Source organism: Hippoglossus stenolepis, chromosome 23 (assembly GCF_022539355.2).
Source record: "Hippoglossus stenolepis isolate QCI-W04-F060 chromosome 23, HSTE1.2, whole genome shotgun sequence".
Taxonomy (NCBI): domain Eukaryota; kingdom Metazoa; phylum Chordata; class Actinopteri; order Pleuronectiformes; family Pleuronectidae; genus Hippoglossus; species Hippoglossus stenolepis.
The window spans coordinates 6,410,156-6,514,139 of record NC_061505.1 but is presented as its reverse complement, the minus strand read 5'-3'; the positions used below and the strand labels follow the sequence as shown (position 1 = coordinate 6,514,139).

Genomic DNA, 103,984 nt, shown 5'->3' with positions numbered 1-103,984 from the left:
GCATTTTAATTAAATGTTATTTGTAATCCTCAGATCACGTGGTTTGTCTCTGCCAGTAGTTGTGTGTTTTTTGCAGCAGTGAAGCAGCTCAGGTGGCAGCAGCCTGACACACACACACACACACACACACACACACACACACACACACGGGGGTCAGGCCATTTTCCATGTGCTTTGCTGGGGGCGAGTTTTCACCCCTCACACACACACACACACACACACACACACACACACACACACACACATACGGGGGGGCGGGAGAGAGAGGGAGCAGCTATTTTGAAAGTGACCCCCTCAGTCAGTGTGTGTCTGTGTGTGTGTCCTGTGTGTGTGAGAGAGGGACAGAGACGCTGCAGCTGTCAGGAACTATGACTGAAGATGACGGATTCAGTTGTCGTGGAGGGATACGCCAGACTCCGAGATGGAAAAAAGGTTTTAAACTCCACCGCGTTGTGTTGACGGAAGTTGTGCACTTTAATCTGAGCGATTAAAAAAGAAAGTTTGTTGTACTTTTTCTTGTCTTCCCTTTTTTATTTATTTACAGTGGAAAACCAGGTGGCTCGTTCTACGGAAGCCGTCGCCGGTAGCAGGTAAGAACGCATCGTTGTTTGCGTAGTTTGTTGTTTAATTGTTATTGTTTGTTGTGTACATAGATAAATGCGCAGTGTAGCTAGGGGGGGGGGAGATACAGTTGAAGTGTGGAGCTGCCATGTTTGTTTCTCTGTCGTCTGGTTTGTGTTGCTGTGTTCACAACATGGGCCCAGTTCACTACAGTTTGTAAACCTGTGTGTTAAAGTTTATAAATGTGTTGTTAAAAAAAAAAAGTAACGTACAACTTCAAAGGTAAAACAAAGACACTGTCACACAACACGTTGTTTTGCTGCACGTTCAGTTTCTGTGCGTAAATTCTGTCTTAGATTTTGGCTGTAAAGGCCTCAATTCATGTTCGTGACTTGTACTTGTGTTATTTGTGTCACACACATTGCAACTTTCACATCTGTACAGTTGTTGTTTGTGTAGCTGCACTGTTGATGTGCTGTGTAAAGGTAAAACAGCTGTTTATAAAGAGGACAAATAAAGGAAAGACGAAAAGACCTCGAAGGCAACTAGCAAAATACAAATGGCAGTTACAGCAAGTTATGTAATACAAAAATGAGAAATACATTTTTGTATAGCAACCAATCACAACATGCATCATCTCAAGGCACTTTACAAAATCAGAGGCAACATATAAACAAACTTCATTTAAAAGTAATGGCACAGGAGCAGGATAACACAACAGGTAACATAACAGCAAGTAAAAGCAACTTTTGCAAGATGCAGTAATAAACATAACAATATTACAGTTGCTTTACAAGGAAGAATCGATGAGAGCAAGACGGCAACATGAGCAGAGAAAATGGAACAAAATGTGTTCGCCAGGTTAAATAAGGGCCAACATCCATCGTGAGCCTCTGTGCGTCTTGAATACAAAGAACTCTTGAATGCAGAGTGTCTCTTAAATGTATGAATATGATTTCACAATCTTTAAAAACAAGCTCCCTGACCCTTATTTAATCCCATCTTCAATGTTAATGTGCTAAACGCTGATAGTTTGATTCTCGCTTGTATTTTTAGATGCATCATGAATGTGCACTTAGTGAATCTAGGCCTGTTGCAGAGTTTAAAGTTCCCTGAACCCATTTATCAATGACTTGGCTCTTTTTTTTTAATAGCTGAGCCTCTGTGGTTTCAGAGCGATGAAGTGTGTGTGTGTGTGCGTGTGTGTGTCGCTCTAAAACTGTTCCAGAGAGAACGTTCCTGTGCGATGTGGATCTGAGCAGCTTGACGTGCTCCGCAGGTTAGACGGAGGTTGGGTGCTGCTCGTCCTCAGATCTTCGGTGTCAGTGTTATCACAGCTGTGTGCTCTCATCCCTCAGTTATGTGTGTTAGGAGGTGTGTTGGTGTGAAGGAGAGCGACGCACACAGACACACACACACAGTCTTGTTTTGTCAGTTGACACTGATTGTTTCACGGTGCCAAGACAAGAGGACACTACAACATCTACTGTTTGTCAGAATACATCTTATTTGACACTTAACATTGGAAATACATTGTGCATTTCAGCTTTCTAGTTATATTTAGGGCAGTACTAAGTACTATGGAAATGTAAGGTTAAGTAGCATCTGCCTCAAACCGCGTTTTTCTAACTACGGCATGTCTAATATTAACTCTCTGGTTCCTCCAGACTGCCTCGTGCTGCTGGTTTTTAAAGACAAGTCCGACAAAGCGCAGGGCAACAAGGAGAGAGCCAGTGTCACCTTGGAGGAGATCTGTGGCCTGGAGGCAGGACAGTGGTATGAGGGTGTTGCTTTCACTCTGGGCATCCTCTGCCTGAACCAAGCCGCTCTACTGGGCTTCGACAGCAGGGAGACCCTGCAGGCGTGGGACGTCCGCCTCCAATACAGCCTCGGAGAGGGTGAGAAAACCTGTCGGTGCTTTTACTCCCATGATTTGTGTATCGCTTTCTTTTTTTTTTTTCTCCTGGAAAAACTTTGCGGGAAATGTCAACGACTCAGCATTGTACACAACAGCACTGTATCTGACCTGCTCGCTCTGTAGTTACAGCGATTCTGAACAAGCGGATTGGTTCATCCATCACACTGCCAGGTTTCACTGTGGGTAAATTCACTGCAGTCAGATAAAAGCACCCTGTAATTTACCAAACCTGTTGGAAACAGTTTTTAGGCTTAGTAAGTTTCCACCTTTTCATGAGCAACAGATCCCAAGTTCAGAAGTTAATAGAAGCCGAGAGGAAGGATGACTACTTGTGTGCACATCAGCTGTGGAAGGTTTTAAAACAAGTCTATATATGATTAATCTAATTTCAAAGAAATGCACAAAAATGTGTCCACTGCTGTTATTTGAGTACTAGTTGGTTCACACAGAAACGATTAGTGGTGCAACTTTAATACTGAACCACTGCAGAAGATGAGGACACAATAACAATTGCGCCAGTCAAGCCACAAATGTAGAAATGGTTTTGAAATCTGGCATTTGTCTTGTTTTGATGTGAAGACTGTAACAATGTCATTATTGCTCTATACAGATATGGGTTGTCACAACTTGGTGTATTCTCTCTGCGCTGGAAAGTGCGTCACAATGTCCGGTGGAAAGTCCCATACTTAATTTCTAAAGTTCACTTAACATCAGCGCAATGCATGATGGTATATATTGCTTGGTTAGTGGCCATTGGTTACATACTTTGTTTCAGTGATGCACAGTGAGATAGAATGAGTCCACTACATAGGGGATACAATTCTACTAACGTTCAGACGGCACTACCAAATGTCAAATAACTCTATATGGGTAAGTGAGTGATTCTGGAAACAGCCCTGGTGTTTTTATCTGCTGCTACTTTCAGTCTCGGTCACTTATTGTTTTTTGTTGCCTCGTCTTCTCCACCTTTTTTATTTTGACCACATCAGCAAACCTGTCGCTCTGCATTCAGTGAGCTCGGTTCAGAGTTTAAAGTCTTGCATCCAGGAGCTTGATTTATTGAAAGCAGGTGATCAGCAGGATCCTGCAAAAGCTGCTGTAGGAAGTGAAATGAAGGCAACACACAGGGTTAAGAGTCGCTGCAGGTTTGTTGGATTGGCAGCACTTTGTGTACCGATGATTCAAGCAGCATGGTACAGTCGTCCAGTCTGGAAGAAATAAAGGAATTAATTGCTTGGAAGTCTGACAGACGCATTGGGCCAAGAAGGTTATGTTTCCATTTGTGTTTCTGTTTTGCAAAGACTTTAAACAGATTACCATGGAATTTTGTGGAAGGGTGGGCAACAAACCAGAAATCAACCCAATACGTTTCAATTCAGATCTGCATCAGAGGATGGATCCAGCAGATTAAGGGGGGGTTTCAACATTTTTGTTGCCTTCTCAAAGAATAATTCATGGGTCATGAGAAATTGGTCATAATTAGGGGGCTGATATTAATGACTATTCAGATCCAAATCTGGATCTAGAGAAATTTATGTGGTTTCATGAGGGGACTGTTAGGCCTTGGCAGAGGTTTACGCTCATTCTAGTTTCTAAACATTTTAGGGGAAGTTTGGGGGAAACATGTTTTCTGTCTCTTATAATGATTATAAGTAACTTTCATATTTACAGAAAGTTGCGTCTGCCAGTAATTATTACTCAATGTCTTCTTTTTCTTTTTTTAAGTAAGCATGACCCAGTTAGTATTTAATGTAGTCAGGGTGTTTATCATTTGTTTGCTTTGTACATCATTTAGGTTCCTTGTCTCTTCTTCTCGTCCATTTGTAAAATATTAAAATAACACAAACATTATTGTGTGTGATTTAAAACTGTTGTAACTAGATAGGCAGCCAGTGTGCATACCTCTGCCAAGATGACATTATCTGTATCCCCTTCAAAATACCTAATTAGTTCTTTGTCAGGTTTGTGCTGCACCTATTCTCAAAATGTCATGGAAATCTGTTCGGCAGCAATGATGTTGGTACAGATGCTGGGCACAGTGGTAAGAGTTTTAAAATCCAGAGCTGTGATTTCTATCTTTCACTTCAGTTTGATAGATCATCAACTTTTAAAAGATGACATATTCGACGTCGGGGTCCCCAACCGTTCTTTAAACAAAACTGTCGTCATTCCGTCACATGGTTCTGTTTCGTCTTTCCTCCCGAAATACATTACCGACCCTGTGGAATAGTGTAGCCTCACATTGACCTGTATACAGTCTGTGGGTCTATGATGCAAGTTATATAAAGAGAAACAAACAGACCCTATTATTAGCACTGTACTGTTCAGCTGGTGGCAGGAGTCCAGACAATGTTGTGGGACCTGCTTGTGTGGAAGAGAACACGGTGCTTGATTTGCTGTTGATGATAAAATATGCATATGTGCACGTGTCTGTTCACTTGTTTAGGGAGTTTGAAGAATGTGTTTGTGTGCCCGTCCTTTGTGTGTGCGGCCGGATGTTAATGCCACCGAGTGGAGTGTGTCCAAACCTGCAGAAATGTCACCTGCCGGCCTGCGTGCAGAGGTTTTGTTGTTGTGTGGCAGCGTATGAATCTTCCTTTAACATGAGCGATGGCGCGACGCAGCTGGCCCCACATTTCCTCATCGTCGCCTCCATCACTCAAGTTTGTTCGGTGCCGCGAAAGTCTTTTTCACTCGATGCTGCAGGGGGAAAAACTACACACACGCTTTGAATGAAATTCCCCAGAGCCCCAGGCCGAGACGAAGCACTGAGGCTATGAGAACACGAGGTCTAATTTTACATCACTCTTCCTCTTTGCTTCGACTCGGCTCCACAGATGTTTAACTGGCTTTGATCGATTTGCTTTCGGGCTTCAGATGTGAGCGCGTTGCGTTCGGGAGTCCCCTCGCTGATTTCATTCTCTCTGCAGCTGTTTCTCCTTTTTATTGGGGAATGAAATCTAATCCACAGTGAAGTAATCGCTGTTTAGGGACTCTGTTTTTTAATACAGTGCAGTCCTACAATGACCCCTAAACCCCTAAATTCACAAAACGTTTAATGACATGGCCACACAAATGACACATTTTAGTTGTTTTAATAATCGCTGGATGAGAGAATCGATACCATTCATGTCTGTATGTTTAGATATAAAGCCTCTATAGGTGATGCAGCATGTAGACTGATCTTTTTTTAATCTTCTGGCAGGGTACAGGAGCAGGGATGCATGTACCACCAGTCTCAAGAACAGTTTATCATAGTGCTTCAAAACTAAGTCGTCCATCAATCCTCTGTATATCTACTCACCCCTGGAAAAATGTGCAAATACGTATCTATACTTGTACAGTATACACTTGCTATTATTTTAAAAGTGTAATGTTTCCCCATCTGCCTTTGCACCCTGGAACTAGAATGACAGCCCTGCCAAAGCCCAATAGATTCAATCAAGCTGCATAAAAATAAGTCACACACTCGTAGATGTCAGTCCTCTAAATATGCCTGATTTTTTTGTTCATCATCAAGATCCCTGAATTATTCCCTTGGAAATCTGAGAAATGTTAAAGTGATAAAAAAGACAAAATCCTGGATCTGTCCTTTCGTCAGGAGCCAGGAATTTCTTGGCCCACGTCTCATCCTTCCAAGAGTCCTTGAAATTCTTTCAATAGCTTTTGTGTCATCCTGCTAAAAACCAACCATCAAACTGACGGGAGAAAATATCTCATCTTTAGTGGAGGTGATAAAATGTCTTGCTGATCCCTCTGTATGTTATTTGTATGCATGAGGATATGCGTTTGTAATGGAAACTTTTGCTAGGTATGGGCATCTACGTACTGTATATGTGACCATGTGAGGGCTGTGTGTATATGTATGTGTTTAATGTGAGGCAGGTCTGAGACAACTGTCCCATCTAGTGTCAAAGTCCAAAGAAAGTCATATTCACTAATTTTTGTTGTTGCTCCATTTAATCTGCGCAATTTAAACTTTATTATTCATCCCTCACAGCTCGTTAGTGAAAGTCAACAGTCTTAATTGTTAGTCTGCAAAAGAAGCACCCAAAGCCCGTCTTTAATGGTCTGTTAGCTCTGTATAGGAAAGACTCATCCATTATAATGCGAGTCCCTCAACTGAAGAAACTGTACTCGATTTTTAAAAGTGTAGAGATAATACTGAAAGGCCTCTGTTCTCTTCTTTTTTATGAAGTTTGTGTGTTTGCTCAGTTCACAGATTCAGTGTTGGAGTGTTACCAGGGACCAAGCTGGAGAGCGGACCTGCAACTCTCCACCTGTGCAACAACCTGCTGGCTCTGGCCCGGGACGTCCCTCCGGTTATCATCGGCCACTGGAACCTTCCAGACCTGCGCCGATATGGACCTGTACCCAACGGATTTGTGTTCGAGGGGGGAACGAGATGTGGATACTGTAAGTCGAAGGCTGTTTCATTATTTCTGTGCCACATGTGGATGTGTTTAGGTAAGCAGCCCATAAAATTATGTTATGTTTGACAGATGGTTCTTGAAGGCAGAGAGTTAAGGGGTTGTTGGGCTGAAACCGCTCCGTCATGTTGGGGAAGACGAGGGGAACTAAAGCAACTGCATGAAAACAGTTAAGATTAATGAGCAATGCACATTTAGAAGATTTATTTAAAAGCACAAAAACAGTGAGTAGTTGACAAAATCGCAGGGTTACAAAACAGAACATCAGAATTGAGACTGGAAAGTGAAAAATGGAAAAGTTGAAATAACAAAGCCGTTTAGAGACTATGCAAAATATCAGGAAAACTGAGTCCGGACTTTGCCGTTCACAAAGACGAAACAAATAAATTAGTTTTTAAGGAAAGTCGATCAGTCTCGGTACAACACCATCTTCGTCATATCATTAGGTCTCTCTTGCATCATTAGCGGCTAACAGCTCATTAAATCGTGTTGTGAGCTGTGTTTTTCCTCATGGCTTCTCCACACAGACCAGATAAATGAATGAGGCTCCTTCCCACAACAGTAACGTCATGTGAGACTGCCCCTGTTTGCTTTTAATTCACAGTTTTTCTTAATTAATTTGATCATTAAGTTGCTCTGCCGAACTTTTGCTAATGTGGTTTGTGTTTGTTGAGTCGACGGCGGCAGAAACAATGCTTCGGTCGAGCAGTGCTGTGAATATTGAGGATCATTGGATGAAAAATGTCTCTGCGGTGGAGTCATAACTGGGTCATTTATAGAGGATATCGCTATTTTATTTATTCAAATTTAGTTTGAACACGAGGGAAAATGAAGTCTAATGTTGTATTTAGAGAAGCCGTTATGAAACATTCTGAACGTTAAATGGATTTAAATGAGGCCGTCCAGGATGTTTCAGTCCTGCTTCCTGTGTTTGAGGCCTCTCTGCTCAGAGAACATCAGTGTCTGGATCAGTGCGTTGAACTGAGTCACTGACTGTTTCGTTCCTCTTGTCTGCTCGTACATCTGGCCTCCCTCAGGCGGACACATTAACAAAGATGCTCGATGGAGTTTTATGAAACAAAGAGGAGAGAAAGAGAGAAAAAGCAGCCTTCAGATGTGTTTTTTATCGCTGCCAGAAGGGTGAGATGTGCAGATGTCGTCATGAGAGCGTTCTACGATTTATTTATTTTTCTCCAATCAGCTCTTGTTTGAGTGTCTCAAATTTAAAGGACTTTTCTAGTAACGTATTCTTTCTGGGCAGAGAGCGGTCTGGGACTTCTTCTGTTTCTGCTGCAGCTGTTGTTTAATTTAGTTGCTCTTCCAGTTTTTCACTTTGTGTCTGATTCCAAGATGAAGTGTTTTCTGGCTCTTTACAGTTTGACCTCATCTTTTCTGGTTCACTTTGCCGAACTATATGGCCAAAAGTATGTGGACACGTAACTTTTGTCTTGGGCCATTTCTGCCATGGTTCTACTTGAATGATGCTGTGTCTCTCAATCATTTTAGGTTGAAAATGCCCCTGTAGCCTTGTCAGATAGGGTTTAGTTTCCCCTGGTGACTCTGCATGTTGAAGTAATATTACTTATTAATGATTCTGGAGTTGTCTTTAATTTATTAGATTGTGGTTTTTGGTAGATGCATGTTCCTATATAAATTTTTCGTCAAGCCTATCTACAAATATACTATCCATCCCCTGTAGTATCAGCTCAGCTGCAGAACTCTCTTTCTGCACTATACTACTGTACTTTACTATGTTATTTAACTTTATGTTTATCATCAATCTCTAGAACATCTGACAGTAAATGTTTGTAGTGAGTTTCTCTCCTGCCCTGTTGCTGACAAAGTTGTAAACCAGACCTGAGACGATCAAAGTAGCCAAGTCACAAATGACTGTGTTTTACGATTTACTACGTTGTGTTGCTCCCAGTTTCCTTCACCTGGCTCTCTACCATCAGTTAGTTTTGTGATGTGGTCCTTTTTAAGAGAAGACTGTAAAGTTTACAACCTGCCGCTCTGTTGCTCCGTCACTGTTGAGTACTGTTCCCCAACTGATGATCAACTTCTCAAACTTTTAGAGGACAGTCTTGCTTCTCTGCGGCTGTGGCAGAAGTTTGTGGAAGGTCCATGAGTTCCTGAGTTTGAGTTTGGTGTAGAAGAAGTTTCCTGGAAGTTTTTGTTGAACAGCGGTGGACGCCATTCATGCTTTTGTGGCTGGATGGAAGGAAGTCTCTGCAGCCAGGTTCTATCTAGTGTTGACAACCGAAGGATGCAACTGTTTTGTGAGTTGGATGAAGTCCAGTTATTGTCTGTTATTGGTGATTTGATTGGCGTATAGTTATCGCAAAGTTCAGTTTAAAGTTCATTTATTTGTACCTCAAGACACTTTAGATAGTACAGTTGAGACCCTAAAAATAATAGCGAAACCCAACAGTTCCCACAACTGTCATGTAGACGGCAGGAGACAGTTTTACTAATTTTAGTGTTTTGCCCTCTGACATTAGAAACCATTAGAAATCAGCTGCTTCACGACAACAAGAGTCCTGCTGCAGGATATAAAGTCTGTAGAGAAGTTCAACATCGGAGTTGCTTTTCTGTTTTCCCTACGCTCACTTACACGTGTCACTGTGGTAAACCACAGTTTACGTCTTGGAATAGATACAAAACCATTAAAGTAGAGACGAGTGTGTGTGTCAACACCTGGAGGGGACGGACGCAGACACGAGGGGAACGCCGCAGACATCAGAGCACCACGGTTACACGATGAGCCCGCTGGAAACATGACACTTGAGAATGTGATGTGTGATTTATTTAGCTCCATTAACTCTTCGGCAGTGGGTCTCGCAGAATATGAAGGTCAGACATCACTTTCACTCGAATATGTATTTTTAAAGCCAATTAACGGAAATGAGTGCGAACACGAATGTTGTGTTTTAAGGGTTTGTGTCGTTGAAGGCTGAACATTCCTGCGACATGTCATCTCTCAGCACGGCGTGTTCACAGCACAGGGAGAAGTGGTGTAACGTGTTGGATCTGTCACTTCTAAATGAAGCGGCTGTAACTGAACTGTGCATTTGTTCGACCTTTTGTTCGCGTCCTGTTTGTTAGTTTATCCTCAGTGTTTCTAGTGTTTCAGTCGGAAAGTCAAGCGTGCGCGCGTGTGTGTGCGCGCGTGTGTGTGCGTGTGCGTGTGTGTGTGTGTGTACAGAGCTGTTTAGCTCAGTAAATCAGTTCAAATGATTGATTAATCTAGAAAATGACAGCAGATTAATTATGAAAACGATCATTAGTTGCAGCCCTGTGAAAAACACTGTTAATCATCAATCCATCCGTTCATCTGATCATTTTAAACTTTCATCAAGTTGAAAAAACATTTAGATGCTTTAATATTCTCAGTGGGAAACTGCAGCAGTCGCATCAAACCAGTCATGAAATTAATCCAACTGAAGGACACTCGGATGTAAATAAGAAAATACTATAATAAACAAATTACAGGACAATCTTGGTGACTAATGATCTACTTTCTTCTTTGTTGTAAATTAGCAATTCACAATTTTATACATTTTTATATCATTAAATTATCACCTGGCTTCAGTTTGAGTTTACTTCTGCTCTACAGAGGTTTTTATTTGATTTCTATTTCCACTCATTGTTTTGTTTTTCAGCCCCACACCTTTTTACATTCTTTTGGTTTGGTGGTTTGGGTGTTTCCTTCTGCCTTAAAGCTCTTTACCACCTGTTCAGCCAATATGGCAGGCAAAGTTAATGCTGGTGAGCTTAGTGAAGCATTCGACAGCTTAAGAGCCAGATTTATCTCAGGAGGTGGTGGAGACCAAACCTGAGCTTTTAAGAGTGAATCCATCAGGTGGAAACTAACACGACTCCAAATGATTGAGACTGTTGCATGTGTGAAAACTGTTGATGAAGATAAAATGTGAGAGTTTTTTTGGTTTTAACTTGTTCTGCTGCATTAAAAACAGTCACAATACTTTAACAGCAGTAACTGCTCTTTGTGCTGCTGAGGCGATGGTTCCTTTTCTATATTAAATTCAGGGTCAACTAAACTACACAATGTTAAAACGTACCTATAAAGATTTAATTCCATTAGTTTCTCACTTCCTGCTGTTAAAAACAGGACAAGACTTTCCTCTTAGCGCTTGTGAAGAGTTGAGCTCATTTACAGTCACTCAGCTCTATAGAGCCAGATGCTGTTTTATCAGCTTTTAGAGCGGAGAGGCCGAGTTCTTATCTTTTGTGAACCAGACAAACTGTGCCACCTGTTCTTTGTTTTGCTTGGAGCTTATTTTTGCTCTGTGGCCAGTGACTGTGCACCTGGTGTCCACTCACCTGCTGTGAAAAGCTTGACAGGTACTGAAGTCATTCACTTCCACACATGAGTTGATCGTGTTCCACCTTTTGCATCTTTCTTTAAATGTGACAAACTTCCTAATCGGATCTTTATCATAACATTTACTAAATCTTGAGTTTGTAGTGGTGCAGATTTTGCCGCTGAACTTTGATCTCGCTCACGACCACAGCGGTGTAGGGAATGTGATTAGAGGTCAGTCTTGACATGGGTGGTCTGAGTGACAGGGCGACAGCACGACCCTTCATTTGCGACCCCTTGTAATGGACGACCATTTGTGTCGTCAGTCAGGTCAGGAGAGCACGACCTCTGACCTCTGCATCATTGTATCCTCTTTGATATCGCAATAAATTAACAAAGTAAATAAACTAACCTTTCACATTTCTAAAAGTTAGCAATTATTGCTAATCTCCTAAAAATCACTTCCTCTTCGGCGCTGTATAAACACGTACTCGCCCGTAGCAGAACAGCACATTTTCTGATTTTAAGCGGTGCAGAAGAAGTGAATTCTGGGACAAGTACTCGCCAATGCTGTTATCGACCAAAGCATTGATTTATCGATCATGAATCTTTGGTTGCAGCCCTGCCAATAATTGTTATTGGAGACTTTCAAATGATTGTACTAACTTTCTCATTCCTTTGCACCTGTTGAATAAAGTTTTACTAGTTTTTCAGTAAAAACCATGCGACTAACTGAAGTCTGCCTTCTACAGGGGCCGGTGTTTTTCTGCTGGCATCTGCTGAGAGCGAGCAGATCAGCTTTCTGTTCGACTGCATCGTCCGAGGCATCTCCCCCACCAGAGGCCCTTTTGGACTGCGGCCCGTTTTGCCAGGTCAGTACCAGAGGTCTCTTAATGCTGCTTAGCTGGAAGCGAGTGGAAACCCAGCGGCATGTGTGAGGTCTGCACGGACGGGGGCGAGTTTAGTCGCAAGTACCTTTTTTATTTAAAGACAGAAGGTGGATCTCCGTATGATCCTCGCAGTATTTGGATAATGAACCGCCGCGTTGTTGCCAAGGAGTGCGAGCAAACACTTAAGTCAACACTCAAAATTGTTGTAGCGAAGCGGGCATCGCTCCCCTCCTGTGCTTTCAGGGATTTATTATAGCCGTGAGGTGTGATGCATGTGTTCCTGGAATCTGTCCATTTCTGGCAGAATGAGTCAGAGAGTTTCTCCGTGGATGGACGAGCTTTCATGTGACTGAATTATAACATACAGCTGTTTTTTATTTTGATGTAATTGGTTAATCCTCAGAAGCAGTTTTATAATTTGAGTCGATGTAAAGATTAAGCTCATCTTAAATATCAAGAAGAGGATAACTACTGTACTTACTGTGATTATGGCACCAAACTCAGTTGTCGCCTATGTATAGTTGAGGGTGTGATGCTGCTGGAGGAAAAGCCGAGATCAAAATAGCCGTTATGTGTTTTTACTACTGTTACAGCAGAGTTGTATTTCAACTAGTCTATTAAATAATATTGACATTTTAGACCTAATATTTAAATATTAACTTAAAGTTTAAGTCAAACCTTTTTCTTAATGTTTACAAGGAAGAAACGATGAGAATAAAACATGGAACATAAGCAGAGAAAAAGGAATAAAATACAAATAAATCCACAGGAGCACCAAGCTCTGCTCTGACCACCCTCAGCTCTTCTTCTGATTCCCATTGTGCAAACCCGATGAGTATCTGGTTAAATTCTAGGCTAAGAAAATTTGAAGCTTATTACTGTTTAATTTAAATGGCAAAATAAATAATCCTCAACACTTTTGATAACCAATTTAATCAATGTAATTTCACTGTGCCAAACTTTCTTTTGTTTGAACTGCTGATGAGATGAAGAAGCATTTTGAATATGTTCTTTTACAGGAAATTGTAATGAAAATATTTTATATTTTTAGACATTAACATATAAATTAAATATTTTATAGCTGACAAGGTCTGGGATGCCAAGACTCAGGGGAAAACTCATTGTATCTTATGTGAGTTTTCCTAGTTCTGTCATTTTGCTAAACATTATCTGCTCTCCCGCTGCCCACTGGGTTTAGTAATATAAGATCGAGCAACAGAATGTGTCAACACATTTCTGTTTTCCACACTGGCAGTTAAAAAAATTACATTCTCACCCAGTCAGCAACATAACAGGAGCTGTGTGTGTGTCTCTCTCGATATTCTGGTTTTCACACATCTCGCCGCCCGAACGCAGGTTGAGCTCATGCCCCTATTATTGCTTCGCGTAGTAGAATAAATAGCGGGGAGGATGTCGGAGGAGCGGGGGGGGCGAGGGGTTCAAAGTCGCAGTTCACACAAGCAAGAGCAGCCAAAGCCTCCTAATCACTCCGGGCATGTATGTAACCTCATCCTCAGGATTCCACCTCCCACCACCAACGCACCCCCTCCAATGCATACCAGCCCCCCCCCCCTCATCTTCCTCTGCAGACCATAATCGTGTCTGCACGCTGTCGTGTGTCCATCTTTCTGCTCAGTGTCCAGGATGAAAAACTTTATTCCCATGGAGCCTGTCTTACATTTCATCACTGAAATGTTGGAAATGAATAAATAAGGTTTAAACTAAGATTTGACTTGAATAAACTCAGATTTTATGATTCGTTATCGCACAAGAACTTTAAAGTGTCTGTTTATTTACTTTTCCTTCATCATAAATAGCAGAACATTATTTTTTAAGCCCGTTCACAGCTCGGTGTCGTCTCTGCTACTAGAGCCAGAGGGGGGGGGCGGTGGCCTTACTGGAGCTTAGGTGGGATGAGCGATGGGCAAAAATACAGCCGAGCGTGATTGGCTATGACACCTGTCAGTTGAGCAGGTATTACCCATGATGCATGCCTTTGTGATCTCTTGGGCTGAGCTGCATTCGGTCATAGCTGTTGGCTCGTCTCATGTTGGCGACAGCAAAGAAACCTGTTCAGATGGGGAGCAGATGGAATATGTGGCAGCAGGTTCGATGGTGATAATCTCTCAGGCTGTGGAGACAATGTGGAAGATGTTATTTTTCTAATGTTTTTTTTGTGATTTGTACAATTTGAGAAAAAGAAAATATAAATAAATGTGTTTAATATGTTTGCTGGAGTTCCACTTCTGCATTTACAATCTGGAACCAATCTTAATGTTTCTTGAGAAAATTCTTTCAACATAAGGTGTTGTCCTCCAAGTCCATGTGGTTCTTTCTTTATTCAGAACAGACAGTTTCTTGAACAATCAACAACCTGATGCTTTTGATAATATGGTGCTGATCTGTCAAAAGATGAAGGATTTATTAGTTGTGAAATTTGTACAAAAATATAACTTGACTTGCTGCTCAACATTCTTCATATTAACGTTGTGTCCAAGTGATGGACTGATCTTCTGATAAAAGGACACGTAGCCCAATATTAATACTTTATTCTCATTACTTTGACATTATTCTCACTTTATTATAGAAATCTCTGGGCTTGATGACCCTAATACTCAGGTTTGGGGTCGTTGGATTCTTGAGATGCATAATTCTCTAATCTCCTTGTCTTCAACGACAGTATTTCAAACGTATAAATTCATGGATACCAGTTGCAACACTCACTGAAGTCATCTAACAATTTGTCACAGTGCATTTTCGACATGTAGAATGGGACTTACACCATTTACCTGCATCACATTAATATTTCAGACACTGGTGGATTTCGAAAAAAATCCATCTGGCGTCAGAGCTGACCTTGGCGGTCTGAGCTACATTAGATCCCCTCACATCACCAGCGGCAGCAGAGCACGTACCAACAGAGCCATGTGGCCGCGCTATTAATAAACCCTGCAGTGTTGCAAGGTGCTCCCCCGTGTGACCCTTTTCTCCGCCCATCCAGTGTTCACCACCACTTCAACCGTGTTTGTTGACGCGCCGTTTGTTCTCGTCTCTGAAATGTTGTTTTCATGACACATGAAGATGAGTGAGACCCTTGTGTTTTTAAAGTGTCTCCTCGCGTTTATCTGGAGTAAGTGAGGCTGTTGTCGCAGCTGTGTCCCCGCAGAACAAAACCCTCAGCTGCGTCACGTCTGCCCCCACGTCTCAGCGACAGCAGCAGCACTCAGTAAATCTCATCACTGCTTGGTTTGATTAGTTTTCTTTATGTTTGTGGCTGAACTTACTGAGTGTTTCTGATTCTCTCTGGATCCAGATACCAGTGGCAGTCAGACCAGCGTGGAGGAGAAGTTGAACCACGAGACTCAGGAGCTGGAGAAGCGACTGAGCATGCTCTCTCACAGGAGCAGCACAGGTAACAAACATGTTGACGTACACGGGTGTCTGCCCTAAACACCAAAAACTCTTTTTAATATTGTTGTAAATAAAACAATCTCACATGACTTGATTTGTCAGTTTTGACATCACTGTGGCGGAAGACAAACAATTTGATATATGCATCCCTGATGAAAACTTCATTATATTGTCTTCCTCCTCTGCAGCCTTGTCCACGTACTGCCCGTCTGCTGGAGGAGACGACCGCAGCATATCCGGTTCCTCCGACACTTCTGACACCAGCCAATCGGACTGCAGCATCGGCAGCCGGCTGGCCATTTGGACCGAACCGACCTCTGCCCCGACGGAAAACGTCAGCCATGCTACCGCCAAAGTGGCGCTGCAGAGCATGGAAAAGCTCTCAGTCAGTCAGGGGGCTGGAACTCGGCCTCCAGCCAAGCCCCCGCGGCAGCTTCAGGAAATCGGCCGTCAGAGTTCGTCTGACAGCGGTATCGCCACCGGCAGCCATTCCTCGTACTCTGGAAGTTTCTCCTCCTACACAGGCAGCCTGGACATCACCTCTGGGGACGACTTTGGCTCTGTTTTCAATTTGCCTCCCCACTTGACTCAAGACCTGAGTCCCTGTACTTGCCCCAGTGTCCCTGGACACGAGTACCAGGTACCGACATCACTCAGGTACCTGCACGACTCTCCAAGGAATCTTTTACAAGAGGGAAACTTGGGCGCCAAAGACGAGGAACCCTCCACACCAACTAAAGACGCTTCTGAAGAGTCGGCGCAGGGGGATAAAAGCAGCGTCACGACTTGTGAGCGTGACTCAGAAACTACTGACAAACAATCAATGAGCCAACACTCAGAGGAGAGTAAAAACAAGATGGTGGCCTCCAGTGAACATCCTGACTCCTGCCACATCTGCAGCTCCGTCACATCTGTCTCCAAAACCATCGTAGCCATCTGCTCAGTGTGTGGTGGCTTTAAGGTAAGAAGGAAGGGATCTTATAGGGTTTGGACCAGGTTTCTGTTTACATGCTGATCAATTCTTGTTTTATTTAATATATTATTTGTCTCTTAACTATTACCAAAATTACACTGATTAATCATGGCTGTTTATGATAAACCTTGGCAATAGAAAACAAGGATAATTGACAAATAGCGTTTGAATATTAACACATGATGCACAAATATACACTACATAAAGAACTGAGAATACATTTCTCATATCCTCCATTCTAGAAATATGTGGACAAAGAGTCTGTGTCCTGTTAATAGATGCACTGTATGAATGTGGCAAAAGCTCTAATGTAAAGAGCTTGGTATGGTCATCAACACTAGAAAAAGTTACTTTATAAACACACAGCATTTACCATTTCCTCATATAGCGTTTGTAGTGCTACAGAAAATAACCTGGATCTCTGTCTGACGCTCTCCTCCAAATGTAAACATGTCGGGCTTATACCCATAGAGGATCGAACATTCGTATGAGGGTTACACACTCAATCAGGGTTCTACTCTACATGATGACCTGCACTGTTAATGAAGTGAACCCTACTTTACACTACAAAGTAAAAACATGCTCGTGTGCAGAAACGGCTGTAGTTCCATTTTTTATTTTTTTGGGGGGGTTCAAACTTGAAAAATAACATCTCTGTTGTGTAACCTGCTGTCGTGCAGTAGCAGCTTGTGCGAGCCGGCCTTATCATCACTGTATCATCTGTTCCGTGGCTCGCTGTCAATTGACCTTTGCGGTATCGTGCCGGCTGACGGTGATGCCGCTCTGCGTTCGATGTCACAACAGTCCCACAGCCCATCTGTCTTAGCGACTTAGCGTTTCAGCCGCCAACCTGACAGCACAGGCAGACCTCTGAGTGACTTTCACTTTTTCTCTTCCTACACCTTCTATTCATTGCTTAACATGGTTATGTCTTATATTTTTTAAATGCGCTACATTAGTAAAGTCTGAAGTGAATATTACCTGAGTTTAATTGTTTTTTAAAGCAAGATGCAACATGGGCTTATGATGTGTAGCTTTTCTTGTTCGGGCCTCAGTCTGAGTTATGAGGTTAGTCGTCTTGTTTTCCGGGGTGATGGTGATTTTTCTTCTCGGACGGACGGATGAAGGGAAATTAAATTGTCACAGCAGCGCTTGAATGATTAATTTATTATTTAAATAGCTTCACATTAATTCTTACAATCACTAATCAACTAATTACTCCTCTGTTGCTTTCATCGTCGTGTCTTATAGTTGCATTAAGTAACTGTATTGAAAGATAAATTAGATTTTAGTATAGACCAGTGGGGGTCTAACGATTTTGAGATGTGCAGTTTTATGTCTCAACAGTTTGGTGTTTTGCTTTTATTGATTTTATATTTACTGGTGCCTGTGGTGATGTATAGTTTATATATGTTCAATTTCTTTGGAAAACCCCGGTCGTTTAAACACCCAGCTCTTTTCATGTCACTCTACTGAATACTTGCCGTGACATCTACAGCTCCATCTGCTGGTGGTGCATCTAGTTCATCATGTAAATTTGGTACATTTCTGCAGTATCTGTTCTTTGTTCCTCTGCCAGTTCTAAGTGAACTCAATTAAACAGGAGGAGCTGATGGATCAGATGGGATCAGTGTGGGAGGGAACATCTCACCCTGAGCAACACAAACCCCCCCCCGTGTGGTGTTTAAATGGCTCACAGTCAAAGGGCTACTTCAAAACTATAAATATTAAACCGGAAACACATTTCAAAATGTATTTATGAATGTATGATTATATTTATCGTAAATGATTTAGCTGTAACTGTCATCAGACATCAATCAAAGCGGAACACTGGAATATGTCATGTAATGGATGTGGTCACATGACAGTGGTGTACAGGACATTCAGGGACATTAATGACACCTCAGAAATAAAGCAGTCCACTGTGGTGACCTTGTTTTTGAATTATACATTTGACAAAAATCTCTTTTCTTATTAAAAATCCAGATAATAAGTAAAAGCTGTGTAGCCAAAGCCTGATAGATGTTATTTCTCTGAAATGACGCTTCATTGTTGTTCAGAAACTATTTAAACGCATCACTGAGCCACATCACTGCTCTGGATGACATGTTGCATCAACACAATGAATATTGGCCCTGATATTTATTATGAATCTGTTTATAAATCCACATCTGAAAAGAGGCCCCAACAAATGCATGATTTATTCTTGATGCATTCATCTTAGCTCTGCAGTGCACATGTGTTTAAGGAAATTAGTTAAACCTTTTATGAAATTGAAGCTACATAACTGCCACCAATTGTTTTTAAAGATTAATATCTTCGGGGGAACAAGTCGGCTCCTGGCTGAGACACGGATCAGTAAATACACAGATGAGCACAGATGAGCCCCAAATGCCATTATCAAAACCTTCTTACAACAAAATGAATTGAGGTTTGATATTTAACAATTTAATCAGAAACCTTATAATTAAGAAGAAAACACAAATATATATATATATATATATATATATATATAGAACTTGAAATAAGAAATTTAAAATGTTAAATTAAATGAACATCTTTTCTGCGTGGTTTATTGTGTAAAATAAAAGTTTTATTGTCCAACAAATGCTGATGTGATCGTCTGTGAAAGGCCTATAAATTGGTTAAGGCTCTAGTTTTTATAGAAAGAATCTAATGAGTGTATTTTCTTGATCATTCCACAGGGGACACCGTGCATTCCTGCGAGTGGTTCAGTGACAGCTGCCGTAACAGGTAAGTGTAGCTGAACTAATCCTGTGCACGTTGCATGCATGAAAAGGTGTGATGCATGTTTTGGACGAACCGCAGCAGCCGCAGCTCTGTGTCATGATTTTGGACAGAAATCAAAGTGTGTTGAAGAGTTGTTGCCTCCGGAACATTATATTCTCAATCCAGCAGATCAAAGTGTTGACAAATCAGCGTGCAGACCCAGCGCTGCCTCAGAACTCGGCATTACAGCGAAGGCGGTTCAGGAGAAACTGCAGGTCTCCTCTGGCTCAGGAAGCTTCCACGGGGCGAGCGAGGAGTCACCGCTGCCAATAAAAGGGAGAGAGAAGTTATCCAGTCTCTTGGCGGATCTGTTGGGCTTTCCAGGCACGGACAGGCAGCCTGAGGCAAAGATTGAGAAAACCAGACTGAACTTGTATGAATCAATGAGCCCAGCTTTTGGAAACGAGCTCAAACCGGCACCAAGTGGAGGCTGTGTACAAGATCCACAGAAGAAGGGCCGAGATGTCATTTATGAAAACTGTCTGAAGTGTCGGAGAGAGCACTGCCACCCTCCTCCTCGAGTCGTCCCTGCTGAAATGTTTCGCTTCAGGAACGCTCCCACATTCCAAAGCTCTCCATCAGGGCCGCACCTGAAGAGAAGCCACGAACATGAAGCGGCTGTTCACGAGACGCCGCTCCATCAAGGTCACGGTGATGGATCACGGAGCGTGGACGGGCTCTGTGATTATGAGGAGATGAATGGTCGCTCAGTGGCCACTGAAGGTAAGAGGCCTCTTTACCAGTTTCCTCTTCAGCTCATAACAAAGCGTCTACGATTCCTCTGGCGTCCGTTTCCTCTTGGCTCCTTCTGAAGAGTCTCTTCTCTTTTTTTATTCTTCCTGCTCTTTGTCATCAATAAAAACCCACTTTTCCTCTGGTCTTTTCTTTTTAATAAACTGCTTGTGTACTCGTGGTTTCTTTTTGTTTTGTTGCTCTTTGGTGGATCTGAAAGCAAAGTTTACAAAATGATTAATGTATATGAGCTTTGACATGAACTGACTGACTGATTGGATTTGTTTTTTTCAGATGACAAACTTTGTCACAACTTTCTAATAAGGCCCCTGTTATAAAGGGTTTATAAGTTACAACTAATGATTAACTATTTGCCCTTAATAATAAATGGATAATAAAACTTCTTAAGCATTTAATGGATTTATTACCACATTTTTCACAGCTGAAGTATTAATGGCTTATAACTGATCTAGCATTTATAAATGATTAAAGATATTTTCAACTTTTAATCTTTATCCTCAAACGATGTTGACTAAATGGCGCCAGTCTTCCCGTCTGACACGTCTGTATATATAAACACTTGAAGGGAATTTATTCAAATTTGCAACAAACATTCTCTTATATAATTATGATAAAATTCCATTCAAAGGATGTAGTGATGACATTTTACATCCTAAAGCTCATTGCTGCGACGAGTTATTCACATCTGCCGACCAATCAAATTAGAGGAAATATGTTTACAATCCCGCGTTTCTGAGTTGTGAACAGTAGTTCCAATTTTCTCATCCTCAGTGTCTCATTATAAAATCCACCATCACTTGGTTTATAATGTTGATGCCACTTTACCTGACATAATTGTCCGATTATGAACGCTATGCTGATGTTTTACTTTATCATATAAAGACTTTTTCGATTATAAAACTCGGTGTTAGTCAGATTATAGTGTTTACGTCAGGTGACTGTCTGCAGCATGTTGGATCTCTGAGCATGAAAACTCTGATGTGTCTGTTTGACATTAACCAGGAATCTCTTGCTTTGATTAACAAAATGGATTTTAAAAGCCACAACAAAATTGTTTTCAGTGTTTTACATATTTAAAACGCACTGTATGTTTCTGTCCCACCAGACAAAAGGCTTAATAGCAGAGAGGAGAGACGCCGAGCTGATCCTGCTTATGAGATTATGGAGAATCGGGCGCCAGAGAGGAACTCCGAGGTACGCCAATCCCAAACTCTCTAATCCGCCTTGTGCTATCAACCGCTCACACATGTTGACTGGGTAACTCTTCGTGCTATGAGTTCAATCTTTTTTGGGGGGGGGGGTTGAGGAGTGATATCACAGGGACACCAATTAATTGAGATTATAGAACAGGTTGTAAAGCAGCTTGATTGAAAGAGCCACAAGTGGGATGTTGTTCACTCAGTATTTTAGGTCTCAAAGGGTCTTGTCCAGTAAGTACAGATTGTACAGATTGTAAGAATCTATGATGCAAATAAGAATTATGAATATGGGCTTTACAGTTCTACAAGTTAAGTACAGAAGTGGTTCCACGAGGTTTAGTTCAGCATTTAGCTTTAATTTAAATATTAGAATGTACACCTCTGTATACAGGGGCAGCATCAGCAGGTACCTTAGACTTTATATAAAGATGGACGACATGACAGCTACCTAAAAATTAGGCCATTGATCGCCCCCTGGTGGCTGGCTGCAGTACAGGCCATTAACCCTGCCTTCTCCATGTTAGCAGATGGGACATGGGTCATATATATATATAGCATCAAAGTACACGTCAAATACATTTTTCTTAAAGATGGTTTCTGTCTTTTTCCATAACTCTTATCACACTGATGTTTGTTCACGTATAAATTCACGCCAGCGTTAGGAAGTGGAGACATGGCGTCCATCTTTATATACAGTCACTGGGAAGAAGTTATGACATTGTGCATATTTCAAAAATGCTTCTTCCGAAGTATCTCTGAATCTGATCGGACAATGGACACAATCTTAACCTTATATAGACCATATATATTAATAATACATTAACGTCTACAACCAGTATTCTCCTATTAGGATGACGTCATTGTGAAATGGCTTTTTTGCCATATAATAAAAAAGTTAGCATTGCTGATTGGAGTAATATGCATCGTTCTTCTGATGCTTTTCATTTATGATTGTCACGGTCCCATCGAGGAATCCCTTTGTGTGCACAGCGAAAACAATATGGCTGCATGGCTGTGCCTCCATATTGATGAGGTATTTCTTGTTTCTAAGTGCCAGGTTTATCTCTGAGCTCTGACTAAATCCTGAATATCAGCGTCTGTCTATAAATACTCCTGACGTGTCCTCTGAACTGTCGAGGAGACATTCTTCATCACTTGCTTATGTAACAAACTCACTCACTGCAAATTAAAATCAACTGTGTGTGTGTTTCAGGCAGGGGGAAAGAAGTACGAGTTAATGGGCAGCTGTGGTCAGCAGAGGTTCCATCAAGAGACGGAAGGTGGGTGACGTCATAACATTAAACAACGTAATAAAGACTCTTTAGTTTTAAGTTTAATAAACAATCGGGTCAAAATGGATTAAATTTTCTACTCAATGGACCATTTTAGATAAGTGCTGTGGAGGCGTCATAGAATAAACAGGAACCATTTACAGAATTAGAAGTTGATGGCTCATACACTTGAAACGAACACATCACCCGTTTGTGTATGAACCGATATGAAGGAATAAATAAAACGAGGGTCGTTAAATAGCAGATTGAGGAAGGAACATTACCCACACACACACTATGTTTACGTGACCTAATCCAGGTTAATGGGCTGTGACATTGACAGGAAGTTATTTCCATGAAGTGGCTGCGTGGACATAGTGTAGACAGCTGCTGAGGTTCAGTTAAAATGAGTTTTAGTGTATGTGGACAGAGCCTAGTCCTGGTTTAATGTATGTTGTAGAACTAAGCTGAAAGCAGTGTGTAGTAGTAACAGTTTAAGAGTTTCAAAGGGTGAGAGTGAGGATTTATTCCATATTTTTATGTTTGCAGACTATTAGTTTGTCTTTCTGACTTCCCCTGCATGTCTATTGAAGGTGTAAATCCTTTAAAACTGGGGAAAAATATCTATCTATTTTTGTGGTAATAAATAGATATTTTAAACTCGATGTGTTTTTGATAGTTGTGATAATGAAAGCAAGTCATTGTTGTTGGTAGAATCGATGCAGAGTCTGTTCTGAGGCAGAGGGAGATTAATCTTTCAGACTTAATCATTAAGTCGGCACTCCATTATGTCATTTTGAAGGTAAACTGGAAGTGACTTTGCTCTTTGCTTGATTTGTATGATCCATCAATTTATTACCTCGGCCAATCGAGTCATGTTTTTGTCTGCATTTGTTAGCAGGATTATAAATACTCATGGATCCAGGATTCTTATGCCTCCTCACCGGCGACAGCCAGTGGCTCAAATTTGGTACAAATATTCCCTTGTACTCAAGGATGAACTGATTAGATTTTGGTGGTCAAAGGTCGAGGTCACAATGACCTCATGTGTTTCAGTTGTCAAAGGTGAAGGTTACACTGACTGCACGGGTTGGCAAACAGCCGCAGTGCGATAATTCTAGTTTCTTTCACTATTTTTCTCTCCTAACATTGTGAAACATTTTCCTTGATTTCTCAGAGGGGACGGATACTTTTGAGTGTGTGCAATTTGATGTGGATCCAAATAAAAATGTGGATCCAGGGAATTTAACTGTGGTTTTCTAAGGGCCTATTCGGAGGTATGTGTATGAATGAGACCTTTCTCGTCAAAATATTTTCTGCTTTCATATTTTCATCCATAGCTGTGTTTATATGAATTCTTTCAAGCAAGGAGATGTCACTTCAGGCTGTGGTCTTTTCTTATGGTGAAGAAAAGGTCGCTACCTAGAAATCAGGTTAAATATTTTATTAGATTTAACAGGTGGAATAATTATTCAGTTCTTTGATTATGAAATACTTAGAATCAAAGCATTATGTGTTCGGTCATTGTAGAATATTATATGTTATAAAGAAGACAGCTGTTGCCCTGTACTGTTTAAATTCACAGAGCTAATCCCAGGTGACTCACATGCAGGAATCAGTCATTTATGTAATTTAGAATAAAGGGCTCGGTTTAGCGACGTTTCCTCTTCATCGCGCCAAGCAGAACTTTCATCTCTCCATAAACCCGAGTTACGTAACAGCCAATTAAACGCAGATATGTGACGGAGCAGAGCGTGCAGTGACGCGTGGAGGGATACCTGCGCTGGTGAGAGGGGAGTTGTCAGGGGACGTTTGGCTACTTAAGCATCGCACACACCCAGAAACATGCCCTCAGTCTAATGCACACCTGCTCGACAAAGTCCCAGCAGCTGTCACAACGTGGCACCAAACCCATCAGTCAGGTTCATGTAGCTGCACGCTCATCTCGGCCGCCATGTCCTCCCTCCCGTCACCTCGCCTCAGCAGGCCGTTAATGGACGGGGACATGCACGAGGCCAAGTCCAGTGATTCAAGAGTTGTGAGGATGCAGGCGTGATGGCACCTGGAGCTGAAACTGTGTTGTGACGTTATATTTCTTCACATTAGCTCCTGATTTCATAGTGTTTGCAGCTCAGAAGGATGATTTTATAACTTTGTAACACTGTAGCCGTGGTGGTACAAGTCTTAACTCCTTAATGTTTCAGGTTCATTCATTGCAAGATGTGCATTCACGTGGTGTTGGAATAATTTGGAAGATTCTCATAAACGGCACCTCGAACCAGAACAGAAACTAGGAAGATTTCTGAAAATTTCGGTGCACAAGTTGTTGACGTCATCACTTAAAAACCAATCAACACAATTGATTGTCAGTGAGGGATTATGGCTTTTGTCTTTGCAACAGCGACTCCTGCTGGCGGGTCTGGTGTCTTGCACGGAGGATGGGATTTTAAAGGGACAGTGCTGGTCGAGTGAAGTTCTTGTTGGCAGGTGTGACTTGAAGTAAATGTTTGGCCTTTGGTTTTACTTTTGCTAAAAGAGATTTGACAGTTAAAAACGACATTGCAAAGTAAATGTGTTGTAGAAATAATGCGTGTGTGAAATGTTGGTATTTTGAGGTTCCATCAGACGTGTGTTCACCTCTGCAGCAAAAATATCTTCCTGCTAGAGTAAAACAGGTGGAAAACCGGCTGGAGCAGGTCTCTTACCCTGAAGACACAGCTGACCCTTGTTCCCCTTAAAAAGCAGTTGACTTGGTTGAGGTCTGGCTCACGAAGCTCGGCCTCTAACGCCCCCCGGAGGCTTTTGAATAGTATATAATAGAGAGCCTCGGAGCTGTGGGTAAAGCCCACGGCTGTAATGGCAGCCATTATAAAACACCACTCTTCGGCAGGGGCTGGCAGGATCAATTACGCATCAGGCCTCTGACGTTGTTAAAGGCTGCACCTGCGGAGACTCTGCTGGCGTCTAATTGCTTCTCACTGATGTATGTGCGTCCCGAGGGTAATGCCCGCTGCAGCCGCTGCTGCCGTTTACCGAGAGGCGAGAGCAGAAGAAATCTTTTGTCCCCAAATGTTGAAGATTATCACGCATTTGAACGAGCTGCAGCTGAAAAGATGCATCCAGGCTATACAGTATTTTGTGCTGTATTTTATAGTTTTACAATACGACTTTGACACAAGACTGTTTGTTATATATGGAATAAATTTCCTTTTTATTAACTGTAGAGGTGTAAAATAACCTTTGTGTTTTAGAGTTGAGCTCATCAGTGTTTCTCGCTCTGAACTTCTTTCTCTTTGCTGTAGGGATCGTTTAGAAATCATTTCTTTGTGATCTAGATATTCTCTTTGATCTTCAACCGTCAATACCTCAGTTAAAGCTCTGACCCAGCTCTTCACATCAGCTCTGTGTTGTTATTCTGTACGTCAGGTTCGCTTTGTGCTGGAGCTCGACAGGAGAATATCCTGCTTACGCAGAGTGGGGCCGTCACTTTTAACCATAAATCAAGTTGGGGCAAATTTGAAAGGACACGCAATCCCTTCGAATGAGCTTGGAAGCGTGCCCTTCCTTGCACGCCATCTCATCGGTGATGGCATTTTTACGATGTTGTGGTGAGCTGAGGTTGTTGACTCAAGGTTTCTCCGGTCGCCCGTGGTGCCTCCACCGCCTCACGTTTGTTGCTGGCGAGTCGTCGTTGTTCTTGTTATTTACTTTGCCATTGACCCAGAATGCTTCAAAGAGGGAGGGCTTTGCTTGCTGCCGTCCATTTTTGTAGCAAACATGTCATTACTAGCGTGAGAGGTCAATGTTTCATTCCATAGGTCAACCTGAGAGGGACGTTTCAGAGCGCCCTCTGCTGGGTCACAAGGCAAACTCCTTCAAACGCTCTGTTTAAATTAGTCGACTCTATATTTTGAATCTGAACAGATCGTATAATAAGTTTCCCCAAGATTAAATGTTTGTATTTGTTATAAATCAGCCCTAGTGCACTGCTTGCCATTAATCCACTCACAGTCCTGCATAGACGTGAATAGTGTGAGCTGGTGGTGGGTTTTTGAATATTTTATTATTCCTAAAATCAAATGAGATTGTCGGGTTTTAGTTTGTGCATTCGTAAACTTAGAGATGAAGCTGAATGGGAAGCAGAAGGATCATTAAAGGAGCTCGTTGCTGTTCTATCAGAGCGGTTTGTCAATTTAAAGCACTTTTAATGTTGGTAAAAGTCCAAACGAGGCCTAAACTTAATGAACCCGTTTATTCTCACCAAATGTGAAATGTATCTTTGGCAGCACGTGACCACCGCACCTTAATATTTAATATCTGTTCCACACAGGTTTTAATCTTTGATCCAGTTTCTTTAATCCATACAAAGAGTGTGTTGATTTATTTGTCTCACATCGCTAATAAACACTCGTATCAATGCTCTGCAGAGAGGGAGTTTATCTTCTCATATCTTTTCATTAGTCACAGAAGAATTCACATATTTCCTCGAGTGTACTTTCCCTTGTTATTGAAGCTTGTAGATGTCTTTGCTGAGGCATAAAAAAAACACATTGGAAGATGCATGATCGAACTCAAACATATTTCATTCTGCATCAATAAGATATTGAGCCGAGCAGCTTTTACGCTGCCAGCGGTGAACTCCACTGTGCCTCTTTATCTCAGCTGCCTTTTAGCTTTATGACAGGTGAAGCCGACCGGGGCTTCCTGGTGTCACTGGAAACCATTTATCAAGCCGTATAAATTACACAGCAAATTCACTGCAGGCACCAGTGGAGCTATAATTTGTTTGTTTGACAGGAAGAGCGATGGTTGAAGGCAACATTACTTCTGTTAGTTTTACTTGACACCTTTTTCTTTGGACTGCAGTGTTTGATCAGTCTAGACGTCTGACTTGTGTTTGGCATCAGTTTACTGTTAAACCTGTTTTTAGTACATTCTGCACTAATGTATAAAGCTTTTAGTGTCGTTTTACTGATTTTAAACAGGAATTTGAGTTTGTAGTGTTGCAAATTATGGAGAAATGGAAGCACTTTTTTGAATTTTTAGTAGTTATAGTTTGATTTTCTTCTCCTTTCCTAACTCCTTATGGCTTCTCCTTCACATCTTTCCTTGACCTTGTGAGGTTTTCCATCGGGGTCAGGAAAGTAGATTCTTTCAACTTTGAGGTCATTGCAACTTCGACCTTTGAACCACCAAAACTTTCATTTTAATATTATGTTCACATGAATGGGACAGACGATCAGAAACCTTGATGCCACTGACTGTCAGCGGGGCAGAGACATAAAAATAACTTGTGTTTATTAAACCAGGATGTTTGCTGAAGATTACATCGGGCCAGAATGTTGTAAAAAAACAGAGTAGATAATGGAAATGGAGCTCTGCTCACAGTTTACAGCAGCATGAATCAAATAACTCTATGGATTAATTAAAAGGGCAGTAAGTTAGCGTTTTACTGCCCCACAGCACAAAATGACTATGATGTATCTCATAATTTATCTCTTGGGCCGATTGGCTAATTATACATAATGAGCCTCGGGGGCAATTCAGTGGGATACAGTGTTCCAGTGTTACTGCTGATGTCTACTGTGTGTATTTGAATGACTCTAATTAACATATGAGCCTCAAGAGTTGCTCAGCCTGGAGGGGAAGTCATCCAGCTTTGATTAAGGTTATAATGATATGAGCCTTATTGTTTCATTATATTTTAATTAAGGTCATCATGACAAACAAATGTTTCGAAGAAAAGTGCAAGAGATGCTTTCCCAGAAATACTATGACTATGATTTATTTTTTGTACAAAAATTTCAACACCATTCCATAGTATGGTTTTTATTCATAGGTTTGTATGTCGTCTGAAAACTGGTAAAAGTCATAACGTATGTCGTTCAAAATCACTTTTAAAAAAAGGATGTTGTTGAAAATAAGACGGCGTACAAAAGAAAGACCGTTTAGTCAGACACAAACCACAGCTTGAATCTCTTTGTATGGCTAAAAACAGCTAAAGTACTTTGGACCTGACACACAACAAAAGTTGTCCATAAGAACGTCTGAGAAATCGCTGCATTTTCAATTTGATAATGTTTTCTGTGCATTAGAATTTCCCCTTTGTGATTATGTGCTGACAAAAGCTTTTAGAATCGAAAGACAATATTCTTCATGTCTAAATTACTTGAGCATCTGAAATCATTAAAAAAAAATCCATCAGAGGGAAAAGTCGTCTGAATGCAACCACATTGTTTTTTTTAAACGTTTCTATTTCCAGCTCAATAATTCTACTGTCTCAATTTGTTATTTTTTTGCACAGTGTTCGTTTTCCCCCCTGAGACGCTTCTCCCAGAGCGGCCTTGCAGCGAAGGTGTGACCTATGTGAATATTCCCGTTAGTCCCACATCGAAGAAGCAACTCAACTACATGGAGCTGGAGCTGCAGGAGCCAGGGCCCGGCCCCCGAGGGCCCGTCGCACATCTACCAGCTCACAGTAAGTCTGATCTCCATACAGTTTGATCTTTAATACGTCAACGATCTGCTCGAGGTCAGTGTATTCATCGTGCAGCATTTTTAGCTTCAATCAAACAGCGGCCATGTTGGACAGTCAGGGAGGCAAACACCACCTGTGGAGAGAAAAATACTTTTAGATGAGAGGAAGCTTCGTAAACTCATTTAACATCAATCACTTAAAACATTGGAACTAAAGAATGCTAACAGCTAACATAATGGGCTAGTGTCTTTATGAATGGTTGATAATTTTATGTCAGTTCATTTAGACCTGTTAATTAGAGCACTTCATTATAAGGTGATCTTTAAAGTTCAAATTTGGTTTTTAATGAAAATGTTAAATTGTAAGTAAAACGACTTTAGCTTTGTGCTTATTTCTGAGCTGCACTGTTTTGTGAACCAGTAAATTCTCCATTTAATGAATTTTTTGGTTCAAATCATGCAGACAGATATGAAAGAGCCAATTTTAGATTAACCAGGATATCGATACCAAGCCTCTAGAATAAGTAATTCCATTTGTCGTCGTCGCACTAAAACACAGCTGAGATCTTGTCATTGGAGACTCGGCAACGAGCTGTAATTGACAGACAAGTTGCCCATTACCGTGCGTTCCCTCAGGAATACGAGGAGCTCCGACATGAGAGAGGTTAACATGTGATGTCAGCGATACAGTTTATATCCCCGCGAACGCGCTCATTAATCTGTCACCTGGGAGGGGTGTCACAGGGCATTCAGATGGCAGCTGTGGATTCACTGGCTCCAATGGGATCCTTCTTAAAGGGACTGATAATGTGTTGTGAGGAGCTGGTTGTGATTTCCTTCACTTTATGTAACTGTAAAAGGCGTAATTCAAGCAGGAGGCCACAATGTAGGGATGTGAATTTATTGATATTCATATGCTGCTGGGATTAAACCCTGACGTCTTGCTTATTTGAATTTCACACAAGGAAGGCCACTGAATTATGCTAATGCTCGCGATGTGCATATGGAAGACAAGTGCATGAGCGGAATTTTAAAGGCTTCAGTTGACTCATTTGCATATTCTGATTTGCTTGGTGACGCCCGGTCGCGTACTTCAAGCAATCATGTTGGCAGCGAGGCCAGAGATCCACTTCCCCCTGAACCCTCTGTCACTCTATTGGGAAATTTGTCAGTTGTCAAAATTCTGGACTTTTTAAAAGACGATTCAGCAATGTCACTGTCGTTTTATTTTCTTAATCACATTAGTGCAAAAGCAACAACGCAAGTGAAGCACAACAGAAGAGTTACGTGAGCCGTCGTTTGTAAAAAAACAGGACTAGTCGTCTATTTGAGATGTTACAGTAAAGGTGCATCTCGTATAAAACAGCGACTGGTTTGTCCGTGTTTTCACAAACGACGGCTCATTTGAGAGACGTCTCAGCCACTGTAGCAACTATTTGCAGCCCAAAGAGCGAACTCTGCTGGTGTGAAAATAAAAGAACAGTGACATTACTGATATCCTGAATTTTGACAACTGATGTAATTACCCAAAGAAAGACTGGAGCCAGTAAATTAAAGGATTCAGTGACATCTAGTGGTGAGTTAAACGAGTATCAGAACCACTCAAATCTGAATGCTTTAATTTAAAACCTGTATGTCCAACAACCAAGAAATAATCTCACAATTGACTGAGTTTAGAGGTGCTAGTCCGAATTCATTACTTTGAGACAGAGCCAAGCTAATCAGTTGCTAGGGTTAGCTTAGCATCACAATTGTATAATATCCTACTGACATGACTCTGCAAGAAAGCAAATAATTGCATTTTGCTGGAAGAAATGATTAGTCTGATGATTAGACTTTTTGCCACCAAAAGACAAAGTTGAACTCCAGCGATGAATATTGAATTAAACATCTTTCAACAAAATATCTTTGTGTCTTGACAGGGAAGAGCTCCACCAAGTACGCGCAGATTGACATCACTGCCACGGAGACGGCCCACAAAGTGGGAACGCAGCACGCTCTAGGTCGGCAGGAGGGCCTGCACACTCTGGAGCTGAGAAGAAAAGGGACGCCACATTGACTCCTTCATCACTGAACTGTTGATCCCAGCAGGACGTTTCTGCCAGAGACTGGCTCACCATGTCGAATTATTCAAGAAGTGTGACTCTGAGGGTATTTCTGTTCGGTCCTCACTGTTCCATCCAAAGATCCTGAGAATTAACGAGTCAATCGATGGAAAGAAACAGAGAAGCAATCCAGCACATTTTTCGGGGTAGCTGCTTCAAATGCCATCTGTACAATCTCCATTTTTTTCAGATTCAGACATGTTTCTGTATTCACAAGGCAATAAAAAGATGGAGCCGACTCCGAAAGGTCTGACACAGGAGCAACATTTCAATCCCGGCCTCCTTCGGGGACTCGGACATCTCATTAAGTGGCATTATGTCAGCGCCAGAGCCTCAGGCAAACTTGGAAGAAGTGCGAGTCCTGAGCTGAGTCACCGGCCCTGATAAACCCCCACTGAGGCATTTCACAGTGTACTCAGACCATCACCAATAACACACAGTACGCTGTTTTTGTTCTTGTTTGGGAGAACGAGGCACGGTGGTGGCCGCAGAGATGTTTGTCTCATTAGGAGTTCACGCTCACTTATTCCTCAGCGATCAGTAATAACCCAGTCTTACTCAGAAAGCTGCACGTTCACTGTTAAAAAAGATTAAAGTTAGACCAGGCTAATTACCGGCTCTGCTTAACTTCCATGTTGCGCGCAGTGACTCTCGTTTGCCTGAGTGTAACGAATGGATTTGTTTTTATCACATGAACAGAATATCAATGCTGCTACTGAAGTTTTTTCTGCCTTCGGTTCACATTGACTCCTTTATAGACTCAGAATTAAGGTGGAGAAAAGTCTTCATAAATAATACAAAGCTGAGCGGAGGGTGAAGCCTCTTGATATTTGAAATTACTCAAAAAACAACTGTCTGCCACTCTTGGCTATTGTGTCTCAACTATACAGTTGAAATTTTTTTATAATGATTTTACTGGGGTTAAAATCTCATCCTTTTTACTATTATTCCTTTTTTTCTCTACACCGAGGCATTTTGAAACGAAATTTCATAAAAGAAAACGTAATTTGGTTTGTGTTTCGAGGTTGTTTTTCTCTCCTATTCTATTTTGACATTTGTAAATATGTTCTTTCTATTTAGGTGATGTAGATTGTACATTGCAAAATATACATAAGACAATGTATGTACAGTAAAGATGTAAGGCGATATTTTTTTTTCCTGTAAATTATTTGTAACTTTAACTACCGCTTGGATGTGTGTTCAGTTGTAAACCAGTATAAGGTACCAAATAAAAGGAAATTTACAAATATTTTTGGGGTTTTCATTTAAGACTATGATGGTAATTTGACATTAGGCATATAGGCTATTTGAATAGTCTTTGTTCTTATCTACTATAACTTGATTATATTGCCTCATTTAAATCTCAAAGTAAAACGGATGAATAAAATTACCAATTAAGAGCCATTTCACATTTATTAATTTATGGGTGTACCTGTTATTAGACTCCCTCTGGTGGCCATAATAGACATCTGCATGTGTTGACCAACGTTATTTTTGAAAACAGATTAACAATCTAATTTAGCTACTATTTTGTAATTTGGATATTTTGTCTGTTTTAGCAGTTAAGACACTAAATACTACTGAGTAATTTGAAAGGAAATCCACATCAGACTAATTCAGATTTACTTAACGACCTTCAATGCAGGAGCCAGAGCTTGACGACCCTTACCTGTCGTGGGGCTTTCTTCTTCTTGTCCCATTGTCGAACACAGGAGGTAACAAACACCTGTGGATCAAAACACAAATATAACCTTTGTTGAGACACAGTGATTGAAAAACAAGAAGGACACGTAGTTTTAGCGCAATCCTGCTAGCAAGCAAACTAATGCTGATGAAAGCACAGTCACCTTGGCGGAGGTAATCATTTGTGTAGTGCCACAGGACCAGCGTTGACCGGCGGACACTTAGTTTGTTTGCAGAGTCAAAGCATCTTCGCAGGGAATGGTCGTGTGACAGCTCTGGAAGACAACAAGTAGAATTTGCACATTAATTTCCAGCCAGTTATAAGGTCCAAATCAAAAGCTTCCTCACATCGGGACTATTAATAGGAATTGTTCCTCTCCCACACATTTCCAAGATGGTGATTTGGGGTCTGCCAGCTCCCAGAGAGACACGATTCACATTGACTTGTCACACGGTCACTTGCACTGTGGACATTAACTTCACTGACCTGGAACAAAAGCATACGGTGCAGCGAAGTGTTTCTTGGAAACTGATTTACTCATTAAATTGAGTCGGACAGACCAGAAGTAAAGCATAATTGGCTGTCTCCGCGGTCAAATATCGATATAATAAATAAATTAGGATAATGTCATAGAGAAACTGGTGGCGGTATCTTTAATGAACTATGCAAAGCCACAGACAGCTTGTAAGTAATTGCTCTGCCCCTTTTCAATGACAGAAACAGCAGTTCACCTTTAATCATGACACAGATCTGTCTCAAGGAGGTTCACAGTGCTGGAAAGATCTTGGCTTTAACTAACTTGAGACAAAACACTCACTAAAGACCAGAGTACCGAGATCTGTCCACATCTCAGGACAAAAGATGGCTTAGCATTGATAGGGAGCTGGTCTCATGTAATAATAATACCACTGACGTACTGTAGCTTTGAAAGGAAAATAACTCTAGATTTCTCTCTTGGACTTCAGGCTTGGTTTTTCACCGACTAACCAGGACTCTGAATGCTTTGTCAGCGTTATAAATACTTGTCAGAAACACAAATTCAAACAGCTCAAACATGTTCAATTATTCATGGAGGGTCATTTTTCCCCCCCCCCCTCTACTTTTTGGTACTTCATCACTGACCTTGCTGCTTGTTTCATACAATCCAGAAATCAAGACTAAATTTCATAAATTATTCAAGAAGCGTGAGAAAGGATTATTTTCAGGCAGCAGCACTTCGGGGGCAAGGCGAGAAAATCCTGTCACAAAGTGCATTAATAATTCTTCAACAACATTAAATACATCGTTGTTTGTTCAGATAAAAGTAATTCTTGAGCCTCGCTGGCTGCACTGAGTGTCTCTGAAGTCAAATGTCCACAACTTGACCCTTTTTTCTACAGTCTTGTAATAAATCCTGTTTTTTTACAGGACATTAAATCAGACGACTGTTTTTGTAGAACCGGGGGGGGGGGGAGCTCAGTCTCTACATAAGCACACTCCTCTTTCCTTGTTGATGAAGGCAGTGAAACGACTATTCCGAAGACCATTTATGGGAAAACGCAACTGTCAGAACTTTTAAATTAATTTAGGGCTTTGCTGAGGAACGTAAAGCTGCACTCATTTTATAATATCAATGGATGAAATTACAGCGTCTGATGTGAAAGGGGTCAATTGTCACTAGACTGCCATTCTCCTCAGCTCCGTGGAATATAATAACGTCTATGGGCTCATTGCTTTGGTAATTCCATTGTTTTCGGTTGCGGCAGGAAGTTATCTTTACCACACTGATAGACTGATAGTGTTCTACCTGCCCAACACTACAGAGCACTTGGATAAACTTAGAGACTAAGTTGTGATCTTAGTGGATCGTTAAGGCAACTGTTAGCTACCATGCTTGAATAACAACTTGTGCTGCCCCCAGTGGCCAGAATCAAAACCAGTAATGCAGGATTAAATTATTTCATATGTTGGATAAGACCATTATCAGTACAACTTACGACCAACGCACAAAAATAATGTCATGTAATGTCAAGTCTTTACCAAACGGCTCCATCTAGTGGAACAACTGTTGTCCTAATTCGTCAAGTGACACCCAACCAACTTCTAGAACAACTGTTCGTACAAACATTACTTCCCACCGACCATCGATCTCTTAATTGTCCTTTTCTCACCACATGATATTGTTATTCATTTCAATCAATTCTCATTCTGTGAAGTGCGCAGCCATAGCTTAGATTACACAAGTGCATGTTATTCAAGTGGCGTCGGGCAGAGCCACAGAGAGGACACTGAAATGAGTCATTTGTAGGGTAAATGGCTGCCTCCACATGTACACGTCTCAGGTAATGAATGTCAGGTAAGACTTACAGTTTGTTATTATTTGATTTCATGTCCTTCTGGCACATTAATGGAGTCATAAAAAAGATTAAAAGATTTGTTTTCGGGTTTCGAAAAACGACTGGCGAGCGTGTAATGTCCCCGGTGTTGAGTCTAGCTTCACTAACTGTTGAGCTACGGCCGCTCGACGCGTGCACTGATGCTTGAACCTACAACCTCATGGCTTCTAAGTAAATGTTACGCTTCCACAAATAGCAGCTGATCGCTTTATCTGTCGGAAGTGATTTGTTGCAAATGGTCAAAGCCTGCAGGGTTTCCAAACGGCAACCCAATAAACTCCAGCCGTTGACCTTTTTGCTCTAGTCATCGGGCCCTGGTCATTGGCCTCGTTCAGCCCAACTCGATTATGACCTCTAATGTCTCACACAAACTCACACACAGCCTATTGCAGTCAGTGCCCAGGAGGCATCTCAAGAGGAAACATCTTAATCTTGTCCCCCCCCCTGCCCAGTGCAGACTTCATTCTCTCTGTGGCGCAGCTGCCCCTGCTGCTTGGTGCTTTTGGGTTTTCATTGTGTGGCTCATTTTCTCTTTCAAATGTGCTCATATGCTGATAATAGTCTTTTATAATTGTATAATTGCATCACAGTTTCATGCGACTCCAATATTTCTAGGCATTCAGCGTTGTTCTAGGGGAAGCTAGGGACACGGTCATCACCATTATCTCCACACGACCCAAAACTGTTCATCAGTGATATAACTGACACTGCGTCTGTTTTTCTCTTCAGATCAGTCTAAACTAATTTTATCCCTTTTTTTTTTTACAGACTCAACAATATGAAGTTATATAGTATAAAGAAAGTTAATGGGTCTTTAAATGTTGATTAAAGTTTGGTTCATTACCGTATCTGAGCTCTACACCGACAGGCGAACACATTTTCAAGTAGAAATGATTGAAAAGGAGACCATAATAGGTTTGGAGAGGATTAGCTGGGTGTAAAACGTTCTGTCCTCGGCCAGATAACGGCTCGACATACACAACATGTGAGTGTAATCACTCCAGCCAACAAATTCTGTCTCATTATCAGTAAAGCTGCTCCAGGCTGGGCTTCCAATCTGTAGTTGTGATCCACTCACTTGCTGCTTTAGGAGGAACCATCATCTATAAATTATTTTGACTACACACTCTACTCAGGCTTGTAACGCATTTGAAATCATTCACATAACATCAAGAGTTCCATTAAAATTCTGGAATATTTCAGTAAAAACCACAGATGCTCCCTGACACATGGGCTGAGTTGCTGTTCGTTTGGGTGTGAGTTACATAACGCACCAAATGGGGACTGTTTTTAAAAAAAAATCTTTTATCTTTGCACACTTCGCAACAATGAATGTGCAGAACAACACTTCAGCCTGATGCTCATCTGCTGACTGTTACTGAAAAGGAGAGAGACAACAAAAACTGTCAAGTGGCTCAGGGAACAAGTGCAATAACAACAGCCCACTTAGTGACATCATTACCTCGCCACTAAAGCTGATTTTTACTTTTTTTTTTCACCCCCCTCCACATTTGTTTTGTTTATACCGTCTATTGATTTCCATTAGTCGGTTCAAACAAAGTGAAGCGCTGGCGGCCAAATGTGATCATCCTGCAGCTGAACTTCTGTCAGAGGAAGGTGGATGTGCAAATTATTTGGCTCTAAATCCTGTTTTTTCTTTTACCTCTCTGTTCTTTTCCTGTCTCGATAATCTTTTCAGTTTAACTCTATTTTCGGTTCTCTTCTCCGTCGGTGTTTTGCAGGATGCAAAAGAAAAATGTATCAGAAAAGTTGCTTTAATTTAAAATGCAGAATAATGATCACAGTGAGGGCTGTGCGACACAGTCAGACGCAACCAAGCACGATACAGAAACTCTGAAATGACTTGCTGATTTATTTTATTGGGGGTTCACTTCTTCAAAATGGATGTGCAGTGGAGCCTGGAGCCAAATCTGAAAAGTGATGATGACTAAACATCTAATTCCTTCTTGCTTTTTATCTGTTAGTTTGTTTATTTTTAGAAAGAAAACCACAAGAAATTGTTTTCCGAACCACTTCTGCTCAACAAACTCCAGCCATTAAATCGATATTTAGTTTCACGGAGCTTCAGAGTAAAACACACTTGGACTTGGTAGACCTGTCTCTGCTAAGTGCTGCTACACAGTTCTGACAGCGGTGTTTTATTTTCCAAACATTTAGTCTGTGCAACAAATTGAACCTTTTCACAGGAAATTCTACTCAATTTAGTCCGAAGAGCTTAAAATGAATCGGACAATAATACTTTACAACGATAAATCTCCCTGGAGACTTTGACAGCCTCGAATAAGGATGTCGGGGGAGTCTGATCTGTGTTATCATCCACTGATAAGATGAGCGGAAGGGAAATGGACCCTAGCAGAGGTCTGTTGCTGTGTTGCACTGTGTCTGACTCACGCTGACCGACCGTGACCCGCTCAGGAAAACACAATATTATCTGTCTGGCCGAGCAGACAGGGCGGACCTTTCCAGATTCCTCTTGTGCTGTTATAGCTAAATGATCACTGCATGGACTATTGTCTGGTATAGGTTATTAACTAGAATTGTTATCACTGTATATTAAGATAACTATTTTAAAGTACAGAGGTTAAAGGGGTTAAAAGTTGATAGAATACAAAATTCTTCAGCTTCACATCTTTGTCCTCTCTGTCGGGCTTTTCAGTAAATTGAAGGGTATCCCGTCACATCTGTGCCAAACAAAAACGTGGCCTTTGATGAGCTCTTCAAGGCAGAGACACACACACACACACACACACAAACTGAAAGACTTGACATTTTGGAGATGAGTCACAAGGTTCTCGGTTGTTTAGGCTACGAGAATAAAGAACCATTGCTCCACAAAATAATCAGCAGGCACATCACTGTGTAGTCTGTGCACGAGAGGCCATCATACGCTCGTACAAATCTAACAATGAGGATTCTTCTAATTCTATCTGTCTTTGGATCTTTGTGCAGCGCTGCACCTTCATCATTATTTAAAGATGTCTGGTGTTGATCTGTAGACGGTTTACATGTATGTACGCAAGAATAATCTGTATTAATTTTGTATGAGATTAGTTGAGAATTATACCACTTTCATGATTGTTCCCCTAGATACCAAGGTAACCATTGACATCACAAGTGTCTACAGTGTCAGAGTTAATCAGATTGTAAGTAACTATACTACTGAAGACCACACTACTAACTACACACTCATTACAAAACATCAGACGTCAGTACTTTATTTTTGCTCCTTGCATCGCTCGGCACTGAAAAGACTATTTGATTCAGTACCTTTGCAGTTATAAAACTATCAAGAGTACTATTGTGCTCTCAAGGTGAAGCCATTTTGGTGCAATTGCTGTAATTCACAGCCCCCTAAAGAAAGACACAAGAGATGCATTAAGAAAGTCATTACCTGTCAGAGTTGGAAATAATGGACAAGTCAATGGACTGCAAAAGACCGATGTTTAACATGTTTTTTTCGAGAATTGCTGGTTCTTTTCACGTCTGTGGTGCCTCTCAGGAAAGAAAGCTGAAATAAACCGTGCTGAAAAACACAATGAGAACGCACCATCAAACATAAACGGAAGGAAAAAGATACAATAACAGATTAAAACCCCTCATTACCGTCGCACAATCATAGGCCCAATGTTTTAAAACAAGCGCGGCACAGCTTGGATCCACTTTTATTCAAATTGCAATTTATTCAAGCTATTGTTTCAGAAATCCACTTAAATCTGTTGCATTTTCTCTGCACTTGCACAAGAGGGAGGGTGAGTGGGAGTCGCCGCAGCACGCAACCTCAAACAAACAGATTTGAATGATGGACCCACGCAACGACATGGCACCTCTAACAGCGCAATGAATGCACTCATGAATAATTGGAACAAATACATTTGGAAGCAGGGTTCCACAAAGGGGATATTAACATGGCAACTCGATTCGAAAATAATGGGCGTTCGCTTACAGTGAGCATATTGACGTGGGGTGATAGTGAAACCACAGATACAGTATGTTCCCAATTGATTATCTTTCACTGCAGATTCCCACAGCTGTCGATCCATGAGATCTGGGAAATGTATCTTATAAATATAATACTGTAATGAGTCTCTATCGACGCCAGCATCGATTACGATGTCATATCTACAAGTGGTGATACATTGCAAAGCTTACAAATGAGGGTAAATAAGTATGTTGTTGTTTTGGCGATAAACAATAGTGCTGACCTACATTACATATATATTGATATACCATTATGAGCCTTATGCATCGATAGACAAGATGTGGATTCATGTTTAAATTGTCTAATGTTCTATATATTTATTAATTGTGCTTCTTTAATTAAATTTATGTCCTCAAGCGACAATTACACGTCTTTATCATAAGGGTTTGATAATGCTAATTAATTAACATCTATCATTTTCGATTAATTCATGCACAAATATGAAAGAATTACCATACATGGTTCATTTATTAACATGTTATTTTGAGATTTGCTGGTTCTTTTCATGTCTTTGGTGGCTCTCAGGAAAGAAAGCTGAAATATCTGTCTTTATGCTAAACTATATTTGCCAAGTGCCTATAATTCAATACTTACATACAGGTATATAAGCGGAGAAGTCCTTGCATGTAAAATATATGTTTAAAGATTTCCTTTCAGAACAAAGCAGTAAGGAATAACTAAAATTGATTTTTCCAAGAAACACAAACCCCTAGAATTAGCAACAGCACAGTCATTATGAAGCAATGCGTAATGAAGACACCAAGCAGGACTTAAAGAGTCACTCATTGCTCCATGATGAATATACTGGAATAACTACAGCAACTTCTACTATATATGAATGTAAATGTAATCAATTGAAAGCGCTGAGTATTTTTTCACAAGGGAAACTCTGACACAGAGACCATCCAATTATAATAGCAAAGTTTGGTGGCTCTTATCCAACCTATTTATAAAAAATGGGAAATCCGATGACCGCAGGCTTCCTGGCTGTCCCGATAGAGGCCTGATAATGGATTGAAGAGGGGGACAGAATCAATACGTCCCCACTCTGGGCCTGTAAACAATCACATGAGAGCAGACTGTAAAGGACGCCCTGGATCGGGCCTCTCAGAAACCCAGATGTTGACGGATTTAAGTAATCTGTCAACAATGAGCAAGTTTGGACAGTAACTCTTTGTCCATTTCTGCAAAATGTCAAATGAAATTTTCCTGCGTTGCAAATCATTTTTCAGGTAGTTCTAACATTCTCTGCCCTCAGCATGTTCAATATTTAAACAGAGAAATACTTATGGTTGAATATTTGCTATTACATAATGAAAGGAGGCCAAGATTGCTCAAAGAAAGGTTTATTTATCTTTTCATCAACAAGGGAAGAATGTCACTGGATCAATTAGTAAAAGTTGCTGCATAAACTTAAAGACAAGGACGGTTTCCAGATACATTTTTGATAAATTTTAGTTCTTTGTATTCACAAGAAAGGGACGGACGGACAACCCGAAACCAGCTAGCTCCGACCACTGGCTGTTGCTGGTGCGAAGGCATCAAAATGTAACTTTTCTACATGTAAAGATGAACTGTGAGGAACTTTTACATGTAAACAATTGTTACATTCCAGCCCCTGGCAAATGAGTACACATTTACTGACACGCACCTTATTAAGCCTGTCAGCACCATGTGAATCTCTGTTTTTCACAATAGAGCAAAGTTTAGAATCTGGTTTCTAGCAGCAATCCGTTTTAAGCCTACCAGCTCGAGCTGAATAAGGGAGCAACCTAGATGTGGAGACAGAGTACTAAAGTAGATTAAAAAAGCTCTAGGAAAATAATGTGGCCGCCAGCAACTTCTGATCATTTTAATCTTGTGGGAAAGAGGTGAGTCCTTCCAAAGCCCCCTAAGAGCAAATGGACACTCTCGACTTCAAGTGAGCACGAAAACCTCTGTTGATCCTGGCTTAGTGGCGGGAGGTATCTTTGCTCAGACATGGTTTCGCACTTAAACCCAACTCCTGTTTGTGCCAGGGAAGGGTTGGAGAATTGTGAAGCCAGAAAGCACAAGCACCTCAATCTATCGCTTTCAGAGCGTGAAGCAGCTGAAAAAACAGTGTTAGAGGTACGAGGGAGGGAGTGTTTTATTTTGATAGAGGAGGGCTGGGTGGCTGGCTGAAATTGCTTTCTTTGTTTCCATAAGAAGTTCATAACAACTTCAGCAAAAGTTCACGATCAGCCGGCAACTCCTGGTCATCTTTGAAGAACCTCGCACTTAACTTTTCAACTTTTCTGCTGGATCTTGACCCAAATTCAGGGTAGTAATTAAAATAAATATCAGTTGCTTTTGTCAATCAGTATTTCTGCAAGTTAAAGTTGAAATAAACATGCTTATGCTAGCCGAGGTGAGAAGTGACCGACATCCAAAAACTATTTGGGTTCCCGTTATATTTGGAAAACTATGAGTATGGTGCATTAGTATTTGCAGCCTGCAAGCATGGAGAATATGATAAAATGTATGAGAGCCCATTTCTACCAAAAAAAGTCAATAACTGTCAGTGAGACGGGGAAGTCAAGTGAAAACAACATCTCGATTTGAAAGGTCATGCAGGCAGAAGAGAGGGCTCATGATCCCAGAGCAGTTCATCTTCAACAAGGTCACAAGGGCTTTTACCGAACCCTAAATTTCTTGAGGTGGTGAGTCAAGGCCCATTACCGTTTATCATGTACTCTGTGTTTAAAAGGTACCTACAGTAGATTTGGAAATCATGTGGAACCCTTGACTTTTTGCACACTCCATGTTGTATATTGAATTTTCAATGAAAATGGGGAATTAAGTGAAAGCTCTTTTAGTTCTTAATTTCTAATAAATTCGCCCAAAACGATATTAAACATTGTCATTATGCATTGCTGAGTGCAAATAAGTACAAAAAGTGAAGGGGTCTGAATACTTCCCAAAACCACTGCATATATATTTAGGAAATATTTCCATAGAGTAATTTGAGACATTGCAACACATGGGATGAGGTTATAAACAGTAGTAATTATTAATTTAATTTGCAGGAATTCTCCTTGTGCTCTCTTCAAAGCAATAAAACCATCAGCTGACATTTCAGCAAGTCAACAACGATCTTCATTTCTGAGCCTGGCCTTTCCATGGCTTGACATTTATCCTGCACTTGATTGGTTGAAGGAGAGGAAGTACTCTAGCCTCTTATGCACTCCCTACCTATCCCCCGTTCTCCTTGTCTCATTTAATTAAGGACTCTACCCTGAGGGCTGTCGAGAAAGCGCCCAAAGGCTTTAAAGCATCTCACAAAGGCCACAAATTCAGATTTCATGGCATTTCTACTTGACTAAAAAGGCTTTAACATGCAATCGCATGTTGTTTGGGCAAATCAAGAAGGTGCTACACTGCTGACATGGACTTACTAACGTTATGTTAACAGAGAATTTCATCTAGAAAGTTTTTACGCTCGTCACTGTGATGTTTGGTTTTATTTAGATTAAAAAAGACGAAATACATTCTGTGCAAAATGTGTCCTATGATTCATAACAAGCCTAATCAAGTCATAATCAACTGAGTCGGTCTCTCCAATCAGCCCTGAGGCATGTGGAATAAATTTGTTGGCGTGGGGGTTTTTTTTCCTGGAAAGATGGATGTAAAAAAGAAAAGGAACCAATTTTTCTAATCTTATCATGAAAACATTGGAAGTCAGTAACCTTATCTCCAGCTTTGTTAATATACGCTTGCTGTGGCATTCTTTCTTTCTTCTATAGTAGGTGAGGAGAACCTTTTTCCTTTGAAATTAATGAAGTAAGTGATGGAAATACACAGAAAAAATTTAAAGTATACTACAAAGTAAACACATTTAGACTCTGCCACCTTGCCACCAAGACTTTACACATACAGCGTACCACTTCCAGTCACTGGCTTTAACCGCCACGCGTAATCATCATTCTCAAGCCGTTTGTTAAACTTGCATTTCCCCATGTTCATAAACTAATCTAGTGTCTAATGTCTTTCTAGCAGGCCGGCTAGAAAGACATTAGTTTAACACAAACTAAACCAGAAACAAAAATCAAATTCAAGCCTTCTTAAGGACCCGCAGCCACCGAGTACATAGTTTACAGAACTTGGGCAGGGGGGAGGCTGGTGTTTGTCATCTCATTTCAGCTCAGTGATTTTAGTTTGTCAGTTGTCAGGCACTTCAGCGGGATAGATATTGATCTTTTATCACAAGAATGAATCCTAGAACATAAACATTTAGGAGCGAAGGATCAATATGTCAATATCGATGGCCTGAACACTCGGGGAAATGACAGCTGTCATTACATCAAAAACACAATGCTCAAACTAATCCTCATCTTTGGTGGGGTCATGCATGACTTGCAAAGACAGCAAATTCCTACATTTAGAAATAAAACACTTAAGGACTCGTACAGCGCAATTTATTTTATATTCTGTTATTGAAAACCTCAGTCTTACATTTGTTACTCTATTTTTTGATTTTTTTTCCACCCTTTAGTGGTTGTTGATGTGATTGTTAATAAATCCTATTCATTGGAGGGTCTGATAGCCCTGACCATGAATATATATTGCCAGTTGGAATCAATTAACAGACCTTTAACCCAATATACGCTGCCAAATTTTCAGTGACGCAACAGTAATCAAACTCTAATTTAGCTGCTGCAGGAGTAACGACACTAATGCAGGCGCCAGGCGACCAAGTCAAAGATCTATTAAGCTTCACTTTCTGAGTGTTTTATTATCATCACAGTGAGCTACGGTTGCAAGGGGAATTCAATTTGTGGGGCGACTCTGATGCCTTTCAGGAATGGTGATGGGGATGCACATCTACCCACCCGTGCTTTGTCTGTGCTCGCTGAAGTGATTCGAGCAAGCGGCTTACTCCGTGTGAGCGGAGTATTGAGACATCAGTGGGATGGCGGGGATTCATTATTGCAGTTTTATGCAGCATCAGACATTACTTACACAGATGGTTCAGACGATCCACTGATGTATGGCACTGCTGAGTCGCTCGCAGCTCAGCGGACCGATAAGTGCCGCTACAGAGCAGTGGGTCTTGTTTTCATTACTCTCTGTTCCTGCCCACAGCGAAAGAATAGTGTCAGGGTACCACATCGACCGCCCACCTCCGCCACTTCAACTTTCAGTTATTTTATGGAAATCGTGTAACTTCTTGAAAACATGAATCTCCCCCTGCAATGAGTAGGTCAAGGGCTTTAAAAGAAGATTTAGTGTGATTATATATGTAAGTTGCTTGACGATTACAGCAGGTCTACGTTAGATTTGAAACCTCATTGGCATTTCTGTAAGGTTTGTAAAGTACGATGATGGAGATTTGGGTGGTTATTTCAGTTTATGCTTGTGTTTTCAAGTCTAATATTTTCAAAAGTGTTCCTATTGTGACAAGTCTAATTTTTACGCTCCGAGTTATTTACCAAAACAATTTCTACTCTAAGGAGACATAAAAGCTTCATTGAACCTCTTACTTTTCTTAAACCATAAAAGTTTTTTCGGATAAAGTGCCACCTCTAAACTGCTGACAAAACCCCTCATTTGAAGTGTGCAGCAGAGTGGCTCCAGCGAGCACAGTCAGCCCATTGCAATCAACAAGTGCATTAATATTAATCTAAACCTGTTATCTGCTGTGATTCTGCCCATTGTACTCAAACTCTTCATCTTTCTAGTGGTTCTGCAGTTTAAAAACCTACTGCTGGTCCTCATCAGTTAAAAGATCTGTGATTAAGGGTCACACGTCAAGTTATTTTTAGTAGATGTATGAACGGCGTTAAACTCAAATTGCCCAGAGGATAAAGGCAGCAAGCCCCTGCTCCCATAGCAACTTAACAATGGGGCTTCTTAGTCATTTTTAATCCAATAGGTCTCAGAGAGGTAGACAAAAGGAAGTGTCCAATACTTAGTCTGATGCTCCGTTTATAAGCTAAAAGTGAAAGTGAATGGCACAATGAAGAATTAAGTAACAGAAAAATGCAAGTTGGTATTTATGAAAAATTCTGATTATTATGAAACTGTCGTGACAAATCAGACTAAACCCACAGTTTAGGAAATGAACGGGAAACACTGCACGCAACTTCAAATGATTTAACATTAAAGATCATAGTAAGCACCCGACAGACACTGACACTTGTCATTTCTCATAAAAATGTACAGTGACTGTGACTCGTAAAACCAGTGTTGTCACAAGTAAAAAAATCCCAAACAATCACAATGATTTTGTGCAACTAACCCGCTGAACATAAGTAAGAGTCATTTGTTCCAACCCTTTGATACGTAGATATGAAGAGCAAGAAAACTCACAATAATCTACACAGCATGGCCAGAAAAGCAATGAACACGGTGAAAAGGTTTTAAAAAAGTGTAGATTTAAACATTGCACACAGATGTAGTTTTCTTAATGGTCTTGACCTTCAAATCACGAGTTCGACCTACTGGTTGATTGCAGCACTCAGCAGAGCAGACAAATACAGGTTTTGAAAAGGCCAAAAAAAGATACCAAGTTCTTTGTGTACAGAGAATCTTTCTTGCGTGAGCTCCAAGAACATGCAGAGAAATACAGCGCTGGTTAATACGCTGGTAGCTGAGTGAATGGTAAATTATGTTCACAAATTACACCTAAACCTGTATTCATATACTTATCTTCATCACACCACGAGCACGTATTGCTGCTCTTGCTCTAGGTGGTATTCAATAAGGCAGGAAGTGAAAACCCTCTGACCACAAGCTTAACTGCACTTGCACCATCTTCATCCCATCTTTCTGCTCTACCTCACTTGTAGATTATCGGAGGATGATATCATGGGATTCTGATTTGGGTTAAATCTCATTTCACGCCCACTGGATTGAAATGAGGAGACACTTGGTTACGTTAAAAGTCCAAAAGTACAGTCATGGGTTACAGTGACTGGTGCATGATGCAGTGACTGGAATTAAAATGTAATGTTTTTAAATAATCATAAATGTCTGCCTCCGGGACTGTAATGGAGCAGATAACCAAACACTTTACAGGCCAAGAGCTGAATCACATTTTTGGCTATTTTACTGCACAGTTAAATTGGGTCCCTGATAAGTTCTAAGTTTATAGTAATGAGGTACATTAAAAAAAGTTTATAATGTACTCGGTTGTTACCTCCGCCAAGTGGGATATATTTCCGCCCCTGTTCACTGATTTGTTTGTCTGTTGGCTGGTTTATTTGACAGCAGGATTACACAGAACCGAATGTTCAGATTTCCACTAACAAACATGGTGGAAGAGCCATAGACCAAAGAAGAACCAATGAAAGGATCCAGACAAAGGGGCCGATCCAGGATTTTTGGGAAATCTGAAAGATGCTAATAGTTATCAACAGAATGAGTTATTTAATATGAAAAACTATTAGTGAAGCTTTAAGATAACGAAATGACTGCATACGTTTATAAAATGTATCTCACTTCTCTGCCAGTCTTTGTTATTTTTGGTAAACAAATCGACCTGTAGGGCGGATTTCTTTTACTCTGGAGGGAAATAAAGGCAGCCTATTCAGTGAGCACTTTATCCACTGCTCTGCTCCCATGCTGCGCACACCTTAAGCAGACGTGGCATATGGTAAGTGTCTGAAAGAAAAAAAAGACCTGGGCCTGATCAATTATTCATTGTGTATTGCTTATAATATAATAATACCCAAGAAAAACACAAAGTTGAGTATTGCTTTGGTTACATTAGCTCATGATACGTTTATGACTAACGCACGCCTTTCTCTACATGCACATCATCTTTGACAAATCATCATGATAATGTAATCGTGGATTGATCTTCAAAGGATTTTGGCACAACTCCCTCAGCAGTGAGGTCAGAATCTTGCTCAAGGACACTGGAGCGAATACTTGCTTCAAGAATTAAATGAAAATGAAACTATCACATATTCTGAGGGTCAACGAGGAAGCAGTGTTGTTTCTAATTAGGAACATTTGACGTGCAGCAAATTACTACACACAGGGTACATGAGTGTTGTGTTGTTACCACCCGAGGGCTCCCCGTAGATCCTTAATTTACTCTGTTACTCATATATCATTAATAGCACAAAAAGGACAATTTGTATCTGATTCAATTAGTGTATGCATTATACACGGATAATCACGGCCGGCTTAATCTCTTGAATTAAGACTCCAGGGGAAAAAGGAGCACAAAGACCTCATGCATTTATCAGAGCCTAACCAGCCTGAACAGATCTACTTCAAAATAATGAGTGGGAAGGGGCGAGCATGAACAAACTATTAATATGCATCCAAACAAGACACCCATTGACATTTCATTTGCATGCTCGTCCCTAAATGAGCATGGTTGAAAGGTATCATAACAAAGCCGAGTGCGGTCAACGCCAACTGTCAAGGTGAGGTTGCATTCAAAGCGATCTGCATGTGCCAGGCTTGATTAAACATGTTGTGTACACGTTATCTGAGGTTAAGCAAACAAGAGGGAGATTTACATGAATATCAACTGTAAGGCTAAATGTCACAGTCAAATATTGATCTTCTTTCCTTCTACAGCTGCCTCGGTGGCTCAAAACCTTAGAAACTACAAAAGGCTTAAATACACATTAATATCACACACAATGTTGTATTTTATCTTATTTACATAAGTTTGTGAGCCGAAAATAAAAAGTTACAACATAGATACAAAAAGGTTTTTTTCAAATTGTATCACCAGCCGCCACTGGTAACAACAATCACCATTAAGTACAAGTACAAGGACGTTGACAACCCAATGAAGATCTGGGTGTTGAAATATTGTCTAAAATCTCATTTCCATGCTGTATATTTTAGTATAGGTCCACATCAAACAGTATTTTGTCCATTAAACAGATTAGCATCATAAATATTTGGTGGGTGGCTGAAGATATGTTTTGGCACTTTCTTCACACTTGGCGATAAAGATAAAAGCTGTTGATAATTACCTCGGCCAAGGAGGTTATGTCCATTGTCTGTCTGCAGGATTATGCAAAAACTACTGAACAGATTTCCACAAAACCTGGTGAAAGGATGACACATGGGCCAAGAAAGAACAGATTAAATTTTAGTGCAAATTAAGGGCTTTTTATGCCATATTTTGTGACATTATTTGTTGACAAGTTCACCAATTTCCCCTGAAAAATAATCATGGACCTCGATGAAAAATAATCAGGCATATTTAGAGGACTAATACCCATGAGTGTTTGCAATTTGGTGCTGCTTGATTGGATTTTACAGGAGTTTTTGGACATTGGCAGAGACTGTGATAATAATTCAATGTCATTCATCGTTGCATGGAAATTATTGTGTAGTTTTTGTGTAATCCTGCTCACAAACAAGCAAACTAACTACTAAAAGAAAAAGACACATAATAATAATAATAACATAACCTCTTTGGTAGAGGTAATAACCTGGAGGGTACATCTCTTTTGTCCTTTATCCAGCTAATTACATAATAATCTGAATAATAATTTAAATAATCTGTGCTCATGGATACAACTTCTTCTACTAAATAGATAGATACCACAGCATAAGTGATTTTGACATTCAATCACAATATATAGCATCATATTATTCAACTCTACTTGTCAACCAGCTTCATTTTTTTATTCTATGCTTTCTGGTCACAACTGTCCTTGATTTCACATTAAAAGAGCCATTATTCAAAATAAAATCAAACTGTATGCGTTTACAAAATGATTATTTCATTTTCAGTTGAACTACATGCTACTAAACACACTCCATAGACTCATACTGTGAATTTTGAAGCTTTCAAATGGATGGACTGAGGTAAGAAGCCACTGCTGATGAATCATACCCATCGCTGCAGCTAAATAAATTCAATATATCAGTGTCTAGTATCAACCTTGGACACATGATGGATGACTGTTCACTGCCGGGCTGACACTGCGTGGGACTGAGTGAAGATTAAACTATAAATGAGGAGGGGACGACTTCTTTTTTTCAGTCTCTGAGCTCTTCCAGAATCACATAATGGAAAATTGGAGGCTGTTCACATCTTCTCTCCATTGAGAAGAACCACAAAAGGTCCACAGCTGTAGCGGTGCTGCAGTTGAAATGTATTAAAAATGTGCATAAATTATGGACGTGATCAACTCATCCCTGATATTACAGTTGCAACCTCTGGTGGTGCAAAGTATTCTACTGTGATTCTCTGTAATATTTCTGCTCGGCTCCATTTCTTCATCGGGAAATACTTCTCCACGACCAGATCCCTCCATCATTTTAAACCAAACCACGGTCAAAGCTGCTGTACTGCATTTACCAGACCCTCAATTTGTCTGATAGCCCCTCACACTCTACTGAGTCCAATCTTACTCTCGTCCAGATAGCTGCAGCCTTCCTGCAATCTCGGGCATGAATATATCCCAGCACATAAACAGCCGACTATTTGTGTCCAATTTGAACAATTGAGGTTTTCTGGCTAAAGCAACGTCATTCCTCCAGATACTGCACGATGATATGAACAACCTGCTCACAACTCTCACTCTTCACAAATAAATCAGACCAAAAGCAGAGGTCTTTCCACCAGATTCACAGCCAGATGCACCTGTCAGGTTTAGGGTCTAAATGTTGGGCCCCAGCTCCTACAAGTTTTCTTTGGACATGTTCTGCTTTTATAAGACATAGGTGACAGGAAACAAAGGAGATAACGCTCAAACCAGGAACTTTGCAGTTCATGGTGGTAATCTAAAGTCATATGATGCCCTACTTCCCATCAGACGCATTTACACTGACCCCTTTTAACCAGAGCGCTAAATATTTTTCCAAGTTGAATTTTATCGTCTCGTGGACAGCAAGCCCGGGATGAGACTACCAACACTAGAGTTACTGAGTGAGTTGATAAGTTTTCTGCTCACTATTTCCATAAAGATACAGAAACCAACCAATTAAAGTAAAATCGCATTCAGATAATTACAATTTTTGCAGCTAGGCACAAATTTTGTTTTTTAAGGAATAATGCCAGCACAATATATACTAGAGCCACAAATACTGAATGCACATTCCAGTAGTACAAAGTATCAAGTGTGTTGGCAAAAATATATGTGAGAAAAAGCATTCGATTTTTAAAGAGGCCGACCACTAGGCACCCATAATGATTAATTCTGGACGAGCCTTGGGGGAAGTTCTGTGCTTTGCCCAGACTGACACACTCCAGTCTGGGATTCATAACCTACTTAGCCCTGGAGAATCATCACCGAGAATTATTACAACTTTCTATGGAACAAGTTAAGACACTGGACTCTTGGTAAGTCAGAGCCAAGCATCAATGCAAGTCTTGATTATCAGTGACCCACACAAGCACCAGTCTCATTAAAAAGAGCCATCAAAGCAGAGAGCGATGCTGAATACTGTACCCCTGCAATGATGCATTAATTTAACCATCGCTTATTTGTTTTATTGGCTGCGAGGCAGGCGGCTCGTTGATCATTATGACTGGGTTCATTACTGAGGCATGGGGCACTGTACTCACAGTCAGCTCTAAATTATTGATGCTTTTATAAACTAGAATTGTAATGAACAACAGAGATGAATAAGTAAAAGTCCTGGTCCTCAGGGAGATTGTGGTAGAGCAAATATTTCTTTGCAGGAGGAAGCGAGAGAACTCAACTATGTGTGTGTGTGTGTGTGTGTGTGTGTGTGTGTGTTTTGGATGATTTGGTCCATTCCCAATCCTGCTGCTTCATTCCAAAATATTTAGGGAGACGGAACAATCTACACGAGTCATAGATGGAATTTATATAATGGGAAGTTTTATACCATTTTTCCCTCCTGGTTCCGATACCTGAACTTTGCATTTATAAAAAATGTAACGACTTATATGACGTGTTTTAACAGCTGTATGCTACTGACCTTGTATGGAAGAGATGATCGCTATCCTTGTTGTGTGGTCCGGCTCAAGTTAAACCCTTTGAAAAACAAATACAGAGAATGAATGACATAGAACTAACAAGAATTACTTTCTTTTAATAGCTCGAAGCGGAAGTCATGTATTCAGTACACGACACCGTTTTACTAATAATACTTTCCCATGTGAAATATTACCAAATTGCTGACATTATGACAAGCTCTGGCTAAACTACAGGAAATTGCTTTTCCTTTGGCGCCTCAAAAACTGAACAACTGCTGTTTTAGAGCAGCGAAGAAAAAGTAATTTCCAGGAAAATAAAATTGCAGTTTTTATCTGGGTGAAACTTAAGCCAGGTACTGGATCGGTGCATAAAGTTGCAGACTCACAGATGAAAGACCCGGCATTTTTGGCAGAATGGAGGCATTTCCGATACCAGTATCAGTGTCTGAACATCTCCCAAACTCACTGGACTTACAATGCAACCAGTCCTATTACTTTTACAGACCTTTTTGACTGACTGTTTCCCTGATGTGACTTGAAGTGTGAACACCAGAGTCAACACCTTCAAATGTGACGGTGAGTGATAATGTTAGTGTGTCTTGACTGGATTTGTATTATGAGCACAATCTCATGTGTCTTGACCACAGGCTCAACACACTACACACGAGATACAACACTTTACTTACATCTTCTTAAATCCCTCTTATCCCCCGGTGTTCATTTGTGTGTGTCTCTCTGCGTTGGCGTTCGAATGATGGGGTCAGGAGGCAACACGGGGCCACATTGCTCTTTACAGGCATCTCCTGTTGGATAAACACAAGACAAAAAGATAAGATATAATACCTTATTGATCCACACACCAGGGAAGAGCTCTGTGTGTGTGTGTGTGTGTGTGTGTGTGTCCAGCTCCCTCCAACACAACCACATTTTCTTTTACTTCCACATATAAACAGCTGAAGTGGCACAAATACATTATATATTTGAGCATTATGAAGGATAATAATTAGATCATGGGCTGACATCACATCTTAGTTATTACAACAAACTGTTAAACTTGAATGTGACTTTCAAAAAAATGTAAACAAGTCCCCAAAACAGCACATGAGCAGTAAAAAAATACAACACACATAAGAACACAAAAAAAAAACACAACACAAACTGCTGTGTGTGTGTGTGTGTGTGTGTGTGTGTGTAACATCGGGTCCATAGTCAGCTGCCTTCACAACATAAACATATCCAGTGTAAACAGTTAGCTACACGTGGCTAACTTCAAGCTAGCTAAACATTAGCCCGCTAACACCTGTACGCAAGACACGCACTTCACGCAGCTCACCTGCTGCTGAACCGGAGAGGGGGCGTCGCCCTGCGCATGCGTGGACGCGCCCACGATGCCGAGCAACGCGGGGAGATCAGGGTCAAAGGTGAAAGTTCATTCAGCTGCAGGGAAACTAACTGTACACAACCACTGCACAACAGCAACTAGAGAGACAAGAGCTCACACATCCAATAAAGCTGCACACACACTCCCCTCTAAACATACAGGATTTTATATTTTATCCAAACACTGTTCCCTGGGATATCAGTAAAAATGTACAAAAACAAAACTTAGGTGGCCCTGAAGTGTAAATCACAAAGACAATTTGCAAAACACAACAGAAAAGAAAACACAACAACAACAAAATCACAAAACACGTTTTTCTAGCCTTGTCTAATACAGGTAAATATTGTATTAGATTAAGTTAAGGCTGCCATGTTTTGTGATGTGTTGTGTTTTCTTATTTGTCGTTATTTAGTTGTTATGTGTTGGGATGTGTCATTGCTTTTTATCATTGCCTTTTGTGATTTGTTGTTGTGTTTTGTCATTGTGTTTTTGTGATTTATTGTTATGTTTTGTTGTTGTGTTTTGTCATTGCATTTATCATTGTGTTTTGGGATTTGTTGTTTTGGGATTTTCTGTTGTGATTTGCCTTTTAAAAATCTTTTAGAAAGTAAAAACAAAGGCTTCTCTCATGGCCAAAGTCTCATCCCTCCACCAAGTTTCATGCAAATCTGTTCCGTAGCTTTTGTGTAATCCTGCTGACTCACAAACCAACCGACAAACGGAGGTAAAAATAGCTCTGGTACGACTTGTTAGAAGAACAGCAGTTATCGCTTTATGCTCAGCGTTGAAGCAAATTTCCCAGTAGGTCTAACACATGTGCTTCGCAGTGACAGGCCTTCAGAAGTGTTGACAGTAAGTGCGGCAGCTGCCCCTGCAAACTGACATGAACGTGACGTGGCATTAACGGCACATTGTGTCTGCTGTCACTTACTATCTGTTGATATCGGCTGCAGCACGCCCCACAGTGCATCGCTGACTACACAACAACCGAAGGTGGAAATCCAAACTTCCTTCTACGTGTGTATACAGGCGACTCTCCTGCTCCTCTGACGTCGCACACTGCTACTTGAGATTCAGCGAAGAACAGTTGTGGTGCACTTCATGTGAATGATGACTGTGTGTGGGGTCAGCGGCTAATTGAGGCAGTAAGTGTATGATCCCGTAGGGCTCACTGAGAGGAAACATATTTCATAAACATTGACCGCAGCAATAATACAACAGAGATGATCTACAAATATGTTGACAGAATACCTGCAGCTTTTTAATGACCCACTCAGAACCTTTAGATAAATATCAGACCATAATAATCCGTCATGTATGTTTTATCTGTTATACGTGCATACGCTCATTACACTGTAGTTTTTAAGTCATGGAAGTTCATGGCTGATTTGATTTTAAACATGTAAATCAGGTATAAATTCAGCAAAGCGGTCAGCTAATTTATTATAGGTGGGATATTGCAATGTCTTCCAAGGCAAAACCACTGCGTTTCCCTAAATCTAACCAAACCTCAACCACGGGGTTCTCACATTATAAAATCAGTGATTACTTCCGCCACAGATTACGTTTTCATCTGCGTTTGTTAATTATTTTAATTAATTTGGAGGATGAGTTGCCCAATAGGCCCTGGATCAGTTATGGATATGTATTATGTTCCTTTTTATCGGGGATGAGAATAGACTGGTATCATTCAAAGAAGGGATAATCAAAAGTTCCAGTAACATTTTAAAAGTAACTGACAGGTGATATGTTCTCAAAAACAGTTTGAATCTTAAATAATACTAAAATTATATTACGTTTTGTGACTTTGAGGTAGAGTAGTCTTTGTCGGAGTCGTACACAAGACTCAGCGTCACCAGTAGAGTACCATTACAATAGTGACAACCATTATCCTCCTTGGATTGTGCTGTTCTCTTGGCGACAGTGAACAAACTGACAAATGGTGCAATTAAACCTAAATGACTCGGGAGAATGAGTGACCCGTGTGATTGCTGGAAGGGCTGGTCTTTCTCAACCCTTATTAAATCGTATCACGCGGCAGCACTGCCTCTAACACAACAAATGAAATCACACGGTGCGGATTGTGATTACTATCAACATATTAGAGGAAGCCGGGTTGCTGGTGATGATTTATGTTTGTTTCAGATTGATACATTGAGTCTGGAGAGTCTCCAATGGACCAGACATGAAACATCTCAGTGTTGGGGAAGACTTAAGGCCTTATTTCCTGCAAAAGTCAGATTTAAAAATTAAGGTGAGCACAGTTACTGAAAATAAATAAGCTGTTGTTTGTTAAGACATGAAAGAACATCCAGGTGAAATCACGTTTTTGTTCACAGCCCAGTCGGACATGGCTTTGGACCTTATCATCAGAAGCTCACAAATTTCATTGTCTTTCCAAGTTGACATCTTCATTGGCAAAAGTTCCAGAAAATAAGCTCTCACCTAGAGCCCCTCTGGAAATGTTTAGGAAAACCTCCAGACTTCAGTGCGTGTCTGAAGGCAGCTTCACTCGGACGCAGAGCAAAGATTTGGACTTTGTATTTACGCACAAGACTAAACCGTCTTATTGCCAACTGTCTGCTTGAAGGAGGAACTGCCAGAGCTGCTGACTGGTCTTAAAACGCAGATGGCCGATGCATCTTGCTCCACATGAGCCAAAAAGGGGGCTTTTCATTCCTGATTCCAGTGCATTAACATGGTCAAAATGAATCTCCTTACACCAAACACGCAAATTAACAAATTATTACCTGCAAATAAACGTCTAATTAGAATTGCAAGGCTTGCTTCCCATAATGATGGGGGAACAAAAGGGTTCACGCTGGGCTTTTCGCTCTCTCTGCTCTCCCCCTCACAGTTGCTTGACAAGTGCCTTTTGTGCTTATTTAACAATATACCGCTCACTCCTCTGCAGACGCTGCTTGTTCACTCTGCTCTCCCCAACTGGCTGCTCGGAGAGGATTTACAGTTAACCCTACTGAGCCCATGTTGTAAAGACAGTGTAAATATGATTTTCTGAGTATATGTGCTGCATCGAGTTGCACAGAGAGACACTGAGATCTTACAATAACCGCCTGAACTAAAGAACTGCGACAACTTTCACAGATAATTCGATCTACAGCAGCAGCAAAGTCACAATGACGGGCAGCCAGTAGTCATAATTAAATCTGGTCAGAAAGACCTTGAAATGTGACTGTAAAAGCAAATCATACCAACATTTTGATATATTTTGTGTTGCACAAAAGCAAATGGCACAACTTTTATCTCACAAAAAGGTGCACAAAAACTATCAAGGTAAAACAGAGAGGAAAATATTTTAATCCATTAAATCGTGTTCAAATGCAGCCTCTCAATCTGTTGACAAGAGAGCAATGGATTTGTGTGATTGTTCCCTCTTGGATTTGATGAACAGGTTTTTCTATTGCACCCGTTTGTTCAGGTCACAAAAAGCCCAAAAAATGAATCTACTGTATAGTACATCAAATCACTAATGTGATCTCAGACAAAAGACATGCTGCCCATCCGTTGTCACACAGGTTTACTGACTCTGACATTTAAAAAGTAGTGAATCCCCTCAAGGGGTATTTGTAACACAGGGGTCCGGAGTTGAAGCAGAGCTAGAAAACAAAGAGAATTTATATTACATTTTTGCAGCTCTTTTGCAGGGGGGGGGGTTCTGACCCTCAGGCTCCAGGGTACGGTTGGGCTACGATTGGCTGACTGCACAGAACACACCCTCCATCAACATGAGTCAGGTTTAACATCTGAGCACCATGTGCTGCCATCCAGAGTGTGAAAACTACCGAGTAAGTGAGACAAAAAAAAAGTGATGTGAAATGTTAAAAGTGTCAGACTTCTCTCTCTCTCCAGGAAGCAACTGAGACTGATGGATAATTGAAAGTGACACATGAGATCCGACGTTTCAAAAGCACAAGAAACAACATTAATCCAACTGAAGACTGCAAGAGAAACTGTGAGGCAGAGAAAAAAAGACAGCGACAGCCACTTCTCACAGTAACGATACGCAGCAGTAATTATAGGTGAAGGCAGAGGCGTCGTTTCCCATCATCCCTGAGTTCTTTACACAAACATGGATCGTCTCTGATGGCTTCCACCTCAGCTCACCTTCCGGCACACATCTCAAACCCTGCGGATCACTGCTACCTGATCACCATCCTCTCCTCTTCCTCTCCTCCTCATATCTTCTAACCTCTCGTGGGCAAACGTTTTGTTTTTGTTGACATTTCACAAGAACACAGAGCACAGGGAAAGGCGAGCGGAGCTTCCGATCAATAATTAAGGGATTAACATCAGAAAACAAGTTAGCTGTTTCAATATTTATACAGATGCTGACAGCGGGAGTACACCTAACCCTAACTCCGATGATGGAGAGGAGTCACAGCGAGTGTAGCGATAAAGACGTCGGATCGAAACTAAACCTGAAGTCATTTGGCAATGGTGAAATGGTGGAGTTGAACTTGGACCCTGCAGCTGCAGCCAGTGTGTGAGGAGGTGCACAGAGGCCGGCTCATCACTGGGAGGTCACTGGTTCAACTCCCTGGATGAGCCATCAGGACGAGGTGAGACAGTGAATCATATCGTTGTCTCCCTCTGAAACAGATACTGAATGAATGGCAGAGACGCTACGAAACTATTTGAGTCAAGCTGCACAACCTGTGTTCACCAACTGCAAAGTGAATTTTAAGATTGTGCAATCAGATAATATTTGACACACTTTCCAAAGGCCCTTGATTTGATTTTGAAATACTCCACAAGAGAAGATGCTACTGGGTTAGAATGTGAAACATGACGGTCCAGAGACAAAAGAGACTTTTACACATGAAGGACACAGCAGGAGATTTTCCTGCTGTGTCACAACAACAGGAAATGGCTGCAACATTCATTCAAAATGAAATGAACTCACTCACTCAGACATGTTACCTACAACTTCTACTTATAGACAAACTATAATCAATTCTTTGTGCTGCATTACTTTCAGTTTAAAGAGCTATGAAGATTGTGCGTCTACTTCGGGGTCACAAGAGGAAAGTAGCACTTTTCATGACCAAGTGGTTCACGAGAGGACAAAACAGCAATAAAATCAAACACAAAATTAGAAAAATGTTCAACTAAATTTAAAAAATGATTAGAATTCACCCAGAGATTAAAGATTTTTTTAAATAAATTAATATGTCTCATGTGATTAAAAATTCTCTTTCAAGAACAAAAAGCAAAGCACGAGCATTTGATCAAGGGCAGGAGCTTTGATTAAAAAATAAATGTTTTGAAACATGAAGATTAAACTGCAGTTGCAATTTGCTGAGTGGAGCAGGACTTGATATTATAGAAGAAAATATTTCGTAACATGAAATCCAATAATTCCTCCATCTTTCTTACATCACTACATTAGAATCCGAGGCTAACAGAATATACATTTCTGTAGGATTTTCAAGTGTCACATTGGATATAATATATTTTCTCAAATTCACCTCAGTCCTCACACATGCACCCTTGAATAAAGACTAAACATCTGGGTGATGAAATCTATTAATCCTGAATCACCACTTTACAAAACGCAAAGCAATAACTACCACAGAATTTTATTGTACTTTGTATTGAGTGTATTTTTAAGCACCGGACATAATATTCTATTTGCTATATAGTTTTTACTGTATTTAATTTTATTCTGTAGGACTTTACTTATTATAATGCGCCTTTGGGGATTGGGCCCCCCCAGGTCTATTTTTTCTGGGCCCCCAAAGTCCCTTGAATCGCTGCTGAGCTGAAGTACCGAACCTTTTGCCCACTGCTGCTCTGCAGAGTGTCGGAATATGACAGTTATAAATACCAGAGCATCGTCTCCTGTCCTGAATCAGTGTTATTAGAGAAAAACTTTTTTAATGAGAAGAATTTTTACCCCCATTGACACACATTACAAAGCCAAAATATTTTTTGCTCCTGTCAAGTTAAATCCGCTGCACCTGAGGGGCCCATGTCAGCAACTAAGTGTTACAACACAGCCACATCAGAGGGGGTTCATTTTTCATCTGTTAGCACATTACAACACATCACAGGAAACAATAGACGCTCCAGCTGCACTGTCAGATGTCTGGCCTGGATTCAAACCACTGCATGTGTGTGAGAGCGTGTACAGGGCTCTGCCTGAAGGTGAAAAACGCAGCAGACTGTTATAAATCCAATCCATCTTCCATACCTGGTGTCTGTGGATGTGCAGCCTTGACACTCAGCTGGTGAGCTCAAGTCCCAAATCAAACTCTCACACACACTCCTCCATCACTCTGAAGACACACAGCTCCAAAAAGTGAGGAGTAGGTTTTTGTTTGGACATGTGATTCTATTCTCTTTTCCTTGTGGTCACAGACAATATTTTGCATCTTGTAGCAGAAAAAAAACATGATGTGCACATTCATTTCAAGGCTTCTCCCTCATTTTTTTGTCCTGACATTTTAAAATCTATCTTTTCTTGTGTGTCTGTTTTGGTCTGCAATACAACAACTTTTTTTTGGATGCTGACAACACTGGGCTGAAATGCAGGCTTATCCCTGAGCTTATCACATTCCCACAATATAATAATAATGGTCCAGGCCGGGGGCGTGGCAGTGGTGGGGGAGTTTTATGAGAACACCACATGGGGTCTCATCAGGAACCAGAGCGCACCATGAGGGAGGCAGAGCTGCGGCTGGACGGCACAACTCCTGGCACACATGGAGACGCACGACAAAACCATTCTATTCTACACGGGAGATTCTATATTATTCCATCTAAGTTAGCTTCATTCACCTTGGTGAGCAGGATGTAGATCACAGCCTCGGATTCTGCTAAATGGGGGTCCTTTCATGCGCGCGTATCCGTGTCGTCAGATTCGTAAATTGGCCGCGGTGCCGCGCGTTTTTTCGTGGACTCTCCAGCCTTTTTATTGAGGGAGTGAGGGTGAACCCATGCCCACGTCCAACCACCACGGGATTTATTCACATGTAAAGTGCTCACAGTCGGGATGGATTCCCTTAACGCGAGCGGGATGGACGCGTTCACGGTGATCCATCTGAATTCCTCCTCCTGGAGCCTGGACAGTGGATATTCTCTGGCAGCGATTGCCGGCATCGCAGCTCTTGTAAGTTTCCTCATCCTCTTCACCGTGGTTGGGAATATCCTGGTGGTTATTGCCGTGTTGACGAGCAGGGCACTGAAAGCCCCACAGAACCTGTTTCTGGTGTCACTGGCCACCGCGGACATCCTGGTCGCCACTCTGGTGATGCCCTTCTCTCTGGCCAACGAGCTCATGGGCTACTGGTATTTTGGAAAAGTTTGGTGCGGTATTTATTTGGCTCTGGATGTTTTGTTCTGCACTTCGTCTATTGTGCATCTGTGCGCAATAAGCCTGGATCGCTACTGGTCCGTTACGCAGGCGGTAGAGTACAACCTGAAGCGGACTCCTAAACGCGTTAAGTGCATCATCCTGATCGTGTGGCTCATATCTGCGTTCATCTCATCTCCACCTCTCATTTCTATAGACAGCAGCAACGACTTCAGCTCTCAGCCTCAGTGCGAGCTTAACGATGACACCTGGTACATCCTCTCCTCCAGCATCGCGTCCTTCTTTGCGCCATGCTTAATCATGGTCCTGGTCTACATCAGGATATACCAGGTGGCCAAAACCAGAACCAGGGCCATGTCGGGAAAGGATCCCAGGCCAGATGGTGCCACACAGACTGAGAATGGGCTGAGCAAAGCCACCTCCCCTTTCAATGGCGAGAAGGAGAACGGCCACTGTCAGTGCCCGCCTACGCCCAGCCAACGCACCGTCACCGTGGGCGCACAGACCGAGGATGCTGACATGGAGGAGAGCAGCTCCTCAGAGGGCAAAGGTCACAAGCCCCAGCCCCAGGACTCCGACAGAGCCAAGAGGCCCAGCCAAAAGAAGAGCTCCCTCACCAAACAGCCCTCTCGCATCGCCAGAGTTAGTAACAAATCCATGGACCTCTTTGCCTCCAGGAGGAAACGACGCCGGAGCTCCTTCGCCAGGAAAAAGGTCTCCCAAGCCAGGGAGAAGAGGTTTACATTCGTCCTGGCTGTGGTCATGGGGGTGTTTGTGGTGTGCTGGTTCCCCTTTTTCTTCAGCTACAGCCTGTACGGCGTGTGCAGGGACTCCTGTAAGATCCCCGACCCGCTGTTTAAGTTCTTCTTCTGGATTGGCTACTGTAACAGCTCCCTGAACCCTGCCATCTACACCATCTTCAACCGGGACTTCAGGCGAGCCTTCCAGAAGATCCTCTGCAAGTCGTGGAAAAAGTCCTTTTAGGTGGAAAAAGCAGAGCTGTTGCACCTTGACAATCTTACAGGAGATATCTAATTGAACTTTAAAAAAAAAAAAAAGGAGAAGAACCCTGTGTTTGTCTGTTACTGCCACTTGTTACTCACTGTTGAGTCTCATTGTCCTGTTGTAATTCAGCCATGGACTTTGCTCTCTCTAAGAGCTGCAACGTGAAACATGTTTCCATTACAGCCTTTTCCCGAAGTGAGCTCCACAGTTCTTTTTATCCCTGTTGAAGTGTTGCTGTAATGCTTTATAGTCCATCAACGTCAATCCAGCTTTCCTCAACATCCACACAAGATACACACATGGCCGGGTTTATCTGCTAGGAGGCCCTGAGGGCAAATATAGTCAGAGGGCCCCCCTCAAACCCCCCCGAGTTTTTCCTTCTCTCTCTCTGCTACATGTGCATTTTATTTTATGTCTTTTTGGGCTCGAACAGTACCTGGCCACAGATTTGCTGTGTGTTCATCTGAGTTAAAATATTGAATCTGAAGAAATATGGAAGACATAAAATGAGAAAATGGAGGTTTTAAAAACTTGATTTTGACACAGGTGATGTTTTCAAGACAGAGACTTGGATCAACAATAGTCTTTTTAGGGCAAAGGGCATTTGTTCACTTTCTAGACAAGGGTTAGATGAAAAGATTGTTTTTACTCAATGACTGGTTACCTTAGCTTAGCATAAAGACTGGAAACAAAGGGAAAAGGCTAGCCTGGCTCTCTCAAAAGGTGACGAAATATGTCTCATATCATCTATAGCTCATTATTTGGCATGCTCCCTCTAATTTGTTTAAACTTTAATACAAAGTGTAAAATCTTCAATTCCCTGGTTTGAAAGGTGCAAAAATGTTGGTCTTGGCTGAGACCTGTTGCTAGGCAATCAGTGTAAAACCGTCATTCAGAGGCACGTCGTCAGGACAAGAGAGGCTGATTTGTCAGAGCTTAAAATAGACAAATCGATCAAAACGACACCGAAGTGTCAACGACATCTCTCCTTAAATCTCAGAACAGGACCATTGCTTCTATCTTGTAATTTACTGCCCTCTTGTGGCAACAGTAGGCTATTGTCTCTGGACAATAACCCGCTATAATTCCCGTCATGCTTCCTGTCGTGTCCCAGTGACGGAAGCTGGGATTTCTCAAGCAGGAGGAGGAGCAGCACTGTGGAGGTTTGCACATGAGCACCGTGGGTAATCCAGGGATGTTTGACAAGTGACGAGAAGTTATTTTACTTTTCAACACGTGTGACGATGAGGGGGTTAGGGTGAGCCTTGAAAGACATTTATTAAAATGAATCATGTAAAATATCCACTGTTCAGTTTAGTTATATTCATATCTTTATCCCTATGTTAATGAAGGTGTTGGATTCTCTGTGTTTGAAAAGAGGTTCTCAGCTCTGTTTGCACATAAGAGGTGAAAGGTCACCTCAAACCCCTGCCATCATCCAGTCTTATGCTAAGCTAACAGCTACAGATTTCCAGTGCATACAGAGGAGTGGTGTTGATATTCTCTCTAACTCCCAGCAAGAAAGCTGACAAGCATTTTCCCCCCAAGATGTCAAATTATTCCTGAAGATGTCATCATTTAGCCACACTGAGGCGCTCATCATGTCAGTGCTGTGTGTTTTAGCTTTTAATATTTGTGAGGGTAAATGTAATTCAAAGAGCACAAACCTGTCCAGACACAGTAAGTCTGAGGCCTGCAGCAGTTACACCAAAGTTATTTTCCCTGTGTTCCATTTAAATAACTTTAGTGGCCTGAAAGGCTAAAACTATCAGTATTTAATGAAATAAATAAATGAATATAAAACGAGGTTCTTGGAGAAAAGTCTGAAAAACAATGGTTAAACCAAATATGTTGTGATTCTCCTTCATGACCCCCACCCCTTATTTGTCTCTTTGCAGGTCCTAACCACTGACTCAGTCAATACAGTTAAATCATGTTGTTCCTTGTGTCCTTTCTGCCATGATGTTGTCGCCCATGTCAGCTTTCACCTTTTTGAGCATCTCTGCTGTAACCAGAGTCTGAAACTGACTAATGGCCCAACAGCAGACTTACTTACCACAGTCTTGGTGTGTTCATCTAATATTGGACCTAAAAGCCTCGGGATGGCACAGTGAAGGGCTGACGCTCCAGACTATAAGCTAATTTCTTTTTTATCATGTGCTGAAGAGATATTATAACTACTGAGTATTTATGATAAAATGCATTTACTTTGCATTCATTTTGAAAGAAACTACCTCTTTATTTGTATGTTTTTTTTGTTGGTTTTTTAATTTATATTTTGCAAAGTGCAGTACACATCTTTCCTCTGCTTAAGCTGCCTGCTGTCGTGCACAAATAAAAGATGACAAAGTCCCGTATGTAAGCAGTGTTGTGGTGTTACAACATGGAGAATCGTTGATTGCTTTGCACATGTGCTTTTAATGTTTTGTATATTATTTCAATTGTGAAACAGAGGCAGAAATTGTATCTAGACTTTATATAAAGATGGATGACACTACAGCTTCAAAGTAAAGCCAAAGTGTCTTGATTTCCCCCTGGTGGCTGGCTGCAATATAGGTCATGAATCCCACCTGAACCTTGTTGGTGGATGGGACCTGAACCAAACTAAAAAGTAAAAGTACACGTCAAGTACATTTTGTTTCAAGTAATGGTTTCTGTCACAGATGTATCACCAAGTGTTAATCTTTCCAGTAGGTTGGTTTTTTTAACTGATTGACACACACTGTCTCATGATTGGTCGAGCATGTGTATTTGTGAGACCTCGCTCCATGAGCATTCGTACCCCAGGATACTTAAGCCTTATTTCTGGATAGTTGGAGAGAGTGGAGGTGCATCATCCATCTTAATATAACGTTTATTACGCCAACAGTTTTATCACAAGCCAAATAATTTGTTGTCATCAGAAAATAGCACATTTCCTTTTTAGAGAATAGAATAATCCAGTTTAGTGGTGTTTGTCTATGTTGTAGCTTTACTTTCCAGCTGAAAGAGAAAATCACCATCTATGTGTGAATCTAGTGAGATTCTCACATTTTGGTCTTAATGTTTACAGTTAACAGAACTACAAACCTGCCCTTTATCTCTATCATCAGACTTTACGGTGACGATGTCGTTGTTCCAGTGAAATCAGCAAGGATGTCATGATAGGGTGATATAAAAGCATCCCTCTGTTGGACTGTGGCCATGCTGGTTTCAGGGTGCTGGTGACCTTTTCAGCACAACACGTTTGATGTTGTCCCTGGCTGCCTTGTGATCTAATATTCCCCCCGGAGCCCCAATGGACAGGAGGGAGGTGAAACTGAATTCCCCTCACCAAACTCCTCTGCTGCGGCCGGGGGCGCCAGCAGCCAAACGCCATTTGTAACGGGTAAAGAGTCCATGTGCCGCTCACTGAGAACTAGAGAAAACACTGTCCCGGTCTGTGTCATTGTTTGAATAAAGAGAACAAACAGTTCACCTCAGGAAAATGTTTACTGACGATTGTTGGATACACACAGGATCTATATGTGCACTCACTCTGCACAAAGATAAGCACAAAGATGTAAATGTTGGAAAAAAAGTACTCTTTATGTTGAGAATTTGGATATAAAAGGCAAAAGGGAGAGGTTTGCTTGTTCGAAATGTGTCTTGGGATATTTCTGGAGCACTACAACTGAAAATAATAATTTAAAAAAGATGGTGGTTAATGGTGAAAAGTCTGAAGTTGGATAAAATGGGTTATTCCACATGTTAGAGTGTTGTTTTCACGCTGAACCTTCAGTGGGGCTGCAAACAAATTAGCCGATGCCTGGCAGTAATATTTAACTTCAGATGAGTATTTGATAGACAGCCATACAGTCAAGTTTGCTGAAGCAGCATCAAAGCGGCACGACTCCTGAATCTCCATTTCAACGTGTGATGAATTAGGCAATCGTGCATCGCAGTGTGGCTGTCGCACATGATGATGGAGAGCACCACAGATGCCGTTCACACACACACACCCTCGCTTGCTCGCTCTCAGCTGAGCCCCACAATCTGCTGCCTGAGCAGAAAGCCGCCGGGCCGTCCCGTCAGGCAGCTCAGACGTGACGACGCCTGGATGACTCAGCTGGGAAAGAAATGGCTGAACACCTGCAGCAGATTTTCTCTTCAGCTGAACTTAGCGTCTATGACTTTTTAAACGGAGCTTTTGAGCCACAACTTCTGTGACCACCTGACAGAATAATAAGTGTTAAAAGTTCATTAAAGTAGACTGGGAATAAAGATGGACGACAAAAACAAAGCCAAAAATATTCGATGCATGCTCTTGACCAAGGTCGAGTCTCAATCATGACGCTTGACCTGTGATAAAAAACGACATAATAAATGATAGAAGTCACCTTTTGCTAACGTGGAGGAGGCGGGGCTTATGACCTGTACTGCAGCCAGCCGCCTGCGGGGGATCAAAAATAATTTGGCTTCACTTTTGGGGGAACCGTCGTGTCGTCCATCTTTCTTAGATGAGACTGTTATTTGTTCTCGTCCACAAAATCCACAGAAAAAGACCAAAACCAACAATGAATAAATAATCCTGAGGCTAAACACTGAACAATTTCCTCAAACACCTGCAGTGCAGTGTTCAGCGAATGTTATCCAAGCAGGTGTGAACGGTTCATTTGTTGTGGAGTAACATGCATCTGGCGCGCTCCTGAGTAATAACTCCAGGACTACGACTTCAAATAAACCACAGTGCCCACGTTCGGGGTAATGAAGGAACACCAGCGTGAATCACTGATGCGTTTTTAATCGTTTTTGGACAACAACAGAATCCTACAGCACAGGGGGGAAAAGTCACATCAGGCTCCTTTGCCAGATGTATTACCTCAACCAAGGAGGATGTTTGTTTGCTTGCTAGCAAACTACTGAGGGGATTTCCACTGAACTTGGTGGAAGGACGGGAGATGGGCCAAGAATGACCTCATTACATTTTGGCTTGGATCTGGGCAACGGGGCAGTTCTGTGATATCTTTTTCTTGTTCCACTCTGTTTCTTTGACACTTTCACTGATTTCTCTGAGAACAATTCAAGGGATCTTGATTAAAGTAATCTGGAATGTTTAGGGAACGGAAAAAACTATGAATGTGTGCAATTTGGTGCAGAATAGATCCAAATATAAACCTGGATCTAAATGTGGTTTCTTCAGGGGGTAGGTCAGCTGCTCAAGTAGGGAAATTCTCCCAGTAGCTGAGATCACATGAATTCAATAGTGAATCAATAGTTTAAATAGCTATAGAGCTATGTCCATAAATACTTAAATTGTCCTTCTCCACAAATGCAATTACATGAAATCCAATTATTAAGACGGACACAACTCAGCCATTTTAAGTATTCAAGTCCTTTACTTAAGAAACACTAAAATAACACTTTGAAATAGTTAAGTTTGCAGAATCTGTTGACTTGAGCTGTAAATTGATATCTGTAAACACTCCAGCAACCTCACCCGACACCACATTACTTATCTTTACATTCAGTCTGCTCTGTTTTTATTATCTCCTGTTGTGGGAACAACGGGGGCACAGACAGACCCTTGAGAGAAAAATAGAATAAACCCCTTAAGTCACTTTTATTGTTTTGTTTGCCTCAGTGAGCTCATCCAGCCTCAGGGAAGGCGTGAAGGCAAACAACGTGCACGACAACGACTCCTCTGCACGACAGACGACTGCACAACCAGTTGCAGCTGTTCAAATCCAATCATACATAATGAGCTACTTTTCCATGGTAACATTGCCAACAACGCGGGGGGGGGCCCTCTTTTCGTCAAATCGAACTCGTAATATTAATTACAGCCTGGAACTCAAAGCCTGAGACACTGTGTGAGTTTGGTGATGATTACTCGTGCAGAGGGCGCGAGGAAACAAGATGCGATTTATTATCATCTCATAATGCGACCGTTTCATGTGCCAACGTTTGTGCTTTGTCACGAGAGAATAACTCCAACATGAGAGGTTTCGATAAATGAGCTTGAGTGTCGTGTTTGTGCTGCTGAGATCGAGATGAACAGATTGGACCTTTAGCACAGCAACAAACAAACAAACGTGAAAAATAATCCATGTGCAGGAATCAGCATCTCATTTGCAACATATTCTATTTTTACACACTCACCCGTCGCCAAGTGGAAAATCTAAATCCAATTTATAATAAAACCCATTTCACTTTCTTTCAATAAGCTACATTATAGCATTACGCTAAACTAAAAGGTCCAAATAATTGTGTTTGCAGCAGGAATATGAGACTTTGGTTCGATTAATCTATCATGAAAGGGTTTTCAAGCATCTGAAGTCTCAATAGCAGCAGTCGTATCAGTCAAATTGGGATGATGAGCTCCGTTCTCAGACATCTTCAGTTGAAACAGGATTACACCGTTTACTCGTTTCGTACCAAGAGCCATTTAGGACACTACCTGCCGTGCTCTCAACCGAAGGACACATGCCGGGCGACACAAGTGCAAATGGGAAAGAAAAAGAAAATGAGGCAGGGTTCGCTCTGCATGCAGCAAATGGGACATTCAAACTCAAACTGTGCCAACATCGGAAAAGGTGGTCGCCATGCAGCTGCAAATTCTCAAGCGATTCCTTTACAATTAATTTGTTTTACACAAAATCCCCAGGAAGTTTAGGTAACACTAAACTACAGTAAACTGAAACAGTAGCTGCTGGAAGAAGGTGAAAAGTCATAATAAAAAGGTTCTGAAATCGTCATCCAACAAGTTTCATTAGCCTCAAAATGAAGTTATCGCCATAGAAATGTAAAGACAGGACATTTTATACTGACTACAAATGTGTAAATTGATTGATGCAGAGTATGTTCGAGCCAAAACACCTTCATCTTTAAATTTGGTCCATAAGATGTAGTAAAACATCATTCATTTCTTATAGAGGCGGGTTTGCCATGAGAAAATCTAAATATCCTGCAGGCTGCCTCCCTGTGTGAGCGTCCCCAGATCCCCGAGATGTGGCGATTAAAAGTCTTGCGTGGAGAGAAATGGGAAGATTACAGTGTTTCACAAAGGCCTTTAACGTCAGCTTCCTAAAGCAGCTCTTTTCAAGTCTCTAAACAGCTTCATAACAGCGACTGTGACTTCACTGCTGAACAAAAGCCTCAGGAGATGAGCGGCGGTGGTGGCAGCGGCCTCCCTCAAGAACATCATGTCTCTCTCTCTCTCTGTGTGGGTGAAGTCTTATCCTGCCACGGCTGACTCAGTCACTAACTGTGTGTTTGCTGTGGGATCACTGGTTTTGTTTGATCACCTGCCGGCTCACAGATTTGGCTTTGGTACCTTTGGGCAACAGGAGCTCAGCGAGTCCAAGAAGGGGAAACAAAAAGGGTTTGAAATGAGGAAATTGCCACTGAGTGTTTTGCAGATTTGACGATTTTAGGCAAATAAAAGGACTCTGAAACGTGAATGGATGTTAATACAGTTAATACCAGCTACACCGAAAAATGTAATAATATAATTAAGTTTTTTTTGTCAAATTAAAGTTAGTAATTGTGTTAATATAACTTCTTTACTATAAATTGAACAAACTTGATTTAATTGTGTGTTATCAGTCAAAAGTAATTTTTAAAGTTGGTCCAACAGTTTTCTTTTTTCAGTGAATATCGTAGCACTAGCTTCAATATTTACTTTACATCAACTGCTGACGTGTGTGTGTCATTACTTCCATCGTCCCGACTCCAGCCATTGCTTTTTAATTTTCTCACTCAGATGCGGCCAAATAAACAGGAAATGAGTTGAGATGACCGAAGAGGACGGGGAGTCATCGGGGAGTACACACACAGAGAAATGAGTGACGGAGCAGTTTTTGCTAATTCGCAGCATTCTAGGTAAATTGGGAACTCGGCTCCCGGGGAAGAGGTCTGAGGTTTTCAGTTAATGGAGTGCCTCATGCCTCGTCCCGCACCACACGGGCATCAGAGTGTTCATCTTCTATTAAGGATTATTGCTACTGCTCCACCCCCCCCAAAATTCAATATCACGTCGTGTATTACAGGCAGAGCCATCGGGGGAAATCAGAGATACCTCGCATAGATTCTGCGTAGAAGGCTGAAGCCCCGGCACTTACAACTTCTCGTTTTTAATTCCTGTTTAACATTATCTCATTGAAGCTTTGACACCAGTGTCCAGTCTTTTCTTCTGCGGTTTCCTGATGAACTAAAGTGCAAACGCTACGTTAGCACATGAAGGTGAGAGGCTCCACTGAAGAGGTCCCAGAAGAATGTTCTGTGCATCAAGATGAAGTTTAAGATAAAATTGTAATAATCTCCAACTGCGTTCGTAAGATTGAAGGGTTTATTTAAAACCTGCTGATATCAGCCTTTTTTTTTTAAAGGTTAGATCACTTTATGGTACTTATATTCTTGCTGCATTGAATGTAAATGTAACCCGGGGAGTTATTAAATCTAATTTCTTTCATACCGGACTGTATTTTCTGGATGGAGCTGCGCAGTAAAAAGAAAACCCTCCACTCGACTGTGTTTAAATTGATCTGCAGACCTTCCTCATTACTTCCATGCTCCCACAGATCCAAAATCTCATGCACATCCTGCGTATTCATGGTGCGAGTTTCACCTGCAGACTAAGACGAGCCACCAAACACCCCTGTTTGTGACATGTGTGTTTACTGGAGGTTTTTCATGCCCGAGACCCAATTTTCACACAAATTCTATCGAAGCCAAGGTGACAGAAATGGGATGTAGCCTGAAAAGTAATGAGATTAAAAAAACGTTCTCGTCCTGATGCTCTTGTGATAAACATGTCCTGAGATTGGATAAAGGGCGCTGAATAACATCTTCCCTTTTCCATAATGTCTTTATCTCCCTTGCATTTGCACAGATGGGCACTAAAAACGTGATGGAGATAAAAGGTAATTATGAACCAGCTCACAGACCTCACCATCAGGTAATAATTATATCTGTTGTGTTTTTTCCCCATTCACCTTTACCTCTTCTTTCAATAAATCTCAAAGAATAATTACTACATCAATTGCAATATATATGAGGACTCCCATGAAGAGCGCAGCAAATCCCCGAGCGTGAGCGTACATATGGAAGGCATTGGCCACGTTGTTAATGGATGCATGAAAGTAAGAGTGAAACCCCCGGGGGCCCATCCAGCGTTCGTTGTTCCACGGCTCCTTAATTACTTGGAAGGCTGAAACTTAGCAGACGGAGCCGGCGAGACAAACGAGTCCCTTAATCATGACCTACAAAGCTCTGTTTATCAACAGGAGAACCGTGTAGACGCGTCACACGATGGGCGGCGGCAGGGTTATGGAAAGTGACGACGTGGTCACAACCAAGTCCAGCAGAACGGTTGGAAGGAAGATGCTTTACTTGATGTTTTATCTTTGTTACAGGGCGGTTGAGAGGCTCAGAGTAAGTTCACGTCTTCTGCAGAGAGCGGTCAAGCTGTTCCACCTTCCTCCACCATTAAGACACTGATTTCTCCAGAGGTTTGAATGTATCTTTGTTTGTTCTAGTCCTGTGATAGTCTGACAACATGTCCTCGGAGTTTCATTGCCTCCTGAGTAAATCAGGTTTTTCCGGCCAAAAATTCTCAAAAGGATGCACCTATTGGATCTAAGTTTAGGTTCATGGGTCAAAACAGTTGATGGAAATCGACTGGAAAAGACTCTTATCTCTGATGATATTTACCCGACCTTCAAATGGAAACCCTGTCCCCTAGACAATACCTTTACACACCACGAATTTCCAAATAGAAAATAATTACAGTTAATCAACATCTGGCGAGTGTTAATACGAAAATATCCAACCCTGCAACACAATATTTACTAAATGCTATTTTCCCTCTCCACTGTCCCCAACTGTTGGGTTTCTCTCTGTGTTTTGGCAAAACTGAATAGAATTGAACCTGCAAGACGTGCACAGCAAGATATTACAGGAATCAAAACAAACACAAAATCATCTCAATGTCTAATGAATACAAATGTACATTTGTACACCTATAAAACAACGGGGTGAAATTTGATCCGATGGAAAATTGTTCAGAAGGGAAATGATGTGACGACAGGGAACTCAGTGGACGACAGTCGTTACCGAAGCTACATTTTCTCCTTGAAAACCAATTTAACAGCATCTCCAGTAAAAATCCATTCCAACAGAACAATCCCCGTGAACACCGACAAGAGCCACGGCACCAGCTATTGTGTCTATTGCCTGTGTTGAGTGTCGAGCTGAAGTGCTCAACAATCAAACGCCCGTTGACAATACATTTATTACATATATTATACACGCAGGATGATTATTTTAATGGATGAGAGAGGAAAAGGTTGATTTATAAACTGCTTCCGTTCACAGCTCGTTGTATTTGTCACTTCCTCTCAGCGGGAATGAATTGTTGTCTGATCGATGTGGCTGTTGATGGAAACACAATGTCGCCGTTGTTATCATCGGTGTCATCGGGCGATCTGCGGATTTCCGAGTCAATAAAGCGAATGTCAAGACTCCTCTGGCTGCGAGCCAATTCCGACTGAGACGGCACCATTTCCTCTACCAGTTCTAATCAGGACGGGATGCTGGATTAATTAAAGGAATCGACTTGTCAATCAGCAGCAAACTTTAATCGACACAACTCTGAGGGCTTCCATCCTAATTGTAAAAGTAACCTGTTTTTTTGCTGTCCTCAAATCGCAGTGTTTCACGGTGCCAAGGTAAAGCACAGCTTCCAGTTAAGAGCTCTGTCGTTGTACAGAGTGCTGGAAAAGCCCATTGTCAAGGATTTCACATTGTTCGCAGCCTCTGGAGAGGAGCTATTATTTCCACACCTGCCTCAGCGGTGCCTGTTATCTCTGCAAATCCTCACTCCGCGCTGAGTGCTTCGTGCACGCAGGTCTGCGACAGGAGGACGGGGTTAGCTGAACAAAGAATAGATTCTCCATGAGGAACAGAGATGTACTTGCCAATAAGTTCTGACACATGCTTTTTCTCTTTTTCGTGCTTAGTGCTTCGTAGTTTTTGACTTTGCCGTTTAATCTACAAGGTCATTGTTTATCTAGAACCCTTTTTTTTTTTTACCTAATGCATAATAAAATGGCCACAGTCGGTGTGTGTCAGGAAAGGTGGGCACTGGTAAATTATTCAGCAGCGTGGATAAGAACAAGTCAAGGTCTGTATGTGTGTGTGTGGAAGAGCGGATTGAGTGAGACCTGGGTTTAAACAGTTTTTTTTAAATTATGCATTAATGTGAACTGATAATGTTTCCTGCAAATTTGGTGCAGATATAAATTGTAGATGGTGCATCAGGCTGCGACCAGGACAAAAGCTTCGCTCAGCAGAAACAGCAGGAAAAGTCCATAACCAGAATACACCAGGGCTGATGTAATTGGTGTGTGTGACACTGCAGTGGAAATGGAGTACAGTGTGTAACGAGGATGTGAGGAGCACTCTCGTTAACCTGAGACTGACCCCGAGTCATTACAGACTTCTCAAACTCACAGAACTTTATTTAATTGCCATGAAATTAAATGTGTGTAAAATAAAACTAAAGACTACTTTCTCGAGATTATTTGATGGAACAGTAGAGCCATAAAAACAGCAAGTGTCTGAATACTTCTCTCTGTGTGGAATAAAATACATTTCCAATTAATTCCAAGCTCCTTTAATAGTCTATAAAAGGCAAAAATGTATATAGATACATTTAAAATATCAAATCAAAAGTTGTTAAGCCTTTACAGCCCTAAGAGGGACATGACTATCGGACTCAAACATTTCAACCTCACAGTAAAAAACCACAGACTATTTGAAAAAACACAAACGGCGAGCAATCACATAGAAGTCGATCAGAGAAGAGGAAACCAGAGTCTCCACTGACCGGAGACGCCCCAATCAAGCCACAAGACATGTGACACGTTTGGGTAAGAGACGCATCACTCAGATACCTCTGCCGGAAAAACTGAGGTTGTAAAACGAAGCGGAATACATTTTGATAACACACTGAAAGCCACATCTTACTCTGACTCTCATCACTAACTCCCCTGCCGTCTGAGTGCGACTGTGTTGTTATGCTCCCGTTGCAGCTGCTGGAAGAGCAGAGTGGAAGACTGTGATTGCGTGTTGGGCCCGTGGCGGGTTTGCGGGCCACCTATGGCCTCGGTGCACCGTCAGAGCCAGGTACGGGGGGGGGGAACGCACATCTGCGGCTGGCAGACCCACACTTCCCATTGGCAGGGGAGAAGAGGCTGACAGAGTACAGTTAGGCTGAGAGCCACAGCACCATCTGGGAGGCTGATAAGCAGCTAAAGGCCACTGTGGTATTGTGCTACCCTGAAGATCAAGGCTGGGAGAAATTGAAAAGGCTCTGATGTATTGTGACACATCTTCACATTAGCTCCGCAGGATTCAGATCATGCTCAGGAAGGAGCAGTGGATCACAAAATGTGAGGTGTATAAATATGACAATTAGGATACGTGGAGAAAAAAGGAAAAGGTAGAGGAGGGAGGTAAGTAAAGATGAAGACAACGTTCGCTCTGATGAATCAATAGTCACATCACATATCTTCACACAAGAATGGATTTGCTTTTGTATTTTGTTGTTAATGAGCAATTTTTGTGGTTCTAGACTACACAATTCTATATTCTATAAATATGTTCATATAGCCCCCCCACTGAAGGGTTTAATATAACCATTTTTATTGTAACAGTTTTTATTGTAAAAAGTGAGCTTCATAATCTTTGGTCGTGTTATTGTGTCAAGTCCCTGTAAACACGAGCAGTCAAACGACAAGACAGGGAAGCAACAGGTTTCATTAAAGATCAAAACTATAGAAACAGACGTCTCAGATGGATCCTTGTTGTTAAAGCTTGTGTGACACAAACTGAACTACATGATCAAACATCCAAACCTGAAGGACACAAGAAGATCCATTAGATGACGTCCAGTATTTGAAGATGAAGATGTGTATATGTGAGCATCTCTCTTCTTGACATTCTCTGCTCACAGACGCAATAATCACAGGTTAATGGATTTTTTTCTGCAGCATCTCACACGTTCTCCTTGATAGAAGAGGCTTTCCCCCATTGTCCTCAAGTAAATGATCTATTAATGAGCTTCTGATTGACTGACGCTGGGGCTTTATGGCCTCCTGGTGCACTGTGGGGAATGGAAATAACTGCCATAAAGATACAATCATAGGCACAACTGTACTGCATCATGCATAATAACTGTGGCTGGTGTAGCAAGCGAGGGGATAAATGTCAGAATTGTATGACACAAGGGACAGTACGAAATTAAAGTCATTTATTATGTTAATAACTTAGAAAATACATTATTTTCTTACTTCATCACTTTCAAAAATATCAACTTCACATTTCATTGTGTATGTGAGCTGCACTTACGATTATTAGTAATTTTTAAATGAAACCCCCCCCATTATTAGACGACTTTAAGCTTTATACACGTGTAGCTCAGCCTTCTGACCAGCAGGCGTTTATTATAATATTGTTCTATTGTCTGCTCATGTTCCATCGTTTTACTTTCATTGTTTTTTTATTGTAAATTAGTTTGTAACATTGGTAAGAAAAGAACTGTATAGAGAGTTTACTATTATTATTATTATTATTATTATTATTAGTAGTAGTAGTAGTAGTAGTAGTATTATCAATACTTTGTGTCTGATTCTCCACCTCAAGAACTTGTAATGCGTGGTAAGAAATGTCATAACACTGCCATCTAGTGGCAAAAGAGTGCTGTTACAAGCAAACATTGTCATGCTGTAATCTTGGATCAATAAAAAAAGTCTTATTTTATAACCAGTATGAGGAAAAACATAACTGCCAAAATCTGATGTATTTCTCTTTTCCATTGTGATTCATAAATACAAAAGAAAATGAACATTACACTATTTAATATTTTTTAAAAATAGTTTGACGTCTTATTTGAGTTTTCACAGGTAAAGTGCTGTTTGCTTTGCTGCCCTCTGCTGATTGTGGTAATAAAAAGAATTGTGTGTACGTGCTCTTCTTCCTCACTTTTGTGTTTGTATTAATGGTTTTCAGCTGTATTCGTGTTTTCATCCGGCTCATTACTTTTCAGTTTATTAAAACAGATAAAACTCCTCAAACTGAACTTTTAAACCACTCAAAGCAGAGGGTGTGTGATTTCTCTCTCTGTCAGGATTCCTCATTTGCTCTCATTATATCATATGGCGTGAAATGATGAGAGAAACCAGAATAGCATTCATCACGAACAGCCAGCAGACATGAAAGTCTCGTTCCTTCCTTTCTTTCTTTTTACACATTAGAGTCAAACAGCACATTAGAATAAGTGGAGTTTCAGGCCTCAGCCCTGAAAACAGCTGGAGGCCACAGCAGAGACCTGCTTCTCCAACTCCCTCAGAAACGGCTGCAAATTATCCACTTTCTTCTTTCATGTCACAGCGTCAAAATTATTATCAGCAGTGCACAGTGCAACTCTCAAACTAAGAGAAGTAAAATCTCTTCTAACCGGGAACACATGGGCATCAAATCAAAAAAAGGCTTGATGCTTCAAGTGTGATGAACTTTACAACTCGGGCCTGTTTACTGTACAAGAGACGTGACTCCTCAGATTGTAGTAAACTGAAATTTATAATTGTTTCCCAGAGTTTTAATATCATTTTCATGTGTCAAGAGTACGAGCACATAGAGCCAATAAATGATGGACTGCAGACATCAAACTGTGTGTGTGTTACTGTGAGTGAGTGATTGTGTGTGTGTGTGTGTGTGTGTGTGTGTAACTGTGAGCGTGTGAGTAAGTGTGTGTGTGACTTTGAGTGTGTGACTGAGTGTGAGGGAGGGAGAGAGAGAATTATGGTTGTTAGGTTATAGGCTTTACACATTTATTGGAAGTTGATACAAAGTCCTGGATGGTAATAAATAATTAAAATAAATAAATAATAATGTTTACAACAATAATTATATTTATAACATGGTAATATAATATATTATATTATAAAGCAACAAAAGTAAGATAAAACTTTGTTTTTGTCAATAGCTTTTCTCTATATAATTAATAATGTGTCTATAAAAACACCGGGGTATTTCATTATTTTTTATGTTACTTTTTTCTCACTTTTGAACAAAACCATCTGACATAAAAATAAATCGCAGTTTTAGAGAAATGTGATTAAAGTGTGTTCTCGCTGCGTTAAAACGGGAGAAATTATAAAACGTCGGACTTCTCCGTCAAATCATCTGATTTCCAAACGAACACGAAGAGATTCACGACCTTAAATCTACAGTTTGTTAAAGTTAATAAAAGCAGCGCAGTTTTCATGGCAGAAGAACGAGCGAGTGTTTTATCGACAGATTAAATCTCTTCATAACGATGTGTTCTTCATCTAAACTTCCTAACGCTGCTGATCAAACTTTACAAACATGAACTTAATACAAAGTCCGAGGGTTGACGCTCTCACCGAGTCGAATAATAAACTCTTAGTTGCCTAAATTAACGTTAACACGTGAAAACAATAAATAGACATAAATATACGATTATAATTTAGTTTAAAACTCTGACTCCGTCTTTCAAAATTATAAACTGTTCTAAACAATTACCAAAATATTTCTAAAACCTCAGATCAATGCAGGGGTGATTTCAATCGATAGGTTATATTTTAAGTGTATTGCAGCGGAAGTCCCTATAAGGCTACTTAGAAAGTAGGTTATATACTTTTTAAGAATATACTCAAAAGTGTAAAAGTGTTTCCTCTCAAAGGAAATCTTGAAGATCCGCAGAAAATTAAAGAAAGTAAAGAAAAGCTGACATTTAAATTGCAGCTCTGATCCACATGTATCTTCTCTCAAACTTTATATATTCATTTATTTATTATTTCGTTTATTTAAATTAGTTGCTTGAAGTTTAACGGTTACACAAAACGGTCCCTGAAGTCCTCCCCAATAGGTCCAAATATTAAATAACTGTTAAATACTGTATAGAATAAACATGCGTGTTTCTACCATTTTCAATAGGGGAAGTTTCGTGAAAAGGATTTGAAAAAATAAATGAAATAGAAGTTTCTAGGCCAAAACCTTTCACGATAGAAAAGAAGAACCCTGTGGCGGAGATGCAGGTTTGATTCCCAGGGAAGCAGCAGAGTATATATATATATATATGGCCTGTGCATGTATGGAGCAGGACTCGCGTGACAAGAGGAGAGAAAACAGAAACGGGACTTAGTGTCCTGCAGGCAAACATTAAAGTGACTCCTTCATCTTTCATGCTGCTCCTGCTCTGCCTCCTACATGTTTCATCACAGGAGAAGGAGCTCAGAGCTGAAACACATCCGAGATCCACACTCGTTCCAATCAAACAGGGAAAAACAACTGCATCATCCGGGGAGGGAGGGGAAGTGGAGGAGAAACAGAAGAGAAGGAAAATGTCCTGGAAATGTCTTTATAGACTCTTTACATGTTCTATCGTCTTAAATAATCCTAATAATCGTATATAATAACACTAATAATATAATTAATCTTATTATTTTTACTTCTAAAACTACTATTACTACTACTTATAATAATAATGGAAGTGTTACTATTATGATCTATACTATTATCATTAGTAGGAGTAATAGTTACACTACTAGAACTACTTGATCAACTACTATTACTAATAATGATTATCATCATCATAGTATAAATCTTAATGATACTAACAATGATATACAATCAATCGTATTATTATTAATAGCTACAATATTAATAATAGTAGTAGTAGTAGTAGTACAACTATTGCAACAAATAATAGTATAAATCATAATAATACTATCACTAATACCAATACATTTATTACTATATTTTACATTATTATGATTTATAGATTAGATTATAGATAATAGATAAATTACTATTTTTATTGTTAGCAGTAGTAGTAGTAGTTTTAGTAGTGGTAGTAATGTGTTTTATTTATATATACTGCAGATTTGAATACATGATTTCACAGATTTGTTTTTTATCTCATAAACTTTTTAAAATTCTTATTCAGGCCCTTATTTTATTCATATAAGATGTTTAATCAATAAACCCTGCAGCCTCTTTCAATATCAGCTTTTTCCCAAATTAAATTTCAGAGCAGATCTCAATAATAAGTTCTTAAAGTTGATAATAATCATAATAATACAAATAATTTGCAGAGTTATTAACAGAATGAGCTCCTCATTAAATATAATTCAGCAGCAGCAGTAGGACGACTCCCACATGCAGCTCTAAGAGCTTGTGTACTCCACTTCTCCTTCAGGGGCCATGATTTATTGAAAAATATGGACCATGTGTATAAGCTAATATGACAGAAGTGCTTTGACCTCGGACAGGAGGGGGCGGTGCACTCTCCACGGACATCAGCTGCTACCTCCGAGTGTACCTCGCTCCTTTCACACGCAACTCCTCCTCGCCGAGGCTCCTCTGGCCCTCGTCCTGCGCCTCCTTCGGCAGATTTCTATCTAAAGAGCTCCCGGGTCAGATAGAGGCTGCTCGGGACACCGGTTGGCAGAAGAGGATTTTATTTTTAACCATCTACAACTTTGATTTAAAAGTTGGATCTTTTAGCTGAAATCCGCCCCCAAAAAAACCAAGTGACATTTGACCCCAGTTCCTGGCACAGCTTAAGACATTAGTGGTATCACAAGGAAGCTGATGTTCTCCCATTGATCTGATGTCCCATAAGCCTTGGTATTTGTGGTGGGGCCTGTAATCCGTCAGAAGTGCCCCGTCTTTCCCACCCCCTGCGGGAATAAACCCTGTTTCCTGTGTAGGTATATTGTACCTGCCGGCTGCTGCACTTATCTCATGTGATTAACCTCCATGGCTTTACCGTGCTGGGGGAAAGAGCCGATGATTGTTGCAGCTTAAAGTGTTTTTCTCCCATAGATGCTCCTGAAACTCACCTTTTCTGAGGATAGAATCAATATGGGACAAAGTTTCACGCTTCTGGGGGGTGTTGGCTTTTCTTTTTCAGAGGAGTTTGGATGTGTGACATTAGGCCGTGAAGTACTCTACGTATTAATTTTACTTGTTTACATTCATCTGACAGCTATAAAGTACTTTACACAGTAGTACACTTCTTTAAAACTGGACTTTACTTAACTTTACAGTGATTGTTTTACCAATAGAAGCTTTAAACTCACTTTTTCTGAGGACAAAATCAAAGTTTCACACTTCTGGGGGGGGAAATGTTGGCATTTCTTTTTCAGAGGAGTTTAGATGTGTGACATTAGGCCACAATGCAGCTAAAAATACAAGGACTATACGTATTCATTTACTTGTTTACATTCATCTGGCAGCTTTACACTACAATTGATGCTACTTTAAAAACTGGACTTTACGATGATTATTGCAGCTTAAACTAGTGTTTTTTTCCCCAATAGAAGCTCTTCTTCTGAGGTTAAAATCAATATGGAACAATAATATGTGATGCAAAACATCATTTTATCACTTGTGAAGGGAATAGGTTCGGTTCTCTCTCTCCCAGTGTGGATGTGTGGCATTAGGCCAGAATGTGGCTAAACCATCGTGCTTTCCCCCCTTTGTGCTGAACTGACAAGCTGGCTCTAACAGGGGTTAATTTGCCGTCCAAGGGGTTAAACAAACAGGCATTAATAGTTTATTCCGGCCAAGAGCTAAATGTGTTTTTCTTTCCAGGCTTGAAAGACAAAAAATCAAACTCACAAAACTTTTTTTTTTTAAAACACACACACACACAACAAGCTTGTGTTTTGTTAACGGGGCTTTTGTGCGCGGCTGCAGAAGCTGTTGCAATAAACCCAAACAGCTCCCAGAATGCTTTCGCTTTGTCCACTGCATGAATCGGGCTGCGGGTGCGGTGAGGGGAGCGCTAATAGGGATTAAGCAGGAGAAGTATGTGTCAGTTTCAATGGTCGTAATCTGGAGTGTTCTTTTTGGAGTTTCGGAGCAGGTATAAAACGCAGATTAAGGGCCATTTCTGATAAAGTGACAGCGGGAGCCTGGAGGGGTCTGTTTTCGTGCAGGGGCCCCCCCCCCAAACGACGACCTCTCCGCCCATGAGCTGCCAGAGAGAATGCAGGTTTAAAAATCTCCTCTGATGGGTGTGAACGTGGCTTTTTTTGGGGGTAAGAAGTGAGGGTGGAGCGGAGCAGCAGCAGACGGCGAGCAGAGGTCGCATGAGAGCCCAGAAAAAAAAAAGTCGTCAACAGCTCCACGCTCGATGTGGCATAAAGAGGCCCTTCTGGTTGACCGGCCCCGTTAAGGCCGACCTAAGATGTCTGGACCTCGCTGACCTCATATACACTAGTGCATTCTGGGCCGTGGCTTTGACCTCAGCAGCTTGAATCGCCACAGTGGCCCATTATAGTGGCAGAAATAATGATGTGGAGGAACCCCCCCCCAATACGTGGATTCTCCTCGTGCATATGGAAGACAAACATATACACTGTTAACAACACTGCAGGAGAAGCTCCTCTGCATTTTGACTCATGATGGTTATGTTATGCCGACATCAGGAAATCATAGTAATCAGCAGGATATATGCTCGATGTACATAGAACAAATATTTAATAAGAGCTGATGTTTTATTAAGAGCTCAAACTCATTACGAGAAAAAACAAGTTCTAATGCAGTTGAGTATTTAAATTTCCTACTACTTTAAACTTGTACTTTACTTTAATCCATTGTAGTACAACTATATATTTACATTTTATGCTCGACCTTTTACTCAGTAAAGTATCTACAGTATTAACATTGCATGTTAACTGGATCTTACTTTAGTTTACTCGATTACATTACATTTATCTGGAAGGTATATAGTTTTTACATTTACGTTAAACCCAGACTCAACTCCACTACATTTATTTTGCAGTTACACAATAGTTACTTTGCAAATCAGCATTTTCCATAGAACATACGGTGATGTTATAAAAATACAATATCTTAATTAACTGCAGAACAGTATTTAAAGCAGCAACATTAAAATACTGTTTGTACATTAATCCATTAGTAATATCACTTAAATTAGTTATGCATATGAATACAGGGGCCAACGAGTACTTTAACTTTTGATACGTATAAAGTAAATTTTCTTTAGATTTATTTTTAAAGTAAATTATCTTAATTCTGCTTCCATCACTATAAATAAGAGTCAAAATAATCCTAACACAATAAGTGAGTCTGGATGGACAGTGTTTTCTTATCCTGGGTTGAAGAGAATTAGATGTTTCAGTGTATTTGTACTAGAAGATTGTTCTTATCCCCAGTGGTCGTTCATCAGGTAGTCTGGAGGTTCAGTCCTCATCCACCTTGTAAAGGTTGCAGTGTCGTCTTTAATTAAAAGATCTTGAACATGCCCCCCCGCTTCACAATGAGGCCAGACAGGACAGGAAGTGTTATGTTAGTGTTGCTGCTGGCGAAAGTGGCATGAGATCATTTCTAGCTTCCCTCAAAATGACACAAAAACATGTCCGTCGGAATCATTGTTGGAGAATAAAAAAGTCAAATCCTTCATCTTTTAAAACGCTCACACACTGCTCGGCTTTGCAAGGAGACTCAGGCAAGTGTGTAAAATGGGGCCCTCACAGCATCTACTGCCTTTAAAAAAATGTATGAGTAGTTTTACAGTTTTCTGGACATTTTATCAAAGTACAGAATGAGTCAAAATGAAGTCTTAAAATTATTCTTTGGTCAAACATCTGAATACTGAATGAAAAAGGAGTCAACATGCCAGGAAATGATGTAGAGGCGTAAACCAATCACAGAATTATAGTTTTGTCAAGTTTTCTTTTACTTTCCTTCAACTTTGTCTCCTGTTTTATTGTTGTTAAATAAAAACAATAAAAACAATGTATCTAAACAGCATCTTGGGATCCAACATGAACTCAACTTTCTGCTACAGTTTTGGTTATTACAACAACAGCGACATTAATGTGTTTTTTTGTTTGTTTTGTTTGAGTTTTTCTTATAGTTTAAAGCCGGGTGGGGATTTAATTTTGAAAATGGAATGCCACATATTTCCGTGCATCTGATCTGATCACATCCATACAACACTCAGGAAGCAGGTTTTAAAGTTAATTGTTACCTTTTTGATTATATAATAGTTAAAGAGACAAACCTTTATCTAAAAAACACATTTCCAGGGTCTTAGAGGTGAACAACTGTTTTTAATCCTGTGTATAAATGCCCATTAATTTCTGTATTGAGCTATTTATGCATTCAAACATCAAAATAGAGTAAAATTAACTTTATAGAAGTTTTTTCTTATTCTTCTAATTACCCTGCTCATGAAAAACATATATTTGCTACTACTATAAAACACACTGCCTGTTTGTGCTGCAGGATACACAGTCACAGAATGCTGAATATACATTAAACCTGCTGCTTGATTAGCTTAATCACTTTTGCATGTTTTAAACTTTACAAGAAGTCGGCATATATTTGTGAATTCATGTAAAATGTGGTGCGCTGCTCAGAATCCAGAGTAATGGGTTGATAGGCTATTAGCAGCAAAGAGGCTTTTACAAAGTCAATTCTGTGGCACAGTGAAGAGCGAAGAGTGAGCAATTCCTCAGAGAACACAAATGGTTTGTTGTTCTCTGCCTCTCTTCACCGCTCGGCACTGAGATTTAACATCACTCCTCCGCTGTGGTGTCTTTCTGTTTTCTGATAGCTGGATCTGCTGTGGTTTGTCAACATGCAGCCTGAGAACATGCAGCCTGGAATGTCCTGAGCATTTGCTAAAGCTTCCCCACAGATGAAAGTAAGCTTTTCATGGTGTTTAAATCCTATTGCAACTCCAAACATGCACTGCTGTTTTTACGCCAGCGTTCACAGTCTTGCAGCTGACATTTTCCACCTTCAGTGTTAATCAACTCTTTTGCTTTAAGCTGCAACACACTGTCAAGTCCATCTACGGGCATTTAACCGGGGCCAGTTCCAGGAAAAGAAAAAATATCAATTCTCCACAGATAATCTACACTTGAGTGTTTCAGGCAGGTTGTGGTGAAAAGCTTCTCCTTCAGCCTGTCAGTGTGAAAAGGAGACAGCTCTGTGAGGCCTGTGCTGGACACTGATTGGTCCTTTAAGCCTCGCTGAGGGAGGAACAAGTCCAGGAAGTGACATGATGGTGAATCTGTTCATGCCCTGTGTTTGTGTTATGGTTAATTTGGAAACGCACAAACAAGGGAAAGTCTTTTTTTTTTTTATCATTTTCTCTGTGCAAATCAGGAACCGAGCTTTAAAGTCATCCAATGCTCAAAGATATGTTTTGCTTGTTTTTACTTCATTTTGACATCAGAGGAGAGTTTGACACTCGAAAGTTGTTTTTACTTTAATCAAAGTTTCTCTGTGCTCAACTTAAATAAATCAAGAGTTTCAGAAGAATCACAACAGGTTCAGAAGCAAATTCTGGCTCCGAAATGCAACTTAATAAAAAAGGTACACATATAGAGAATTAACAGTGAAGTAAAATCCAGTTTCCAACTTTTGAAATTAAAAAGCATTTTCATTTACATAAATTATGTAAATCTGGCAAAAGTAGATAAAATGTGACTTTTTAAACTAAATATTTTTTTTTATATATTACAGTAAATGAATAGATAATGATAAATATATCTGTGCGTCTCAAAACATGTTTACAGGATTGATTTACAATTTAATCTAATCAATTTGTTACCTATATATTTAGATAGACTATATTTATATATCGTATATTTATAGAAATTTGCAAAACAACTATAAGCAAACAAATATAACTATTGAAGACTTTTGCACTTGACTGCTGAAAAGCTTTAAAACGGGACTAAGCATATTGAAGAATTATCAGGAACATTATTCCGTTTTGTTCCAAACAAAGAAAAGAAATGAAAGTTTTCTGCGGCCTCAGAAGTCTTTGGCTCACACATTCAAAACTCTGATAATCTGTTAATCACTTGACACATTACCATGATTAATAATGTTCAACTAGTGTAATAATAACTATTATTATAATAAGTAGTTTTGGCTCTGCTCTAACAACCTTTTTTTCCTGATGCAAACGCAAACTACAGGAAATTGGTTTAATGTGAGTAATCAATACAAATATATAACCTTTCCCAAAACATGTACTTACTCATTATGGCACAACTCAATAAGAGTTTAAATCGTATACAGTGCATAGTAAATACAAAGTGTGCATGGACCGATGTAACCAATAGGCGGTACTGTGCCATTCTTCATGAAGCTCCCTCCATCTCTGCAGCCCTGAGGACAACACTGCGTCTCTGCCTGGGTTTGCTCCCTAATTGACCTAAATACAGCGTCTCTGCGCTGCCTCAAGACAGACTCCGACAGGAGAGGCTCCCGACAACGAGACACACTCGGGTTTTGATTGATTATTTTGTTTGTCTGGAGTTTCATCGCTTCATGGGGACGGTTTGAATTTGCGTCCGGATCTCTTGCAACTGGAGGCTTGAGCTATTATTTGCGCTCATGGATCGCGTCTGGGCGGTTTTACGCGGAGCAGGGGACACTCCTGTTTGGGAAGCAGACACATTCCCGGGAATGATTTTATAACGTTCAGAAGGGGAAGTGTTTTTTGGGGGGGGGGAAGTCACAATGCTGGACGGTAAAGCGCCGACGTCGAAGCGCAATGCTGCGTCGAGAGGTTCGTCTTTTTACATTGAGAATTTGCTGGGAACCGCAGACAGAGCAGTCCCAGCTGAGGAGCGGGTGGAGACCTCGGACTTCAGAGTTACCGTCCACAGCCCGGCGATGTGTCCGGGACGTTTGGACAACGAGGAGCTGAACTGGAGAGGGACGTCACCAAACACAGTGAACCACAGCTCAAGAAGTGAGTGTCCATCTCCACATGCTTTTATTTGTTTACTGTAATCAGCGAATAAATGTGAGAGACTCAAACGTGATCTGAAATCAATAAATGATCGCTTTAATTTGACCGGCAGATAACCTCGCTCATATGTTGGATAAGCAGGATTAAGAAGCGCTTACTAGGGTCGTGACAACACTTAAAGCTGATCTAACAAATCGGTGGAAAAGCATCACTCGTGTACAGTGATATAATTAATTACGTCACGCGTAAAACCATCCTATCCCGTGCGTAAAGGTCTAAAATCACCACGTGGATCAGAATCGGGCCACAACAGCAGCTAACGTTTATTCATTTCACAATATATCAGCGTGGTCACAAGTTGGCTCGACGAATGGTCTGGAGCACGTTTCACTGTCTCTGCGCGTAAAAACACCCAAACTCTCCAAATATCAGCCTCGTACAAGTTTACGGTGTTTGGCATCCACACAACAGTCCACTCTCGTGATTCAAGCAGGGAGTCGATGCCTATTTATAATTTTGGAAAGGTCAGGGAGCAAATTAATATGCGTTGTTTCCCTACTGCGTTCTTACAGTTGTGGACAAGAGAACGAACACTAAAGCCTATGTAGCATGATTAAGGGAGTTTTCTTTTTGCAGGTCCACGGTACAGGCCCAGCTACCCGGATGAGCACGGAGACACTCTACCGAGCAGCGACCGGGATTCCCCAGCTTTAACGGGGCATGCGGAGGAGAAGGAGGGAGACAGTTTGACGGATGAGAGAGAGGACGACGCACCCTCCTCCTGCTTCTCTCGAGAGGACGGCTCTGACCCAGGTGAGGCCAAAGCAAATAGAGCCACGTTACACCCTTAATTTAGGTCCACCTTTGGCTCTGTGGAAAGCACAAGCAGCCATGCATAATTGCATGCACCTAGCTCATAAAACGGGCTACAAATTGGCTGCAGACTTTAACATAAGTTTGTGGTTTTTTAATAACCATCAGTATGTCCTGCAGAAATTTATATTTTAGTTTTCCCAATTTTGTTATAAGATAGCAGGGGCGTAGCAAACACATCCTGGATCCATGGGCAAGAAAACTGCCATGGGAACCTTTAACAAAAAACATCTCTCCCTCTTCCTCCTCTCAGGTGACACAAAAGTGGGCCGGAAGAAGAAGACCCGCACCGTGTTCAGCCGCAGTCAGGTCTTCCAGCTGGAGTCCACGTTCGACCTGAAGCGCTACCTGAGCAGCACGGAGCGGGCCGGCCTGGCCGCCTTGCTGCAGCTCACGGAGACCCAGGTGAAGATCTGGTTCCAGAACCGCAGGAACAAGTGGAAGAGGCAGATCACCGAGGACATGGAGGCTGGGAGCAGCACAGCCACCGTGCGTCCCTACGCCGCACAGAGGGTCATCCGAGTTCCCGTGCTGTATCGCGAGAGCGTCGCCTCGCCTATGACGCTGAGCGGCCAAGTGTCACCACTGTCTGTGGGCTTCCATAATGCGATTAACTATCCATTGACTTCTCGCTTCACTCATCCTGTGTCGTTTTTGACGCCACAGATGGCTGGACTGGTGGGACTTTAAAAAGGTGCACGAGAAGTTACAGCAATTCTTGTGTCTCTTTGGACAATTTATTAAATAAATATGCTGCATAAATGTTGATTTTACTTCCAGATCAGATTTTTTTAAATCTAATTTTCTGCTCATGCACAGCAGATAATTCAACCTGTGTCAAACTGTTTCTTTGGGACCTTTTCTAGAAGCAACTTTTGGGAAATAAAGCCAGATTTAACTCAAGGTGGATCACTCATAAGCCATCGGGATCCTTCTCTGTAGCTTTTTTAATATCCTCGAAACAAAACAATTTCTCCACATTAGCAGCGTTTTTTTCAATTCATGTTAAAAACCTGACATTTCTTATGATTCTCTGTTAGATTTAATAAGTATGATGGATATTTTTTGGGACTCTTGAAGCCGCCCCGAGGACACTACACACAAGATCACACAGAATTAAAATATGGTTCTATTTTGTGGTCATTTTTCAAAATTGTATGGATGACCCACAGACAGATGGGAACACTTAAGTGTCATAATATTTCGAGCTTGAGGAATAATGGGTTCGGACATCACTTCAAAACTAGTGTTTGTCTGTGACACAAAACTGCATGAGAAGTACAAATGAGTGGTCAAGAAAATGTGGGAATAAAGAATTGTGGAGAGTTTATGTCAAGGAGAAGTTAAACAAAGACGAAAAAGTACAGATTCAAAAACTCAAGTTCCTACACTGTGGTTGACACATTTAAACACATTTTCTTTACAAGGAATGTGTTAAATTGTATTTCTTTGTGTAACATGAGCTGGAACCTTTTCCTAACATGTGCCACTGGTTTCAAAGTTCTCTCTGAACCTTATTTCACGAGCTCTAAATCTTTTGGACCCTTATTTGAGCACATACACATCCTGTCCTGCGGGGATTTAATCATTGGATCATTTGACAAATGCAGAGAAATTGAAATTTACCATGTGCAGAATTTCTATCATTTATGAAAAAGACATTTTAGTGTTTGTGAATTTTGATAGCTTTAGAAATACCCTAAAATCTTTGACATTTTTTATTTAAGAGGATTATAATACAGATTGTTTTGTACACTGATGTTCACGTTAATAAAATTGATGCACAAATTGTTTTGTGGTCTCCTGCAGTCACTTTGTCACATGTTTGCTTCCCTGTTACTTCAAGCACACTTTATATTTACTATAAAACACTTTAGTCTTCTTGTGCCATAACGACCAAAGAGACATTGTTGGATTGGCCTTTATTACGGTTTTAGTTCCATATGTTTAAAGGGAAGATGCGAATGTGGCATATAAATAAAATAATGTACTAAATAATAGAAATAAACAACACATCAGTCCTGGGAATCTATGATGATGCAAACTCCAAGGTTTAAAATAGCAGGACTCGAGCCTCGTCTTGTTTTTGGTCGGGAGCCTATAAACAGGGCGCACTGAGCTTCTGATGACAGCAAAGTGTTTAAAGCAACAATATGGCAGCCAGACGGGAAACCTGCATCCCGCCCTCATCTGCCCCGCAACCCGCACCAATCACGAGCCGCTAAACCGCACTCTTCCGGGTCGTAGAAGAGCGTCGCGCCGGCTCCTCCGCGCGCTAGTCGCAGCCGTGGAGCGATGGTGCTCGGAGCGTCCGGGGACGTTGGTGTTTCGGGAATCTCGGAGGAGCGCGTGAAATGCCGGGGACCATGAGCAAAGGGGACGCCCCGGGTCGCAGCGCCTCGTTGACGTTCACCATCGACAGCATCCTCAACCTGCGGCAGCAGCGGGACGCCGGAGACTCGGACGGCGCAAAGACGCAGAGGGACGGCGGGTGCAAGGATGAGTTTAAAGCGCAGTGCGAGGAGGCGTGGGACGTCCGGAGGAGAGAGGACAGCGGCTCAGAGGGGACAGGTAACTCAGGGGATTTATTCAGTCTGTGCAAAGTGGTTTATCAGAGTGATAACTACATTTATATACAGATTTACGCGTTTAGAGGCAGAACCATGCGTAAAGTGTGAATTTGAGCAAGGAGTGAACTATTTCCTGTAAATGTCTGGATAAGGATCTCAACCTGGATTTTATGAATTAGGTGCGATCTGTTAACGTACGTTTTTACGCATGAATTGATTTTTACCATATGCCTCCTAAAGACGTTTTGTCGCTTTGCTCGCAGTGAAGCCCAGAGTCCATCCTGCGGACCGCGGGGGACACACACCGTCGCTGACCACCGCCGCCTCCTGTCCCGGGGCGCACAGAGCGCACGGTGCCGAGGACGCGTCCGAGCAGCAGCAGCAGCAGCAGAGCCCCACGGACACCAAAGCCGCAGTGAAGAAGAAGACGCGCACCATCTTTTCCAAGAGACAGATCTTCCAGCTGGAGGCCACGTTCGACATGAAGCGGTACCTGAGCAGCTCGGAGAGAGCGTGCCTCGCCAGCTCGCTGCAGCTCACCGAGACCCAGGTGAAGATCTGGTTCCAGAACCGCCGCAACAAGCTGAAGCGGCAGCTGTCCACGGACATGGACGGACCGCTGGCCGCCGAGCACCTCTCGGAGGCGGGGAAAAACGTGCAATTACCGACTTTTTACAAAGACAGCAGCCTGCTGAGCGGATGTTTGATGCCCATGCCTTTCCCCGTCCTTTACCCGACTGCGAACGCGGCGCCTTACATCTACTTCTCCAACACTGGCAAGTATTTCGGGCTGTTTGACGCGGACTGATGGTTTCCTCTGGATGTCTGGACTTTATATGAGCCGGTCACTTTTCTTATTTTATTTTTTTTTGAGTTCATATAATTCCTGAAACTTTGATGTAAACATATCAACTAATCCAAGACATGCATGTGCCACTTTTTGTCCTCCCCCAAATGTTTATTATTATTATTATTATCATATATTTTTTTAAGGTTTTTGATATGTTGAAGTTGTGCATGCATTAAAGTTCCTCTGAGCAGTTTTACTCGGCGCAGTAATGTCATCAGACTGAATGTACGTTAAGAGTAAAGCTGCAGCAACTTTGGTTAAAATTTTGTCATCGTTTCCATCGCTCGTGTTGAAATGTTGAAGTTTCTGTGGAGCAATACTTGGTTTTGTATTTATATGGCCTTATATTATTGTTGTTGTTGTTAAACACTTTTCTGGTTTGTTTTCACTTGATCTTTCATATGACAGACTGTTGAACTGTGAATACAGTTACTATATCATGACGATGATGAATTTTGCAATAAAAAAAGTAATGTTTGAAGTTGTTTGCTGCGTGTTTTGGCTTCAAACGAACTTCTAAATTAGACTTTTATATCGGGCTTCAGTGGTTTTTTATTCATCCATATTCTTTGAATGTGAATTTGATGTCAGATCAAGACTAAAAACCCTTTGGTATCATTTTAGAAGATGTAGAATCTTTGTGATCAGATTATAACGGTGTTAAAGTTTATTTTTTTCTTCTGCAGTGCCAAACTTCCTGGTAATTGAATGTTTTATGAAACTTAAATGTTGATCCCAGAGAAAATGGCTCAAATTCGTCTCCAGGTCGAATCACCTGTTTCATATCGTTAATCTCTCATCACACGTTACATCAGGTCACTTCCCTGTATTTATTTATTCATCCATAAGCTCTGCCTCCCTCAGTGAAGTGTTGAACTTGTCTCAGCTCTACAAGTTGTACATTTCTGTGCTGCAAACAAAAAGTCAGTGATAGTCCTGCTTCCTGTGTGAGTCTTTAATGTTGTGCTAAAGAAGTTTGAACTTTACAAACTTGCTCTCAGGCCTTTTCCTGCTCAATCCATCAGAGGCCCAGCTCTCTCTGTTGAAACTGCTGCTTCAAACCTTTACACAAACTGAGTTGATGCATGAAAGAAAGTATTTTCTATTGCAAAATTAAATTACTACTTAAGCTGCTGTTTACTTGAATATCGAATGCAAACTTAAGTTTTCTTTACCCCGAACTGAGATGATTATACATTTTGATTTTACTCATGAAATTCAAAAACACATACAACTTGGTTTCTACTAGCACCTCTGTTATATCACTTTGTACCAAGAACTAAAAAAAGAAACCCATATGTTTTTACTAATGGTTTTAATACTCAAAACATGTGCACGTTCAAGTTCTACTGGTCACAAGCTGGATGGGAAACTGGTTGTGGATTATTAGTTTGTTTTTTCCAACAGACAATTTATTACTGCATTAATCAGGTTAGTGTTTGTAGTACACACACACACACACACACACACACACACACACACACACTTCCTGCTATACACCATGTTGACATCAAGACTAAAATTTGAATAATATTGGCTGATACTGAAAAAAGTCATGAATGTGTGAAAGTTATTGCATAAATATAAATTTACTTGCCATAAAGGTTAAATGCAGAGAAAGTTTGTAAACAGTAAGTTTGATCAACTGCGATTAACGTTAAGTGTAACATAAGGTTGAGAAAAAATTATTATATATTTTCTCTCACATTTACTTCTTCATGGACTCTGGGCCTGTCTGAGATTCTTTTAAATGTAAATAATATATGATAATCACAAAAAGTTGTTTGTTTAGGGACTTAAATTAAAAATTAAAACAAAGTAGTAACAAATTAACAAAAAGAAGCTTCTTAATGGGAGTAGAAACACAATGACAGGCTTCTGCAACTGCACAGCTACTTTGATCAATTCGCACTTTATCTGCTTTGTGTAGCAAGATGTGCAGTTTCATACCACACAATAAAATCTGAGCCGAGCTTCGTAATTCAATTACACACACACACACACACACACACACACACACACACACACACACACACACACACACACACACACACACACACACACACACACACACACACACACACACACACACACACACACACACAAAGGTGGGTCAGGCTGAGTCAACACACTGTGGCAGCAAAGGTTGATCTGCATCCATAATATAACACTGCTGCCCCTCGCTTTGACCAAGTACTTTGTGTTTTCAGAGTACCGAACATACGCACAAATCAGGATTCGGGAGTTTTTTGGATACAGCTCTCCCCCACTATCTGTTTTTCTTTGCCGTTAGAGCGCATGAGTGTAGCTGAGTAATGCATCTCTGCAGCCAGAGAAATAAGAGAAATGTGTGTTTAGCTGGACTTGCATCAGTGCTTCTGGAGGGATTTTTCCTAAAGGGCCCAGCAAGCTGCACTTACACACCGTTTCCGGGTCACTTCCCCTTTCAGTGCTGGAGCCTCTCACTGCTCTCTCCCTGTCACAGCCATTCAAGGCCCCGCCGCTGCTAACCTGTTCACTCAACCACTTAGTCTGCCTGCAAATCTGTTGTTCTCGCTGCTAAATTCCTGCCTACCTTTGCTGTGCATGTAGAGATGTACTGTATCTCATCCTCCCCCAAACACACAATGGTGCAGGACATTGTTTTGCACACAGGAAATGAGCAGTTGTTGTTCCAATGTGAAGTTAAGGAATAGTTTTCTTGAAAATGTTGTCAGATGAAAAGACAGAAACGCAGGCTTGAGTTTGGATGTTCAAAATAAGGAAATAACTCCTAAACAAATAGTTTTCAGTATTGGGGAAGTTGTAAAAAGGAAGCAAATAGATAACAAACCAACTTTTACTTTTTAGTTTAGTAGTTTGTATTTTAAAACTTTAACAAATGAAGTGTTTTTCCTTTTTAGCTTGTAACTGACAGCAAACTAAATCAGTGTAAATAATTTACAACAATAACAGCTACTTGCTTTCAAGTTGATACTATTTTATCATTAAGAACATTTTGTTCTGAATAATTTATCATATTTATTCTTTTAAGCATTATTACATGAGTGCAGCCAATGTGCATTGAACATTTTTAACACTAGTAGGCAATTAGTTAACTGTAGAAATGCAATGAAGGTTTTTACAAATAATTTAGTATTCATCATATTGTGGAGACAAATATCTTTCAACACAACTATGGAGTCAAATCCAGACCCCACAAAGTTGCACGTTTATTGAAATGGATGTAAATATTTAATTTAGTAATCTTTTAGTTGTACTATAAAACATAAGGATTACAGTTTTACCTGTTCAAATAAGGTTAGTTACTTTTTAAATGATATATTATTAACTTATTTGAATTAGAATAAGATTTATGACAAAGGAAAGGATTAACTATCTATTATTTAACACATTTATATTAAGACCTAAAATACAAGGCACAGGGCCATGTGTTAACCCCAAATATAATATGAATTATGTAATTTGTGGTTAAAAATATACTGAATTGTATGTTTCTACATGTTTAAAGTTTGTTTACATATCTCAAGTTCACTGGTAGTAACCTTAATGTTGGAAAATGTGTGTGTGTGCATGTAAATTTGAATAAATGAGCTCCAGATGAATACAAACATTTTCTATTCATTGCATAATTCAAAATTTTGTCTAAATATTACTGATGTAACACATTATTCAACATGAAATACTAATAATTAAGATTTGACCATTTAGTGGTGTTCATAGTGCTGGTGTGTTTATATGTGGATTGGGGTTTGTCCCTTAAACGCTACAATTAAGTTAAAGGCGAGGTAGAGGTTTATACACGGGGGCAGATAATGAATGCGAGCGACTACAAATGTCCTCACAAGTGCAGTAGTGCAGGTCTGTGTGAGCCGAAGTGCCCGCTTGGCTCGTCTCGGAGTGTGTGTGTCTGGGATGGGTGGTGGTGGGGTGGGGTCGGGGTCGGGTGGGGTTTACAGTCGCCAGACTTCCTGACTCTCCCTCTGTCCGACACTTGTGAACGCAGCGTCGGCTCTTAGTGTCTCAGCACTCTGCTCTGCAACCACAAGGTTCAAATGACCCCACCGGCTGCTCGCATTCTGCCCCGAGCCGGCCTCGTCTGTCAGAGGCAGAGAAAAAAATCCATTAAAATCTCCACCTGATCAAAAAGACGCCCAAAAGCCAAGACACCATATGCACTCATTTAGGGCTATCGATGACTGGCGAGCATTGTGGGGTAGTTTAATACATGCGATTGACTTACTGCCAACAGGGGCAACAAAGCTTTTTTCTCTACCAAAAAGGAGCAGAGCCGCAAGTCTGGCAGAGGTATTCCGGGTCTGATGTGCACCTCAAGGCCGTCCAGAGCTGTCAGCACGTTTCTCCACTGCGACCATCGGTAACCCATGCAGCACATGGTTTCCATCCGCGGCTAAAACGTACGAACGCTGAGAGCTATTGTTTGAGATCATTGATGGTGAATTGCATGTGATAATGTGGCCCCCGCTGCAGGACTGTGGTGGGAGTTTCTCCCGTGCCACTAGCATGCAAATGTGGAGATGTGACCTGACCACCGAGGCTTCGTTTTACCATAAGAGGTCCCATTAGGAGAGCCTGTGAAGTTTGGATAAGTCATTTTAAATCACGTTGAGAACGCCGAGGACGTAAACGGAGACCTATGTTTGCACAAACTGCCGTCGTATTACAAGCCCTCTGTGTACTGCACGTGTGTGTGTGTGTTGGCTAAAGGATCTTCATCTCGTGCTCGGTCTCAAACAGGCTGACATGTTGTCAGACCCAATTTCATCTCCTCAGCACTGAGTGTCAGCTTTGATTGGGATTTCCATATCAATCATCCAGCACTGGCCCCGTTTGTAACCGGACCCGCACGTATGAATAGTTGTTTAATAACCCTGATAATGACCCATTAATCTACATTCACACTACTTGGCACTCCGAGGTGAAAAACAGGCCTGTTTTTTTTTTTCTTTTTGCCGTGAGCGTTTCTTTGTGCATTCTCAGACCGGATTTATAATTACTACCAATTACTGTAAAAGCTGCCCGGAGATAGGCTGGATCTGAGGCAGCAGCGGCCGCTAACTGTGAGGGCCGGGTTTCATTTTGCCAACACGATGCATTAGAGCTGAGAGGAAACTGCAGTAAATTACTACAAATGTAAGTTTTCCCCATTAAAATACCATAAAAACAACAAGAGCCACGTTTGATATTTTGTTGACTTGTGCACTTGAGTTGTCCCAAATGCTTCCAGCTATTTTCAGACTTGCAGAAATCTGAACTTTTTGTCAAAGCAACAGTTCGCTTTATTTGGTTGCCTGTAAATGGCCTAATTTGTCCTTTGCACATGGGTTTCCATTGTAGTTGACTTGTTATACATTTTAAATCCAGACCTTTTAGATCTTGGTTGTTTTTAGCTTTGTGTTTTGATCAAATGAAGGATTTTAGCCATCGGACGTCTGGATGCTAATTTACCAGAGAAACATTAGTGGCAGCATTGGAGCGTTTTGACCAGATCAGTCCTGCAGAGGTTTCTTCTTCTCTGCAAATAATTCAGCTTCCGGTAAAAACCCAACGATTATCAGTGAATTAATCCGAAACTAGAGGTGAAGACAATAAATACATTGGCATCAAACTCCACCTTTAGGAATTGAGAGCCCCCTACTGGCAGAAGATGGCATATCGTGCATTTAAGTCAAATCTTGGTAGATAAACTGTAATGACGAGTGGAGAGTGACAAAAAAACTGAGGAAATGATTTCACAGTTTGAAATGCTGCCAAATAATGTATGGTAAATTTAAACTTCAATCATATTTTATCTAAAAACTAAGAGTAATACAGCCTCTGCACGACATCAGTTGTATTTCCTGCTGAAATAAACATTGCAAAATTTAAGGTTTTTTAGGTTTATTTATGGCAATATTGTTGTGATCTAAATTCTTAAACATGACACTTGTTTTCCTGTTACGGAACTTTGAATTCGTCTTATTTTTTCATGGTTTGTTCAATATTTGTTGTTATGGAAAACTGTGTTTGGCTCGTGTTTAACATTATAAATGTTTATAGTCGGTGCTTTGTTGTCCTGTCCAAACTGTGTACACGTCCAAAGTGTCGACTTTTCATGTGCTCAGAAAACGGGCTGCGTTTAATTAGTTGCGTTGTTTTAGCAATTCTATGTCAATATCTTACGTGTTTCTTCATAAAATAAATTAGGTTTTGTTTGGTTTAAAACACTGCCATGGTAAACTGTTGAAGAAATGCTCTCTGGTTCAGACTATTCAGTTTATTTCTAAAGAAAAAGTAATAAATTGAAGGGTCTTTATTTTACTGACGAACCAAGTACGTGAGAAGAGAAGGGAAAAGGTTTTTTTTCGCAACCTGGCAACACAAAAGTTAGTTTTAACCATTAGCTTATAAAGATTTATCAACCACTGGCAAAGATATTAGTTACATAATTGGATGTTATTACATTTTTTTCCACATTTCAGTTTTACAGTGTCCCAAACCTCAGTGGTGTAACGTGGGGGTTTGTTCAGAGGACTCAGTGACGCCGCACTTTACAACATAAACAACACCCCATTCATTATGACTGGTAACTTGATACTGACTTGGGGGGGGCTTTCAGAGGCGTTATTGATCCATTCATTTTGTCGACTTTAGTGGTCTGCAGTGACAGAGTGCCTCTGTAAATTGAATGGGGGCTGTGGGATTACAATGACCGTATCTGATGAAAAGGTCCTGCACGAGTGGCGACGACATAAATAAAGCCAAAGGTCACCCATCGTGCTCTCGCAGGGGCCAGGCTACTGTGTTAAGGAATATCTAATCTCGTGCCTGGGGGCCCCCTAGTGGCAAACATGTCACAGCAGCGAGGAGCCACCAAATGTCAGCATATGCTCTTCACACTTTGGAGACGCTGGGACTCGCCGAGGGGAGGAAGCTGTGAGGAGGACAGAGGCACCTGGGGGACACCTCCTTTGCATTTCCTGTGGAAACCAGAGTCATTACTGGGATTGAAAGAAACGGCACAGATCTCTTTCTCAATAAAGCTTCTCCCCCTTTTGTGGTAAACTCGACCAAAGCTGAGGTCACTGAGGTCACGTCCTCTTTACTTTGATGGATGTAGAAGTGTCTGCAACTTTCTACCATTTTATTTTTGTTGGATATCAAGTGTGTAAATAACCACTTTTGGTTCAGTTGTGTGTTTATGGCTTTATATAACAATTTATTTTATTTGAAAGAAAATGCTCACAGATGCAGTATTTAATAAAATACACCATTTCCTTAATTTTAGGACCCTATTTCTTTGCTTCCAAGTGTGCACCTTAGTGACATTTGCATAAAAAAACCCTACAATCTTCAGCCACTTTTCAAGGAATGCACCTATAGAATTTGAGGGAGATTTAATGCGTTTTATTTATTTAACACCTCATAGTGGAAAGATGAAATGGGGGGCCCCATGACCCCCAAAAGGATGAGTGGTACAGCTAATGGACATGATGGATGGAAATGAGGCAAAGAGAGAGAGAGATGGAAAATGGGGGTGTTGCAGTTCACGGTTGATGACTATCACCCAAACACCCTCAAAATTATATAATTTCTTTATTAAAAGCCAAGTTTACTTGTTGGAAAACAATATTCATTCAGTTATTGGTAAGATTTAAAAAACAATCTTCAATAAGAAGAATAGTTTGGTTCATCAAAGTCTTTTTCCTCTATTTGTTTATTCATTTCACATATGATAAAAAATACTGTTTGGGTCACATGTGACTTATTTCACTAACCTCATTAAGAAATTATTTGCTGTACTTGGTACATTTAGTCCAACTGAACATTCAGTCCCACTCTTATATCATTCAAATACTCTATTTATATAAATATTTAATAACATGTACTTAATAGTACTGTAGTACATGAAGGAAAAAGATTGTCTAACCAGATACGAGATTTCAACTGTGGAAAAAAGTCCCATATCTCATGTTCTGCGTTAAATATCTTGATTATTATTGTAGGTTATTATGTAGAATATATTGATCACTACATACATTTTGTATATTTTGGCCTTAATTATTCAATATAATTGTTGTATTTACTTTTCTATGTCATGCTAACATGTGTAATTTCTTACATTGATAAAATGTAGATCAATACATATAAACATTTAGTTATTGTTTATGTCTTAGTGAGATTTTCAATTTCGCCAGCATTTCAATTTATGTTTTTTAGTTTTAAAATAAACTCACTTTACTTGTAGAAACTTTTATCATGACCGAGCACTATGACACTTTAGTAACAGATGTATGTTGGAACTTCATAACCCCTGAGGGATTTGTGACCATATTGTGCGTCAGTATTTGCTGTGCTATTCCTCCATGTGCGACAACAACGGGTCATTTCATTGTGTTGTCGGAGATGAAGAGCCCTGACCTTCGAGGGCACACTTCAAACTGCATGTCATCCGATCCAGACAGCTGCTTAGCGTGGCCTCACAGACTGCAAGGGCTGCTAGAGGCAGTGATGAGAGTGAAAGTATCACTCAGGGTGACAGAGGTGATGGAAATCATTTAATAAGCAGAATACAGAGGAGCCCTAATGCCTGCGTGACAGAATCCGCCCCCCACGTGTGAAGCTGTCCCCATCTTTAAGACCCGCGTACATGCTCTGAACAAAAAGACCCAAATCAATAGCACAAGTCGGAGGAAACAGATACTTGAGACTAATGGACGCTGGGAATTGAAGCTGATGGCTGCAAAGGGGCTGAAATTCATATTGATACGGACATCACAGGCCAGTGGGCTCCACGAGGGCGAGAGGAGGTCACAGGTTGCTTTGACAGCCTACCCCCTCTTAATGGAAGCCTATCGACTGAATCGGAAAGAAGCTTCTGTGACCGGCGTTGCAACAGAGAGGCACCGAGTCTGCGTACACTCGCACCAGAATAAATGTGTCTGTGTACGGGCACGAGTGCATCTTCTCTGTGTGCGTGTGTGTGAATATCAGTTTCTTTGCCCTGAGGGATTCTTGTTCTGATCAATAGCAAGTTATTAGTTGCTCCATAATGACTTTCGTTTCTGCTCAGGGCCAGAAGGAGATCTGAAATGCTCATGGTGCCGTTATGAATGCGCTCGAGTGTCATATAATACTGCTATTTTAACATGCCATTTTAAAGTTCCACTGTATTTCATATAGTTAGTCATAAGGGGAAGGACGGCAAACTGATCTGCTGGTACTGGTGTGACAGTGTCAAGATTAAACTTGAGATAACTGGAGAGTTTCAAACATGCTCCTCAATATTCAAAAAAGGTTGTTTACAAACCTATTTTCTCAAGCAGCTTCCTACTATGACGTACCACACACACAGTTTGCTGCAAAAGTTAGAGTCGTTTTAATTATCTAAATTTGAGGATTTGTGTTTGTCTTTTGCATTTCTCATGGTTTAAGCAGTAAAAACAAGACAATCCTATCAATCAATCAGACTTTGCCGATATTAGAAAAAGATAAAATCACACCCACACAGGCCTGATGAAGCATGAGCTGAGGTTTTGTTTTGAAACCACGTTTTCAGGGGCTTTAACGATCCCAGAGGTAAAATAGTGAATCATCTGTCAAACATTAAATAAGAGAACTTCTTTCTTGTTGGTGACACCTTGAGATTAGTCACGGTGAATAAGTGTTTCTTAAAAACACTTACTCACTGTTCCTCTTTGCCCTCAGTGGTGTCACCAGCAGCCAGAGGCTCATTGACCTCAGAGACACCCAGTTGACCTCTTAGATCCGTGATTGCCAACTTTTGGATCCTAAACATAAAACCATCTGTTGTGAAAATCACTTATCTGAACATTTGGAGACGTTTTCAGCTTTGTCACAGCAAAACGTGTCAATGATCATTAATCCTGTCGCAACTCAACAAGCGACTCAAGCTGTCGACAGACTCAGATTCGTCTCCACGCTACTTTGTGGGGTCCTGACCTCCCACTGGAAACAGTCTTCTCTGAATTTTAACTCTTGATCGCACTGAGCATAAAGTTGAGAGATCAGCGTCATATCCAACAGTCAGTCTCTGTACTGTTTGTACAATTCTTGCCACATATGAGATTTCGCTATCAGATAGAACATGAAAAAAAGGAAACGTCAGTCGTGTTCCTTAGAAACTGCTGACTCAACATGACACCGTTTGTGTGAAAGTGACAGATAATTGACTGCTGGTGTATTTCCTGCTGATTTGCCCTCCCTCTTCCAGGCAGTTGGCGACAGGACACAACCTGACCCACATCTCTCACCAAAATAAAATGTGATTTATCTGTGCTGCAACAATTTGGCCTCCTTCTGAATCGGCAGCATGTGCTCGCGAGCTCGGGCTCTGACCCGGGGGCTGAGCAGCTGCGCGATCGCTCAGCTCATCCAGTGTGACAGCCCGAAATCTAAAGTGCAACAGCTCAGTCATGGGAATTTATCATCTGTAAACACACATATCACTGAGCAATCGGCGGGGCGAGCCTCGTACGAGTCGAGCCGCGGTCGACGCAGCGATAAGGACAACTACTCCCCAAATAGGGATCATTGGATTGTGAGCTAATAGCCCGAGTGGCTGCCTGCCAGGTAGATGCACCTGCGGCTCTAAACAGACTGTGTCATCGCTGCAGTTAAATCATTACATACGGCTGAGGAGGACCAAGAGAACCATTAAACAACAGCTGCTGAGAAACAACCTTTAGTCTCAGCAGCAATAAAAGGAGTCGACAGCTTAACTCGTTCTACGGTGAGACATTTTACACGATGTTTTACGGTGGTGGCAAAACAGCAAGAGATTGTCCGGTTAAATCACATTTATACACAGATAGAAGAAAGACTACAGGACGTCTCACTCCATAGACTTTATATAAAGATGGATGATTTGACAGCTACCAAAAGTGAAGCCAAAAAACCAAACAATATCATGATCACCCCCGGTGGCTGGTTGCAGTATAGGTCATAAACCCCACTTCCTGGTTTCTGATGGTTTGTTGATGCAAATCCAAGTGTTCGTGTTTTGCACCGGCTGAATTTGAGTCGAGTATTTACTATCCTTTAACTCGTTTTTGGTCTCCACCAACCCCCCCGAGGGACGTGTCTGACTCTTAAGCTGTTAAATGCTCCACTGTGTTCACCAGCGAGTCACTAACTTGCTGTAAAGTGTCCTTTGAGCGCTTTTCCCACGAAGACAGCTGTTTGCTGCATCTGGAGATGATGCCGATGATTTGAGCCGTGAGACTAAATCAGAAACAGTGACTTTGCTCGTCAGTAATACCAAAACATGTTGAGCAGACTAAAGGGCTTCATTGGGCTGATGGGAGTGATGATTTCCCTTAGAAATATGCCCCTTTACATTATATCAGATGCACCATTATTATATAAACATTTTCATCAGTGCAGCTACAACCAGGAATGAAGAGGAAAGAAGCAGGCCCAAATGAAATGTGTAGGAATTAACGTGTGGACACCTGACCTGAATATTCGGGTTCAGGTCGGGTTCAGTCACATTGGCTCGGCCATCTATTAAATATTTTTTTACATTTTATGAGCAACGATCACTTTATTTGTCCCCGGAGAGCAATTCTAAGGCTCATGGAACACGTCAAAAAAACAAGTAAAAACAATGACGACATCAGTGCAATGTCCACGGACAGTTAAAAAGAACAAATTCACAAACAGTTTCCCGTTCCACTCGTCCTCTGGCGGCTCTCTGAAGCGCCGCCGGTCACTTCGGAGCTGAACGGCCAGGAGCTCTGACCCTCACTGGAATCTCCAGTGAAACATAATTTGTAACAGCCCCGCCATTTCTGTGAGAACCGCTCATCTGAAACAAATCCAGTGATATGCAGATACAGATGGTGCAGCCGAACCAACTGTTGTGTGAGTTACTGCCCTGATGGACACTCGGCTCAAACATACTTCATGCAGAAAAGCAGACCATGTTTTATTGCAGCGAGTCGCGATGCCAGCTGACTTCCATTCGCGCACAAAACTATCGAAGGACAACTGTATCTGCTCGCCGCGACGATGAAGGCTCGAAGACGCTCCGCTCAGTACGTGACAAGTCAACAAGTGGATCCAGCCCGACAGCAGCCTGCGGTCGAGCTCTCGTCAACATCATGATCTGACGCTCAAAAGACTCATGCAACCTGTCAGCTGCTATCAGAGCCTCCATTCGCACGCTACTCCACATTAGCCATCAGCTCCAAGACGGAACAAAGTGCTGAAAAGGTCACAGTTCACAGCCACTTAACGCTGTCGACAGGCGTCTACGTCAATTCAGTCCTACGTTTAAAAAAAAACGTGGGATTTTATGGGCGTTTCCCTTTGAACTAAATCTATTATAAATCTATCAAGATATATTATAATCAAATATGAAGGAGCGGATAATGACATGAGTATTTGTATGTGATTTTCTGAAATAAACAATACAGGCTTTTGGAAATGTCCCAGAGTTTCTCTCAGAAACGGATCAGAACTATGGTTGCCAATGGAATATAAACAGATTCGCAAAAGGCAGAGAACGAGAAGAGAGGTTATTTACTTCTGGACTGAAGAGAAAAGCCACGAAAAATAAGAAAACCGTGGAAAAAGCAGCAGAAAATGATAATAGCATAGTAAGAAACTAGAGTCTATAATTAATTCAGAAGCTGTAGCTGAAATTTCGACAAAACGCTGAAAGGTAAAGGTATTTTCACCGCCATCAATGATCTTCAGTGAGATCTCATCCATCAGTAAACTAAAGTACGTCACAGTTTATTTTTTCCTACTGTAACATCAGCAGGTCATGAAAAATCCTGCTATTAAAGACGAAACTTCACAACCTCAAAGCCAAAAGGATGGCCCTGTTAAAAACATCATCTGAGCGCTGAGGTGACTTATCATCCGTTTCCTCTGAAGTCAAACGACGCTTCATAAATATCTGTGCTTACTTGCGTTGGAATCCCCCGGTGTCCAGAGAAGAAGATGCAGTTCGGGGGTGGGGGGAGACGGATGCTTTCAGCCATGTATTATTCACCCCTTTAATTCCACAGCCCTGCCGAAGAGAAAACAAGAGCCTGTGTTTATTTCATTCATCTTTTAAATCCACAAATAGATGGCTGCAAAATGTTCCTGGTTAAAATGTATTGCCGGGCATCAAATATGCATTTTAGATGGGACATGAGGTGGATTTGGGAGTTTTAGTGCAAAGCAGGCTAGCTGTTCCCCCTGATTCCAGTCTTTATGCTAAGCTAGGCTGCTTGCCTCCTAGCTTTAGATCCATATACATGATAGCAGAAAAAAAAAAACATGACCCAATTTCTTTAAGTGGTTATAGATTTAATAAATACGCGGCACGTGTATTAAACCGAAGCCAAACCAGCGATCAAAGACGACAGTTTCTAACAGATTGTTGTGCGTCGTATTTTTGTCTTTCAGGACCATTTACTGCACTGACACGCAGAACAGGAGATAAATAAATAAAAGCCGCCACAGATGAGCTGGTCGAAGCTGTATTTCAAACTCGATGAGGTTTGAACTCACTCACACGGACGGACGTTTCAGACCGTCCCGCGGATCGGAGCACTCTCCCAGAATGCACCGAGATTCGGAGGTGGTGGGGGGGGAAGTGGCCGAACAGATTGTTATGTCACCATTAGGGAGCTGCAATAAAGTCATATTTCTTTTGCATTTTGCATGACTGGAGGGCTTTCCACTCTCGCCTGTCTGCTCCCCTCACGTCAGCCGCCCCGTAAGTGGAGCAGTTCTGGGCTGCAGGTTTTGCCTCGCTGCAGCCAGAGTGTTGTCTGTGCCAGATAGCATTGCATGATTACACTCAGCGGCGCACAATTTTGTAGACAGCGTTATAGTGGGAGAATAAAACGTCTCAGGCCTCATTAAACACCCACATATTTGGAAATTACAAACCAGTTATTCACCATTGAGAGGGGAAGAGGGAGATCAAAATTGAATCTTTTGTAAACGCGCTATTTACGAGCCACAAGCGGGAACGGAGAGTGAACAAAACCTTCATTTTTGTTTGGCGCATTTTTGATAAGTACAAGCTGCAAAACACATAATTTCCCTCGATTTTCCCTCTGTTGCGAATCTCAGCCATTGTTTGCATGTGTCACGGTTTTTGTTTGTGATAAACAGACAATCAAGTGCGTAAAATGTATTGTGTTTCCTCTGAGCTATAAAACACTAAAGCCGTTCTGACAGATACTTTTTTTTGTTGCCAGGAGCTGATGAGAACAGGAAAACAATGCCTCGTCTCTCTGCTGCTCGGCTGTAAATGTGGCTGCACTGTAAAGAGAACGCACGCTGTCATGTTAATTCTGTTCACGTTCTCAGGCGGTAACGCCGAAATATACGGCTCAAACTTTGCCGGCTTTCACATGAATATTTGACCAGTTGCTAAACCTTCAACGTCAGACGGTATATTTTAGGTCAGCAGCCATAGTTGGGTGAATGTGAAATCTTTGTCTGCACCCTGACACTGAAATTCAATTAAAAAGTTAAACGTGCACAGTAGAGATCTTGTTTTTTTACAGTAGCCCAAACTGGACAAACCAAACACCTTTTGAGTTTTTATGACAACTGAAGGTTTCTACAGGTTCCCACATGTATGGAAGGGGAGGGTGAGGTGAGGGTTGGTCATCTGTCGCCAGTTGACAACCGGCACCGACAGGAACTGAAGACGTGATATAAGAATCTGCACTTACTATCACAATATGATTTTATCTACTGCCTGTCAACACCACCAGTGATCTTCATGGCCCATTCAGTCAATGTGTGTCCCCGCCTCAAAGCAGTGTTGGAAGTATTCTGATACTTTACTTGAGTAAAAGTACTACTTTCACACTTTCAAAATACTGCACTACAAGTAAAGGTCCTGCATTCAAAACCTTACTTTAGTAAATAATGTGTTTAAAAGTATGAAAGTTGCTAAATGCCAATACTAATGTAAAGTATAAATACCTCAAATTTGTACTTAACAGTAGTGGAGTAAAAGTACTTAGTTTCTAATATTTCAGACATGAAGAAGAATAAGAAGCAAAGAGAGATCTTGTAGTTTTGATGCTTCAGACCCACAAACGTCCTCAAATAAAAAATCAACACTATTTCAGCA

The 103,984-nt window shown here is 41.0% G+C and overlaps 4 protein-coding genes and 2 long non-coding RNA genes across 9 annotated transcripts; 4 read left to right on the top strand and 2 right to left on the bottom strand.

Annotated features, from left to right (window-relative positions):
- Positions 1 to 263: 263 nt before the first annotated feature.
- On the top strand, positions 264 to 32,351 carry LOC118102287 (protein Dok-7). Of its 3 annotated transcripts, none has more exons than XM_035148378.2 (13): positions 264 to 432; positions 545 to 590; positions 2,229 to 2,459; positions 6,695 to 6,895; positions 11,986 to 12,105; positions 15,437 to 15,535; positions 15,723 to 16,495; positions 19,213 to 19,261; positions 19,427 to 20,020; positions 21,156 to 21,244; positions 22,463 to 22,529; positions 28,825 to 28,998; positions 30,920 to 32,351. In XM_035148378.2, the coding sequence occupies exons 1-13, from the start codon at positions 379 to 381 to the stop codon at positions 31,054 to 31,056; spliced, it is 2,634 nt and encodes an 877-aa protein (XP_035004269.1). In that variant the 5' UTR covers positions 264 to 378; the 3' UTR covers positions 31,057 to 32,351. The 3 variants fall into 3 exon arrangements, with proteins under 3 accessions (XP_035004269.1, XP_035004268.1, XP_035004270.1); XM_035148377.2 differs by having other exon boundaries at positions 19,424 to 20,020; XM_035148379.2 differs by lacking the exon at positions 19,427 to 20,020 and having other exon boundaries at positions 270 to 432.
- Positions 28,572 to 33,062, bottom strand: LOC124851349. Its single transcript, XR_007032392.1, has 3 exons — positions 32,950 to 33,062; positions 32,772 to 32,828; positions 28,572 to 29,131 (listed from the first exon to the last, which is right to left on the bottom strand). It is a non-coding gene; the product is annotated as an uncharacterized LOC124851349 (long non-coding RNA).
- A 17,989-nt stretch (positions 33,063 to 51,051) lies between these two features.
- LOC118102360 lies at positions 51,052 to 101,902 on the bottom strand. Of its 2 annotated transcripts, none has more exons than XR_007032364.1 (3): positions 101,805 to 101,902; positions 51,738 to 51,854; positions 51,052 to 51,109 (listed from the first exon to the last, which is right to left on the bottom strand). It is a non-coding gene; the product is annotated as an uncharacterized LOC118102360 (long non-coding RNA). The 2 variants fall into 2 exon arrangements; XR_007032363.1 differs by lacking the exon at positions 101,805 to 101,902 and adding an exon at positions 52,385 to 52,501.
- Positions 59,108 to 63,845, top strand: LOC118102312 (alpha-2 adrenergic receptor). The gene has a single exon (XM_035148416.2). The coding sequence runs from the start codon at positions 59,448 to 59,450 to the stop codon at positions 60,750 to 60,752; it is 1,305 nt and encodes a 434-aa protein (XP_035004307.1). The 5' UTR covers positions 59,108 to 59,447; the 3' UTR covers positions 60,753 to 63,845.
- On the top strand, positions 83,974 to 87,237 carry LOC118102329 (homeobox protein HMX1). The gene is made up of 3 exons (XM_035148441.2): positions 83,974 to 84,573; positions 85,210 to 85,386; positions 85,700 to 87,237. The coding sequence occupies exons 1-3, from the start codon at positions 84,339 to 84,341 to the stop codon at positions 86,134 to 86,136; spliced, it is 849 nt and encodes a 282-aa protein (XP_035004332.2). The 5' UTR covers positions 83,974 to 84,338; the 3' UTR covers positions 86,137 to 87,237.
- On the top strand, positions 87,666 to 89,347 carry LOC118102333 (homeobox protein HMX2). The gene is made up of 2 exons (XM_035148446.1): positions 87,666 to 88,017; positions 88,280 to 89,347. Exons 1-2 carry the CDS (start codon positions 87,801 to 87,803, stop codon positions 88,822 to 88,824), a joined length of 762 nt encoding a protein of 253 aa, XP_035004337.1. The 5' UTR covers positions 87,666 to 87,800; the 3' UTR covers positions 88,825 to 89,347.
- Positions 101,903 to 103,984: the final 2,082 nt, after the last annotated feature.

Coding starts and splice junctions, on each gene's coding strand:
- LOC118102287 (XM_035148377.2), top strand. CDS start 379: ATGACGGATTCAGTTGTCGTGGAGGGATACGCCAGACTCCGAGATGGA. Junction 6,896..11,985: donor GGGAACGAGATGTGGATACT/GTAAGTCGAAGG, acceptor TGCCTTCTACAG/GGGCCGGTGTTTTTCTGCTG. Junction 22,530..28,824: donor GTTCCATCAAGAGACGGAAG/GTGGGTGACGTC, acceptor TTTTTTGCACAG/TGTTCGTTTTCCCCCCTGAG.
- LOC118102333 (XM_035148446.1), top strand. CDS start 87,801: ATGCCGGGGACCATGAGCAAAGGGGACGCCCCGGGTCGCAGCGCCTCG. Junction 88,018..88,279: donor CAGCGGCTCAGAGGGGACAG/GTAACTCAGGGG, acceptor CTTTGCTCGCAG/TGAAGCCCAGAGTCCATCCT.
- LOC118102312 (XM_035148416.2), top strand. CDS start 59,448: ATGGATTCCCTTAACGCGAGCGGGATGGACGCGTTCACGGTGATCCAT.
- LOC118102329 (XM_035148441.2), top strand. CDS start 84,339: ATGCTGGACGGTAAAGCGCCGACGTCGAAGCGCAATGCTGCGTCGAGA. Junction 84,574..85,209: donor AGTGAACCACAGCTCAAGAA/GTGAGTGTCCAT, acceptor TTCTTTTTGCAG/GTCCACGGTACAGGCCCAGC. Junction 85,387..85,699: donor AGAGGACGGCTCTGACCCAG/GTGAGGCCAAAG, acceptor TCCTCCTCTCAG/GTGACACAAAAGTGGGCCGG.